At 36.9% G+C, this 137,227-nt stretch overlaps 1 protein-coding gene across 1 annotated transcript; it reads right to left on the bottom strand.

The window, feature by feature from the left end:
• Window positions 1–28,145: 28,145 nt before the first annotated feature.
• Window positions 28,146–93,816, bottom strand: NETO1 (neuropilin and tolloid like 1). Its single transcript, XM_026084206.1, has 11 exons — window positions 93,327–93,816; window positions 89,642–89,695; window positions 87,944–88,081; window positions 79,271–79,519; window positions 54,100–54,141; window positions 53,866–53,993; window positions 41,699–41,927; window positions 33,973–34,086; window positions 31,189–31,747; window positions 29,934–30,008; window positions 28,146–28,676 (listed from the first exon to the last, which is right to left on the bottom strand). Exons 1-10 carry the CDS (start codon window positions 93,352–93,354, stop codon window positions 29,948–29,950), a joined length of 1,602 nt encoding a protein of 533 aa, XP_025939991.1. The 5' UTR covers window positions 93,355–93,816; the 3' UTR covers window positions 28,146–28,676; window positions 29,934–29,947.
• Between the last annotated feature and the right edge of the window lie 43,411 nt (window positions 93,817–137,227).

Below are 137,227 nucleotides of genomic sequence, written 5' to 3'. Positions count from 1 at the left end.
CCCCGGACCATCACCACACAGACACCAATATGAGGAGTGGCAAAATGGCATTTAATGAAGCGTGTCCTACTCTATTATAATGCTGTAAAGCCCCGCCTTCTTTTCCRGCAGCAGTGCTCCGCCCGTTACAACCTTCCCATGTTCCGCCCCGCAGTGCCTCCCTGCTCATCCTTTTTCCTCCACACTTACATATTTTTATTTTAGTCCTCATTGTTTGGTAAGACTAGTACAGGTCTGGAGACTGAGCTAGAATCTGCACCTAAGTCATGTGACATGAACAAAATTACTACCTAAATTCCTATTGCAAAGTCTTTTTCCTTTTGCACTGTTAAAACCCAGCTTTATTTTCACACACCAGCTGAACTTGTAAGCAGTTAGAAAGGCCAATTTCTAACTTTCAAAAAAAGAGATGATTTGATCCAAGAATCATCGAGAAACAATACGTTTTACAAAAAACACTTTTCAGAGCAGAACCACATTTTAATGTCAACTGAGTGCATGTTTCATGTTGAAGGAAAAACAGCTTAGTGTACCATCTGTTACTTTTAATAGCAAATGAACACCATGAGTTGTAGTTAATACTGTTGAAGTAAAATATAAGAGGGATGTTATAAAACTGCTCACTGACAGATATAAACATGCTTTGAAATATGCATGAGCTCAAGCAATTCAATATGCAACTTTTAACAGCCGGCTGTTCTCAAAAGATAAGGCAACATCAGAATTTTAACAACCTCTGTGCCAGGCAGATGCAGGCTCATTTCACTGGCCCACAAGCTTATGGGAGAGGCATTTCCTACATAAGGCACACATTGGGTGATAGATTCATTTCATTAAGACCCTACAATCTTAGGGGAAAATAATAATGTCTGTCTTGTACAGAATAGTCACACATCTCACAACCTGACAGGTGGTATAAAAACATCATCATGGGTATATATATCTTTACAAGAGACTCTTATGATAAATTAAAGATCTTTTTCACAGAGATGTCCAGAAAAATCTAAATAATACTTCTTCATTTTTTCCTTGACATATGATGCTACAATGACATTACTTATAATATAGGTCTTGGTACTATAAATACCCACGTACTGGGACATGGCACATGGATAACAGCCCAGCCAATGTATGTCACATCTTCCTATTCTTTCTGACAAGCTCAGTATTGAATTAGAAAGGGGTGGAGCTGTATTACTTCTCCCTCATTTTAAAATATAACATTATACGCCCTCCATATTAAATGCATTTATCAAGTCTTTGAATGATCAGGACTGTGATTTAGAGAGTTTCATTAGCTTATTGTCATTAATAATTGTCTAGTTTCTGTTCTGCTAGCTGCCGTACCATTGCTTTTATTTTCTGTGGAATGTTCTTTCTCATCCTGAAGAATTTTAAAAAAAATGGTAACAATTTTTCTTGATAGAGAACAAGTTGCCAAAATCTTTTATTAACAATGCCTATTAATCTCTGGCCTTTTGAGTGAGGAACTGTTTCTAAGTTTGTTGATTTGTCAAAACATTTAGAACACAAGCTAGAGACTTTTTCTCTTCACAAATTTAAAATATAAAACAAAGAAAAGAACATTTATAAAGCCCAGCTATTTTTCAAAACACTCACTGGAAGCATACACGGCATGAATCAACACAGGCTTTAATTCAGTGTCCTATTGCATTTAACACTTATGATGAGTTATACTCTAGCCTCTGGCCCAGTGAACCTAGGTCAATAATAGGTGTAAATTACATGTTCAAGTCAATTTAGATCAGAATTACTATCAAAATTCTGAGAAAAAAATGGTCAGATCATCTCACAGATCTTCGGCCAATTAAAAGTTAATTGTCTAGTCTAACCTAGTAACTTAGGTTCCTCTATACTCTTTGTCTTAGTTTACCGCTTTGGTTTTTTTAACTTGAAAGCGTGGATATAAACTCATAAATTGAGTAGATGGTGGTAACTGTAGATTCAAGTGTGACATTTGAATTTGTTCATATGTGGATAGGTTGTCAACAGGTTTATGAGAGTCTAATTGTACACAAGATGGTCTAACTTAGACTACCTTACACACTCCTTGTATTTGGCCTCCTGAATCTAAACTGTAAATTTACATATATGAAGATCTATATCGCAAGAGAAGTGTTCTTGAAACTTCTATTACATTTATTGCATATAATAGGTGAGCTTTGTCCTGCTCTGCCTTATTTTCAGAGAGCTCTGAGCCCTGTAACTGCAGATCAAATCGACCTTTCCCTGAAAGAATCCCAGGTTGCACACCTGTGGGCAGGCAGCCATGGAGACAGTAACTTCAGCTGATTAACAACAGGAAAGTAATTTGGTGTACAAATGTATCATTATACATCTTGCCATCAGTAATGCCGCTGACCATATTCCATTAACTCCTAGCAGTTTTTATTTACTATGGTATGACCATACCATATCAAAAGGAAAACAAACCCAAATCCCCAAAAGAAGTCAATCCGACCAGAATTCTACTAATATTACCTGGATTCTATGCTTGTTTAAAGGTCATGCATGTGGATCTCTTCGAAGAATTGTTGCATTTGATAATAAAAAATTTACTGTTGATATTTCAGATCTCAGATTGTTTCTTTAGTTGATAACCATGGATGATTTTTAAACTCCAGTTTTACGTGAATACAGTTTCTTGGGGCAAGTGAATTAGTAATAATAATTTTGGTGTGCTCATTCTATTAAACAGGCTTTTAAAAATTATACTCAAATAACTTCCCATAAATTCACAGACATCAAATATAAATAATGCACAGGCTTTTCTTGTCCTTTTTTCCAGGCCACAATGCTGTACCAAGACATATATCTCACTAAAGCAGTAACTATGACAGGGGCAACAGAGAAATTCTGTGACCATGCTGGCTCAAATATGTAACATACACATACATATTAAATTCTGCTGGAAAGTGACTATTTAAAGCAAGTGAAATCATCCTTCAGTTTTGAAAAAAGCTTTAGATTTAGTGAACAATGCTATAAAGCAAAAAGATTTATGCTTTTAATTATATAAGACAGTAGCAATTGTCTTTGATGCAAAACAAGTCAAGAAGTAAATGGCACTTAAATGAATAAATGGATTAGCCTTTGGTCTACTTGTTGGTTAATTTACACACCAGGCATAACCTTTTTTACTTTATACAGGGAAACAATTATTTCTTAATTAGAGAAAAATGTTATATCGTTCCACCAGTTAGCAGAAAATGTCAAAATTTAGAAAGCATTGACTGATGAATAGGGAAAATGATAATGAAAAAAAACAGGGTCAGGAGCACAGACATAATAAAAATGAAATGAATAGACTCAGCCAAAAACACTGCTCTGCTAGCTTGATTTAAAAATAGCAAAATACTTCTAGTTACTTTTTTTTTTTTTTTTTGGTACCAGACTACTTGAAATTAAAGGATTAAAGAATGACAGTCATTTTGTTAACCATGAAATGTATGAGAATGGCACACTGTGCAAGTACATTTAACGTCAAAAGAAAAAATCTAATTTCTAGAGAAGATACATGACAGGAAACTTGCCATTTAGTAAATTTATTGTGAATATTTTTTGAATCTATATACCCCAAAGTTCCTTGGTTGCTCTCACAATTTACCCCTGCCTCTTTCTCGGAAAGAAGATAGCACTGAAACCAGTTTTGCTGCCCCAAAAGTGAGGGGCTGAGCATAAAAGGGGCAGAAGAAAGGATCAGAGTGGGAAAAATGCTGGAGACTGGAGCTTGCTGCTTGAAAGAGTATAGGACAAGAGCCAACACCTGCTGCTGCCCCAGCCCTCGTGGTGGCTATCCAACTCCTTATACTTCTTGCTTCCTTCTTCAGCAAAGCAAAAGTAGCAGCAATTGGCTTTGCTGAACTGCGCTCTCACCCAGGCGGCAGAGTCACATCCCAAATAATCCCTTACTTTGCTCATGTGCACAGCCTTGCATCAGGGACATATTTTTCCCCCTTTGGTTGTAATTCCTGTCATTCATGTGTCTTACCTCTCTGGGAAATCGCCTCCTGTCTTTATCATGCTTTCGTTATTAGGTATCACAGAATTTACTACTTTTTCTTCTTCAAGTATAGTATTCTTCATCGCTGGCCATCAAACTCTCTCTTTGTTTTCAGAGCTATTTACTGGTCTTTTCTGTGTATAGCGACTAAAAAATGAGTGTTGCCAAAAAACACATTCAGTCAGCTTAAATTTTGTCCAGCTTGACAATTTTCATAGTAAGTGTGCCACTTTATCCATAGTCATATTCAGGAGTACCACTAGCACTGTATGCTTGTTTTAATATAATATCAATGCCAAGTAGTGCTGCGGGTTCTTTTTTTACTGTATTTTGAGCTTCAAGTCAAACAGCTGTCCAGCCAATTAGTTTATCTGGGTTTGCAGATCTTTACATTTTATGTCGTGGCTCGGAGGCAAAATATTACCAAACACTCCCTTAAGGATCTACAAATCTGTGTCTGTTAGAGTCACATTATATCAAAAACATTTGGTATATCAAAAATATTTGGTATTATTGGATCTGTTTCATCAGAATCTACAGTAATATCCCGTAATATTCTTATGAGAGGTGAATCCACCTGAGGGTTTCTGATATAGGCTTTTGCAGACTGTAATGAGGAGTATATAAGCCTTCCCTTTCATTTTGCCTATCCTTATCAAAGTTGAGATAATGGCCATTCTCTTCTATTAATTTGTAACTTTTCAAGCCTTAAGGACAAAATTACTTCTTTATAAACTTCTTGGGTTAAGCTAACCCCTGCTGTTTTTAAATAATTCCTTGGGAGTTCTGTAACATTTAGTGCATCATTGTTACTGACCATTCCAGTTAGCTCTTTAAACTGTAAAGTTATAAATATTAACTAATGGCTTAAACAGTTTGGAATGAACAAATAGTCTAGGAAAAAACAAAACAAAAACAAATAAACTTGTAATTTTCTATTCTTGTCTATGCAATTTAGGCTTAAGAAGTTCAAGAATTAATTTTGGTGAAAATTTTTCAGGAAAAGTATTTTTTCCAGAAATGCTTCATAGTTTTTAAAATTTGAAGAACACAGGCCTATCAGGCGTATTGTCTTTTGGACTCTATTGTTTTCAGATAACTTGCATTTGGTCTGATGTGACCACTAATAATAATCTAGTAGCAATTAATGAGTGTTATCTGGCCTAGAAATACATGAGTAGATGTTCTACTACAGTTTTTCATATAGTATGTCCCTCGGCAAGTCTAATGTGTTGAGGAGGTTGCTTCATTTTGATATTTTCTTTTTTCTCCTTTAGTTTTTCAGCAGAGGAACCCCCCTGAATGCTGTTCTTCACTGCAAGCTCCCAGAAGATGAGTTATCAGGCTCCCCAGAATGCTTTAAAAGCAAACAGATTTGCTGAGGCTGCAGATAAAAGTCATGTTACTAAGCTTGTGTTGCTGGACGGAAATACTTTGCTGACGTGGGACCTAGATCTGGGATTTACAGTTCTCTTCTATTCGCCATTTGCCTACCATAATATATTTAGTACTCACCACCATGCCTTCTCCTTTCCCTACACAGGGGGCATCGCAGCAGTGGCAGCACCAGACACTGGATGTGGCCTTTACAGAATCTGACATCATTTTTTCCAGTCAGGATCAAATTTCAAATATTTTCTACCTCAGTGTCACTACAGATGTATAGCTCCCTAATGGTGGTCATCATATTACTGATTTGAAAATCAGTCTTTTATTAGAACCAAGCCAGTCATACTAACTAGCTGGCTAAAAAATCATGTTTTTATGTAGATTCCTATGTCTGTTCCCTTTCCAGACAGCAGGGAAGAATCATGCCTGCTTTTACAACCCTCCAGCAATATAGCACATATATTGGCAGGTGCCCAGTTTGGCGGGCAGATACTAATAGAGTTTTGCCCTTGACTTTCTACAGTTCCCTTTCAGATGGGTGGCTTTAAAAATACTACTGGAAGGGACACAGCTTGCACTATAGGAAGCACCTTATATGGGAGACAAGACTTACCAAGGAAAACTGTTTTCATTCTTCTCTCCTGCTTAGACTGAGAACAGTTGAACATAATTTGACTGTGGGTCTTGAAACACCCTTTAGACTTCTTACTTTTGCCTGTTATATTTAGTCATGTCAAAATTAGCAACATGGTATTTGAAAGATCACATTTAGAAGATTCTTTAGAGATCTGGATATTTCACTTGCCTATATTAGTCATGTTTTTCATTCCCCCCAGAGTGGATGGAAAGAACTAATTCAGGTGAATCATCCTCTACGTACTTTTTCACACTTGCCTTTGGATTAAATGAATCACTCTTTAGAGAGGCCTATGCCCTTCCACTGGCTGTAAAGGGAACCTAGGAAAATAAGATTTAGATAAACTATAAATATGTCCAACATTTTATTCCAGAAGTTAGAGAAAAAATTCCCATTGCTGTCAGCTGTATCAAGTTTCCATCCTTTGACATATGAAAGGGCAGCTGTAGGACTATTGCCTCCAAGTATACAACGGTAATGTGCCTCAGCAAAGCTTATAAGTATTTCGTTTAAAGCTGAAGGTGCTGGAAATCCTAGCAGTTGGTTTCCCTGATTCGTATTATGATTCATGCCTTTTCACTCATAAAAGCAATGCCATCCTTACCAGCATTCCTGTCTGGCTAATTCTATCCCCCAAAACAAACCGAGCAGTACAGAAGAGCTGTCACTAACTTTTATTTCAATCTATCTGCAGTGAGTATAAATACCAGAGGTAAAAATCTGAACTGTTGAGGTAAGTAAACCTTTTAACATCGACTTCAGTAGGACTGAGATTTTACCTTAAAAAAAGCTCCTCTTTCTTGTGGGCAACCCCTAAACCATAAAAAGTACATAGAGCAAAATAACATTTGTTTCAAGCAATTAACTGCCCATTTCACAGTTCCATTAACGTCAGCACAGACTCACCTAGTTTGACCCTTCACAAAAACTGGTCTTAATATACGGGTTTCAGTTAGATTCAAGCTGGGGATAGTATATTTTGCTGACACTGCAGCTGTTCAACAACAACAATATGTAAACCTGCTCTAGCGATACAGATACACTGGGCTATCAGTGAAATGGAAATTTAAATGAAAAGTCTTGCAGAAATTAACAGATGCTGTTAGCTGAGATGATGGAACTGTCAGGAGTTACTGCTTTTCTCATCTTTATGAATTCTAATGATAAGCTTAAATAATTTTTGAAATCTTGTGATAAATTTGTAAACAAACAAATGAATCTGCTTTACATGGAAAAATGATGAGGATTGTCTATGAACACATATCATGGAGACATGGTCACACAATCACTTAATAGCTACACTATTGTTGGCTTCATTAAATAATACAAATCAGAAAACAAATATCTCTGGCCATTTGTTCTTAGAATAGTCAATTTTGGAAGCATAATCTTTGAAACAACATCCAAAATGAATGTAAAGTTTAAGTATGTCAGTGATCACCCTTGTACAAGTCTGTGGATAATACAGTTATTGCTTAAACTTTTAAATATACATATTTTTGTATTATACATGTTCTCCAAGCAAATTTTGTCACCACAGGATTCAAAAGTTACACTGCAGAATTGCTGCTTTGGAGCAAAGTTCGGTTTTGTTTAAGAAGCCATTCTGTGAAGTTAATCTGCACCAAAGAGTATTTATTTCGTCACTGAAGTTCAGTCAACTTTTGGATGAAATGCAATAATCATTCTTCATTGGTAGTGCTACAACGAAAGCTAACATAAACAAATGAAGAACTATTTCTTCATCTCAATGTGGAAGGAAGATTTTTATGCACCGTACCTGTAGTACTTGAAAGTCATTCACGTCATTAGGGAAAATCATATTAGCTGGGAAAATTATACTGATGGAGATGTAAGAGGTTGCCAGATGAATGTTGTATATTAAAGATAGAGGTCTGCTTTTGGGGAGTCGGGGGGAGGAGCCTTGTTCTGAAGAATGAAGTTAGCGGTAACTACTCATTACGCTAAAGCCACAGATATTTACCCTAATCAGAAATATCCGTTTTCTAGAGAGCCAGCAGGCCAGTAGCTACTTTAGTGTTGCTATCAAACAGAATTAGAGTGCAGAACTGCGGCTGTGTTGTGAGGCTATTAGGTACATCTGAGAGCCATTTAAATGCAAATAGGATTTGAGCTGTTTGTCAGTGACTAAAAACAGTCTTCCAGTCAACTGCCTTAGTAATTAGAAACCATCTGGTATCATGAAAGAATATGGTACTTTTAATATATCCACAGGCCAAGAGGATGCACTTTATATCTTACAACAATAAAAACACCTATGCTTGTATGTTAGATCTCTGACAATTTATATGCAAAATCAGCTCCATCTTGCTATTTTTCCTCTGGGTCTCTGCTGGAAAAGAAACAGATGAAAAGCATGGAAGAGAGAGTGCCAAAAAAACCTACAAAAAGATATTTTAAGAACAATACACACTAACAGAGGAGTGCCTGACAAAATGAAGGAGCCTTGCTGAAACCCTTGCCTTCTTTTTACCTGTAAAGACTGTGATAGACACAAACAAAAAGATAAGTTTGACTGTTTACCTGCCAAATCTCCTTAGAAAACTATGTTCTGTATTTTCAGGGTGTGACATATAGAGATGGATTCAAAGTAAAGCAATTTATCTAAAGCTTCCCTTCTTTGGCCCTCAGAACTTCAGATTTTAGGATTTTAATGCTGCAGAGATTGAAATGAAAATACTCTACTCTAAACCTGGACTACCCTTCACCATCTTTCTTTCCAGGCTAATATATCCTAGGGAATAGACAGGCATATTATTCTTTATTAAAAAAGTGGACCTCTTTAAGTGATTGGTTAAATACTGATATCAGGTAATTAGAGAAAGTTAAACTGATAGTTTCAGTAGTTCTCTTCTTCATATCTCATCACCTTCCACATCATATTCACATAACATTTACAATTTTCAGTTCAGTTTGGCAGTTTGCAACAGTTGGTCACAATATCTAAGTTTCAATTGTTGTCAATAAGAGAGTGCCGCTGTAGTCACTCAAAGGATGTGGTTCCTATGTACAGTGAAACTGTTGAAACATTAAACTTTGTGTATCTATGCATCAAAATAAAGAAGCAATGGTAGATCAACAATAGTTCTGATTAGCTTTCATGGGAAAGAGATCTAACAGAACCAAAACCATAGGCTATCAAACTAAATATGCATCTTCTGCAGACCGTGCTAGAGCCTGTACCATCTTTACTACAGATGTACCAAACTGTGTTTCTGGGACAATATACTACAGAAACTGAAGTTATTCACACATGTTATTCCTACATTTTTCAAAATCACATCTCTATTTGCTGTTCATATATTTCACAGAAAAGCTGCTAGCTTCTTTCAAAAATAGAAGACACCAGAAGCACTGAAATGGAGTCGTCAAAACGGTGAATAGCAAATGTATCAAGTGTGTGTGTGGGGGGGGGGCACATTTCCACGGTTCAGTTAAAGAATAGTATTTTTTCCTTGTGTATTTAGATGATTATTGAAACTGAAATCTTCTCTCAAGCCCTCAAGACTCAGTATTCTCCACATCCTAGTGCTTTGGGACATACCAGCTCTTAACAACGAAATTAATTTACGTGAACATAAATCTATCTGAGGCCATCAACTTCAAATTGTAATGATTCTTCTGCTTGTTAGGTGTAAGCTCCCTGGTTAAGAGGTCTTGATTTTGTTTCTCTTCTACCATGCATCCCTTCTATACAGAATCAAGTTTGTTACTGTTTAGCACTCATAAAAGTTGTCTGCCTATGTTAATGGATTGCTATATCACCTTATTTCGATCATTACATGGCAATATAAAGAAATCAGTACCGCTTGCTACCAACTATGCTTCATTCAATATCCTTGCGAGTAATAGCTATTCAAGCAATTAATTTCTGTATCAGCAGCTATTTATTCTCCTTTAGCATATGACAGGTTGAATTGCTTTTCCCTACTTTTGAGTTATAGTCTTATGTATACCTTAATAAAGAGAGAGCAAAACTCTATAGCCATTCAATTCCCCAAAATTTTGGGTGAATTTTTTTTGCAAACTTGCTCTTCATAATGGCTTTCTAATGTTCAAACATTTCACCTCAATTCTCAGCTAATGCACACACATTAATTTGATAACTGAAACTAGCAAATGATATTCTGGATATATTTGAAACAGTGATGATTTTATAGATACCAATAGGACTAACATCTCTTAAAAGTTTCTTTAAAATAATACTAAGACAACTCTTAAATGGTCTCCATGTAGACATCATTAAAGTTCTAGAGATCCCACGTAAAGTTTCTGCAGAACACTCCATCTGAGCTGGGACAATATGTGATTTACAATGCCACCAATGGCACACTTAAGTGAATTCTAACATTCTTTTATATTTCTGTGTTATCTCAAAAATAAATAAATAAATAAACAAATAAGTGGTTTGTTTTAGACAGATACCAAAAAGGGAAGTTTATTGACATCCCTGTAATTCAACCACTTTAATTTATCACATTCTGTAAAACATAAGCAGACTTTGCTTTGCCAAGCTGAAGACGTAAATCTTCATCCATAATACTAAATACAGCCATTAGTTTATAATGTCACTCACTCACACGACTGATTCTCCAGACCAATCTTACTTACACAAATGGTTTCCTTGCATGACTTTTCTTGCCAAAGCTGATGAAAGGTTTATAGTTCATGCCCTTCACAGTTTGCTAGCTTGACTTTACAAAATTAAAATTAAATAATAAAGATAACATATTTTACATGGTATAAAGGAAAACAATGTCAACACTTTTCAGCAGTGTGATCCTACTATTTTTTTAACAATATAAAGTTGCATACTACCAATATTCTCTTGCAAGTTAGGAAAAAAGAATCATTACAGTAGGTGCTATATTAACAGTTTTGGTTAATGTTCTTCCATGAAGTGTAAGAACTAGCGGTAAGAAAATGATAAACCGAAGAGACTGTGTTAAATAAAATAACAAATAAATGTAATGTTTATTAGGAAATTATACAATATAATAGCCACCTTCAAAAAATAGTAATCCAAAGTCAACTTGAAGACTGTATTTACAATTTAAGTATACAGATTTACAGTTTCGGTGCATCATTATCTACAGTCATGCCAATCTTTCCCACAGGATATAACTTTGCAAAACTTAATGGTGCACCTTTCCAATGATCAAAGACCCTTACTGATCTACACAAGACTGTTGTCTGTACAAATGAAACCAATCAAATAGGGAGGGCCACATCAATCAAGGAAGATACGAAATATGACAAGGGTCACCTAATAAGAAGTGCATCTTTTTATGAGAAAACAAATTAGCAGACAACATATCAAATAATTAAGCCAATTAAGACATATACTTTGACTAAAAAGTTCCCTGTGAAATTTGCATTAACTGAAAAGATTAATAAACTAAATTTCGAATGACAGTAAAGAGAATGGGAAAAGATATTTGGCTTAGATATGAAGAGCAGAATTCTTGAAGAGTTCCACTATATCATTATCTTTCCAAAACAAATTTTTCAGACAGCTCCATTTCCCTCAAAGTCCCATTCAAATCATCCAGGATCTCTAACTTTATGGATTTATTGGCAGAGAACAAAGCCACCCAGATGCTGCAAGGATCTGCCCCATACTATTTGTTCACCAGAAATTATTCGTTTTCTTGAAGATTATGTGAAGTTGTGCCTCAGATAACTCTTTTCAGGTATGACAGAGAGAAAAAAAATTCAATGACTTTTTTTTCTCTTTATGCATCTTGATATGGCTAGGAGAGGAAGACAAAGCTCTCTGTCAAAAAATGACAACTTTTGATTGAATTTTCCACAAGGTACCAGAAAATGATTGTTTCAGGTTTTTGGCCAGAAATGAAAGACATGAGCATCCTCATGTCGAAGGACAAAAAGGAGAAGGAGGTATCAGGAGTGTCTGGGCTTCTGGCCAACAATCTACACTCTTGGACCATTTCTGAACATCTGGCTCCCTCCTTCAGGTTCTCTCTTCCTTCCTTCACAAGTCATTTGTTTTAGAGCCATGGAAACTGTGATTCACAGTGTCTAAGCCTTCTCATTATTGCAGTAAGGACTCCTGGAAGTCCAGAGGTTTTCTTGACCACCTGGCTCCTGAACCTCTTGGTGACAAGGTTTTAAGGTTCTCAGTTCAGGTATCTCAACAGAGGAGGGAGGGAGAAGCAAATCATGTGAACAAATATAAACATTTATGTGTAAGTTGTACTTATTTCCTTCATAATCAGTGGAGAGATATAGATACTTCTTGAGCACAGTTCATCAGATCTATTTCAAACAACTGCATGAACATGAAAAGATTTCTGCTACACAAGTGCCCATACTATCTGTAAAGGAATTCTTGGGTGACTAGCTCAGATGTGGAAATATGTCCTGAAGATATTTAGAGTCAGGTATCATGTAATTAATCAAAAATCAGAAGCCAAAAGCCTGAACCCATTGCTCACTCTGTGCTCCCATGCATTTAGGATTTCAGACATTTATATGGCTTCAAACAGAATTTTTTCCTTGGAAAGTAACAGGGTTCAAGAGGTAGGGGGGAGGATTTAAATTTTTATACTTTCTCTTCAATCTGAGAAAATTCTTTAAATTTATTTGGGAAAAATAGGAAATTTTTAACTCTCTACCATTTCTTTAAAAGAAAATCCTTTGGTTTGCAGCAACTTTGTAATGTGTCTGGATCCCTGTTACAGAAATAGAAATTTCAAAAATGATTATTCCTCAGCAGACACACAAAAGTCTATGGTTTTATAATGGTACTATTAGCTCTCATTACAGTACTTGTGACAGGGAAGTGAAGTCTCTAGCGATATTGTTTTTTGTTTCTGAATGTCAAGGATTCACATACTAGAGTTCGAGGAATTTTAAACTTAAATTCTTCCCTTTCCCTCAGGAACTAAGAAATAATTAGAAATTCATCTACATTATTCCTCACCATTTACCAATTTATTCTATAGAGATAAATTCCTACTTTCTAGATTAAGTATTCCGAAACTGACCAGCAATTCTTAGACTTTCAGGGTTATCTTTATTTTTAAGATACACCGGATGTTCCCCATGAGCAGTGAGCTATACATATAGCCATTTTCATGAGTGAGTTACAGCTATTAGGTCTTCAGCATCTTCTAAGGTCTCAGGAAAGGATGCCACTTGCTTACAGCAGGCTTTTGCTGGGAGTCTATTCATTTTAGGAAGTAAAGGCCTGATCCAAACCCCGCTGAAGTCAATGGAAAAAGACTCCCATTGACTACAATGGGCTCTGGATCATGCCCTAAATCCAGTCTCTTCATTAATGCAGGATTAATAACAAGATGTCTTTCCAGTAACCTGGAGTACTTAAGGTCCTGGCAATTTCAGTGGAACAAATTTCACTTATGACTGCAGTCCATTGGAATTTGAAAGGTGAAGCCGATGTCTTTTTCAGTGACAAGAAAATCCTATTTGGGGGCATTTTCAGTTCCTAGATATTTTCAGTCCCTTCATTTCAGTCAGATTCCTTAGGCATCCTAATGAGAAAACAGAACAAACGAAGCCAAAGAAACACATGCTGTCCAAAGCGCACTTCACAAATACAGTGTAGGCCACGATTTAATCACTGAACATAAGCGAGTTGATGCTTTTGGAGGCATTAGGGTAGAGCCTGACTACACAGGACAAACTAAAGGATTGAAGCACAGGTAATTATATAAGGGTTTTTTTTTTTTCTTCCTCTTCTTTTTAAATTAATAGGCAAGGCAAGATACAAAGATTCTCAAAGACTGCTCTCAGTTTGCACAACAAAACAGAATCAGTTCATAAATGACGAAAAGCGGCAGAAATATTAATGTTGCAAATAGTAATAACGCCCTTAAGTTCTCTGAACTTGCAGATGTGAATGGTGAAATAATGTTATATTAGTACAAGTTTTGACAAATAGTAAATGAATAGAATTACTACAGTTATTAAATCAGATATAAAATATATATTATGATCATTTTTATATAAAATAAAAATATCAAACAAACATATTCTGTGTTTTTCCATTTAAAACTTCTATTTCTGATAAACCATTGGACAGATCAGCCATTTCAAAATATCCCTTGCTGTACCCATTGTTTGCATTTCATTACATTGCCATTAGCAGTACTTATTTTTTAACCTTGGCTATTCATACTGACAGCAAGAATTGTTTAGAAGTTGAAGCCTTTGGTTTTTTGTAATCAATTTCTCATTGTTCCACTACAAAACAACATACAAACTCCCATGCTCTTTATAATAAAGACCTTTCTAAAGCTATATTCTAGCTCATTAAAAAATCAATGTGAGCTTTACCATAATTTTGGTAGGTTTTACTCTTAATAAAACAACACATTCACTGATCAATAAGTGGTTGTATAGATATTACTATTCTCCAGTGCAATAGATTAGTTTAAACTAAGTTTTCAACTGAAGAAAAACTGCTTTTGCCTTTTCACTGACATGGATGCTTTCACTTCAGAAGTTTTAGAAGAAGATACCTTAAAACTCTCAAACAAAATATCCAATTTTTCCAGAGTAACAGGTTTATTTACCATAAGCATAAATACAACCTTGTTTATCCAAGGACTCTCACAAAATACAAATAAACCTCAGGTTTGGATCCCTGGTATGAATCAGCTCAGGCCTGTATGTGTCTCTCCCAGACACCTGAATATTTTAACAAAACTGGATTTTCTGGACCTCTCTCTTTGTTGTTGAATTAAAAAAAAAAAAAAACTTTAGATGTTCTGATTTTGCTGTAAAAAAAGCTTATACAATTTTAAAATCTTGAAAGTTTCTGGCACAGGAAAATCTACCTTGCTCTAGAGTATAACTATAAACACATCTAAAACTCACATAGACATGAATAATTCCAAAGACCAGATCTGAGATAAATGTCTGCAACATCTGTATTACTTTTTCATTCTCCTCTGACAAGTTCTGGCCAGAGATACTACTTCAGCTTAGAACTCAATATTTAGCAACACAAAAGCTAACCGAAGTTGCAAACCTGTTGAACAAATGAGTACAAAGCCTGTTTTCAGTTTGCTTCTCTCAATATCCTTTTCCATCACTTCATTCTTGTGTAAATTAATATCTAATCAGTCCTGTTTCATTCAAACTGAGGTCTCTGAAACTGAGTGAAGGAAGGGAATTCCTCCCACCACCTGGATCTGATGAAAACAAGACAGAATCTCACATAGTTTATGTGGCATTGACTGGAGCCAATATAGGCCAAAGAAAGTTTTGAATACATTTGTTTGAATAAAAGCCATTGATTTGCTTTGATGTGTGTTTCAGTTTACCCAAGAGTTAACATTTATCACTTTCCAGATTAAAGATACAGCAATAATTGGTAAGATCAATAGATATCAAAGCTCTCGGAGCATGGCTTAACAGTTGCTTGCCTGAAGCTTATACAGCTTGGCTACTGAAATTAGCTTGGGTCATTGGATTATCAATGACACCCTGATCTATGGCTCCCATTTTGTTAAAGTGAACAAACGTTCAGTACCTGCCCCTAGAATCTCACAGTGACACTGGACAAAATTCAAACCCTGGAAATTTGTCCAAGATGTAGAGTGGATAGAAAACTTCCCCCATTAATTTTCAGACAGAAAGAGAAAGCATTAAACAAAATAAAACAGCTCTACTGGAGAGGATCTCACAGCACAATGCTGTTTCGAGAAAATATTTACTGTATCTACAGCAAGGAACTTTAAATGTGCAGAAGGATGCTTAAGTACCCTCCTCAGAGGGACAGGTTAATGCTGTAAAGACATCCAATACATTTTTTAAGCTAGTTTTAAAATCAACAATTAGACAAAGGCATCTATATATTAAATAGATTGTTTTCAACAGTTCTAAGTCCTTCAATACACATCTCAGGCAACAGTTTCAGATCAGTCCTTAATGTTCCCTAGAGAAGTAGAGAAATCAATAAACAAGGCCATAACAAATTCACAAGACAGTTTTGTCATTAGAAAACCTTGCAAGTGGCCAACAGTTTAATTCTTACAAGGAGTGAGAGTGGATATCATGCATCTAACACCATGGAACACATAATTCAGGGTTTTAGAACAGAAAAAATTACTAGATTTAATTACATTGCACACCCTTAGAAGTCTCACTACTTTTGGCAAGTTGGTAGGTTGGATGAGATTTTGCTTTCTCCTCCTCCACCTCTTCTATTCCCCTACAGTTATTAAATCAAAGAAAATAATTTTGATTTTGATTAATTTCAGATGCCTACAAAAGTCTTCAGCTATCATCTTACATGTACCAATACACAGTGCATACTTGCACAGAAGAGAGACAACTACTGATCTTTTTGGCCTCGCTCACAAGGCCTAAGTCAGTAACTATAGTCAAAATCTTCACATAGAACAAAGTTATGGTTTTCAGATGTGCACCTGAAAGGACAGTAATATACATAAATAAAAATACCAGCCAGGCAGTACTACTGGTGCATATTCTGCAACCCAACAAGTACATGGTCACTAGAGCAAATCTGGATGAAAATCATGAAAATGATTTCCCTCTTTCCCTGTCTCTTTCCCTTCCTCCCTCCACCACTCAGGTGAATAGCCCCCTTCTTCATATCAGAACATCCCAGCATTCAAGTATGTTTCCAGAAGCATTGCTTGGCCTGCATCTCCTCCTTCACAGTCTTATCAGCATCCCTAGTCCCTGGTATTTCGTCCTTTTTTCCTGTATTGCCAGCCATAGCAACCAATGCCATGAACTGGATCAAAAAACATTATTCTTAGTTGGCACTGATACAAAGTGATAAGCGTTGATCTCAGAGGTTAACAAAGAATAATGTGAATGGACAAATATGTACTGAAGCTTCAGGAATAAAACTGAATATCAATAATATCAATCTTGTTTTCAAGATGGACCTCCTGTGACAGAAAAAGGAGGTTTATTTTCTTTGGAGAGCCTTGATGAGAAACAGGATTCTTTTACACTCTAGAATGTTAAACAAAACACCAGGCAGTAGCATATACTTTACATAGTTAAAAACAACATTCACTTTTTTTAACCAAATGCATTCTTTTTTTTAATTAAAAGAGGAGAAAGAGTGCATGCTTACTCTCATGTATTCCTTACTTTCCCAGCTCATCCTCAGGCAAACATGTTTGGTAGATTAGGCCTCCACTAGAAGAAGATTGTGCTCATAACTGTGCTTTTTTATTTGTAGAAAACTGTCAGAACTGAAGCATATCTAAAAAAAGTTTAAAAATAAACAACCCCCCCCCCTTTACCTATACAGAAAGTAACTCTTAATCAAAACTAGTGAAGGACAGAAGAAAAAGCAATAGCACAATTTCGGGGGCAGGCATAATATCCTGAGATATTTAATATTTTAATTGATTATCTGGAAGAAATGCGAAACTATATGTTATGAGTTTTATCCTAGCCTTATTAAAGTCAGTGGCAAAAAGCCCAGTGAGTTCAGCGGGGCCAAGATTAAGTCCTAATTAAATTAAGAAGTGACTTCAGATAAAATGTTACCTTTTTCCCTCTGTCTTCCCATGCTAGGAGAAAGAAATAACAAAGATTTATTGAAAATTGTCACAGAGGCAGGTAATTGAGTTTGTTCTGACCTGGATCAAAGGAAATACATACTCATGAGGAAAGTAACTTTGAGTGTGAATTCATTGAGTCAACAGTGCTAGACACTGAAGTTTTCACTAGCAATGCTGACTGCCCTATTAAAGTATCTAAAATCTGCCCTAGAGAAAAACTTGCTGAGTTCTGTCTAAATACAATAAATGATGAATCCCCCTCTGGAAAAACATGCAGAATTAGCTGCACATCCCCCTGTGATTGCAGTCTCCTCTGCCAGGCAGCCACTTGCAGTAAGTTCACATATGAAGGAGCCGCCCCAAGAAATCTTCACTGCCCCCCTTACTAGAGGCAAGAGGAGTTACCAGTTAAAGACCTTCTTTGCCCTTTCCGAACAGAAGGGTAGCAGCGCCTTGGGTCTCCTTCTGCCGGCTGCCACTGGTCACTGTTACCTCCCTGACCTTGGTCAGTTGTGACTGAGTTGTGGGGAGAAAAGGGACTATGCTCTGTAAGGGGCATGTTAGGTAGCAGCCCCTCTCAGCTGTCTTCAGTAAGGATTTCCTTCCAGGGTTCAGAAGTAGGAGCTTCCAAATTCTACAGGAACAGCAGAAAAACATGAAAAGATCAATACAATAGCAGAGCCCCCCTTCAAATGGAAGGTTTCAGATATTGTTATCTAAAACTGGGAGTTCAAGCAACTTATGGAAATTCTAAATTATTCTAATTATTCTAAGATAATTTATTATTTAACTAGCTATTCTTGCATAACTCTGCTAAATTATTCTCATGGGAGCTATCCTTCTTGATGTTTAAAAACAACCATTCACTAAAACGACAATAAAAGTGAAAGGAGAGAAGTAAGGAAGTGTATGACTCTGGCCCAGCATTTAGAGGCTATTTTCTGCCATGGGAGACTAAGGTTGAAATCTCCCAGACCAGATTCAGAAGGAGAGACCAATTCTACTTCATGAAAATTAATGCTGTCAGACACTAACAAAGCAGAATAATGTCAAAGAGAGAGCTTGAAATTGGACCTCTCCTGTTCTCTTGGTGGCAGCAAGAGAAGTCTTTTTACAAAAGAAGGACAGTGGGTTGGCCTCTGATGTAGAGTGGGATTAAAGAGAACAGCAAACTTACTTCTAGAAGCTTTTCAGAAAAAACCATGTCCCACACTACTCCCCCCACAGTGGCACAGGTTTGGCAAAGTGCCAAATGCCCATCAGTCCCTTTGGCTTCTGCTGTATTCATTCCATTGAAGGTCCAACTCACCCAAGATCTTTTTGCAGCAGGATTCAGCTTTGAGACATTATGCACTCTGACTAATAGCTTTTAACATTCATTAAGAGAGATTAAAAGCCATAAAAACAATAACAAAACACAAATAAAGTAAGTGCTGAGTGTCTTTAGTCATGATCTGGTAGAACAGATGTTTTCTAAGTATCATGACATTTTAAATGCATAATTTTTTCCCGAGAATAAAACACTACCAGCATCCTCAGCAAGCAGACTGATAAATCTTTAAAGTTTATGTTCATCATCAGAGTAGTTGAAATACATTTTGTAATGCCAAGCATAAAATCTTCTGGAAATGGATGAAAGCCTTCCTTTTTATTTCTCAGTCCAACTTTTGTGGGCAGTATCAGTCCAAATACTTGCAGCATTAGCTTGAGAACATTTGCAGTTTTCAGCAATTTGATGGCTGCTTATTGCTGTCTGGGGACACCTAAGCCCTCGTGTTCATGCTGAAGTATCCATGTACCTGGGAGGTATGCATACTAAAAGGCAGAAAGCATGCCATATTATAAAACTGATTGATTGCACATGCACCACATTTTTACAAATTAGTCTGTGTTAAAATTCCACTATATGCATGATTTAGAGGGAGATTCATGACTTTTTTTCAAACTTGATCTTCTTGCAAATTTTTAATCCAGAATTTACCTCCTGCTGAAAACAGAAAAGGCAAAATGCTGTAATATTCTCATATCATGTTAATCGGACTTATGAACTTTATGAAACTTTAATAACAAAGAAGCTTGTATAAGCATCGAGATCACAGGTTTTGATCAAGGCATGTATCAATGCAGAATTCTCCCCAAACAATCCATCACCCAAACTGTAGCTGTCAAGATAAGCATTACTCTTATCATGAAAGAAAACATCTTGATTCTGCTTTTGTTCTCCCTCTTACCTTCACAATGGCTGTTATCAGTTTAGACATCAGCATATGAAAAAAAGACAAATCCAGCTCTTCAGAAGTAATTCTACACTGCCTTTTCACATAAAGGTCACTTTCTAGGGTTTTGTGGGTTGGCTCCTTGAATGTGGCCTTGTATTACAACTTTGCATTTTTCTCCTTCAAACAACTTATTATGATTACAGTACTGGCTAAATGCCACACTTAAGCATAAGGACATTTTGCTAGGTGGTACAGGAAATCTATAGCACAGTTCCTGTTTCTAGCAGATTTATAAAATACATAGAGCAAAGGAGAGTGTCTGACTAATTTTCTAACAGCTTTCAAGAGTACTTAGGAATTTAGATAGTTCATAATTCATAGAACTACATGAAACAAACTTAATTAAAAAGTTAGTAGCCAAAGCCTGAACCAAGTCTAAAAACAAATTCAAGAAATTCATTAGAAGATTTGCAAATTCTCAGACAGGAACAAAAGTGGCTCCTTTACATGGTATGCTGTACATTAAGTGTATGCATAAGTGTACAACATTATTTTTACTTACCATTTGGATTTGTGGATTTTTTTTTCTTAGCAGCCTTCTTTGCTTGTCATTTCCTCTTGCTTGTATTCTGAAACTGAGGGTAGTTAGAACTGTTTTCATATGGGGGAAATAGATCTACAGCATAAACCTAGAAGGTTGAAACATTAGGATTTTTTCTCCCCTAATATTAAGGGGATCCACATGGCTACTCATAGTACTCACAGCTTGTTCCTCACATTAAGAAAATATTTTAGTGTTCTTCAGACGTAATGTTTTTTTCTTCTCTCTTCTGATCCAGCTGGTACTCATCACTGACAAGAGTCAGCTGCAAACTGGATACGAGTTCCTGAGATGTTTGAAGGCTAGAAGAGCCTTAAAATTTTGATAAACCTCAGGAAAAACTAATTCTAGATCTTCAGAACTTCATGCTCAGGATAAATTTCATTTGGGCCATGACGTACAACAAGAAGTCTTTAAGATAGATGTTTATCAATAAATATGTCTCAAGAACGCTAAACAAAAATCCACACAAGGTAATAAGATATATTTTAAACTAAATTAGCTATCCTTTATTTCAAATTTGACTCTTAAGATGCAGCACAAATATAGATAATATAGTTAATATAGATACAATTATGGTTAAGGCTTAACTAGACCCATTTCTCCATCACTTACTGTCTTCTACTATTATTATAGCAGGAGATAGGATTTGCAGTGCTACCAAAAATGACAGTAGGACTAGCTGAAACATAAAGATCCTCTTCTTTGGATCATCCACCTTTAGTGTCAGCAGCAATGAAGGCTGAAGCCCACTCTAACAGACTGGATGACAAGATGCTGATTCAGGGATTATCCAAAAAAGCCTCGGTAAGAAAAGAATTTTCCTAGTGACTTCAGTGGATACTACTCCCTTAGTATGGAGCAGCTTGAAACTATACACTTTATAGTAAGGAAAATAAAGGGAGATATTAAGTTTTGCAGTATTTCATGGTAGTATTTACTTGGTACTGAATTACACGTACTTTTTAGCAGTTTCACGTATCATGCCCTACTTCTCTTGCTTCTTAAAGATTATGTTTCATATCTGGTTTTAAAATGTTTTCTTCAGCATGGTGCACAGATTCTACAGAAAGGATCATGTGCAAAGCCTGTTTGACTAATTCTGAGAGACAAAAGAACCACCAGTTTTCTCAAACCATTAAAAAAGTTCCTGAATGTTTCCCTCTTTCCTCCTTTTCCTGTTTTCACTCCAAACAGATGTGTGTTTAAAACTCTATGCTATATAAGGTTTAAGTCCCTGTTGAGATTCCATAAAAGTTTATGCCTGTTGAGATTTCTGTCTTTTAATCAAAGACAGCTGAATAATAAAATCTGAGAGAACTAAAATCATGCAGAGCTTCCAGAGTACTCTTCTATTTTGTTTTTTATGTATCTTGAATCTAATCATTTTCCAGCAGCACATTCAGTTGAACTCTAATGACATCTGATAGCATTTTTTAAAATGTCATGTATTATATGATATCACAATAAATAATTTTCTTCTTGAGCTCCCACCAAAATAATGCTACTGAACTGCAAAAGGTATGTTCATCCAATACACATATATGCAGCACAATATTTGCATAAAAAGAGTGAAGGGGCTAAAACTAAGAGTTTTGGCTAACTTTAAGGAGCAAAAATCTGATCTGAAAACCCTAGCACTTACAATAATAAAGTCTCATAATCCTCACTCCCTTCTGCTCTGAACTGAAAGTTCCCCACATTGATCTCACTCTCTTTTTCAGTCACCAACTTTATTTTAGACTCCACAATCACACTATTTCTAACAAGATTTAAGTTATTACTAGCTAACTCAAACTGTTCCATATTTGCCTGGGTTAGTTTAGACTTTCCACCAACATGCTAAAACTTAGCAAGATCCTTAATGTCGTTAAATTACCCTCAAATGACAGCACAAGTCTCTGATCATTGCCATGAAACTTATATCACTGTTGAAGAAATTCCTCCTGCAGGCAAAGCTGTAATGTACTGTTTCATTACTAAGTAGGTGCCAGATATGCTCAGAATATCAAGCAAAAACACCCCATGGGTGTTTTCTATGAAGATTTAAGTGGCGCACCGAAACAGTCAGTAGAATGTGGGAGTGAAAAAGCTGGAAATGAATTAAAAATTTCTTCCATTGGTAAGGAAAATACAAAATGTAGAAACTGACTCTGAAAAAAGAAGACAATAAATCTATCTAGCCAGCAAAATCAGTTGTATTTGAAACATCTGCCCCCAAATAAAGGATATCAGCTCTGTTACAGAGTATTAAGTATTAGGTTAAATTGTTAAACTGCTATATAAATATGAAATTGTTTGTCTTCTTCAGCTGAGCTCCATTTTATGATAATATGAAATTTATTACAAAGATGGGGGTTAGGATTGGGTTTGTACAGTAACTTATGCTGCTAGTCTTGTAGCTGTTAAACATATTATTGCTGCATCGTTCACTGGAAAAAGACACTTACTTTAGGTTTATGGCACTCTCTTTTACTGTTTTACTTTCTTCTTTACCCTAAAGGGGTTAGTTAAGCACAGAGCGTTTCAGTGTGCTTTGAATCACTGATTTTTCAAGAAAAGGAAAAGAGCAGCTCACCTATATCTTCACTGTCCTTTCAAAGTCCTTCAGCGCTAAGGAAGGATTTAGGAATGAAGCCATCTTTCTCCAATGTAAATTTTATTCCGTGCTTCATTAARGCAGCAAATACCATTCACTTCCAAGAAACTGATTTTTTACTAATTATAATTTTCACTGAACTCAGAAAAACAGCGGGATATAGATGGATGATGTGAATAGGAGATTGAATCAGGGCCTACAGTTTTCTTAGCACAACTTTGAATGGAAGGCACCTTCGGTTACAGATGCAGTTGGTGTAGCTGGACACTTCATTTAACCAGATACCTGCATCTAGGATCAGTGCAAAGACCCCCAACTTTTTTTTTTTTTTTTTACAATAGCTGCAACATGAGCCACTGTTGCCTTTCACATCCCCCTACAGTTAAATAAATGTCAGGAAATCATTTTCCAATGAAAATGCCATTCTAGTAGTTGAGTGTGTTTACTATGGCTCTCACTGGAGCTAAGGAGGATGGACTGAAGAGCAGCAAACTTACCAGGACTAATTAAGCAGGTATTGCAGACCAGGCCACCAGGACAGCCCCACAATGCACTTTAGCCCCAGGGAAGTCCTTGCCTGCCTACACTTATGCAGATAGCTGTTAAATCATTTCTAGAGCCCTGCATATAGTCAGTACTCACAGCTGTGATGTCCTGCCCCTGGGATAAAGCAGGATCTCACTCCAGCCTTCCCTTATGTGAGAATGTAGGGATGCAATGTGGCTTGGCGCTGTTGGTCAGGCCTGCTCCTTTGGTAATGAAATCTGAGCAGTCTCAGTCCTTCCTTTTTTTAACATGGGCTGCTGGATTGTCACTCTACTCATAGTAACAGTTTGTTGCTTGAAGGGGAAGGTGATTCCCTTTTTTCCTATGGTGACACTGGGAGTTTGCAAATAAGCAGGGTTCCTCTTCCTAGGAAAGAAAACAGAGGGAAAGCAGTGGCTCCTACTTCCCCTGGAAACTGATGCTCTCGCCTTGCCCAAGACAGCTGTGCCTAGCCATGGCAGGTGTTTGCCAGGCTAAACAGCACAAATGTGTCTTAAAAAGGGGTGTGAAGGGAGATAAGAAAGTGATTTACATTGTGTGAAAGGAGGTGCTAATACAAGTATAGCATAGGAGAAAACACAGAAGTGCTTGAAGTAAAACTTGGTTTAACGATGATGCAGGTATCACTAGGAAAAGGGAAGCAGTGGACATGAATTCTCTTTGCAGCGCTTTGAGGTATGACTATAGCAGAGGATAGCCCAGAGGTAGATGGCACAGACAACCCTGACGCACAGTCATTAAGATACAAATCCAGTATCCCTAATAAGCCTGCACTCCACTCCGTGCCAATACATCTCCATAGTCTTGTTGTGCTATATAAGTTTAAGGTAACTGAGATGTGCTGCAATCACATATTTTCAGTCTGCTGTTTATAGACAAGGTAAGGTTAAATTGCTCTGAAGTGATCTATAAAGAAGAGTGGGGGGGGGGAAGAAGAAGAAACGGGAACATAAGGCCAGTGAGCTGATTTCAGCATTTTCAATGAATTTGTGGGAGAGAGGGGAACAGGGAAAAAATCACTGTGAATAGAAATGAAAGGTTGCAGAAAGAAAGACAGAGAATGATCATCAGAGGGTAGAGCTGATGCTAAAGTAACGATGAGAAGAGTCATGAGTCCAGGACTTCACATCAAATGCTGAGTCAGGAGTGAGGAGATAAGAGACTCCAGGATCAGATACAACGTTCAGTGTTAAAAGAGTTCAGATTTGTGCAGTTTTCTSTCTTTATGTCATTTAGCTCTGCAGTTCTGCTCCCTCAGCTGGAATATTCCTGCATGGTAGCAGGGAGTTTCCATGTAAGGAAAGCAGAGGACAAGCAGATACAGAGAGCCAGTTTCCTGTTTGCAGGACAGTGTTCCCATAAGGCAGAGGAAATACAATTCTCTTTTGGAGCTGGACAGGGACAGTACATTTTTATTTGGCAGCTGAAGAATGTATCTGTCCCAAAGATGTCTACAAATTTATGAATGGATATGAGAAACCATCCTCTTATTTTAATTAGCATACCTCACTTCTGTTTCTCTTCTTTGTCTCTGCCTTGCTTTGGTGTTAGTAATTTCTTCGGAGCAGGAAACCTTTCTACTTTCTCTTATTCCCTTCTCTTGACACAGCAGTGAGCTCTGAAATAGTTATTTTACTGTTTGTTACATCCTTACCAGGTTTGAGAGTTAGTATCTCTGGCAGAAAAATGGAGAAAATAGAAGGATGAGGTATTAACATTTCTCAGAGTCATTTCTTTTCTTCAAGAAGTTTTCAGGATTGGGGAAAGACTGAGAGGCTTACATTGGGATGGATTAGAAATGGACTTCCTGGGATTTTTAAATGATGCTGCAGACCAGACTTCACAAACTGAAAAGGCCATATTCCCCAGAGGGGAGAAAGATGGGAAGCGCCATTTGTTCACACTATCGTCTAAAAAGTAAATACATAACTTAACAGCCATGGGAGAAAGGGGAAAAAGAAAAAGAAAAAGAAAAAGAAAAAGAAAAAGAAAAGAAAAGAAAAGAAAAGAAAAGAAAAGAAAAGAAAAGAAAAGAAAAACTCCGAACAATATGGCAATGCATTGCGATAACAAACACCCATCTTTAAAAAATATACTTGTTTAAGAATTAAGCATACTGAGAACATGGCTATACATCTCACACATTGCACCAATCAAACCAAAATGCTCCAGTAACTGCCATTCTCAGCCTTAGCTTAAGACAAACATGAGGTAAAATGCATGAAGCTAACAGTTGCAGCTCAGCTAATCCACACTAACTTACTCATATAAGAAATACATGTTAACTCAGCTAGCCACAGCTCCTTTCCATAAAATGGAACGTGCATAATATGATAGGGAAATTTTCACTTGTACTCTGTATGCAAGTATAGCTAATTGAAAAACTTGCTTGAATGGTTTTCTGTTTTTAAAAATGGGGCTTCATAATAATAAAAAATACTCATAGTAAAATCAAAACATTTACTTTCAGCAAGAGTTCAATTCCTTTTAATTTTAATATTTTGAGTTTTATAGATCATGTTAAGATAGCCTACAATTTCGTGACATCACATACCAGTTATATTTACTGTTTGTAACATTGTGGACTAGGTTATTACTTACACTGACTACATATGGTTTATAGTTTCTTAAAATTAAACCTTTCAATTATAATATTTTAACTAGTTTTGAATTCATTTTTTCTTTAATAGATAATTTTATAATTTTATCATATTATCCCAGAATAGAGATATTTTGTTGTTTATAATTGTATTTTTGTTTAAGGGTATACCTAGCTCTTAGAAAACATTTTTATCAAGGAGTTTTCAAGATCTAGTAAACAAGTAAGCATTATCATTCTCAGTTTACAGATGTTTTTATGTCTCACTGATTTCCCCTGATGAAATTAGTCCATGTTTAAGAAAGCAAGGATGTGAATGCAACACAGATATTCATACCCATGTTTACTCCAGTTTAGTTATTTTAGTCAATGCTTCACTGGAAAAATCATAAAATGGATTTCAGTGTGCATGTCTAGTAGAAAGTAGACCCCTCTATATTTCAGTGGAATTTAGGCACTTAAATACATAGCAGCTTTGAAATTCAAGGCTTCAGCGTTTGTCTTTAGCATTTGATCAATATAATTCCCTCAAAGCTGAATTCCCATGTTTAGATTTCACCTTATATATTTATTTATACACTATTTCTATTAGCAAATATTTATAAATATCTGTGTGTGTGTGTGTGTGTGTGTGTGTGTGCACGTGCATGTGTGTGTGCACGCACACATGGAGGTGTGTGTGCATACCTTTTTTTCAGCATGTCTTTCATTCTCCCTTACTTCATTTTATAACAGAAAGCATTTGAGCATGGGCGTGGCAAAAATCTGATCATAATGCGTGTAAGAATTGATCTTAAAATAGGACTGGGAAAGATCAGGAAAAAAAACAGTAATAAAGTATCTGAACTTGGAAACAGACTGATTTAGAAATGACCTGTTAGCACATGTGGAAAATCCATGGAACTGAAAGATGTTCTCAGTGACTGCAAAGGAGGTAGGGCTGGGTTTCACAGCTAATAAGTGATAATAAAAAAAATAATCAAGCTAAAATTAGATTATGTAAAATACATTGCAAATATAGTGAACCAAAAGGAGACAAAGCACCTGAAACCCTTTTACTTATCATGTCATTCCTAAGTCATGTTTGTAGATACTGTTTTGTAGAAATCAGGTTTCCTGTATTTGTAATTATGTAAATTTTGTACCATATATTTAAAGAGATTATATAAATGACCTTATTTTTTATGTCAGGCTTTCATGTTTTGTCTTTTTTCAATCTATTTAAACTTTGGGAAGATCCATCGAATTCTTCCCACCTTTTCAATAAAACATAGCAGTAATACAGAAAAAAGTAATGAAAAAACATGAATGACACAATTCGTTTAAGAAGGAATTGAGATTTGTCTGAGACAATTTAGAAGATAACACTCTAAACTGGTAATCAAACTATGATTTTATGCATGGTTATTGAGGTCTTAAATAGAGCATTTTTTTAACTTTAAGTAATCTTGTGGCATTCCAGCCTACAATATTTTCTTCATAAACTAACCACTCAGGTTTAATTTAAATGTTGGTTACTAACATGTATGGCTGGAATTATAAACAGTACTTTATCTTGCAAGTGAAAGAGTATTGTGTATCTGCACCTCTAAACTTGAAGTTTAGCCACAACCTTTTTATAACTGATAACAATCTAATTTTATACTACACTGCAGCAAAGTTCCTAACAACTGCTATGAAAATAAATTAGTTAAGAGTGAAGAATTAACATGAAGGTTATCACACACCTTTTTAAATCAATTTCACTGAAATTAGGTGATCATCTTTATGTATTATGAATTCATTTAAATCTTAAGAAATTCATGTATTTTGTTAGTAAGTGAGGGATGGAAGAACTCATTCTCGGGAATCTGAGGTATCTAGGTTTTAAGCTCCTAAAATCTAAACTTTGAGTTTAAAATTGTGAATTATACCACAGGTTTTGTTTATTTAGTAAAAGAAAACATTGCCATTAAACTCAAGGTAAGAAATTATTATACATTGTTTTATGTATCTTTATATAAAAAGTTACAAGTAGCAAGCATATGACACAGAAATGGAACAGTAACAGCAATAATTGTGAATGCATGCTTTTTACAATGTGTCTAATCAAGGGATTTTTGCCAACTCAAATATTCAGTAACATGCATGCAGATTATTTTCTCAATGTCAAGTTCAGTCATATTGCTAGATGCTTATCCAACAAACATTTCTATTGAAGTGATTATGGATGGCTAAATACCTGATTTCAATAAATTGTTCCTGAAATTGGGAATTTTACTTGCAACCAAAAGAAGGAAGAGAGAAAAAAGAAAATGAGAAATGACTGATAAGCATAATAACCAAAGTCTTATTGCCTTCTAGTAATTTTACTCAACACTGTTTGCTGAATTTTGTCATGATATGAGAATAGCTGGTCAGAGAGTCCATAAAACCTCTAGCTGGTGTTTCCAAGGTGGATAGTTTCACATTTCATTGTAGCATGTTCAAAATCACCCAGGAGCGCACTATTCTCAAGCAGTCTATATAATGAAAACAATGTACATACAACAAAAGTTCAATGTAAATCTTCTTTCACATATCACGCAACATACAAGTAGATAACAAAGACATAAAACATATCAACTGAAATGAAACTAAGATAACAGCAACAACAAAAAGCTGGGACAGTCTCAGTCAGGAACTAATTTCTTCTTCAAGTTTCCAGCAAATCTCAAAATGTATTTAAAAACTAAGGAGCACTTGGTGGCCAGCAACCAAATTACAAAAGAAATATATTATTGTGCAATGGGAATAAGTTGTTGAGGAAGTAAAAAATGTCTGCAATTCTTAGGTTTGGATAAAGGCAGTGGAATGAATTTAGAAACATGTCCACTCTCTCTTTCAAACAGCTGAAATAGTTCACTATAGATTTTTCCATTCACAGTTCCCGTGATTGTATAAAAAGTTCTTCTCTGAAAGCAAAACAAAGTTAAAATGTTTTCCCTATTAAAAAAAAGACAGATATTTATCTAAACTACCTAGAAACAATAAAAGCATCTATATATTTTCTCCCAGTAAAATTGGTGTATACATATATACACATATAAACTTGTATGTACACATATAAACATGTATATACACATACCTATGCTTATACAGAGATAGAAATAAATTGTCAGACTCGGCTATCTGTAACTCCATTATAAAAAATTGGAGATTATATTTATTCAGATTAAATTTTGTTGATTATTTTGTACAAATTATGCAAAAATAAAGACCCTAGGAAAAGATCCAATGAAAATGAAGTGTAATTTGCAAATATTAACATTAGTACTACGGAGTCACTGAAGATAACAGTACTCCCACACACCCTTCCCCAACACTTCACAATGTTGAATGAACAAAATGAACTGAAAACAGATAGTTCTACATCTTTAAAACTTGGGTTAGATTTCCAAGTTTTACTTACATTTTCACATGCTGGGACTCTAAATTTTATTTTCATAAATAAAAAATAAATGAAACACCAGAGCCATGCAAAGCATCTGTCTTTATGATGTGTTTAGAATGCAGATTATATTTAGCTATGGGATGGTTACTGTCAGGAATAAGAATTTAATAGATTTTGCTTAGTTTATAATGTTAAAGTGGTCATGTGTATTCAAACCTGCCTCTCTCCATGCAAAGACTTATACAGAGTAGCATATAACTTGAGAACTAACAGACATTTTAACAATATAACAGATAAAATGGAATGCAACAGATGGTTCATTTGTTGTTTAGGTATCGTTACTTACCTCAGGTTTGTCTCTTAGACCCTAGTTGTGTTGTACTCAGACTCATGTTTGCTTAGAGACCCAATGAGGCAGAACCTGGAATGTTATGGCTATTTCATTCAACATAATAATGTTTGCATAGAAAAAAAGAAATATATGCATATAGATACTTAATAAACAGTACACCTTGATAATCTGATCGATATTCATGAAGTAATTCACACTGGCATGCAATTGGATTAAAATAATTAAATAACTACTTTTTTAAGAGACAGAAATGCCTTAACATGCAAAGAAAATATGGAGGGCATGTAAACAGTCACAAGAAGTGCATTAATAATGCATGCAAGACAAAACACAAATATATCTAAAGAGTTTCTGAGTATTCTTTCTCAAATAAATGGTTCATAATAGTTTCTGGTTTTCTTTTTCTTTTACTTGCAAACTTTTAATCATTCTTATTTACAGGCGTTCAAAGTGCAATATACAGTAGAAATAGCTCTTGTATTAAAAATATCATGGCAGTCTATCATTGATTAGAAAGATTTATTGTAACTGCATTCTTGTATGTAAATATATGAGTATTCTCTATTCACGATGCTTTCTCATAGTCTAAGTGATACATATATATATATTTTATATTTATATATATGCATGTTAATATGACAAGCTGAGATATTATGGTTAATAATAGAACAGATACAATAAAGTTTTGCAAATATTGCCATTCATTATGTAGAAAATAATGTTTTATAGGAAAAGGAGTTTCCTTATCCCAGGATAATGTTCCTCATTATTGTGCCATGCATCAAAATGGATAAATGTATTTTTTATTGATGTGTTGATTTAGATATGCTGGACCAATAGTGAATGGTACTCAAGGCCACCTCTTAGCTACAAGGAAACCACGTGCACATAGCTCTTTCAAAAACTAGATTTGCAGGAAATCTTCTTTGGTTTTTAAAATTTTTACCTGCTCTCTGTTGAACTGTGTGTGCATGTGCAGGGGTATGTGTATAAAATAGTAAAAGAAAAAGAAAGATATAAAGTAGAAAGGTAAAAACTGAGATACAAAAATTTTCAGGAAACTAGGGAAGAGATGGGTGAAAGGGGCAAAGGAAGAGAGATAATATAATGGTATGTGCTATCGGGAAATAGAAACTTAAACCATAAACGAAGAAGAAAGAGAATATGTCTATACTGAATAAAGAGTGATTATGTTTGAGCAATCAAGTCCTTACACAATAGTCTTCATCAAAAATCTATTGATACTGACCGCTGGACAGCTTTATCATGTCTTGACAGCCTGTGACTTGTGGTTGGTACCTCTTCAATTTCATCTATCTCACACGCATCTGCAGCATCTTGTGAGTAGCTATGCTTCATGACAAGGATATTTCTCCTGTTCATGGGCTGAATGAGGGGTTTTACAGGCTGTGGTTGTATTTCTGTCAAGACAGAAGCATCTCTTGTGCTGAGGTTACTACGGCTGCCCTTAGTGCTAGACAGTTGTGATCCACAGTGATGGTCATGAATGCATTTTGAAGATGATCTCCGCAGTTTATGATAATTTTCAAAGTCATCTGCAACATCAGCAAGGTCAGCGGTAGGCCCTGTCCCTCTAAGGGTGCATAACTCATAATGAGGAGGCTCAAACACCTCCTGGAACACTGTTTGATCAAAGTCTGTTTTCCTTTGGACAAATTTTTTACGAGGTTGCTTGATCTGTACTATAACAGAGATAACAATGAGGATGATCACAATGCAAGAGGTCACCCCAATTATAGTCCCACTGGTATTGGTAAGTTGGTCCAATAGGTTAGCTTTTCTTTTTTCTGTGTGACAGAAAAAAAAGCAGAGCATTAATTGCCGATTCAAGAGTGAACACAACCACGACAGGTTCACAGCTTACTGCAAAGTCGTGTCTAGTCTATGTCTGAGTTCACCTAATCAGTCTCACTGGGGAAAAAATCAGCTGGTCAGGAAAACCAAATAAACAACACATAATTGCCCCAGCCTTTTCTTTTGGAAGAATCACTTGATTTATTCAGGATGTATTATAAGCTTAATTAGATGAAAGGATTACTTAGGTTCCTTCAAAAAGCAATCGCCATAACAAACAGATGACTTTAATGTCACCTCTCAACTCCATTTGCCTGCTAAAGCCCCCAAGACTGTTATATGAGTTTTCTTCTTTACTTTCTGCCTCTTCCAGTAAATATATGCAGCTAGGAAAATAGAATCAATGATAGAGTTTACAAGAGTTTACAGGATTTAAAAAGAAATTTTTCTTTGCATTGGGAACTCCTCTGAACTCCTAATATCAACTGACTGGGGCCATTGGCAGTATTCAATAAAAAAGCTAAATCAGGAAAAAATAGAAAAGTTGTTCTAATTGAGATTTCACAAAGGAAAAGAAATCATGTGCAATTTGGATTAAGACCTATTAATTACCAGAACATTTCAAAATACCCATAGTCAAAATCCAAAAGCTGATCCTATGCCCTATCCTTTACCCAAGGGCTGGTAGGAAGTTAACCAACAAATTCAGTGTTGAGAAAGAAGAAAAATGGAATATACACAGTAAAATACTACAAAAGGAATGCAGTTTCACTCTACTGTTCTGCATATTTTTCTGTGGTTTGCTCTCAAATGGCTGCAGATACATGAGATGGTGACTGAGCCTTGCAGAAAACCAAGCTGAAAGCACTGGCATCAGTCAAGACTGGCACCTCCGATTAAATTTCAGCTCCCAGTTTAGCATAATTTTTCCTGGCAACCTAAAACATACCAAAGGACTTAATAAAAAGCCCTTGAAGTGAAATTTATTTGCACCAAAACAGTGACATCCATCTCTCTGTAATCTAGATACCAAAAGTGAACTTTTCAGTACTCCTCATTGCGTATGCTGGTAGATTCATTTGGAGTTTCTCTAACTGTCTGACAAAGACTCTGGGGGAGTATCTGATTTAGAAAAAGCAGCAGAGCAGCCAACAGCCTTTTTGTGGGACCCAGCAAACGTGATTATTTTTAATAAGAAATATAAGAAGAGGTAAATGCACAGGACTCAATAGGAAACCCAAATGAAAGATGGAAATTAAAGAGAGGGGAAGGGTTTCTGTTTTCCTCTTTGCTGAAGAAGAAGTGGAGATCAGATAATTCTTTCCCAATTGTATGCTTAGCTTTTTGAAGAATATTATTCCATGTCACAGTTTTGTTTTGTTCTTTTGAAATATGATTTCATTTCTGTTTTACTCTATTGCATTGCTTGTCAGGATTTTACAGGCTTCAGCAGACTTATGGGCTGACTGCTAATCCACCTCATTCTGAATTTTTTCTTGATTGGTTCCTAAATTTGGCATATCCCATGTTTCCAGGAACAAATCTGCAGTAGCAGGGAGGGGGGAAAAAAAAGCTAACAGTCTCCCTAGCCTGTAATGCAAGTTAGTTAAGCTCTTTTTCTCTGAAAACAACACAGATGCTAATTTTTTTCAGAAATACAGAGCAATATTTGGAAACCACTGTCAACATCTGGTTGGGAACATCAATGCCTACCTATGAAATAGACATTATGCCTGATTTCCTGTGCTTCTTCTTTGCACTTCAGCTTCACTGGAGGATTATAGGTGGATTTGGCTGCTTTTTATAGTGTCACTTCACCTGTGTTTTTTAGTGGTGTTATTATAGGCATGGCATGCAGCTAAAAGACACCTGCTACCCACATGCTATTCCACTACAAAGTTAATATGACAAAGGAACCAAAAGATGATTTTTAATTACATTTTAGATTGTACAGAAAACAGAAACCAAGTGATCAGAAAACCTGCCAGAAGGATATAACCAAGTCAAATTAACACCAAGCAAAACAAACGCAAACTGAAAGCAAAATCCGTCACTATTCCCACCTTTCTTCATTTTCTCCATTGCTTGATGTACACTGCCCCAAATTTACTCTTTCTTCGCTTTGACCCATCTGGCACATATCTAACAAGACACTAAGGATAATGATTCTGTATCCCATGCAGCCTGATAACTTGACAGTTGCAATTCTACACATTACCTTTGCAGTGGTTTTCATCCCAAGGATACACACAATTCTGGAGTCCGTTGCAGACCAATGTATTATTAATACACATATTACTGTGGCAAAAGAATGTGTTGGCTCCACAAGGGGCTGAAAACAAGAGAAAGAAAGCTGATATTAAGTAGTAAATCATTCAACTCTCCCCATCAAACACAGCTAAAAATGATCATGTAATCTTTAAGAGGAGAAAGCTATACAACAGAGATTCCTTCAGCGTATTTATTATTCCACATGTTGCACTGACAGCACTCGAGTCACACACTGTTTATTATTCTGTGGCATGGAATTTTCAATTGTGTCTAAGGTGGATGGACCTCCTTCTACTAGTTTGATTCTAATGGCAAAGAGTTCATTTTAAAGTTTGTTGCTGATATTCCAGTTTTATTTGACTACTTGTCATGTCATGACTGAATGAAGGTGTACTTTAGTGCCCATATCAATGGTGTCTGAGCATTTATACCCAGAGGAAATAAAATTGTTTTAAAAAAAAATTGATCTTAAGAGAGGCACCAGTAAAAAAGGTACCCTTTTGATTACAGGAGTAGAGATTAAAAACAGCAACAGTGTTCGTAGTGTCCCTGAAGCCCATGGTCTAGGAGAATCATGTCCCTAACGCTACCAAAGCTGCAGGATGAAAGTTTTACGGAAGGCCACATGTGAAGAAGCATCTTGGATGCCATCAGTAGGAATTGTACATGTTTCTAAACTATGCTACTCAAGTATTGTGAGATCTTTAGGTGTTCGGCTTGTAAAGATACCACTCCAAAATTGTATAACAATTTTTAATTTTATGGGTCAGGATTAGTGGGCAAACCAACACGGGCAATGTTGCAGTGAGTGTCTGCTACTGACCACCTGATCAGGCAGAAGAAGTAGATGAGGCTTTCTACAGACAACTGGAAGAAGCCTCACATTCACAGGCCCTAATCCTCACAGGGACTTTAACCAGTCTGATATTTGTTGGAGGCACAAGCAGTTCAGAAGGTTTCTACAGTGCATTGATGATAACTTTGTGACACTGGTGATCAAGGAACCGAGGAGGAGAAGGGCTCTGCTGGGCCTCATACTTGCAATCAGGAAAAAAATGGTTAGGGATGTGAAGATCAGGGGCAACCTTGGCTGCAGTGAGAGATGAGAGGTGGAGTTCAGGATCCTGAGAAGGAGGGAGAAAGGCAAAAAGCATGATCACAGCCCCGGGCTTCTGGAGAGCAGACTTTGGCCTCTTCAGGGATCTGCTTGGAAGAATCCCATGGGACATGGTCTGAGAAAGATGAGGGGTTGAGGAGAGCTGGTTAATTTTCAAGGATCACCTGCTCTAAGCTCAAGAAGGGTCCATCGTGACATGCAGGAAATCAAGCAAAGGTGGCAGGACGTCTGCATGAATGAACAAGGATCTCCTGACTAAATTCGAACATAAAAAGGAAGCATAGAAGAGGTGGAAGCAGGGTCAGATGATGCAGCAAGAATATAGGGACACTGTCCAGTTGTGCAGGGAAGGGGTTAGGAAAGCCAAAGCCCACCTTCAGGTCAAGGGAGGTGACCCTCTATTTAACACTGGTGAGACCACTTCTGGAATGCTGGGTCCTGCTCTGGGCTTCCCAGTACAAAAGAGACACAGACATACTGAACGGAGTGCAGTGGAGGGTCACAAAAATGATGAAGGGACTGGAGCATCTCTCATACAAGGAGAGGCTGAGAGAGCTGGGACTGTTCAGCCTCAAGCAGAAAAGGCTTGAGGGAACCTATCAATGTGTATAAATACCAGGGTGGGAGAGTAAAGAAAAGGAAGCCAGACTCTTCTCTGTAGTGCCAGTGACAGGACAAGAAGCAATGGGCACAAACTGAAACACAGGAATTTCCTCTTAAATGCAAGAAAACCCTTTTTCACTGTGAGGGTGGTCAAAGACTAGAGCAGGTTCCCCAGAGAGGTTACGGAAATATTCAAAATCCAACTGGACATGGTCCTGGGCAACCTGTTCTAGCTGACCCTGCTTGAGCAGAGGACTGAACTAGGCAATATCCAGAGGTCCCTGCCAACTTCAATGATTCTTGGATTTTGTGAAAAGGTGACTTCACAATTTGATCAAAAGTTGCAGTTGGGATCATATGGTGATATTGTTTCTACTGTGCAGCTTGAATTAAGAGCTGCAAAGACATTAAATGGCCTAGACGTTAATGAGGTAACATTTTCAGCACAATGAACAATTCATAATGATTATAGCACAAAGGAGCAAATTATAATTATTCATATAATTCTACCTGATATTTTGATAACAGTCTTCCATAAATTATTGGATTTTTACAGCATGAAAATACTGTAATTTAAATTAAAGCACCAATTAAAGAAAAATTTTATCACCAAAAGGTCTATTTTGAGTTTGTATCTGAACCATTTAACATTTTCATAGAAAACTATAGTTTACATAACATATTTACAAAAAGAATAAGATTAACTGACTTTAAACAATCCCCTTTTACATTATTTTTAATTACAGTATTTCCTTTTGTAAAATGTATGTGGTGTGTGTAAGGATAATTTGTATCTTAATATACAAACGGATTTTATACTTATTGAACTAATTATATATGCAATGTCTTCTGCTTTGCAACAATTATGGATATTGAACACAAGGTGGAGCACTTATCCCAGAGGATATATAAGAGGATATATACTATAAAATAACATTATAATATTTATACAGAGATATGATATTGCTCTTCTAGCACTATAGCAACTAAACAATCTGTGCATTATTAATAGTTCTTATGCTGTTGCAATGTTATGACGTTAGCAATATAGTACATTGCCTTTGTGTGTGTAGAGCATAATTTTGCAGGGTTATACGATGGGTATAAAATGCAAGCATGGCCAGATCAAAATATTTGTATATGGTAAAGTCAAAAGCTGACTTTTTATGTACCTTTTTTGTGAAGCCTGGCTGTTCTGCTTCAAGGCAGAACTTTTCCCAGTGTTTTTATACTGTTCCTCAGCACTATGTAAAGTAAACATAACTCCATTGCTTCTGGGATGTGAACTAGCTCTAAGCAAGCTAGTTGGGATATCTATGTGATAGTTCATTGAACGTTGGGGACTTACCCTTGTAGCCTGTTTCAAGATAGGGATTTCCATCTGAGTCTCCCTAATCTTAGATGAATGCCCTGCCCTAACTGCTATTCTCAGGTTTCTCTCTCTTCCTCCCTTCTGTTCTTGTCACAATATTTTTGAGAAGTCTTGGTTTGTGCTTAGCATGAATGGGAAAAATCTGAAATCTTAATAACTGCTAAATGTGAGAAACATTTTCTGCTGAACTCATTACGTGTTTCATACAGACTCCTCATGTACTCAGTAGCTCACTGCATCATGCTCTGCACATTAATACTTTAAGTAGAGATCACCTGGAATTTCCCACTGTTCCTTACTGAAAAATATATCTTTCCTTTTTCTACAAGAGAAAGAAAAATGAAATTCCTCAGGCGTTCTTCACATCATCCTTGAAACAAAGGAAGAAGTTTTCTCTCAGCCTCCCTAGGGAAAAGTCCATCAGACATGCTGACAGACTGTTTCACTTACTTTATTAAAATTATAAAATTATTTAAACAGTTTAAGTAGTGTATACTACTATAAGTATGTGATTTAAAATAAAATTACTTATCTTTCCCTTTGCCACTAACCAAAAAAAAGCCTATTAAAAATTCAGCTCTCAGAAGTTTGGTAATAAACATTCTTAATATTGAATTTTCTTTCTCAGCCACATTCAAACAACTCTGTTCAAGATGAAAGTAACTTTGACTGATATTAATATGAGATAAACATTAATAGTCTAATCTTAAAAAAAACATATGTAGGTGGTTTGATAATTTTTTTAAATATGAACTCAACAGAGAATGGCCGCTTAGGAGCAAGTGTTTAAGGCACATGTTCAAAGCTCCATGCTGGATTGAGTATATGCGCTCTAAGCAGCACAGACAGTTATTTTGTTCAGGGACAGAGTGGCACTGGGATGCTTAGACCATCGGGGTGTTTTGCCTACAGATAGCTTTAAACAGCACAGAGGGGCAGAAAATCACAGATGAGTGCTGACAAGTAAGGAGGCAATCCCAATGTTGTTTATATATATATATATATATATATATATATATAATGTGGAAACAGGGAGCAAAGACAGCAAGACCTTCATCTTCTTAGACTCCTAAGTCCTTCCAAGTGGAAACTCTCTCTTATTTGCCTATGTTGCACTTACCACACTGTTGTTCCCTTTCTCCCTTGTTCCCTTTGAATTACCACAATAAACATAGTTATTAATACTGAGTGCCTACAGTGACTTCTCTCCATTAGAGACTTGCCCTCACATTTGGATGATTATCATCAGGAAAGCTGGCTGTAAACAAGGACTTTGCTGTCACTTCATAAAGCTATGCATTGCTCCACTAAACATGGCCCTACATTTCCACTGGAAATGTAGGTTTGGGTTTATAAAAAGGAAATAGGAAGAAAGCTGCATGCGACAAGGCTTTACAAACAGGCTCGGAGCTCAAAGTGGTGAGGAAATAAGAGGTGAAGGAGTGATATTTTCTAATGTGGGTTGGCTGAGAGGGATTCCCTTGCCACCGGGAATGTTTGGAGGGTGCAGGATTACAGATAGAGAGGACAGCAGTAGCACCAAATAGCTCTCAGAGGTGAGGGGATGAACATCATTTCTGCTGTGCATACAGAGAGGTTTTCTGTCATCCCATATGCCCAGGTTCAACGAATCTGCTTTTAGGTTAAAACGTAGGCGTGTCTGCTCAGAAGCAGCTCTTTGAAGAAGCTGTAGGTGTAGCATGTCTATCATTAATCAGGTTGGAGATCACTGTCAAAATCATGGAAAAAGAAATGAACTGTTAGGCAGTGGGTGAAAAAACATTCATTTTTCAAGTCTTTTTAACAGATGAGCAAACATCTTTTGACGATACCAGCTTTTTTTTTTCTCACATCATTCTGATTCTTAAATTAGTTGATTAGATATTCAAAATCTGTTGTAGGCAGTGACTACCACACACAAAAATATGAAGTAGATATATATGCTTAGAAAACATATAAAACACTGAAAAGGCAAGGGCTTAAATGGACAAAACTCACAATGACATTTGGAATAGCTAATAATGCTCATCACAAAATACCTGATCATTCCTATAGATTATCAGCTATTAAGAATTAATTGATTATTAAATGCTACTTAGCTCTACTACTATTCTGATCATGTGAGAATCATCACTGATTTTCTGGAGTAATAAATTTAGCAACTTTCTGCATTGTATGCCTATTTTTTCTTCAGACATATGTATAGCACTGCTGTTCTGTAAAGCTTCACTGCTGAAGGTCTGGAAACTTGTAAGACAACTTTTTAAAGGCCAAAAAGGCAGACATGGCCATATTTCAAATGTAATTTGTTTCTTTTTATATATATAACAGTGCTGGAACATGCTGATCATGCTAACTAACCTGTTTCCACAAAAAATGCTTCCAATTCACAGAAGCTTGCATGATGAAAGACTGAAGGTATCAAGAACTTAATTCTGCAGACCGTGATGACACATGAAGAAAAGGAAGCCGGGAAGCTATACCTAGCGGTACCTCCTGAGCATTCCTCCCACAGCAAGAGTAAACACAAGCATTTTACTTTGTCACTCTTTCACATGCACATAACCAAAACATAAATGACTTCTAGTTTTTTTTCCTTCTCAGCTCTAAGTGAACAAAACAGCTTTTTCTCTTTCTTTGTCCCTAAGTTGAGACACAGGTGTCCGTTCCCTAATGCCCACCTCTCTAAATGATGTCTGACTAGGAAAACTCACATCCCTTCCCTTCCATGCAGATGAGTTAACTATTCCCATATGCTGCCAAAAGACTTCACAATTTACGTGCTACATGCTGGGTGTACTTTGGAGATCTGCTCTCACTGACTTCTGACAGGCAGCACCAGTTTGCAGCAGTTAGAGATAACTGAAGGTACAACCAACATCACCTTTAAATCTTTAGAGTCAAGTTCCAGCTTTAAATACACAGATGCAGTTTCCACTAAAATTTATGAACAGGTTGTGTATGCGTGTCTCAAAGCACCATTTAGCCCTTAATAAATTTTTGTCTTTTAGCATGCAATAACCATTCAGCAGAAATTTACAGAAAACCCGACACATTAAGATTTTCAACCTCCCAGTCAGAATATTGTGTAATATAAACTATCAGCTGTTTACAAGAACAGGGCAGCTCGTCTGTTATAGTATGTCAGGTAAACGTATTACAAATACTGTAGGAGAAAAATAGTAACCATTATTTTTCCTTGCTTTCCTTTGAAATATGAAAGCCTTGCAAACATACACTTATTCAAACACTCATTTCAAGTTAGTCATCATAGTGCTTCACTCGCCAGTTCTTTATATGCTGTGAACCTCCAGTGTCTGTGCAGTTGTTTCTAAGGTAACAGATCAGGATGCCTTGTGAAAAAAAATGAATCAGATCTTGAATATTCAAGGCATCTCCAGTTTCAGAAATGAGAAAAGGGTACTAGCATCTCAACTAAGGGTTCTCACTACCTGTTAGACCCTGGCCTGTTTTATAGGCAAGAAAAATACAATCCATGCTAAGGCTACAGGGGGGACAATAGTGGCATATACAGTTTCAGGCATGTAGACTGTCAGAAATTTTTAATCAGAGCCATAATTAAGGAATAACAGAAGCTGATCTCAACAGAGTGTCATTGCATCGTTGCAGGGTACGCACAGAATACAGATGAAGAAGATGTTTGTGAGATTGCCCCTTCACTCCAACCACCAACAGCCACACAGAAATCTTCCTGACAGATGTTTGATGCACAAACCAAAGAATGCATTAAAAATGAGCATGAATCAGCATGCGTAAATAAATGCATATGTTCCTTCCTTAAGGGACCAAATGTGCATTATTTCTATTAAAAAAAACACACCGATGTCTTTCACAGCTGATTAACTGAATCAATCATTTTCAGCAGATGGGATTATTGTTTTTTAATACATCTGGAAATGACTACCTTTGTTTCTTTCAAAGGCTACTTTGCCTATTATCTGAGTCCAGGAAATGTGTAAACACATGAATGCAGGCAAGGTGCATAGTGTGAATATTAAGTTTGGAAACCAAAATATCCTGTAAAGTTTTCAGATAACTTCCATTACCACAAAAAAATAATCTAAATTCCTTGCTTAACAAGATCTGGCATATATATTTATAGATATATGCATTTTGGAACATGCACAAACACATCCATCATCCACGATAAAATAATCATAAGGGACTTTTTAAGTGCCCATCACACTAAGATCTCAAAAAATGAATTCATAGTAAAGGATTAGGTTTGATAAAAAAAAAATTCTAAGCTGCATTGTCTTCCACATTGTGTAAGGAAAAACTGAGACACAGAGTGGCCCCAAAGCTTGGGGAGCAGCTAAAGGTCCAGGTCATTGTGCATATTGATATCCTGCCTTCCTGCCTCCAAATCCTGTGGTCTATCTACTGCATTACAAATTATTGCAGACTATAAAAATGCATGGAATAAAAACTGCTCTGATGATTTACATAGCTTGTTCAGGAACATCCTTCTGTGCTTACTCTGCAAGAAAAAAGCATTAACAGTTTATGGGACTTGTACCATTTAGCAAACTGAAAGGTGGATACAGTGCTTAGTCTTACGTTCTTGGAAAGATGTGAAGAGCATCTGGAATCGGCTGCTTCGACTGCCTTCATCTGCCCACATGCGGATCACACCGAGACCCGTCCGCAGCATTACATCATTAGCAACAGTGCTGCAAAACTTTGCTTTCAAATCCTCCACTGAGCTACTTCCATCATAGACAGCCACAAAATTCCTTTTGCATTCATTGGAATTTTGCATCTCATAGTCCAAGAATCGTAAATATATCTATAAAACAAACAAACAAAAAGGCAACATGTACAGATATTCGAGAATGACTAAATAAACATTAAGCAATATTGCTCTGTCTTGTGGGAGAAAGACTATGCTATATCCCCATCAAAACAGTTTTGCTGGAGCTGATGATCCACAGGCCATTTCCATGGATGGGCATTAATACAGAAACTGAGCATTGTTTATACTTCCTCATATTTTCCCTCATTTCAAAGTTGAATCCAGAAGAAGATCTAGACTTTTTTTTCATTCTTTGCAGTAAGGCCCTTATTTTCAGATATGTACCCATCCATGAGAAGTATGCACAACAATCCTTCAAGCTGAAGGGCAGACAAGCTAGGAATTTCTTCTTTCACTGGCACAATATTGCTCTCTTACTTGCCTGACATGGAAAATAATATAGCAAATAATTGCTGCTCCCTCCTCAGAGTCAACATGTGCCATCTTTGTGTTGTGTCTCAGCCACTCTGATTCAGGAAGTGAGAATCTGCGAGGCAGGCAGAACTCAATCATTCATCTTTTTATGTTTCTTCAAGCAATTTGGCCACCATCTCTGTTTTTCTAAACAAAACCCTTATGGTATAAATCTTCATAACTTAATAGGGACAAAATCAAGAGTATTTCATAGAGACTACTAGAAACTTAGAAAGCTTCTTAGGAAATGATGCTTGCGTGGAAGCTAAGTTTCCTAGTTAATCTAATAGACGTCTGGCCCTTTGCAAAGAACTTCTTAAGCTTACCCAAAAAAGTGGGGGTGAGGAGAAAATGCTATTATTTGCTACTGAACTCTATATGGACCTTATTAGGGAAACACTCGTTTTCAAAGCAACGTCAAATATTCTAGTAACAGAGAAAGTAAGTAGTGCTTTCAACAGACACACAATACGTAACCAAACTGCTAAGCATACCCAGGAGACTTCAGGGGAATAATACAGAAAGCCAAAGTAGGGCAGAAATAGCATCAAAAAGCCAGTGAACATACGCAGCATCCAGCTGCATGCATCTTTACTTGAAACAATAAGCAAAAAGAAACTCCAGCTGTATTAGACATCAGATATACTTCTGCACAAACAATCTTATTAACTTCAAATAGTTCTTTACATGCACAGAACAACTGCTTAAAGGGTTTTTCTAGATTTGCATAAAGTACTCAAACACAACATATCCTAGCAGCATAGAGGACACAGCACTTCACCTCACTGATATACTAAAACTCTTACGGTTTGAGAATTGTGGCATTATTAAGCAGCCTGCCACTGCTTAATAATAGCTCAGACTTTTAAATGAGGGTTTTTTACATATTGTAATATAGTACTTTTTCGTTCCTTGTTATGCTCTGCAACTGGTCTCTCTGAGGACAATATTTGTAAGAGGATTTTTACTAGTAAAGAAATTTGGTGTATTAGTTTTCATTTTGCTTGCCTGACCTTTTTCAAATATGTTATTTATTACAGCATATTTTACTTATTATGCATATTATTTTCATAGCCATTTTGATTCCCAGTTCCAAACATAAATTTCAAACATTATTAATGGGGTCCTTTAACATGTTTGCACATGTTAATTTCTCTTTTTTAAATAAGGAAATTGAAAGTGATCACAGGACAAAACCGGTAGTGTACTAGTGACTGTGTCAATATTGAGAACTCTCAGTAAGCAATTACCAGCTACATTTCTATTACAGTGTTCCCATCCTGGAGAAGAACTGGGAGCAGTATATTTCAGTAGGATTGCTGCTAAGTGAATTCTACTTTCCCCATCTACTCAAAAAAATGCTATAATACTATACTTATATACAATATAAAAGGAAACTAGTTGCATTGATCTCTAAAAAATGGAATGTTTTACATTAATACACGAAGTAAACTTTGGATGGCAAAATCTTATATCATGGAATACTTTTTATAGTTTTTTTCATTTCATTGACCACTTGCTCCACCCATGAAGTGGACTGAAAAATTACTAGAGTTCTTTCTTCTGGGGTAGCTGAATTTTTCTCACAGTATCGACCACTTTTTTATACATGTATTGTCCTGAGAGCCATTTCCTCTCCTATTGGGGCTCATGTAACTTCAGTTCCTGCCAAAACAGAGCATCTACTTGCTTGGAAAAGTCACATTTAGAAGCTCCTTTGAACTCTGAAATTCTGCTTAATGCAGGAAATGTATTTCTAAAGTTCCCTTGCACTGCCTATATTCCTTTACAAGCTTTTCTTTCATTCTCTGCTCTGTCCCTCCCTTCTTTCTCTGACCAGTCTCATTGGTCTTTACCAGGTGCTCAGGCACCTCATCCTTCCTTTTCTCCTTCTCATGCTCCAAATCCTTGTTCTTGTTGTTGTCCAGCTATTCAGAGCATTTCTGTCTTGCTGATGCCTGACTACTTTAGTCCCTCAGGTAGTCCTAGTTTTCAGTGTGGCTTCTGCTCTTTTCCACTTATATAGGATCAGCCTCTTCCACTGTCATCAGGAGGATGGCTGACCTTTGCTTCTAGTTACTTCCCAGAAACTGTTTGATCTCTGATAGGAAGTGCATGAAAAGCTGGAGAAACAGGTGAAAAGAGCAGCAGAAGGCCAGCGAGGGAGCTGCAGACAAGCGTTTTGGACCAGTGAGAGTCTCAAATGCAGCCATGCAGAGTTGGGATGGGCAACCTGAGATGGACTCTTACCCCTCACTCCCCCATGTTTTGATGACATATTCTCATATCAGGGGTCCCTACATTACAGCTGGCATAGGCATGCCATCGTCCTGCCGGAGCAAGATTTTGCAAGAGGGAGGGATATATGGGAAGAGGCAGAGCCATGATACCCATGCTCAGAAACTAGCCATATGTGGGACACTCTGGAGAGCTGTCTCCTCTGCCCTAGGGACCACTCATTCCCTAAATAAGAGCATAACAGACTCATGAAACCCTGACACAGTCTCCTCTGTGAAGCTCCTCAGACAGTCCATCTCTACATAATATTTCACTTATAAGGGGGAGTTAAATGTGCATCTTACTTTCCTTTCCTCCACTAGCAGAAGTAGCTTGCCTCAGATGGGCACTTCAGTGCTTGCCAGATTTGTCACAGATAATGCAATAAAATTCTACTGCAGTTGATTACATGCAATATTGTATACACATGACTGTTTTCCAGGAAACAAAGCAAGTCTACATAACTAATCTCGAAGCAACATACCCTATAGGAAAGAACAGAAGGCTTCCAACATATTAGTATCATGAATAATTATGCTTATGCCATATATGTCTGTCATATGTAAGCCATTATTATTATATATATGCTATACTATATATTTATTTTACCATATAAATTCCTTATTTATATCTTATTCCACTATTCATGAAAACTCTCATCTACTCCAGAAAAAATTACCTTTAGCTGACTGCAGAAATATAGCAAAACTATCATTCATCTAACAGGGAAAGGAAGTCTCATACTTGCTCGCTTGTTCTCTCTCCCGTGCCTTCTGTCTTGTATAAAAACATATATGTGTGTGTACATATATATATAAGCACACATATTTGCACACTGCGTTCCCTTTCAGTATTTAGATGTAATTCATATCAGTTTTCATTCCAACAAGAAATGTGAGCTAATTCTCACTAATATTATAAAATATCAGCTCTCACAGCAATTTCCAGTACTCATCAGTCATTCCTGCTCTGTTAAATATAACATTCATATAACAGTACAGCCATAGTCTTATTCATATAAGCTTGTCATTTGACATTCTCTAGTTTCTTGTGTCATGCTAGCCTCATAAAACAGTAAAATATTTCTTGGAGTAGGCAGTTACATATGCTAGGAAGGAACCAAGAGGACAATAACTTAGCATTTCACTTTCATTCTTTCAGTCAAAAAGCCAATACTTTAAGTTCTTCCCAGGTCTGAATTCTGCTGTCAGTCACACCAGTTCATCTCTGTGTGTGATAAATTCAATTGGGATCAAAAATTGTTATAGGAAATACAGATTTGAAGAGTACCAGGACTATCAGAAAGAAATATTTGCCTTCAAAATCTATGTCAATCCTTCAGAAGGAAGATGGCAGCTTCTACAATGGCATGAAGTTTCATAAATTAGATATAATAAATTCCTGATATTCTGAGGTGACCTGGAATTTCATTCTCATAATCTTCCTTGGAGCTGTCTATGCCCAGAACTTTGTATAAATAATGAAGACTTGATCCAAAGCTCACTGAAACCAAGGGGTATCTTTCCATTAACTTAAGTTGATTTGGATCAGACCCATGGATTAAGACTGGAGTGATTTAGTACATTTTTAAAAACTGGAAACAGATTACACAGACTGACAACCTGATATAGAATCAGATTTTATTTTGAAGAGCTGAAAGTAATTTAATTGCATCTGCACGCCTCTGCCAATTTTTATAGTTTTATTACACTATTTTTGCCATTGTCCCTGCCATTGGGTGTAAGACCCGCACTGGCAGAGAAAAATGACTAATAAATTGAGGTCCCCATGGAAAGACTAAAACTGATTATCTGACAAACATTTAGCTAATGACAAACAGTTATCCAATGCACAATGTTCCTGATACATAGTTTTCTGAAATCAGTGGCAAAATTCTCATTACTTTCGCTGGTGTGAAGATCTTGCTAAAAGAAATTAAGCAGAAAGCGAGAGAAAATTTTTCAATATTTCTGATAATTTCATGTAGTTTGATCTTAGTCATTACTTCTACTAGCAGTAGATAAGAAACTGTGACATCCAACAAGCAAACAAACAAAAAAGAGATTACTTAAACTCAACAGCCGTTTTCTGCCTTCACTAAGTCTCTGAGAATTTTGCCATTGATTCCAATGGGAGCACTGGCAATCATAATATTTCTGTAAGAACTGACACATTCATATTAGCATAATCACGACTTTCTTGTTTCAGAGAACATCTTACTGGAAAATAGAAGCACAACTGCTGTATCTTCTTCACATTTCTGTTGTAAAGTTTTAAGAAGACCCTTTCCCCAAATCATCAGTTTGACATTACTTTGAGAAAAAGAACAAACTGCTAATGCACAGGTACTAGCTTTTACTGAGTTTTGAGATGTCACTGCAAATGCCATTAACAACAAAAGTGACAAAGCTTCACTGCAACTGTGGCATATATAATTTACATTTTAGTTTAAATAATTGTCTTGTCACCTTAAGGTTTGTATTGTCATCATAATAATGGAAAAGGAAATGCTGGCTAAGTTGTACTATTTTTTATTTAAATTTGAAAGCAACAGAAACCCCTGACTGCACATATTAGAAAAACAGAATGGTTGCAAACTATGAATAATATATCACTTCAGTAAAATGGTCAGATTATAATCTCTTCATAGTGAATCACTTTTGATGAGTTCTGCTTTTTAATCAATCACTGAAGGTTAGGGCTGACAACATGATTGATCAGGCCAGTCAAGAAAAGCTTCAAACCATATCCCAGCATATCAGACTTAATATATGTGCACAAACATTCAGTCCCTTATAATACATCAAAACAAAACAAAACAAAAAAAAAAGGCAGCAAAAAAGTGCTCATTCAACTGCCAAAAATAATTTGGATATAGGACAAAAACCTGCTCTTATCAGGGCCTAGCTTCCAGATTTTGCACATTCAGCTTCTAGGTTCAGCTGATTCCCCTGTAAGCACAGGCCTTGCGGTCCTCTGCCCTTCTCCATTGATCTGTGACCAGGTATAATCCTTGCTTTATTCTGCATCTGATCCAGCCATGTGTGATCAGCATTAGACCTTCAAGATAGTATTGTATGATAGTATGCCAGTATTTTGATCTGAGAAGTCCACTTTTTAAAAACAGATTGTGCTATACGAACAAGAAAAGACCAACATATACACATTACAGAAGTACACCAGCCTGAAAAGCCAGCTTACTAACAATACTGAATTTCTTTATGAAGCAGCCTATCCTGTTGCTTAGACCCTAACAGTTTCCTTGGAAAATCAGTATTACTTCAGCTGGGAAGCGTTAACAGTACGTGATTGGGGATGGGGGCGTTGACATTTTTGGGCTCCCAAATCTCAGTCTGCCTCAGCCTGCTGTTTCCTGTCGGAGACCACGCTGTGCAAACAGAGAACTCCATACTTCTTTTTTTTCTCTCTACTGAGGCCTGGAGAATATTGTCTAAGGTAACAGCCTTATATGGTACTTCTAAAACCACTGTGATTCGGAGCCAGTTTTAGACATCAAAATGCCATTCTCCTGGTCAGATGAAACTCTTTAGACTTTTCTGCTTTGTCCTCTATGTTTCTTCAGACTTCTGTGAGTCCCCAGCAACTGAAATTTATTCTAACCACTGAGACATTCTCATTTTTCTCTTGAATGGTGGCAAAACGCTGGCAAGCGACAACCTTTACAGGTCCTCAGTGCTGTTCTGCTTTTTAACACTGATAACTGTAGATCCCATTCTGATTCTGCTGTTCTCTTTGGTATGTGTTTTACTACTTTTATCAGTAGCTTTTTTAATGCATTTCCTAACAACTGGTTGGACTGATGATGTTGAGATTGGTTGTATTTCTAAACCTGAATGGCATAGCTTCACACTACCTTAACACTGGTTTGTTGTCAGTGTTACTCTGTCATGTATATTATATATCTGCTAGAAGAGATTCTACATACACAATAGCTTGGCTTGAGGCATCATTTAACAAAACTGTTTCAAAGAAGTGATTTTAACAGCCTAACTTAAGTAAACAGTATTTCCTACCTGTTTAAAAACAATTTGTCCTGCCTGTTCCCAAGAACCAACTTTGAATATGCTATTAAAATGTTTTTTTAAATTCATATTATTTACATTATTTGCATGTGAGCAAACTTCAATAGCTTCTTCAAAGACAGAGTTCGTTTGAAGCCAGTGCAAAATGTCTCTGGTTCTTAGGTGCTTCAGTCTCTAAATTACTCCTATTTCCCTGTAACATTGAAGGAATCATCACCTAAATGCCTCCCATTACATTTTAGCATACTCCTTAAAGCTTCTCTTCTGCATCGGATTAAGAAGCCTCCAAAAACTAGAGATATGCTACTCTGCTAGTGCGACAGTTTAAACTGTTTTTCTTGTAGGTATCATTCCAGAACATGAGACTTCACTTTCCACATGAGAACAGAAAATGTTTTATTTTAATCAGATTGGTTTATACAGAATTGTAGCTCTGGAATTTGCTTCGCTATACGGTTTTTCCCTAACAGTCTAGGAAATGCATGTGCAACCACCAAATCTCTCTCAAGATTACATTCAATCTGAAAATCAGGCGTTTGTAATTGAAAACATCGTCTCTATATTTGGTTGGATAAGACGATACAGGGTCTGTTTTGAGAATGGTGATAAGTGATTTATAGCCCCTAGCAGCTAGTAGCATGGCCATTTGTAAATAAATACTTAAGTGTCTTTGTTATACCTTCTTTCTCTACTTGAGCACAGCAATACTGGCTTTTGCTAGCATGTCTGATAAATTAAGCAACGGTGTCCAACTTTGATTGCTCTTGTCAGGGTCCTGAGTGCAAGGGCAAGCTCTGCAAACTTTTTCCTCCCAGGGCTTCAGCTGCTTGTCCTGAAATTCGGCTCTGATTCAGCACAGCGGTGCATCCTTGGCTCAGACTGCTGGGAAAACAGCTCAGTTGTGAGAAAAGGATGTGAGGAGCCTCAGCCGGCGTGTTTCAGCTCGGACCTGTGGCCAGTCCTGGCCCACATGCTGCTGCAGGGCCACCTGCACCCAGCCTGGCGCCTTGCTGGCTCTGACCTCACCTTGTCGAGTTGACTTCATGGCTTGACCTCATCACTGCAGACTTGCTGGGTGACAATTGCACTCTTGGCCAACCCTGGTTGCTGTCACCCATCCTGCTCTGCTCTTCCTGGGGTGCTGCGGAGCTGCACCCCTTGCCAGCAAGCTCCCTGCCCTGCCTGCCCTTAATGATATATGTCAGAATTAGGGCCTTGTTAATCAATCTTTCTGTTTCTTAAACTTTTTATTGTCTTGCATCCTACAACCAAGAGATATCTTTGCCTAGTGGCATGCTCAGACGAGGTGACAAAATTAGGCATGATTTTACCTACTTAGCTTACAACTTCATTATAATTCTTGTGGTAAGCATACTGAGAACGGCCTCAGTATTTGCCCGTTTGAAATATACTTCTTGCTTGTTCCACCTGAATAGATGCCTTCCACTGGACAGAATTCAAAATAATACTTGTCCATCTGTAATCTGGCAGCTCTTGCTCTTTCCCAAGCTGCCCAGAACTTCTGATTATAAGCTTTCTTATTTTTCCCCGAAATCAGAATATCACCTCTGTAAGTGTTTTAGTGCTTGTACCGTCAAATTCGGATGTCTTTTTTTTCTATGAAACTTCTCAGTGGTCACATATGATACAATGGTAGCTTGTTGGAACAATTTTCTATCAAAAGGAGCATTAAATGAGCACAGACATGTATTCTGTTTTCCTAAGGGTCCTTGTCAGAACTCTGTTGACACATCCAAAATAGAAAAATGCTTATTGTTGGTCTTTTTCTTCTGTAGGACTTCACCCTCTGTAGATAGTGAGAAAACACCAACATTCTTTTTAATTCCTTTCTGTCTATCCACAAATGAAGGATACTTTCTTCTTCCACTACTGTAATCAATGATATCTCTGAAGTTATTCAAATTCCAGTGCAATAAGCTTATCCAGTTCCTCTTTTGGGCTTTGTTTTACAATGAAGGGCCCTGAATTTTGGAACAGCCCTTCCGGGTAGCTCTTTACTGCACTGGTAGGTTGGCATTCCCAGATTCAGTCAGCAGCTCTCTTCTTCATTTTCGATGCTTATTCTGTACTGATGGAAATCCATTTCGACGTGAAGTGCAGATCCCCCAGTACTTTTGAACTCCAGATTCACAGCTACCTTACTCAGCAGGAATTGAATTGGAACAATTAAATGAATCACACACTTCATAACCAGTCACTGTCAAAAATAAGGCTGCAGGGTTGCATACAGAGTGCAGTAATGTTTAAGCTGCCTTCTGTGGTCTACTGCACTTCAGAAAGTTTCAGTTCTGCCTGCAATTTCAGCATTTTACTTCTTGCATATAGGATAGTTGGTGATGACTCAGCATTTAAAGTGCGTGCAAGGAATTTTCCCTTCTCTGTCCCATTCCAAATTGCTGAGCTTAGCAGTAGTGTTACACCCAGACTGTCAGGTTCAAGCTCAGGCTTACAGCTCTCAAATGCAGACTCCTTGACTGATCTCTTTGCTTATATGTTGAGCTCAGACTTGGCTTGAATCTGCAATTGCAAAGCGTGGAGGGGACTTGCTTCTGCAGAAGTTTAGATTGGATGAGCTAAAGCCAAATGAAATTGCACAGTCTAATTAAGAAACTAAAGATGCAAAGATCCAACCCAAACTCTGTCTGAGAAACTCAGGCCTTTTAGGCATAGTTCCCAGTAATGAATTGTGCAGCCCAAAGCAGAGGAACATGTGGAGATAAAGACGGCTGTTGAGTTCTTACTGTTCTTAGCTGGGGAGTAGCCTGTTCTCATAGGTGCAAGCTGCCATAAATTAGAATGATGTCACTGATTTATTACAATGAATATGCCAGCAGTTCAAGGTTAGATACGTACAAAAGAAGTCAGCTATAAAATATGGACTCTAGAATCCAGTGCAATAGAATCAGGCCCATAAACATTCTCTCTGTAGCTCCTACTTCATAGAAGGTTTCTCTAAATTTTATCCACTAATTCCTTCCTTAATATCTGGAAACTTTTTCACCTTTCACAGTATGGCAATAGCAAAACTGTATACATATAAAATATATATGAAAACCACACTATGAATGTTCAAGTGCATAAATTGAAGCTACACGTCTAAGCTGAATCCTAGATTTCCTCACTGGTGGCTTTTCCTCCGTATGTTAGGAAACACTGATTTATATGCCTTTGTATTGCCCTGTCTCTCTGTCCAGATAATTGTGTAACAAGGAAGCAGGAGGATTCCTCAAGACATGATGCAGCCCACTCCTCTGCCTAAAGGTAGGATCAGCTTAATTTCTCTCATTCTTCACAGCTGTTTGTCAAACCTGCTCTTAAAGACTGTTAACAATGCTGACTGAACAAACTTCCTTAACCAGTCATTTATAATGCTCTCCTTGTTGTTTGAAATTTTCTTCCTTTAATACCTAAACTGAATCTTCCTGTTGCAATGCAAGACCATGACTTATCCTATAGAAATGGACATCAGAACACTGCTTTCTAAGAGGTTTTATTATACTAAGTCTGGCAACAGGCTTATCTTCTACATCACATTAAATAATTGCCGGTCTTTCATCATGTTTTCCAGAACTGTCTCATTGCTCTCCTTTCCAGATGTTCTTCAGTTGGTCCATACTTTTTGAAATGAAACATAGCTAAATCCAGGTATAGAAGTTCATAAAGAACCAAAAGATCTTTAACCCTCTATTAACAGTGACAGTGTGGGCATTCTTTTGCTACATGTTGTGGTTATGGTCATATAGCTGCACAGTTTGTATTTTTACATCAAGACTAAAGTCTGGATGAATCCTACAGGTAAACAAATATGGGATTTCTAGCAGGACTTTGAGTCATGTAGAACTTCAGAGTTAGATCTGATAAGAACATTACAACGACATTATCTGGCAAACTAAGTATGAACTGAAATTAAGACTATAAGGCAACTGCATTAACGTATTTAGTTGTGCTGATAGTAAGATTTTTACGTGTTTATGTGTTTTCTCACCTACTAACTTTCCTCACCTGTGTACTTACACAGTGTAGTGCAATAATCATTCATGAGTTCAACCATTTCACATCTATAACTACTTACTCTAGCAGAATGGAAACCTCACCTATTTAATTGAAAACTTCTATAAATATTGCATTTATCCAAAAGTAAAAAGTATGAGATTAAAGTATATTCTGAAAATAATCTGTATCTGTATTCTTTGTGAGCCAGCTATTCAACTCCTCTCCTAAATTTTCACCATAGAAAAATGCTGAAGCAAATGAACAGTTTAGTTTTTCTTTTCTGGAAACCCTTCCTCCTGTAACAGTCAGATGTATTCAGTACAGTCTGCTCCGGGATTACACAAAAAAACATCTCCTTAAAGGTTGCAGAGATGGATGGATATATAAGTTCTAGTTTGTAAAACCTTTCTTGTCGAACAGAAGACAGCTAGTAAAAATACACTGTGGAGTTGCCTTTAGTGGAGTGAATGAAAGTAGGTGGGAGGCACAAAGCTGTTCCAATTGCAAAGGAGGAGAAATGGTAGTGTAGCCAGCAAAAACTAATCCAAACAATAACTGATAAACTGTGGATAAAAGAGGAACTCAAATAGAATCCAAGAAAAGAATCATTAAATTCATTGGAGCCCTCTCCTTCTGTTTGTTAAAAAGACACGGCTTGCTGACTGCTGTGGGAGAAAAACAAGAACAAACTGCTTCTTTTTGTCAGTGGCTCTAAAACAAAGGAACCAAAGGCCTCATTCAAAGGAATGTGAATTTACCTTGGCTCCATTTTTGCAGTTCACAAATGAGAAATAAGGATGACCTTAGGGAGCCAGCAATGTTCCCTAAGTAGTCTCTCTGTTAGATATTTGAAATATATTGAAAAGTAAAGTGATAAGCTTACCTCTCAGGTAACTAGACATGCTGATTCTTTTAAAATATGAGTAAAATTAAAGATGAGTTCCAGCAAATTACTTATGGCACAAAAACCACATTAATGCTGCCCACATCATTATTTATAGAGAAAGAGGTTATTTTGGCTGAGGTGAAAAATTACCCTTCAACAGCAGAAGGAAAAAATAGTTTACAAGTTCAAGCCTTAAAGTTATTAAGCAAGATCTGTCTGTACTAAGAAATGCACACAATATTAGAAAAGTCAATTTCTTAAATTAAGTGGCAAATCAGCAAGTGGATGAAGGACTGACCTTGGATCGGGGTGGTGCTCGGATGTACCATTTACAGTCTACTGCTTCAGTTTCAGAAGCTTTTCCTTCTTTGACAATTTGCACAGATTCCACAATTCCTTCAGGTCCTCCCATCTCAAACTCACAAACTGAATAACAAAATACCAGAAAAATGAAACCTGAACAGCAAACAAAACTATTTTCTACAGCAGAGCGCAAAGGCCTCCAAATTTTATGAAAAACCACCATACCAACCTGGCAAGGGTTTCAAAACGCCAAGGTCCTTAAAATCTGGATCTTAAAAATTGAGAAAGAGAAAATCAGTTTTGTTCAATATCCTGGTTATAACATCAGTTTGCTACAATTTGACAATGCACTTCAATGATAATAATTACACATGTATGTGGGGGGAATGTGCCTTGCTTTTAAGACATGTTTAAATAAACTATGGCAATACACATTAATGCAGAAAGTATTGATGCTGTCATACAAAGCTCTTTTTATTTTCCATTATGAAAACCTCCTTTGGTCACAATTTCCTGTGTCTCATTCTCTCTTTCAGAAGAGTTCAAAAATATTCCTGCATACACCAGCAGGCAAGAAGGTTACACAGCTACCCACTTGATATTTTAATACATCAGTTTAATGAAGGAGGATATATTTACAGATCCATTCAGGATCACTTTGCCTATTTTACATTTCCCAGTATGATTATAACACTGAACTCAACTAGAGAAATCTAGACTTCATTCTGTGCTTATGAATACTCTGCCATCCCCCATTGACTGTGAGGAGCCACTTTCTTTGTCAGAATACCCATTTATTCTTCCAAGAATAAATACCATAAGGATTTACCATAGAATTTATTGGGTTAACAAAGTTACTAAGTGCAATACATATTTTTGACCAGACAAACATGATTATTTTTACTGTCTAAGATGCTTTGTGTTATGCTTTTATAGCCAAGTTCATCACTTACATAAAATGAGTTTGGTCTTAGATCTATGCCCCAATAGACAAGTATCCATAGACCAATCAGCATTTAACAAAATTTGGCCCAGGTTGAAGATGCTGCCTAAAAACCAAAATGTGAAAAAGACTAAATTATTTGAAGAGAAGATGATCTCTTCAAAATAAAGTAGTCTTGTTTTGGAGTTTTTGTCTCTTGTACTGCCATTCTTCCTAGCATGTATACTCTGTACTTTCTTTCACCTTCAGGATAAAGAAAACAAGAAATAAAATTGCTGGCCTCTACATTTTTTGTGGAAATTTGATAGGATCTGGTCTTCTAAAATCGGTGAAAAACATTTATAAACAAACACTGCATTAAGCTTCTCCTGGGTTACTTTCTGCTCAAGCCTCAAAAGGATTTCACAAGAAGAAAACCAGAGTAGAGTGTGAGCCATGCAGTCTACTCATGGAACTGATTTCATTGCTCCAGGTTTGGGTCAGTGTATCAAAAGCTATAAATAAAACAATGAACAGAAATTTGGGAATTAAGAAATATATGAAATGGAGAAAAAAAATTCTGCTGTTCCCCTCTTGCCTCAGTCTATTCCATACAGTGAGAATCATAACCAAATGATATCATGAGAAACAGAAAGTTTAATGCTGTATGAGGAAGATCAGCCTTTTTAACCTGACCAGTGAGAATACACTGACTTCAAAACTGGAAGTGTAAAAACATCCTTTTAAACTGTCTCTCTCTATAGCCGGGCAGCCTTTGCTCTTCCCAGCTATCTTTTATGGTTGCACAATATAAATCTTAAGTAAATACTCCTGAACCTAAGGGACTGAAAATATAACTGAGCAGGCAATTAGCATTAATTGTTAAGCAGTTTAATAGATTGGAAGATAGATATAATAACCAACAACATGTAATGTAATTAAATATTTCAGTTAATGTACTCAGATGTTCATACCTACTGCTGAAAGCAAGACACTTAAAGGAAATCTACTTTAACTACTAGTTCAAATTAATGTCCAAACCATATATAATGTAGCCCCTGCATGTCTTCTGATTGCTGGCCTAGAGTTTGCGTAGGATGGCTCTGATCTACTGAAAGTACCACATCAGCAGAGTAGAGAGAGAGAAGGAAGGAGGACAAGACCCTGATAGGATTTCTCCTATACGAAGAAGTTTTCACATAAAGGAGTGTTGGTAGAGAGACTCCACATGCCTTGCTGCTTCAGCTGACATTACCATTCAAGAAGTATAGGATGGTGGGGGAGAGGATTGGAGACAAGCTGTGTGTCAGAAAGGGAAGGTGAATGACTTTCTCCTTTGAAGTTTCTGAGTCTGAGCTACGCTCTAATGAGCGCACATCAGCTCTTCACCAAGGTGTGCAGGCTCCCAGAGGTATGGGCATGGGAGACAGACCTGGCTTACTGTGCAGTGCTCGGGATACAGTCTAGATACAGAGTCCCTGAGCACTTGTGGTTGTCCCCCCACGCTCCCTGTGTGGCTGGGATGCTTTGTGGTAGGAGTGGCAACAAGGTCCCCTCTCTGTTTTTGATAAAGTGGGTTTGGAAGTCTAATTCTTTATGATCTACACAAATTTTTTGTTCAAAAAATTAATATTAACATTTTGGCCACTGGAGGCAATGCAAGCCCTTTTCTAAATTAAGTTTGAGACAGTGTTCATATCTAAACATATGTTCTTGTGAAGTGTTTGCATGCTGTAGCTGCTTTCACAGCTGGGGGAAGGGTACTGAGGACAAAGCCTCTGCCCAGGTCCTCAGAGTCTCTGGGCAGCTCCCACACCAGAGGGAAGCAGCGACTGGGAGAGCAGTGGCAGCCTTTCACCATAATAGTATATAGAGTGAAGGAACAGAAAATTCACTGAGCTGAACCTGAGAAAGAGGTCTCAGTTAGTGAGTGCCTGACAGAAGCAGAGTGGGAAGTATTCCACTCTGTAAATAAAGACTGTTATCCTGGTAAGGATATAAAATATGGATATTTTGGTAATAAAAAATACTATCTTTTTTAAAAATGTATTAAACTGGAGGAAAACAACATTGGTCCAACTCTATTTAAAAAAAAAAAAAAGGAACAACTTTGTTTTCTAGATGCAAAACTCATTCTACCTGCTATTTCACTATATACTGTTTATTTGCAAAATGTCTTCCCTCAGAATACTTAATATGGCTGAAGTATAATCCAGGTCACATAATTTGACCTACAAAAAGCTGAAAGTATGTTCTCATTTGTTAACAATACAAGCCTAACAAAACCACATACAAGTGCAGAGCCCAATAAAGCCCTAGAAATACAGTAGACTACCTTGGCCACATAAGTGCTCAGCTTTGAAAAATGATTCTTTTGCAGCTTTTCAGCGTTATGAGAGTAATAGTCAAATAAAATGTATGACACCTGAGGTGCCCATATATTGAGGCAACGCATTTCATTAAACATTAATAATATACCAATATTATTATAACAAAAACAACAATCTGGAAGTAAGGCATTATCAGAGATGCTGAAATTTCAACCATTTTTGAGCATACTTACCGACCAAATGTTTGTTTTTTAAATAATCTACTATAAAATGATTATTCTTTAGCAGCTCTTCTTTATGTAATTCAATCAAACAGTTATTATCAGTCTGTCTGAGTCAGAACCCTTTAAAGATTTATAAACACTGACTGGTTAAATCTTCTAATAGACAGATAGTCCTTTTTTTGCAGCTGATGAAAACCAAGGGAAAATTAGGGAAATCTTTCTGAGGAAAATCAGATTGATCACCACAATGAGAGAGAAAAATAGGAGACTTAGGGGACTGCAACACATGAAGACTTTTTAAAGGAGGGGGTCTCCCTAATGGGAAAGTGAAATGTGGAAAGAGGAAATGGAGAATTTACACGAGAAATCTGAAAATGTGTATAAGTTATGTAAATAGAAGACCTTGCCAGCCAAAGTAAGTTCTGTGGCTCTTTGCTGAAGCTTTGAATGTCTGGAAAAAATGAAGGTATCTCAAAATTTCCTTTAGTGACATATTACAACCCATTTCACAAATAATATATTCCTGAAATATTAAGTTAACATTTTCTGTAAAGTCTCTGTAAAGCACAGAATTGCATTTGAAGCTTCTTATGAAACAGAAAAATTTGTGCCAGGTTATTTAATTATTGGAAAACAAGCAGAATGAAGAACTTCTGAGTGGTCCAAGGAGAAAATGGTGATAATCTGTAGATTTCCTTAACCAGTAAAAGATAACCAAACACTGGAACTGCCTGATAGTGAAACTGCTATTCAAAAAATAAATCTAAGGTAATTGCAGAGGTTAGACAAATCTCTAACAGGATGCAGACCTGGTTTGATGGATTTTGCTGTGAGACATGGAAATATACATGTCCAAAAAGGAAAAATCTGTAGTATTTAGGACTAGTTTCAAATGAATCCACTAGGTCTTCATGAAGGCTTCTGAAGGTGTTTTGGATGCAGACTGTGAGATCTGTTCTACACCCAACTCATGGAAACCACGTTGCTTTCTTTATTTTTACAGTTCAAGTAAGTCTGTTTTTTCTAAGCTGCTGGCAGGTGTGAAATTTAAATGCAGGGAAAGTTATAAAACAAGAGGATAATTGTCATGAGTTAGGAGGCCTGATTGCTCAAACAGCTTATGAAATAAAGTAGGAAAATTATAAATTACAAAGGGATTGTAGATTGACTGGATTAACTCTTCCAAAAGTGTATAAATAATTTTGTTTTCCATAAAGTGCAGCCTCTTATGTGGCTGCCCATCTGTGGCATATCCACCCAGAGACATACTTACCCGCCTTTGCATGCATTTATGTACGCAGTTTCTCACTCTACTCCACTGACGCTCACTCCAGACTGGCCAGCTACCCCTGCCTAACATTTTATTCCATTTTCCTAAAAATAATACCTGGTTCACTTTTTCTCTTTAATAACAGCAAAAACCAAAGGTAAACTCTCCGTGAATGTTGATTGTCCTTATCGCTCTCAGACTTCAGTAAACACCAAACAAACATACAACGGTCAAGCTTGCATTACAAGTCAACAAATAATTAGGTTTCATTTCAACACAGTTTAGGTGTGATGATATAAGCAGAGAGGTTATGGCAGAAAACACTGTTAATTAGAAATTGTTTCAATTCACACACGGCAAGAAGTCCAAAAAAAGTGCAATTACCACACTTTAAAAACATTCATGCAACAAAAATTCTGTAATGTGCACTAAATTATTTCTAGCCTCTGTTCATCACCAGCATGATTCTGCAGACTTGAAAAAGTAATTGCACAAAACATGCCTAACATATATTCTTCAGTGAGCGTACACGCACAGATATCTTTTCCTCTTGCACTTAATATCAGTCATACAATATACAGGCCATGACGCAGGAGATGTTGGTTATCACAATATTGCATGACAATTTGAAAAGCAAATTCATATCACCATAGCGCACAGACTTCATAAACGTCCTAAACTTAACCTAACATTTTATTCTATTCCAGAACTTGTGTCGCTCCACAAGTGATTCATTTCACCCAATGTTAGAGGTTCAGTCCAAGTTAGCTGCCTATGTTCTCTGTACATTCAACAGTCATAGTAGATGGATGCCTTTGGAAAACAACACATTCCAACTTCAGATATTTGCCAAAAGCAGGATGAACAGCTTTCTGGATCTCTTGCTCCATTGACTGTAGAAGTAGGTATAGATTCATTTGAATAAATACCTACATGTTAGAATTAGGTATGATAAATCCTACTGTACATGTTCTGTGCTAGTAATTTATTTAGAGTATGTGTTGAGTGTTTTTTTCTGCACCTAAAAGTGCAACATGTTTCAGAATATTTGAGAATCAGTGTTGTATTGTCTATCTTCATTCTTATCATTCTTACCAAAAAGGAGGGGGATACATCTAACTCTTTAAATAGTTGGAAAACATGAACTACAAGTAAAAATAGTTATCTGAGAAAAAAATCAGATTTGTAATTGTAAATTACATGTGTGATACAGAATTACTATCTTAGGAAATAAGATCCAGTTCATTTTTCTTAATATATATAGCCAAAAGTAAAGTCAAATTCTTTAAAATTCTGTTACCTCAGTGATGTCAATAACAGCCAGGTAGATAGTGTCTAATAGAAACAGGGCAAAATGCATAAAGTTCAAGCTAACTACTTGCAACAAGATGTTATGCTGGAAAGCTTTAATATGGATCTATTTAAAAAGGCAGATCAAATTTTGAAAAAATCCACAGTTATCAAAATTATTTAATCTGTGCTCAAATACAGAATCTGCAAGGCATTTAAAGTAATCATAAGTCATACAGAAAAAATATAGTATATCCTTTCTTACATATACACAAATTTGTGAGTAAACCTCTCATATTTCATTCATCTGTCTTTAACTTTTCACGCAAAGTTCATATGCAACCTTTCTTACACTGCCAATGTCTAACCTGTTACTTGTACTGATATCAAAAAAACCTTGACACCTGACACCTGGAAGTCAAATCATTTAAGTCAATAGATGTTTCAATATCTTTTTCTAAATATGGAATATTAACCTGGAATTTTTCTTACCATATCTGGCCTACAATCTAGTCAATTACAAATAACTGTTGATATCTGAAGTATGTACAGCCAAAAATATGAGCAACTACTGTGTGGTCGTAAGTCAAGATGAAGGAAATATGTGTGCAGACATGAGACCTGATTTGCAAATAACTTGTGAGACATTTTGCTTTCTGTTGTTCTGTAAAAAAAAATGAAGGAGATATTCAAACAGGTTATACATGGTAAAGGCTCAATGTTTGAAACATAAAGAAGTTTTGGGTTGGTTTGAGGCTCAGGAATACAAAAAAATTAAACAGTTTGTTTCCAGTTTTTTAATGGATGCATACACAAAGCAGTCACAACATGTAGAAACCATATGTTCCTAACGATGAATAAGGAAACTGTTCAATTTTACTCATTGAACAGACAGATAAAGCTATGCCTTTTCATTTTGCTGTCTTTGTACAACTAGAAATAAGCATTCAAGCTTCAACCAATGCATACGTGTACTTCTCTGTCATAGAACTATCAGAGACCTGCTTTTAGATACAAATGTGCATGGAAAGTAAACAGAAATGCAGTATTCAGAGAACCACCACTTATTTTCAAGTTTATGGAGTCAGATGTCTTTTGCAAAGATTTCTAGGAGCCTAAAGCAGTGCTGCATTCTTGAGGCATTTATCATCATTCTGCTCTACAAAAGCAGAGCTTGCACAACTCAGCACAGAATAGCAGGTTGTCTCTTAATAATGATGATATAGTGAAAATATTGGAAGATAATGAGTGAAAGATTTTAAAAGACAAATAAAAATATCCTCAAGCATCACAAAGTAAAATAAAAGTTTCTATAAATAAACATTCTTTTCAGGTGTACAAAAAAGAGAACTTAGCTATTCTGCTGGGGAGAGTGAGGGAAAAGTGCTAATTAAAAAATACTAAGAGAAATGGATATGTAAAAATATATGCAAGTTATTGTCTTGTTAGCTGAAAAGGTAATTTGTTCTGATTAATCTTTTCAACTCCATAGCCATGCTGAAACTTCAATAAATATGTCTTTGTAAAAAAAAAAGCAAAGTATATAGTTTGCTAGACACCCTGAAAAAAAGGTTCTATAATTATTACAGCTGGTAATAGTATGCACTGCATTTACTCTTTGTTTTCTGTGTACTGTCTTTTAAGAACAATAGTGTGAGCAAGGGCAGCTATTCTGGAGGCTACATATTTATAATCTAAAGCAATGCTTCTCAAACTGTTCACTAGCAAGGGCAGGAAAGAATTCAAAGGTGGTAAGTGCAAATGCAAAAGTGACTCTTAGTATTTCACCTTTAAGTTCTATCTGATATTTAGATCACCAAGAAGTCACATGAAGACAAATAAGCCAAAATGGGTTTGTATGCTGGAGAAGTTTGAGAAACATTGGTTTGGAAGATGCAGTTCCATAAGGAGACACACCTTTGTCTTGCTTTTGGTGTTGTGACTCACAATAAAACTACACAGTTGCTATTTGTGTTAGGAAGAAATTTGATAAATGGATCCTGCAAGTATAAAGGGAAGTAAAATCATTGAACACATCATATAACGCTCATAGTCACAGAAAAAAGAAATGAAATCAACATACATTAGTTTACATTTTAGCCAGATTTCTTCTAATATTGTTAAAATAGTACAAACTACCTCTCAGAAGTATGATTTCTAAAAGTAGATTTTTTAGGGTTTTTTATGTCACATTTACTAATCTCAGTTTATATTCACAAAGTTTCCCTATACTGTAATTAGTTTATTATACCACATAAGTGTGCGTATGTATATATATGTAGAGCATATTATAATACTATCCCCTCTTTCTCCCTGACTTACAAACTACACAACTATGATGGCCTCAGTAAGATGGGCTATATTGCAAATATTAGCAATAGCTAGGCATTTATATACCAAAAGTTAGTTCTTGTTTCTTTGATATAATTTTGGGAATGAAAAGGCAATATCATTAGAAAAAGAAAATTCAAATCCTTGTCTTCATGTCTTTACATAATTTCTTAGCTCTATTTGGCATAAATCTTAAATAAATAAATAAATAAATAAAACTGTGCAATAGGTAGACTTTATCCTAACCTGTTACTAAGACTGGTCAAATTGAGTAGGCAAGAAGTGACCTGAATGAATTCCACTGGGAAAAAGCACTTGGATACAGATGTTGCATCTAGATTTCTCTTTTCATGCACACAATGGCATGCTTTGAGATCTTAGCCTGCTTCACTCACTTGTCTATTCTGTCACATATTTAGCATAGGCTATTTCGCCAATGTAAATTTTGTATAGGCAGGAACCACATCAGAAAGTAAGAGGACTCTTGCTAGCCTGGGTCTCATCCTCATATTGGACATTATTTTGGACATATTTGGACATTATTATTTGAGACGTGCACCTAAATCGCAGAAGTGCGAAGTGCTTCTTGGTACTGCATTACAGACGCAGTCAGAGAGGAGAGCAAGAATTGGCAACAGTGTCATTTTCTAAGACTGGTGAGCAAAAAAAAAGAAGTCTGGGAGCCTTCTTGATGATCTGGGTGGAATTATTTGGCCGACAATTTTTGTTATATCAAATATTTATACTAGCAACTGGATGCCCAAATTAGGAACCAGATTCCCCCCTTGTGCAGCATGCTGTGTGTGTGCAAACACAAGACCACCCCCTTTGAGCTCTCCAGCCAAGGAACCTCTGCTAGGACCATGCAGCTGACCTAACCGCTGGGACTGTCTGTCTGTCTGTCTGTCTGTCATCACAGGCAGTATCTCTTACGCATCTTCCCAAGACAATATCCCGGCAGCTTCTTGTGTTTGACTAATGGTCTCTGAACCTGACTAGGAAGAAAGATGTCTAACATAAGAGCACTATGGAGCTTTTCCTGAATGATGCTAAATACTAAGTAGGGCCTAGTTATGCAATTTCAGCATCATACTACTGAGGCTTGGCATTTGTCTCATTGATTTGTTAGAGATGCTCCTAGCCCAGCCTAAGGAAATAATACTTCTGGTTCACTGCAGAAGTAGTGGGGAAAATAATTCAGAGTGTTTAGCCACAACTGCTTGCTAGGCATTACTTCTCCAGATTGAATCAATTTATATATGGTTTCTGCTTGCTACAGTTGTGTGATAACTCTGCATATCCTTTCAGAGGGCTGTTCATGCTGTATCAATCCATAGGGTGTATTTCCCAGGACAGAGGTAAGTTATTGGGAATAACTTGGCAATATAAAGTAACCTTTGTTACTTTAAGATAGGGGAAAGGCTTTCTCGTAGTTTTACCTCAGAAGCCTGGATTTAGCTTTTATTTAAAAAATAATTTCCAGAACCTACAACAAAACAAACAATACATTCACCACAATGTTACTATTTTTTTTAAAGATACATTTTTATCAACTATTATATTCAACAGAGTATATTTGCCATTACTTGTGCTACTTCAGATAGTACTGAATAAACCTGTAGCTGACCCCACATTAAGACGCATTGCCAACAGAAACATCGGCTTAAGATTTACACCTACTCACACTCCCTTGCTGCAGCCTGCCACGCCAGCTATGGCAGGTAGGCTATGACATCCTTGTGAAGACAACTGTCTCACATGAAACGTTAAAATATTTCATCTAGTTCACTTCCTTGAAGTGACCATCTCTGGCTTTCAACAGGAGACTTCATGTTCTGTCTCCAAATATTTTCTCTTATTTTCTAGCAAAGCACTAGGTGGACACTGGCTTAAAGTGAATAACTTTATCAGATAACACTGAAAGGGATCCAAGCTGTGTCTGAAAAAACAACTGACTGCTTAATCATCTGGCCCTATAAGATACCAGAAAGAGATAAAGCAGACATAATACTCCTGAAAATAGGATCCTTATACGAGAAAGTGGAATAGCTATAAAAAACAGTCATTCATTAGTTTACTGTGCAACTGGAAATTTTTTTTAAGTTATTGGATGAATTTTACTGTAGAGCTCTCTTATAACAAAGTAATTTTATGCTCCCAAAGTCAATGTCACAGGATGTAGAAATTTATTTGATATCTGGAATAGAAATCTGTAGATGTTTAGCACCAAGCGAGAATTCAGGACTTTCACCTCACTCCACTGGAACATGACTGTTCTGTTTCTAAAGCAAAAAGTCAAAGCAAGAAGGCATTCATTGTGTTTAGTAAACCAAATCTTCAACTCTAATTGCTATTATGTGTCCCTACCACAGATAATGCAATAGACCTTAAATCAACACTTTCAGTGACCAAGAAGAGGAACTCTAAAAGCCAGTGTAGCCCAATGAATTGCTGAGGCAGGCATGTTAATGCTAAGAAGAAACATCTGTAGGAAAAATAAATCTTCTGTCCTGTCCTTTTAGCACACGTAAAAGTAAAGCTTTCAGAGAAAACAGTTTTGCTACTCTTTCTGCCACCTTTTGAAGGATTTTTTTTCCTGAAAATGTTGTTTCAGGGAGTACACATCCTCTGACCCCAGCAGGTTTCCCAAATCTACAAAGCTCTCTCTACAGGATAAGAACATTGGCTTTCATCCACTTTATCTGCAGAGATATTGTGGACCTGCCTTGGAGACAGATATTCTTACTCGCACTTTATTTTGCTTCTCCATCTTTTCAGCAGCACAGGGTAGCAGTTTTCTCTAGCGAGAGAGTTTCAGTATAGTCCAGTTCTCAGAAAGAAGGTATCCCTTTTTAACACTATAAGTGATAAACTATGAACTCTTACTTAAATTATCGCATTACTTATTAATTTTACATTTAATTATACGTTCAGATATTTAAAGGCTACAAATATTACTTGGGAAGGGAGCAATAACCCTTCCACGCTTTCCAGTATTATGTGATTCAACTTTTCCTGAGATTTTGGAGGAAAACCTAAGTCTTTACAGCTAGGTCTTTGGCCTTAAAGTTCAGCTGTTGTTGCCTACAACTTCATGGGAGTGACCTCCCCTTTCATTCAAATAGATCATTTTGCTCCAACTTCAAGCAATTAAAAATGCCAGAGAACAGTACAAACCATGCTTAATTGCTAGTACTGTCACAGCATAGACATAGCCTGTTAGAAACAAAACACTAGATCTGCTGACACTTTTATCATTCTGATGACGAAAGCCCTACTGTATGCTTTACAGTGTATTTGACTAAAACAAATATAATTTATACCAACCTTAGCCCAAAATGGTTTTCATTTAAATAAACAAATAAAAATTGTAACTCATCAGTAGCAGTAGGAGATGTTTTGCTGTATGCCCTCATGAAAAAATCAACAGGATGGTGAATTCTAAATAAAGGATCTTCAACCTCTTTAACTGTTTTTTTTTTCATTTGTTTGTTTTTTAACAACAAGAACCTGTAATGGATCCTCACTCCTCTCTGAGTACTCATTTATGCTACACACATACTCGCGTCCACTAACTGATTCTCGAACTGTTTTGTTCTCAGCAAAAATGGACCTGTGAACAACTGGGGATCTCTAATCTAGGGTCTGAATAGATTAAGATTTATGTCTAACAAAAACTCAATTACCTCTGACTTCCCCTCACCCCAGAAACCCTACTCCCAGTTAGCTCTAAAACAATGATTATATTCAGTATATCTTATCTATATTTCAAATTCTATTGTCACAACTTAGGAATTTAGAGTTAAAAATGATAGTTTCCGTGAAATTTAATACATCTGCAGTTTTTCTTCCCTATTCAGAAACTACTACTGTGAGACATCAATGCAATTTCCACTGGATTTACTGGCAGTTTTGGTATTGATTCTAACAGAAGTAAGTTTAGGCCTACAATCTAACTGGAATTTAGCAACCGATTTATTGAGTGCTACACTGGTTCAGCCTCACGCGGAGAATGAAAACTGGTCTTTCATATCACATTCACCATGAAATGACCATTGTGATCCAATGGGTCACTCTTTGGAAAAGTGCTGTTCCTAAGTACTTATGTCTACTTCATACCATATCCAATATTGTCATTAACTGGCTGAACAGAAGCCTGGGAAAAGAATGGCAAACTGGGTACTGATTAGACATTGTCCAGTTCTTCTGTTCATGGGGTGATATTTAGAAGAAATGAGGTATCTGGGCAGTTTTCACTTTCAGCAGCATGTCAAACATGGATGGTGAGTCACAGTACTTGGGATTTTTAAGTATAGGTCAGCAGCTTATCCAACAGGCAGGCAATGATTAAATTTCATTTGACCAGATCAAGTTTTTGGCTGCCAAACAACAGGATTTTTCCTAGCTTGATTTGAAAGAGTCATTTAAAGTTATAGTGCTAAAAAAAAATCTCAACTATAAATAAAACCTTTCATTTAAAAGCATTTGGTAAATCACTGATATATTCATTTTAATATCACTGAAATGCAATATTCTAGCACACAAAAATAATTTTAATGCTAAGAATAATCATTGTGGGGAGAGAACTACAATTACAAAGACTCAAATTAACCAAATCTGATTTTTAAACAATTAAGGCAGTATAGGCTCTATAAAAAAACTATAAAGTTATTTTACTTAATTTCAGTTTGGACTTCATAGTTGGTAGCAGTTAAGAACCGAATGTCTAATCCACATAATGAAATCAGCATTATAGAAGAAAATATTTTTGAGATATTGCTACAGTCTCTTTAAAATTAATTTCCACATATGGGAGAGAAATGAGCTACAGAAAAGGAGGAGAGGAAAAAATCAAGAGCAAACAAGAAATGGTATGATACAATCTTTTATTAACCCACATACTGCAACCAGCAGATTTGATAACATTGTCTCTTGAGCTTCAACTATCAGATAACATCTGGCAAATGATGTTTGTAAGTCCTGTTACACAACATCTTCTGGCTTCTCAGTGTCATCTAGGGGACTGATATGTGACTAGAATAACACATTTTAGACTGCCTGCTTCTGTCATGCTAGTACAGATTTTCAATAATGGATATGCCACAGAGATCAGTTTATTTGACTCCGACTTCTCAAAAAATATTTGGCAATTCTGTTCTCATAATCTTGCTTGTGACTCGAGCAATCTTTCTTAACATGATATTAGATGTAGTCCTTTGACAACAAAGTATTTAAATAACCTTTATATATCTTTAATGTGCAACAATCTCTGAAGCAATATTTTTTAAATATTGGTCAGAAGCATTTATTCACATATATCTACAATTTTGCAATGACTTTCTGTCCTTTCAGATGGTATTGTGGGTTGTTTGGTAGATTTTATTACCCTAAACTTAAAAAAAATTCTTTAATCAAGCATCCATTTTAGTTTGTGTAGCATAGACCAAAACATTTTGTCTCTCTGAAGTTAAATTCTCCTCCACAAATCTATTTGAGGAAACACTAATATGTCAGACACTCATTTACCCAGTGAGATGCAGAGTACACTGTGATCACACAAACAACGTGCATTTTACATAACTGAGTAGAGTCTTCAGAGCAAGAATAATATGAGGGCCTTGGGTCTCTTGATTTAAAAAGGTAGCAAATATTTGTGGTATTTATTATACCATGTATTTTTAATACGAAACTGAAAATGTCTGTCTTGAGAATTGCTCTCTAAGGGCAGATGTAGTTTTGCTGACAGTAATGTTACATGATTTGATTATGAATGACTAGCACATTTTTAATGAAAGGTCCTGAATTAGAATGTACGTCCACGCCATTGTGCAGAGCTCTTAAATCAGCTGGGAAATACCATGGCAGATTCAAGTACAAGGGCAAATCCAGCCTGTCTGATCATGCATCTGACTTCATTGATGTGAACAGAGTTGCACCCTTAAACCAGAGAAGAATTTGCTCTGTGTAGCTGAAATCTACTCTTTTCTGTATTGTATAAAGTTGGAGATATTGCTTTTATGCATCAGATTGTAGTTATTAAATAAACACTAGAATTCAGTGAAACTATTTTGGTTAAAAAAAAAAAAGGACTTTAAACTTTAGGAAGACAAGAGGGGTTAAGGAAGCCTGTAGTCCTCATGCAGTAATCACAAAAGCCAGTTTTAAAGTAGTTTTAAGTATCTTCTTATTTGCTTAAATTTAAAATATGACTTTTTTAATTATAGCATACAATTTCTAGCAAATAATTAAGGGTTGTTTTGTTTTTTAATCAAAGGAACAGAAAGGAAATCAGCCAGCCAATACAAATATAAAAAAGGTAATTGAATGATAATGAGGGGCAGGTTCACAAGGACACTAAACTTCTTAAATCATATTTTTCCTAAATCCCATTCTTCTGCTTAAATTCTTATTTACTTCAATCAGTGTCTCACCACCTAAATGTCATTATGCTTGGTCCTAAATGAATTGAGAAAATAAATGAAATGAGAACATAGGTATTTTCAGTTGTCTGCAGATTGCTGAATAAATGGTTGAGGTTACTAAAGAGCAAATAAATTAGTGATAAATAGCCATAGCTGTCAATGATATATAGCATGGAAGACAAAGGCACCCTTCCTTGAAAGATGTGCAGCTGAGCTAGCTCGTGGTCAAGAGCTCTGAGCTTCTCCATTTTGGGAAAGGGATGTGATAGAGGTAGCTACTTCTGCATTTTGACTTGTATCTGCAGAGAGCAGAAGACACTAAAGATCTCTGTGGCTTTTTCTAGGTACCTCCATTTGGGGAGCTTTTGCCTGGGAGCTTAACTTTCAATTTTAGAAAAAGCTAGTTCAATACTAAAAAAAAAAAAAAAGCCCCTTTTCCTGTCAATAAATGATCATTCTTCTCAAAAAGTTGTTCTCAAGTGCATCTCCACTTTAATTTTAAGAAGCCCAGTTGGCAATGCATGAGGTACCATAGCTTTAAGTAGCAGAAATGTGATAAAAATCCACAGGAAAGCTTATTTTATATTCAAAACATAAAATCCAAGGACAGGAACCAGTAATCATTGCAAATTGTTGCAGAAACAGTATCAATTAATTTTACAAGTAGCAAACCTGATCAACACACTGAATTAGACTGAAAAACTTAACAGAATGAATTTAGTTACAAGCATAGGTGAAGAAAATCATACGTATTTACATACAGAGAATACATTCATTTCAGACAATTCTGAGGTGTTTTGGGGGGACAGGTGTAGCTAGAAGAGTAGCACAGAAAGACAGACAAATTGCTAATTACAATGTTCTAACTCCAAACAAAAAATTCAATTTACTGTAGCAGAATATGAAAATAGGGGAAAACAGGAAGTTAATGAATGAGCTGAGCCTTATAAAGGCTATATTAACTTTGATTGAATAGACAAACACAAAACTGATATATATTACAGAATGACACAGAATTACAAAATAGTTGGCTTAGAAAGGACCTTTGGAGATTGTCTGATCCAGCCACCCTGCTCAAACAGGGTCTGCTAGAGCAGATTGCCCAGGACCATGTCCGGTCGGGTTTTGAATGTCTCCAAGGACATAGACTTCACAACCTCTCTGGGTAACCTGCACCAGTGTTCAACCACCCTCACCATGAAAAAGTGTTTTCTTATCTACCTTTCTATCTCTTTCTTCTCTATATTGACCATATCATTTGAATAAAGGTATAAAACTAGCTTTTAGTTTGTGAAAAGAGTTGAAGAAATGGTAGTTTGGTTCTCCAAAATAAACAAATATTTCTGTTTGACTCAATTCAGTAGATGGCAGGTGGAGGAGAGTATTTGAACATGCATACTTTTAAGTAAGTTCTCAAGTCTAGAGATTTCAGAGATTTAGGCACATGCTTAAAGGTAGCCTTGTCCTTAAATTCTTTGCCAAATAGAGGCTAGTTTTAGTGGCTTTTCTGTGCATACTGTAAGCTTAAGCAAATGTTCTTTGGAATTATCCTTGGGCATATAAGAAAGTAGTTTCAGAGATTTTTTGATGGATTCACAGTGTTAATCTATAGTAGCTGTTATTCTTATCTGGCCTGAGAGCCTCAATGAAACAAAACCTTTTCGCAGAGAAAAAAACAGACACCTAACATTTGAACTTGCAACAATAAAAAATATGCACAAATTGAAAATATCTACACATTGAATATAAATTGAACAAAGATGACTTATCGACTTTCCCCAAAAAAGAAAAGTAATGGTCAAACTAATGGCATTCAGCAGGTGAAGATGTTTTCAAAGATTTACAGGAATGAAAATTATATGACAATTTTTTTGAAAGCTATCTAATAAAACACCTACAAGATGCAATGGAAATTACATTATTTGAAATTATAGAAACAGACCACATGGGGCTGGCAGCTTCTGGAGCTTTACATAGGGATGTCATACTCTTGTGACATCCTATATTTGGTGACTGAACTTTTTGTCAACCCTACCCTGTTGTCCTGAAAAATTTGCTAGTTATGAGATTTTAAGGGTGTATCTCTACACAATGGTAATGAATATTAGAATTAAAAGAATCTTTAGCTTACCCTGGATTCACAAACATTCAACAGCGCTCATAATAATCAGACAACTCTTGCATGGACCAGTTTTTGTCGTCATATGCCTCTTAGTTATACATTCCCAAGTTTTAAAGTTTGGATTATTTTAGGTTGGGCTTAAAAGATGCAGCTGCTCATTTCCTCAATTTGTCATGTTCATTTTTAGAATAATTATGCCTGCATTAATTATATACATATGGATATCATAAACTAGTTAAAGTTACTGAGATAGAGTTTATTCATAACTTCTTAGTGTATATATAAGGTAAAGATCTTTATATATGGTAAAGTTGTCAGTAACTTGAGGTAGAATAAAATTATACACAGAAAGAGAGAAAAAAATACAGATAGGGATAAGCAGATAGAAATTTGGTCAGGCTCTTGATTTTCCACAGACTTCTTGTGTAGTTGTACACAGATTGCCTAGAATCAGCAGTACAGATGAGATCTTCCTCTCTGAAATCTTTCTATCAGTGTTCCTCAAATGGAAAAAAAAAAAAAAAAATGGTAGTATTTCACTATCCTACAAGAGTAGTATGATAGTATATATATTAAAGATTGTAAGCTCTAGAATATAACAATAAAAAGAGAGAGGAAGAGAAAGAGTGGGAGAGATGAAATGTGTAGAAGTTCTAATGGGCCAGTTAAAAGTTTAATTAAAAATAAGATAGGGCAAATATCTGTTAAAGCTAAAGTAAACATGATTTACTTTTGGACATGAGCACCAAAGAATCTCGAATGTGATATTGAAGATGAAAGAATTACACAGTCTACATTTCTCAACAATCAATAAACAAATCAACATTGATCATGTCCATCAATATCACAAAAGATAAGGTGACAACATACACTCACTAGAATTACAAATATACAAAAAGACTTTTCAATAACAGTCACCAAGTATTGCTAAGCAGAAGAGACTCTCTGGATTGATCACTTGACAAATATATTGGTAAGTACTACCCTAAGAAAATGAACCAATGCTGAACAGTTATTAAGTGTACACACTGAAGGCTGAGGTACCATATGTTTGAATTTAATACACATAACTAACTATTGCACATTACACAAATATTAAATTCTAGAAATAGAAGCATGACTGACTTCCTGAAAGACTTCAACATGAAGAATCAGAGCCCCTAATTACTGGGCAACAAACTCTTTTTTCTTAGTTACAGAGCACTGGGAGCTTTCTAACAAGGGTTTGCATACATCTCTTTAAAGGGAATTAGGGAGCTAGAAGAGCTTTTCAAAGAGTAAAAAATCTGTCAAGAAAAGCTAAATACGTCTTTAAAGAGCCATACCTATTGTTGTCAGAACTGAGAAATACTTCAATAAAAGAACTGATGATAACAGAAAAATCAACACAGTTACTCAAACCTATGCAATTGTTTTTGTATCTAACATAAAAACACCATTTCCTGTATGGCCAGCTGAAGAATCGGGCCACTTGCAATTCTGCACCAGAATAGAAAACAGTTTCTCTGCCTAACAGAAGGGCCACAGTCATGCTGATTAGACAAAAGCACTGAGGTGATTGTCAAGATTTATTGGCTACACTCGTAACACCTCAGAAACTTGTAGATACAGTGCATAAAGATGAAAATTCAACCCCTTAAGGAATGGATAAGGAAAGAAAGAGAATTCAGCATCAGCAGAATCTCTGCGGATATCCACATCACCAAGGTCACCAAGGGAAACTGTTACAGACAACAGCATTGCCAGGAGGAGGCCACAATACAATCATCCAAAAGTGTATCCCAGTAAGAGCTAATAGAAAATATGCCAGATTTGGAAGTCAAATGAACTATAACAAACTGAAATAACTTTGAAAAGTATTCAAAAACTCCTCGCTCATTACATATTGGGGAAAAGTTTCTCATTTTTTCCCAGAAGAAGTATATGTTAAAATGTTTGGAGGAGAAATACAAAGTGAGATACATAGCAAGTTTTGGAGGCACTCTTCTGAATACATATATTAATAGTGAAAAAGCTCATTAAGAACCAAGTTGTTTTCAAGAACTCATGGAAGAAGCATACCCAGGCTTTCTGTTCTGTACACGTTCCATGTTATCTTCCCTGCTCTGCCATTTCCAAGAGCTTCGCAGACATTACAGATAAATCAAGAATTAATAGGGGAAAAGGCATAGTCCTGGCCTTACCAGTCGTTTCCACATCTAGCAACAGTGCTTAAAGCAAAGAAAAATCTCTCCAGATCAGACCTGAAGCCCACCTAACTCAGTATTGTATCTATGCAAAGCCAAAAGGGGAAAGAGAATAAGAAAAGGACCATATGTTAGGAAAATCCTCCCCTTCCTCTAAGATTCAGTTTTCATTATTCTGTAACACATAAACTATTTTGAAAATAATGGGAATGGTGTCGTAAAAATATAGCTTGGTCTAAAGCTTTGTTTTTTCTAATATTATTTTTGAATACACATCTAAGTTTGTTAAAGGTTTCTCCCAGATGTTTCTGAAGAGCCAGACTCTGTCAGAGGCATGTGGGTCCTCTGTAAATAATACTTAGCCATGTGACACCATAATCACCTATACTCTGTGTCAAGAGGAGTATTTCCTGTGGAGGTAGGAAAGAATCACTCATGCCTGTGCTACTGTTCAATATCCTAGTGAAATCTCATCTGGAAGTCTCTGTTCAGCTTGTCATCTGGAAGTCTGTGTTCAACTTGTCATTCCAGGAAGATGAACTGAAACTGGAACAGATATAGAAAAGGGATTTGAGGGAGGAGGGGAGTACTGACGACAGGGGAAAAAGAGCTTATGTCACAAAATGATAGTAGAAGACATTGGCTTGCATAGTCAAGCAAACTGAAATCTTAAAAAGGATATGACTGCCATCTCTAAGCCCATGTTGCAATGCCGTGTACTCCTGGTGAGAAAAGAGCTATCAAAGCTAACAAGTGGTGTTGGTACAAGAATAAAGACATACGGGGGCACCTAATGAGGAATAATTTTAGATAAACAATCAGGAGAACACTCCTAATAGTTACAGCACTGGGTCCTGGGAATGGCTTTCCATGGGAATGGTTGAAGCAAAAATAACCTCAACAAGAACAACAAACTGAAATTCTTTTAACATCCATCAACAAGGGGATATGAATTGGACATTTATGACGGGAGTTAGAAACTTGCTGTCTGCAGTCCCAGAGTTAGGCAGCACTAGTTGATTTAGAAGATCCCTTCACTCCTATGTTTATATACAGTAAGTGCAATTGCAACCTTAATGTCCCTAGTTAATGCATCTCTTACTAAACCATGGGATAGGGACTTTTTTTTCTTCTAATTTTAGAATATTTAAAATCATATTTTTTATTTCTATTTTTGTTATATTTATAATGAAGCTCAGCACAGTAGTCATTTTTAAGTTTTCAGCTTCTTTTGGTAAGAAATATGATACTCCAGCATTCAGGGATTTCTAAAACAGGAATTTCTGTAGTTGTCTTTTGAGTACTATATAAATAAAAATGTAACTATGCAATTATGTGCATAAAAGGGGGCTATATGAGACTTGAGAATCCTATGAGATCTTTTAGATATTAATTTGCTCTGCACAAGGAATTCTTTTTCACTTAAAATTTAAAATAAACATATTATCCTATTAGCTTCTCATATCTATTGTACTGACATATTCTGTGCATAGTCCTGCAGTTCATGGAAGTTCATGGAACTTATGGAACCACACAGTGCAAACCAAATTCCCTTGAAATGGCAATATTTATGTAGCTGATCATGATTTTCATTGCAACACATAAATGCATTGTCCTAGAAGTTACAGTGAAATCATTCTTGTTCATAAGACCAGAAGGCCTAATACATTATAAATGACAATATAGTGGTGCCAGATCATTGAATATTTGTATGAACACAATAAAAATTCACAGCCCAAGGAAGCTGCATATAACAATTTGAATTGCTGACGACTAGAATCCTGAATAATCAAATAAAACAAATTCACACTTTTCTAAAAACATCAGATCTACTTTGCTGGCTCAAAAGTTTAAAGGAAGGGTTATAATGAGTCATTTCTCACAATTTCAAACACACTGTGAAAAGAGCTCACAAAGCAAAAGATCGATTCAGTCACAATCACATGGCTCTGAGATAGCTTATTGTTTCTTGAGAAGCTTAATTGGAATTAAAAGTCAGTTGAAAAATATTGTCACTGATGTTAACTTCGAAAAAACAAGACCAAATTCAGAAGAGAACAAGAAAATAAATAAAGCAAGCCAGTTCCCAGAAGTATTTTTCAGCTGTCTCAAGAGCCTGGGAAATTCCCCTTCCCTAAATACACACAAGAGAGGACGTGGACATTCGATGACAAAATGTATTAGACAATATTTTATTTCAGTGCTTTAGAATTGCCTGTATAGATTCACATAAAATTTTTCTTGAATCCTAAAATCTGGAACTTCTCCTCAGTCTGAATCGGGAAGAATCACTCAGCTGGTTTTTGGATTGTTTTTTTTATCAAGATAGATGACATCATTATACTATCATCAGCCTGATTTTCTATAGCTACTTGCACCAATGTAATGTGGATGTAAAAGTACTGTTATTCTGATCAGACAGTGTTTTACGTCCCACTTTTCGGGGCATAAGAGTATAAAGCCTTTTCTGTTTCCACAATCAAACAGTTGAACAAAAACATTACAGACTGACTGTTATATTAATGAGGCTAAAGAAAAACACAGATGGTTTCTACTAAGTGATGGAACTGAAAGTAATGATGTGCTATCTTAAGCCACTGTCCTGCAAAATCAGAGACCAGGATAAACAGAAATCTGATTATTCTAGCTGAGTAAGAAAGCTCAAATAAACACATCTTCTCTCTGTCTGAATCCTTTCCTACACTGAAAAATTGACTCATTTTAAAGACTTGTTGTCAGGAACAAGCCCCCTTGAAATAATGCTTGAAACATTGAGATTGGGCTAGCCAAAAAAAATGACTCAACACCATCTCAGAAAAAGATTTTGAGACATAACTTTTAGGAGAAGTGAGGATAACAGATCAAGTAGAAGGAACCAGAGATGTGAAATGAATTTTCTTCTGTAGGCCTTTCAGTAGTCCAGAGCATGACAAAACAAGAGCAAGAAAGGAATAGCATGTGATTTGTCCCATGTGTCCTTCCCTAGTCAATCTAATCTGCATTCAAAATGAACCAAAGAGTAACCTGAAAATATTTTAGAATCTGAAGTGTTATCTATTTTACATATAAGATTTGCAAAAAAAAAGCTTGTATTCATTTATGAATTAAGTTCATAAGTTCAGAAAATGACTAAAATAATTAACAATTAAAAATTAAAATAAAATTAAAATAACAAGTAAGGAGTAAATTTGTTCTGTTTTGATTTTTTAACTTTCATGTATACAAAATGGTTGACATGTTCTTTTACATCTAACTTGCATCCTGTTACTACTAGTATTTAGCCATAATAATATAAACAAAAAAGATAACTGCTTCTTCCCTTAGCCCAGAATTTTGACATTTCAAATAGTTGATCATTATACCATACATACAGCTTCATTAAACCCATGCCACTTAACCACATATTTTATAAAATCACAGAATTAATAAGGACTTATTTGCACAATTTTCAGTAGTTCTAGCACTTATTAGAACTAGACAGGCATGGCTGTGTTTGTGTTATTTGTGTGTGTATTTCTGGAATTATTTGTCATGAAAGTTGCTTCTTCTACTAGATCTCATCTTTTAGAGCACTAAAAAGTACTCAGAAAAACATAAGCACAGTTCTATTTAAACAGAATGGAATGTATGACAAAGGAGTCATATCTGTTTCAAGATGCCCGAACCCCCAATCTGCTAAAGAGGGAAATCCCGAGTGACTCGTGAAATTCCAAAGGCATTTTACACAGACACATAGAGAACAATCTATGTGCACAGTTTACAATTCCAACCATTACTCCAACTCCATAACTCCAGGAGTCAAACAAATTAGCATATAGAAAAGGTCTAGTAATCAAAAAATATTACTCTATTCCTTAGCCAGGACTCTTCCAGGTAATTTCTTTTTTTAGGCCTTAATCCAAACTAGTTTTAAAATGCCTCAGGTGACAGGACTCTTTCCATAACAGAGCTTCATTGGAACATTTTTCCAAATAGCCTAACTGATATATTTTTTTCAAACGCATCCAGTTAGCTGGTTTTGTACACCCTGAGGACATAGCAAATAATTTCTTTCCCTGCCTCTCCATTCAAATAATTATAAATGGCTAGAGCTTCAGCTTAGCCAAGTTCACTTACTTAGTTCTTTAAATCTTGCCCCGCACACCCCCTCCCACACGCTCTCAACATCACGCTTCTTGTCCTCACCGTCAGACCAGAAAGCCTATGCAGGCTGCGGGTCAGCAGAGCCCGCTGACAGGTGGAGGCACCAAAACACATCTTCCCTGGGCATTTGGCTACCCTAGACACCTGGAGCCTTTGCTTGTGATCACATCCTTGTGATTCTTTAAAGAGAGATTGGCTGAGAATTTTCTTGTGATCCCTGCTTTGTAAATAGTGTAGTTGCAGGCGTAGTTACTACCCAAGATGGAGCTAAGATGGCTCAGGTGATAATTTCTGGAGGCAACTGAATTCCTCTCTATGTTACTGTTTTATACATTCTTGGAAGTTGTCATCTTTTTTGGTGAGTTGACAGTCACTCCTTCCACTGCAGACATTTGGACAAGAGATTAACCCATGCCTGGATAATAAAGGACTGGTCAAGCAATTCAGACAGAATGAAAACTGTATCCTGTTACTGGCGATCAGGGAGGCAGCAGTGCTATTTTGCACTTGCCAGGTTAATCATATTCTCATTTTGGCCAATATTCCTAGAAACTCGTTTATCATTTGCAAAGCTTCATTTTGAAAGCTATGAAAAGAAAAGAGATAGCTATTCCTTCTGAAGTCTGGAATAATTTATGCTGCTACAGCAATTTACCGGCATTGATCTTTGTGTAGAAATCCACCTTACATCAGTACAAGAGGAATGAGGATAAAACATGGTGCCTGAAATTGTTTTTCACTTGAGGGTTTTTTAGACAGAACAAGTTGCAGACTGTGCTGTGAGCAATCTTTTCAACCGTTATACATATCCCTCTGAAACAAGGACATGAAATCTAAAGCAAAGGACTTTGGAGGGAGGTGGGAAGGAAAATGATAGAAGCCAACAGAGCTCTGGTAACAGAGATAAAAATTTAACTCACTTTTCAGAGACAAGTATGTGTGTATATAGTAAAATTTCACCTATGGTCTTTGCATTTACAACAGGTACGTATGTCTGGCTAGCAGATTAATGGCTTGTTCTCCACAGAAATTCTGTTGCTGTTTGAATCTTCAAAATATACCTTCCCTCTGGAAAATAGTATCCTTGACTTAAAAAACAAAACAAAACAAAAAAAAACACTACTACTCCGGCTAATTTTATAACTATTTTCCTTGCATCAGAGAAATAAAGCTGCATAGAGGAACACTTAAGTAGTCCTGGTATCTTCTGTGATACTACCGGAATAATTAAGCAAGCAGAATTTGGGGCCAGTTAATTTTAGCAAATATTCTAAAGAATATTGTTCCACGTAACACAACAATTTAACTAAAACAATAGGTACATAATTGACAAAATTACATAATAATTACAGTGCTTCAGAGCAAGCTATATTAAGGTATGACTCATCACTCAATACATAAGAAGGTACAGAACTACGTCAAATCCAGCAGTGCAGGGCAGTGTAGTGTAGCTGCAGCCAAAAAGGAAGTTTAAGATCAGCAATCTCTTGCTAGGAAGGGGAGGGGGGAATATTTAACTGGAAGTATGACTATGAGTTTTGTTTTACTTTAAATGAATTAAATTAAAAATTTGACAAAGAAGGAATAACTGTATGATTATAATTAAGATGTTACATCTTTTTTCAGAAATATTTAATCCATGTTGCTATTTGAACCTCACGGTTCCTCTGGCAATATATGCAATAGTTTGTTTTATTGGAAAGGGAGAACTATTCCACTCCTCAATCGGGCAAATGACTGGTGAAGTGAAAAGGCAATGATAGAATTTTCTGAGATAATTACATTTTTTTATTAGAATACTTTATCAACGATCATTTTGAAGGAAAAGCTGTGCAGCAATCCAGCACAAACCACACACCTTCCCATGTAATATTTTGAATGATTTTCTATAATAGAATTCTACTGAAAACAATTCTTTTAAAAACTGCATGCACTGAATATATGCATCTTAGACAGAAATGTATTGAAAATTTCTTTGAATGAGCCTGATTTCTTATGCAAAAGATATACACCTTATATCTTTTTCCTATCTTTTAATAGTTTCTTTAATATCAAACATAGTCCCTATTATAAGTATTATTCAGTAGCAGAATTATCCATCATTAGCAAAGTTATTGTGCTAAGCTTTTTCTTCCAAAAAGTGTAAAATTTTGTACTCACCAGGTGTAAAATTATATCGAGCAGAAAAACCCATAGATTCCAGCTCGCCATCAGCAAAAAATTTAATCCATAGGAATCTGCCACTGGATTTTATCATAGGTGGATTTTGCTGTCCACAGAAACGTCCAATGATTGGGGAAAAGCCAAAAGGTCCATCGCGTACTTCAATATGGTCAAATTTACACTCCCAGGAAGGCTCTATGGAATATTTTTCATCGAAGTGTAGTTCAATACATTGTCTAGGGGCAGCTAGAGGTGAAAACAAAATGATATTATTATTTTCTGAACCAACACCCTTCAAACTTGAAATAGAATTAAATCAAAAATAAAATTAAATATCAAAAATTAAACAGAATCAAATATTCCAATTTTCTATTTTTCCTTAAAAACAATACTTTCTATGTTTGACAATTATGACATCTGTGCCTTTATAGATTTTACACCATTAGCTTACTTGTCTATTCTTCTCCTTTAAATAAGTGTTCACGATACTAGTTCTTAGGGAAACTAGGAGAGTTATCTACAATGTAAAGCAAAAATATGTTTTAGGAACAATTGGTTCAAATGAAAAATCTCTTTAAGAATCTTCTTTAACTGGAAAACCAGTCTTTTCAGATATTTGGGGGGGAAAGTTAATCAGAATATTTTTTACCTAGTACTCACAAAGATGAAGAAATGTCTGATCAGGACTGTAATATAACATTAAGGACAAATTTTGTCCCTATATGTACTGAAGTCAATAATAGGCCTGAGTATAAATGCTACAGCAGAATTATTTATCATTTCATTTGAAACAGAAGAAAAGTACAGGAAATTGTCATGTAAAAAACTAAATAAAAATGAAGCAAAATTAATTATCTAACTAAGGATTATACAGTATTCTACCGAAAACGTTGAAGAAACTCTGAAGTGATCACTTAATTAGACATAAAAAATCTTTATTGATAGATATTAAGGCCAGTGGAGATCACAATGGTCTCTTACAAAGCAAAAGGGGCATAATTGCCCTGGCATCCCCTGTACAAAGAGAAATAAATGATTGGTGGAACTACGGCCTTTTGTTAAACAGGAAAACAAAAACCAACAAAGTTTTGTCTAAAAATTTTAAAACATGCAACATCCCTGGGATGTGCTGCCCCTATCCTTAATCCCTTCCACAGCTAAAAATGTGTGCCTTCAGCGTGCAGCCCCCGGATCATGGTAGGATACACGTTTTTCCTGATAGACTCATCCACTAAGGCAAGAGTTTCCTGTATCACTGCATTCCCTGCCTCTCATGCGATCATGTCCTTAGCTTTGCACATATTGAAAGAGGTTGGAATTACTACGAGCTTTGCCCGAATTACCATTCTTGTCACATTAAAGCATGCAAGACCAAACTTCAAGCCTAGCGCGTGAGCTTAACATAGCAACTACTGCCACTCATGTAGTCAGTATCCTTTCATTTCTTTCGTCAGGAATAACAAAGAAAGTATCAGAGGCCATTGCTGCGCAATCAAAACCTAGATCATATGTATAATTTGAAATGCTTTAAACTGCAAATTTTTGGAATAAACTCATTACTTACTTAAGAAGGCAGGCTAATTAGAATGAACTAAATAAGTAGACATTAGGTATAGCTTACAATCTGTACATAAGAGCACACAGTCAGATCCCATTTACAACTATACCATGTAAACAAGTGTGATATCATTTTATGAGACTCATTGAAGAAATGAATTAATAGCATATTCAGGCTGACTTGGAAGAAAGATCTGTTTTACTAGCTTTATATTTAATATTAGTATAAATGGGTGACTCATTTATTTAAATATTTATTTTAAAGTAGAAAAGAAACTTTAGCTACTGCTATCAATTTGAAGAAATTTGCTGTTAGGAGAGTGTCTACTATTAACCCTTTGCTATTTAAACAAATTCATGGGAAACTGAGATTGTGATCTTTGTGCCCATACAAATTCAACTGCAAAATCAAAACCTAAAACTTTATGTAGAAATGCGTAAAATATACAGCTCCTAGAAATGAAAATACTTTGCAAGTGTGAAAAAATTTTACTAAATTACATTGAGAGAATAAAGTTTGTAAAGAAGATCTTATCAATGCTACCATGGGTGAGGTCTGAAGACCAAAGTGGATGTTTTAGATTACAGTGAGAGATTGAATAACTGGAAGACATCATTGATTAATTTTGTTCAGATATTTCTACCCTTAACGTCACATATTTATAACAAATATTGATTAAAAACTTAACTAAGCAATGCTAGGGGAGCTGAGAGCACCTGTTAGCCCTAGACCATATATTGCATGCTCTTATTCCGTTTAAGAAGATTTGTTGAGAACTACTCATCATTGATCTAGAGACTGCAGAGTCAGGTGTCAGAAACTCCAAGCTAGCAAGGCTTAATCTTAAGGTAATCTTAAAAATGCTCATTAAGTTCTGAACATCTTATATACTCACTATTCAAATAAAACATTATTAACCTACCTAAACCTACTTTATTCTAGCGTTACAAACTAAGCATGAGGACAAATTCTGATGGTATTGTTAGTGTTGAATAGCATCTTACCACAGTGTATGGCTACCCTGCTTTCCATGGCAACAAAGAAACATATCTGCTTCAAAAATGACCTTTGCCATTGTTCTTGTATATATGCCGTTAGCATAACGTGTTTGTTCTTACTAAACTTCCTATGTTAGGAATTCACTATTTCATTTCATAGTAAGAGGAGGCTTATCAGCACTGGTCCTAAGTCAAATGCTTAACAGACCTTCCCTGAATCCAAGATTTATTTAACACATGTTAAAAATGGGCATAAGGCCCCTTTCTGAGTTATAGCAAGTTCATCTGATGTGATTTTGATTTTGAAAATGAGCTTTAAAGTCCATTATAGATTAGTGTAATATAAAAGGAGTCTTTGTGGGTAAATGAGAATCAGGCCTACAGACCCAGGCGTAAAGATCTATTGAATCAGTGGAAACATGGCCTGAAAAAAGACTGAACAACTTTCACATACTTCATACAGCACTCGGAATCTTACATTGCCAGCTAGTTTTAGGATCAAAATACGGCTGTAGTTTGCTTGCTTTTATTTATTTTTCAACAAAGTCAAGACAGGGCTTTTCCTAGTGAAGCTCAGTGCTTGGTAAAGAATCAGAGAGAATCACATCAGCTTGAGGAGTGCTCAAGGAGGTTTCTGCTTTCCCCCTGAGCTCTCATGTGCAGAGGCTGCTCCACTTTAAGAATGGAGCATCAACTATTCATTAGGGCTGGGTCTCCATTGATAAATAAACTGAGGCAGGGAGTGAGCCTGGGGACGGGACTACTGGTTGTTCACACTCCTTATTCATTAAAATGACCCCCTTGGCATGATTTTGGCCCATGCCAATCAGAACTGCCAAAACATATTCTTAGACATGATGTGGGGTTTGCACCAGCCAAGGACCATTCCCAATAAGAAGTCTTGATGTGTACTCTGTGCCAGGGAAGGTAAAAGAAATTTAGCTGTATACATGTGGTTATACCAGTCAGCCGCAAGGCCAGAGATCGATTCCTGACCTGTTTTAGGCACTAGCATAGGCACAGCCTGTGTTCCCGCTTGCTATGCAAGCTAGTCCCCAAAGGGCTGGGGCGGGGGGTCCCCAAGTCTCACAAGGAATGCAAGACTTTGTGCTTCTGGAACTGTGAGAACTGTGGGGATCACAATAGACTGGGTAAGGGGAGGAAGGGATCCTATACAAGCTCTGTGCACCCTTGCAGTGTGGTGCATTTCATGATGTGCTTTTAAGTGCACCTCCTTGCTTCATTGAACAAATTTAGAGCTAAAGTATTATTCTACTCTTCAGAGCTAAAAGTTACAGGTTTTGGTTGCAACAGTCTACGTAAAAAACAAAATGATTCAAATCTTCCTGGAAATGACCGTAGGGGATGAAAACACACAATTCAAAATCCCCACTTCAACTTTCTTTTGGCAAATAAGATATCTTCTAGTAGTTATATTCTGACTTTAGCGAAGGGTTTCTTTACTAAAAGTAAGCTAAGAAAGTATTATACAAATACACTTCTTGCGGACACTCAACTTGCTCTTCTGCAACAAAGTGTCTGCAATTGTGATCACAGTGAAACTTGTGGAAATACAGGGAAAACAAGCCCAGAATGATGACTAATAAATGTATAATTACAGAGGGAAAAAAAGAACAAAAAATATGCATTTCTTCCAAACTGGACTGAACATCTAATCAAAAAGGGATGGATGGAGTGATCATTTCTGGCATCCCCATTCACAGGTAAGTTCCATTCGTATCTTCCAAACTTTTTCTGTAGCTACAATGTCAGGATGTCAGGAAAAGTTGCTGTAAAGTCCAAATGAAATATACTGAAGCTATCTCATAAAGCGCTTTTACTTCAAATCTTAAAAATCTTTCATGTTTAGCTTCCAATAATCTTTCTTCAAAGATGTTTAATGCCATAGAAAGACTACTTAATGTTGCATGTCTTGTCATCTTTTTGATCTAATTATCTTATACAAGTGCTGTCTGGAGATTTTACATTCACTGGAAAAAAAAAAAAAAAAAGGCATTGAGTTCCAGCTTGCAATAGAGGAACAGTTGCAGCAAAAGCACACAATTAAGGTTTTAATTCTGATCAGCCTCTAAGTCTGTGTAACTGACAGCTAAAGTTAAGCAAAAAATCTGTTTGAATTTACCAGACTGCCCGAAAATGAGACATTGAACTAAACGCCTACCCCCATCTATCCAAGTTTCTACATCACTAACAGTTTTGAATAATCCTTGATATTTCAAGTTACTCGGCTATTGTGGATAGGGAAGCCACCTATGGACTCCTTTAAAAGAGGATTCTTTTCTTTGTTTTGATAAACACATTTTGAACCCCAAAATTTCCATGAAATACCTTAGACAAATGAACTTTTAGCAGACATTCTTAGTTCCATGATACATGGCCACTTGATAACACCTGTGGCATTCTAGGAACAAGGAGAGTTTAATGATGTTCAGAAGAATGTGGACGGCCTTCAAGACAGTTATGTCTAAATATCCACAAACATGCAAAGTGGGACATTTATTTCATATCTCCATAAAGCAATCCTAGCCCATATTTATAAATAAGTATTCAATTATTAAAAACCTGATAGAAACATGCAAGTAATATGATTCCAGATTTTTTTTCCTCAACTGCTGATATGTATTGTGTCAAGTATGGCCATCCCAATCCCACTCCACAAACAAAAGACTTTGCTCATATGAATTCTCCTATGCAAATTTCCCTTTGGAGCACACATGCCAAATTTTCTGCAGCCTGGCAAAGGCTAATGTTGCTTCTGCGGCTGTGGTTGTTTCTGGCAGCTGTGAATTTTGCTAGGTGAGAGATGTGCATATGTGAACCAAGGGTAAAACTGGACTCAACAAGGGAATGTAATGTGTACGCTCAGCTATTTCCTACATTTTCTATATGCCAAATAAGGTGAAAAAGAAGAACTTTACAACGCATTTCAAAAGACAGATGGAACTCAGCAGAAGCTCCTTTATAGCTTAATTATTTTTGTACTGAGTCCATGACTTCTGGATGACCTAAAGGATTTCTTTTAGAAAGGCATCCAATCTGGACTTCAAAATTTCTAGTTGTTCCAATGGTTAATGATTATTACTACCAAAATAGAAAGACAAGAAAAAAAAGGAAAGAAAAAGAAACTTCTAGCTGTTTGATCTGCTTATGCCTTTGACTGCTAGGATAGAATCCTCTGCAATCAGAAATCCTCTTCTCTTATAGAGACTCACAGTGTACGATCACAGCAATTTTTGCCAGATCCTTTACTTCACCAAAGTATTTTTGAAATGATAAAAGATTGCATATATTTAAGATGAGCTACAATATGGAAAAATATATATATATCATGAGATGAAATTCAATTTTATTACAACAAACTACATACCAGAGCCCTCACTCAAGGCTGTTAAAGTCAGCAGGAATTGTGTTTGAGGGAAGCCATCATAATTCAGCCTAAATTATGTTTGATAGTAAAAAATGAAGGAAAGAAAGCAAGCAGGCAGAAAAGAACCTGGTGATCCAAATGCATATTTAAACTCACATCACACAGCTGTCACTACCCCATGGTCCTAGAATGCAGAACTCTAAAAATATGAACAGGAGATAGCAACGTATGAATGATATTTTGGATCACATTGATAGTCCCCCTAGTCTGGTACTTGATATTCAAGAGTAGCTAGAAGTTATTCCAAGGGTGTTGGAATCTTAATAATAAATATAGGAAATAAGATGCATATAGAGATGTTTCTGGCTTACTCTAAAATGTAGTGGATGTTTATGCATCCACTATGCTAAATTAGCAAGGATTATCCACTTTATAGATGCTTACCCCAAAATGTTATTCAGACATCTTAGTAATTCTCTATTTATTTTAGTGGCTTTTTTCAGAAATAGCTATTCCTGATTCTTTTTTAGAAGACAGAAATAGATAGAGTGAGATCAGAGCTGAAAATCTTGTGCAACATGCATCATTCTAACCAAATTATTTACTGATATAACTGTCATCATGGTAGGTTTTAAATATACAAGTATGATCCAAATTTTTTCACCATGTTTGGACAGGAAGCAGAAGACTTCAGTGTTGTAAAAAATTATCTGGAACTATTTTTCGTCTCATTGACTTTTACCAGTTTTCTTAAAATATAACAGGATGTCTGTGGAATTCAGATTATTCTTCATACTACACATTACTCTGCACTTGTCAACATGGAATATCATCTTCTTCATACAACCTGTTTTATTAAATCATTTCTTCTTAAATTGTCCCTAGACGTTTCTGCTTCGAGCTAAATCAGTCTCTTCTAAATTAATCTTTCAATATTCCAACATCAATATTTTGCCACCTTTCAGCTTAATAACTATCTTTTTGTAAGTAGTTAATTAATATAATAAAGACAAATATCTTTACAATAAAGGTCTTTCAGGCACCTTCTTACTAAGAGAAGGATCACCTTATGGCTTAAGATACTGGATTAGGGTTTACAAAAAGAGTCATATTTCATTTCTTCCATAGCCTTGCTCTTTAAAGATAAAGCATGTCTCTCTACCTCAGTGCCCTGAACATAAAATAGCCCATAACATAAAATATTTCTTCCCAGTTTCACAGAACTGTTAGAAAGATAATTTGTATGCAAGAAGACCTGGGTCTAGGAACATAAATGTAACAAAAATGGAACACTAAATAGTACATATTGAACCTAAATATTTAGTATTTATTTTGGTTTTATTTTGTTTTAAACAAATTTCTAAACCATGAAGGAATTTAAATGCTTATCATACAACTGCTTAAATTCCAGTCTCAAGCAGGAAGAGTTCTGGAAGATTGGACAAGCATAAATTTTTCCTTAAAAGGCTTGTTTGATTCAGTTTTTTATAATCACATCTTTACTTGTGATTTCAGCCAGTTTATCTAGCTCTAAAGTATAATTCAGAGATCCGTAATTACCTCAGACATTTTGCTATGGTGTTTTTTCCTAAAGAATAGAAACAATATTTACCACTCATCATTTCTCTGGAAGATTGTTATGAAATAATATATTTCTATTAGTAATTTGGGGCTATATTTGGAAAGACAGAGAAGTTTCTAAAAATGCCTAGTGGGGTTTTCTAAAGCAGCTAGTTTCATTTGAATTAACCATGCACCTTTGAAAATCTCTCTTGGAACTATCTGTATCTTTAATAAAGTAAATATTTCTATAATTCCCTGTTTCCCTCATTTGTAGCTAATAATTCCATCCAACTAACTATGGATAGCGCAATCATCAGTGTTACATTTGCACGTATTCCTAATTCATGCATGAATCTTTTTGGTCCCAATGCCTTACCGTTCTGTTTCTGCATCTTTTCTGTTACTAAGCTCTAACAGGATCTAATCTTTATTACCTTTCACAGATTCATTTTTACAGGTATCTCTTCTATATCCATTGTGCTAAGACTCATGAAAAGAAACCATGTAACTTGCTTGTAATATACCTCCGGCCTTTCATACATCACTTTCATACTGCAATTATCTGTTCTTTAAAAATTGTGTCTTACAGCTGATTGATATTAATATTTGTTCTTTTCTGTTTGCTTTATTTGTTTTCATTTCTCATGAACTATTGGGCTGAAAATAATTTTTACTCTTACTATATTGTTGTTTTTGGTATGACCTTCTTTATTGTATTTTGTCTAGCTATACTTGTCTTCCTTGATTCACTTGTGATAAACTTAAAAAACCTATATGAGAAGTCAAAAGCATTTAACTTTCTTGTGTTTACTCTCTTTACTCATTTTTAAACATTCTTTCTTTGAAAGCATCATGCTACTGCATTTTAGGTTCTACCCATTTTCCAGATATACTGAAATTAATTATACTGTGTTTATTACTGACTGACTCATCCATACTTACCACCTGAACTGATTTATGAATGTACCTTCTAAAGATTTTTTTCCCAAAAAGTAATAATTTAAGTGCTGTGGTATAGCTTCCCTGAATCTTGTTTCTTAGAAATATTTATCATAATCATATAGGCTTTACCCACTGTTCAGATATGGTGAAATGAAAGACATCATTGTTTTTTGAAACAGTTGCTGAGATTATTGAGTTATTGAGATTCTTTGGCTGGTCACCTTCTATAATGTAGACACACTCTCTGTCAGGAGGATACTTGTTGGGATAATTGGGAGAAGTGAAGATTCCTCCTTCTGCATATTTTGTCCAAGTTCCACACTGCACTGGTTTCTGTCCTTCGGAAGTAGTTTGCTTTTCTGTAAAACGATCACATTAAACGTTATATAATTAGCTCATAAATTATTATGTCTCTCTGACACTTAGAACACTCTTGCAGGTTAAAACAGTCCCTTCTGCTAGTGGCATAAGGTTTTTTCCTGTTAAGACGAAGAGTATCACCACTGACTTGGGGAAAACGAAGCTGTCCTTTAGGGGTTAAAAAATATCTAATTCTTACTCAAAATATCTTTTCATTCACGATTGATTTCAGAGGATCAAAGGGGCTTGGATGTCTAGGGGAAGACACGTTTATATTGCTTTTGAAATAATACCCTGTGGGGAAAGCACCTGCTCAAGAAATGGGAGACACCACTTTTGCATTTATATGTCTCAAAAGACTCGAGCATGTGCCCTATCAGCAAGCTATATGCCGTGGGCAGAAAAATGTCAGAGTCATGGAATCAGGGAAAAAACATGTGGAATTCAGATAGAATATACAAATTGTTTTTAATCCACAGCAGCTTGGCTCTACATCCACCTGACAGAGATGGATGGAGGGAATTTCTGGATTCTGGTTCTAAGATTATCTTTATTTTTAACTTGCTGTTTGCTGCAAAAATGTATAAATAGCTCTGGGGCCAGGAACCAGAGTCCAGAACTTCCCTTCTCCTAGGCTAATCATTAGAGAGCAGTCAGTCGCTCGTTTGCTTTCTTCCTAGCCCTGAAACTCTTGCACCCCTTTCTGCACATTGACACAGAGCCTGGAGATAAAGGCTGAAGAAAGGGAAGAATCACTTCCTGGGTGTCATGCTTTAATAGTTAGGCTATAATAAGATGGGTGCTGCTATAATCTGATCAGTTTTAGGGAGAAAAAAAAAACTAGGCAGGTATTACAAGGAAGGATTCCAGGTTCTAGACCTCACACAGGTGTCCCAGGAAGCTCCTGTATAATGGAAGCTCAAAATCTATCTATGTCTAAGAAGAACTGTTCCACCTAACTTAGGCTACTGACCTTTAGCACCAAATCATTAGAGGCCCCTTAAATCAATCAATGGAGGAAGACAGACACCTCCCAAGGATGATTTTAACCACCTGATATATGACCTATACCCTGCAAGTATTTCTCTTTCTTCATTGTTTGTATCTGAGCTGAGGATAATTCCTGATTTCCCGAAATGAATTCAGACACAACTTCAGACACCCTCTGGGCTCAGCATCTCTCACTGCTTGGCTCATGCCACACTTAGCAGCCAGGTTTTTTAAGAATCTCCTCCTATCCTCACCCTGCACAAGGAGCTAGGATGCCTAATTCCAGATTTTGAATTCTGCTTCAACAAGCAAAGGCTTCTAAAAGCCAGCTATTTCAATTCCCAATCTATATGTACCTGTGTCTTTAATTAAACCTAACCAAGGATCAGACTACCCACTTGTTAAGACGAGTACCATTGGATTTTTATCAGTCCACAGGCACACTAATACTAAAAACAAATGAACAAAAGCCAGGCCCTGGAAGTAGGTGTGCTATTAAAAACTAACAATTCAAATCCATACTTTAAACTCTAACGTAATGTTTGAAATAATGTCTGAAGTCTACATACCTGTTCCTTTTTTGGTTGCCCCAGACAAATGTAGGATGATTAGACTTGCTACAACTGAAAGAGAAAAATAAATTGGATATCACAGTGTGCTAGTGTCTGCAATCAAACAACTGTAAACATCTATCTCAGAAGAATACAAGTTTAATAGAATTACTGCACAAAAACAATGTTTCATGTTTACTTGCATCTTTAAATTAAATTTCTTGTATGAACACATCTCTCTGTGATCTGCCCATGGAAGGATTTTTCTTTGTAAATGTATCCCAATAAAGAGCAGATCTTGGTTAAAATAAAAAATCCCCAAGCATTGGTGTTTCCCTCCATTTTTTTCCTTTCTAAATATTAGAGCAAAACATTTAACCAATATTTATGTAATCATAATAATAAAATAATAATTAATAATAATAAAAAAATAGTGGTTGCTTCTAACAGAGGGAGACAAAAGCCTGCTAAGCTTCAGTGCCAGTAATCTTTCTTACTGTGGCATATTAAAATTTGAAAATGGATATTGTGACTATGAAAGAAATGAGGGGTTGAGTTCTTCACATCCATCAAGACATTTGCAAATTCCCAGTGAAATAAATTATTGTATGTGCTTAACAGTCCCATTAATCTAGTTTGTGTGACTCTCTCAGAGCCTGTTGTTTTATGCTGCAATGAATCTGCAGCCTGTTTTACAAATAAAAATTTCCTATCTCCAACCATGACAGGACATCTGTGCCTGTTGAGAATAAATGTGGTCTTTCTTAGTTTGACTTCAAGCTCTCCAGCCTAATTCCTGAGTTCCTAGGAGTTACAGAATATGAAATCTTGACTGGAAAAAGGCTGAGAGAGACATGCTTAGGCCACTAGTAGTGAGTTTGCTTTGGAAGAGCAAGGCAGAAAACATCTTGGTCACTAGCTATCTATCTGATGAAGAAACCATCTACTGAGGGTAGTGTTTTCTCATTACCTATATCTTGCTCAGCTGTTGAAGAAAGTGGGCTAGTAAGAGCAGAAGAGAACAGATCCATCAGTTCCTGGAGTGCTGAGGGTTTCTGACCCCAGCAAGTTTGGCATTCAGCCTGGACATAGTGCCCAGACCTCACTCAAGCTAAAGTACAGATGAACTTGCATGTTTATCCTGATTACTTCGGATCGATGGGTTGCCATTTGTAGTGTTGACTATGAGGAATTAATAGACTTGTGGTCTTTAACAAATATAATTGAATGGCATACTTTCCTCTTCCTACCCCCAAGAGACACCAAAAGGCATCACAGGCTAGTAACCAGCTGCCCAAATAGTCCCTTCTCAGATGGTGTTGCATCATTTTCATATTTTATACTGCAAATTGTGTGCAATTTTAACCATGAAGAAGGCCAATTTCTCCATATTTCCAGTATTCTAATGGCATTGAGATCTATATTTTGATGCCTTTGACTCTTCCCATGTGACAGACAGTTTCAGACATGGAGGATGGCTACCTTATTAAACAGGGAAAGGTTGAAAGGCTGGGAAAATGAAGACTTGGCAGCATGCTCACTGTTTCTTGGTCAGGCTCACCACCCCTGTGCCTTTTGAATCCCCGGCTAACAGAGATGGTTGCTGGCAGAGCAGGTAGTTAAAAACTCTTCTGTGTCATGTGCATTCAGCGAGAACATTACATCTGCTACTCAGATCTGGATGTTACCCAACCATTCATGCCCTCACTCTCCTCAGAGATGGATTCTGGAAATGCGTGCTAGCTAGGACTCCACCCTTCGGCTATGTCAGAATCTGAAGGCAATGAAGGATTTGCCTGTTTACTAAGTTGCTCATTTACTTAGCTGTGTTTCCTACAGCGAACATTTTGCATCTATGCCTATAATCCTCACCAGCCAAAATTAAATTTCTCAGTAGTGTAAAGTGTTAGACTATGGAGCCAGCTGCAGGCATTCTTTCTTCCCACTAATTTATGGGAGCTAGAATAGGAGACACAACAGCTAAGTAAACTCATGGCTAAGTCAGAGACATTTCTTATTAGGCAGTTAATAAGAACTCATACCTTATTCTTATAGATTCCTTTCAAGCACCTTTAAGTATTATCTCTTCCCTCTTTTTCTATATGGAAAAACTGAAGTTCAGAGAAATAAAGTTGTTCAAGTCACCAGAATATTATTGCAAAGATGATAAAAAAAAAAAACATAGGTCATTTCAATTTCAGTCACAGCCACTGGAAATAATGCTTCCAAGTCACAGAGCCATGTCGCTCCAAAGCAAGGAGCTCTACTTAAACATCATCATGCCAGTATTCATTACTAATTAGGAGCTGAAATAATTTTGAAAATAAAATGTAATAGACAAGAAGAAACTAAAATACTCTGAGTTTTTTCTTGATATATCAAAGACATTTGGGTACACAGAGTGAGATACTTCTCCCATATTAAAAAAGAGAGTGAGAGCGCGCCACTTGATTTAGCGTCATTAAAACCATCATTACCAAAACACGTATATTGCCAGAAAGTAATTAAAATTATGGGCTTTATGGGAAAAGATAACACAACATGTTTCATTCAAGTTTCAAGACAATCCCGTTTATTCTATGACCCCTCTCCTTTTTCATCTCAAACCACAGGAAAAGAAAAAAAGAACCCCAGGAGCTCAATCGTGTAGTCTTTACTCAGGCACTGTCACTCAGGAACCTCTGACGATAGAACAACAATATTGGCGTTACCTGGTTTTGGGAACTATTTCAAAGTCGTTTCCACCAAATTTCTTGTTGCACTCTCTGCCTTCCTCCTCCCTGTTTCTCTCCTAATCATCAGTCTAGTTATAATCATGCTTTCTAGTACCACTCTTATGACACATCTGTGGGGATCTCTGCATTTTTCCATTGCAAGCCATACATTAAAAGGTCTCTCTCTTGGCCAGGCAGCTTCTGGAGGCTATGGTTTGGCCTGGATGTGGTTTAACCCGGCGAAGAGTTGTTGGAAAACATTACCACCACGGCGTTGCTGTTTTACAGGTCTGGGCATACAGAAAGGTGCTGAAGGGAACTGTGCCCGCCCAAGCCTCTTCAAGGGGGTGGACGCTATGCAGAATTGGGGCGGGGGGACATAGTTGCATGCAGGCAGCCTGAGGCCCCTGGGGATCGTCGTCGAATAATACATTTATTTCGGTGCCTCCCTCCTGCTCCCGGAGGATTTTTCCCGAGGGGGCCGCCCCCATCCCGAAGCCCGCTAGCGGGGGCGCCGCGGCTGGTGCGCGCAGCGGCCCGCAGCCGCGCCGGGAACCCCATCCGGGTTGGCCGCCCCCGCCGCGGCACTCGGCGCAGCCCCGCGTTCCCGGCCCGCGCCGGGGTGCCGCCGGTTCGAGTCCCGCCTGCGGCTACACCGCACCGTCGCGAAAAGCGAGGGGAGTCGTGTCCCCCTCCCCCCACCCGTCACTTCCAAAGCCATTAGACACATAGCGCCCAGGCGAAAGCCTGCAGCCTGCACAAACACGGACCACTCCCCGCCCCTTATCACCGTGCAAACTCCAGCTACCGACCTCCCTCTGCTGCACCGCACAGTGGTGGGGATGGAGAGGGGGGAGAAAGTTTACCCCTACGCCATGCAGGTCTGGGCGTCCCGTTATCCAAGTTGCGGAGACAGCACAAGGTATCCCCCCGCCGTGCGCGGAAGCAGAGCAAAGCCGGAGGGGATGGCAAGAGGGGGAGATACTCACTGTGAAAGAAGCTGCGCCCATGGGTCATGTCTGTTCCTTACACAAGGGGCTTCGGTCTCCACTAATTCCATTTAGACACGGGAGGGCTTCCAGCGGCGGGGAGAGGATAGAAGTAGGAAAAGAAGAAGAAAAAAAAAATCCTAAAGCCCACACACAGCAGAGCGGAGCAGCCCTTCCTCTCGCTCGCTCTCCCTCGCCGCCTTCAAATAATCACCGCCGGCTCAACCACATCACACCCGGGCTACCATCCTCACCACCGTGAGCATTGCATCGCGGCGGGCACGGCGGCGGCGGCGGCGGCCCGCGCATCCAGGCGCCGACGGGCGGCGGCGGCGGGGCGAGCCGAGCCCCTAGTCACCAGTTTCATACAAAACCAAAAGCAGATGGAAGCATTTCCTGCAGGACTCCGAGCCCAGCGACTTCCAGCCCTTCGGCTTCTTTTGATGCATTGAAGAAGGGATTAATGGGTCCGTCATCAGCTCCCTGTGCTTGCTTCTCTGAAGGGGTGGGGGCGGGCGGGAGGGAACCCAAAGAGGAGGGGAGAAAGATTTACCAGATAGGGGATTTAGTCATATTTGTGTGCAATGCGATCCTTATTAGAGAAGAAATCCTTTAAAAACGAGCAAATCCATTTTACAAAACCCTCTCCCTGCGTGTTGCATAGTATTAAGCGGTAGCCGCGGCAAGAGGCTAAAAACACATTGCACCGTCTCAAATCCTCTCGGGAATGGATGAAGCGAAATAGAGATGGATGAGGGTAGAGAGCTGTCCCCTCACTCCTCCAGTCCAGGGCGAGGAGCAGAAACAAGCCCTGGAGACTCTTCCATTCATTCAGCGCAGGGGAAGGACGGGCGGGCGGCGGTGGTGGGGAAAGAATGATTTCAAAACTGGGAAAGGAAGAGTGAGAGGAGAGGGATTTTTTGCCCTCCCCTGATCAGTTTACGGACTAGACAAAACGCTCGTGGGTTGCCCCTTGAACTGCACCTGTCAAAAGGAAGCAGAGAAGATATCCCCCTTTGAGTGGAGACTTCTCCACGCACACACGCACACACAGGCACACASACGCAAAAGGGAGCAATAAAAGTTTAGCTGTTAATCCTCCGGCCGCAGATACAAGGATTGCCTCTTCCAATCAGCCCAGAGACGACGGCAAAATCTCTCCCGTTCCCTCCCCTCTCCAGGTTTATACCCCCCCGCTACATCTCACCCCAAACACCCATCCTTTGAGGAGGCTGCGGAGGGCTGGTGGAGGGGGGATGAGAAAGAGTAGGGCAAAAAATAGGAAGAAGAGTAGTGGGAAGAGCTGAAATGATCGAGGAGAGGGAGAAGGAGAGGGAGAGGAGGGCAGCGTCCCTTCCTCGCCTGCCCTCTCGCCTGCAGGCCCGCGGCAGCCGGGAGCTGCCGCCCGCAGCGCCGCGGGCGCCCCTCGCCCGCCCGGGCCGCGGGGGGCGGCGGCGACAGGAAGGGAGGGCGAGGGACAGGGACAGGGAAGACCCGCGCCGCCCAAGCGCGAGGGGACGGGATCCCCCCGGGACGTGCTGCGGGGCAGCGGGGGCAGGCGCACCCCCAGCCCCTTCCCCGGCGCCTCCGCGGCGGGGCCGCCCCGCTCCGCGCACCTGCTGCTCCGGCCGTCTGCGAAGAGAAAAGTGCGACTGCACGGCCGGGGGACGGGCACGGCGGGCGGCGGACAAGGCGGGCGGCGGGGAGGGAAGGGCTGCAAAAAAAATAAAACCGAAATGCAATCCCGGACCCACCTGTGAGGAGCAGAGGTAACGGGAGGGCGAGCCCCGGGCCGGGCGGCGCCCGCCGGCGCTTGCAGGCGTGCGCGCCCGCGGAGCCGGGCTGCCGCCGCCTCCCCCGCCGCCGCCGCGGCCCAGAGCCTGCGCGGGCGCCTCCGCACGGGGCTGCCGCTTACCTGGAGGGCAAGACCCTGCTCGGGCGACCTGTTGTCTGCAGGGCAGCGTTTTAGCGAGGCAGGTGTCTCTCCTCCCCTCGGGGCAGCGGGGCATCGTGCAACTGCTAATCCGGAAGGGGACAGGTGAGAAAAGCCTCGGTTTTTCAGTAAATCACGGTGTTTTAACAAAGAACCTTGATTTTTCTTTTTAGCCTGTGGATTGTCTGTCTGCTCTGTACTCTGAAATCAAGGAAGTATCTTCCATTGATACTTAGGAATTCAGACAGTCAGCAATAGCGACACGCACATTAAGATAAATGTGAGGTGAACTTGGCTAGCAGAATTCATGCATCCAGTTATCCATCCAGCCATCAGTCCAGCCAGCCTGTCTTTGAGCATTTAAAAATCCTGCTGGGTGACAAGGGCACAAGATGCAGCTACAGGGCTCTACAGTAAACTCTTTCTAATAAGGAATATAGAGGAAACAAGACTCCGTGAAAGGATTCATCTATGTTTTGTGTCATCTATCTTGCCATTAGCAGCACCAAGACTGCAGCTGTTAATCTTAATAAACTGTCCCACTCCGCTTTCCAACACTCTCAGCACTTCCTCTGACCTTCCCTACTCCTTCCCGCCTCCAGTAAAAGAACCTTATTTGTGCAGTAATTGAAAATCACCTGATTTATCCATAGGATCTACTTCTATAATACAGGTGTGCAGAGCCTCCCTTATTCAAGCGACAGTAGAGCAACTGGAAAAGGGTAGTGGTGAAAACAGTCATAAGAGTATTTCTAGACAATCAGATGTTTCTCCTGCAAGAGGATGCAGACATTCACATGGCTAAGTTTCAAGTTATAGTTACTTTAAAAGGTTATAGGACAAGTAGGCATAAAACAGCTGATTTTGCTGTTCTGGGAAAATATGCTGTGTCACATCATGCAACAGTAAGCTTCCTCATCTTTCCTCTTCTGAAATAGGGTGTTTTCATCTTAAAAGATCTTTGTTCTATTTTGATTGGCACTGCTTATAATAAGGACACCGTTGCAATGGTATTGACAAATAGCATGTGTAGCAAGTATATTTGAAACATGCCAAAATATAAGCGCACACTCTCACTACAGAGTGAGACATTCACAAAATAGCTGAGGAGCAGCCATGGTGACCACTGCCTGTTTTGTTAATGAGACCTTAAGGGGATATCTCAGGATCTACATAGCTGGATGCTAAAAGCAGTAAGTTTGTTCAAATGGGTTTATAAGCAAGCACACAGTGCTTGTCAGTTAGAGGTTGGTCCAAATGAGTTTCTACCTCAATAGACTTCTTGTAGAGGGTCAGAAATATTCAACCTCATACAACTACTACAATCTTCACCTTTTTTTATGTCTCATTTTGTTGCAAAACCTGTGTTTATGTGAGTTTTTGTAATTACTCCTTCTGAAAAGGTAGTAACTCACAACCAGCATGTACGTTTCAGTAGACAGGTTTTATGCAGGTGAATGTTTATGTACTTAGTATGTATTTTTGTATCTTTAATAAGACAATAACCATACTCTTGCATTTCTACAAGGCAGCAGACTAAAAAAGGGAGAAAGGGATTCACTTTTAATATAATATAAAATGTTTAGAGAAGGTTTTTTGGCTGGAACAGAATAGTGACCATAAACAATTTTCTTAAAGGACAACTAGGTATTGTTTGGAATCCTTTGAATGTTATTTGGTAAAGCTCCTATTGTCTTTTAAATCATATTAAAGTCTGTGTGTGTGCTTTTTTTTTAAGTTTTGCATTTTTCCTAGAGTAAGAACATTAAGATTCAGCCTTGTTTCATTACATGGAACTACAGCTTCATTTGCAGATTAGAAATGTACTTTTCATCTTATTAGTTCTTTACTGGATGTCAGCTGAAATCTTTTTTTATTTTTTATAAGCAAAACACCCAAAAGAGTTATGTTTCATGATTCAGTACATATCTCAGTGTTATTCTTTGTAGTTTTAACCAACCATTACATGGTAATCCCCTTGTATAGTACATTCTGTCAGCCTTTCTCTTTCACATTAGCATCAAGCTTTCTCCTGATTTTGATGGGAGTTTGTTTGGAGGCAGAAGATTTCACTCAGCAAGATATGGAATGCTTTCTTCTTGTGGTCTAACATCTCTAGGCTAACCTAAGACAAGCCTGAGGATGGTTAGCATGGCAGAAGGGAGACCAAGCCATTGAAGACCAATTTAAACATTTTCAAGTTGAGATTTACAAAATGAAAAAAGATGAACAACTATGAAAATATTTCTGATAGTTTTGTAGGGACAGTTTCTCATCAAGAAGTAAGTGAAGGACTGGACATTTTTCTTAAAAGGACAGAAGAAAAGTTTTTGCTTCCTGGACAGTGTTAAACCAGTGTCGCAGACCCAAGGCAAAAAATAAAAGATAAAAATAAAAGAAAGATTTCTGCCTTGCTTTCCCCTTTCAGTAGCCAATCTTTGTGTTTGTAATGATAAATTATATAAGTAAATATCAGGGGAAGAAAGAGAAGGAAGGGGAAGAGATTCCTGGTTTTGATAAGGAAGAAAAAAATCTTTATGAAAAATCAGGATAGAATTAGTTTGCTTTGATTTGCAACCTACAATAGAATTAGACAATATGATGAGCAGCTTAATTTCAGAGATTATATTCTAAAGGAATTCCTAGTTTGCATTCCTTTGTAATAGAGACCTTAGGATACAGCTGTATTTTCTCCTCCTTCAATCAGAAGACATCTTTTGGAAAGCTATTCCATCTCAGTTAAAAAATTCCCAGTGTGGGGAAAGCCTTGGTAAATTGTAACCCAGTAACTATTTACTTTCTCCATTAAAATGTTTCTTATTTCTAGTCAGAATTTGTCCAGCATTTATACTTTTGCTTGGCCTTCCAGATAGTCTTACAGTACCCTTAGTGTCCCTTTGACAACTGATCTATCTATGCCCCTTAAGCAAGTGGATTAACACCTCTTCACGCAGATAAAAGACTCAAAGGATTCAAAGCAACCATGAGTACTCCCACATTCCCATGGACAGACTCCTTGAACTGCAGAAGCAGCCAAGTTCCAAAACAGAGCACATATTGGCTTACTGTTTTAAAAACAGCAATCCACCCATTTCAGGGTGGGAAAGAAGAAAGAACAGAATGATAGGTCACTTATCTACGTTAAAAAAAAAAAAGAAAAAGAAAAATCAACAGTGTGAATTCTGTGCTAAAGTATTTAATCACAGACACACTTTTTGTCATACTCTCCTTGTGAAAGGTTTTGTTGTCACAATGTAGCAAATCTAAACTACAGGCCCAAAATAATACAGCTATGCACAGCGTGACATTTGGAAACACTAAAATGCATCAGCAAGCCAGTCAGCACCTCTACGCTAGTGCTTTAATTTAGATCAGCAGTGTGTTTAAGTGAATCGCCCAATTGTCCCCACTTACTGCCCACTGGAGCAGTGTTGGAGGTGCCTGAGCAGGATTACTTCTGGATGAAACTAAACTGAAGATGTGCTCCAAGGAGCAGAGTTTGTTTTCCAGCTTCTAAAGAGCATGCAGTCCTCAGGACTCGACTAAAGCCAATACTAAGTAAATCCTACCAAAAGACATATAAAGAAGGTGTGGGGATCTCAGTACCAATCATTTTGCCTTCCAGACAAGTTCCTTTTGCACTGACCTACTTATTAACATGGACATATCCAATATTTCTTTCAGCTGAGCTAGAAGCCGAAACAATGAAAACTGAAACAGATTCTGCTCTTTTTATGATGAAACACCTACTGAGAAGTAGAATTTATAGAGGCACTGGCCCCTGTTTGATGTCAAGATATCGGCATATTTTGGTTCCTTAAAATGGAATCTATTCTGTCATTATGCATTTTCCAGGCTTTCTCAGAACTCTCCCCTGTAAGTGCAGGAGGCCTCTGGCTCTGCACCCTTCCAGCTAAATATCCTAAGCAGAAGTATAGAACATTTCTTTCCACAATCTTTTCTTTGAAATTGCAGTATGTTTCCCTTCTACAAGCTGGTCTGTGTGATAACATTTAAATATCAGAAGCAGATAATTTCATTTAAACAAAGAAAGAAAAAAAAAATCTGCTATTTTTTTTCTGCAGAGTTACTCATAATTAGTCTAGTATTTGCTAAAACCTAACTGGATGTACATAATACTCCATGACTTCAATGAGATAATAGACTTCTATTTCTACAGGAAGCTTACCTTTTTTTTCCTCCCATCTGCTTTAGTCTTACTCTGAGCTGGAATGAATTAAAAATTATTTGCTTTATGATATAGGAATTGAGAAGAATACTTACCACACTCAGTTGTCTTTGCTTTATCTAGGGAATCACTGGCAGCGACCCTCTCTGGTGCAAACGACACTTGTGAAAGTGGTAGCCAGGATTCCATTTTTGAGGCTGAGATAAATTTGACAGTTAAATAAGAGATTCAAGAACTTTTTGGTTTTACCATTTAAAGAATGAGGGTCATTATTAACAGAATTTCATAGTACAGAATACCTTTTTTTAGTAATTCACATGTTGGTGAATTAGTTTATGAATTAAAAATAGGCATATTTCTATTTGAGGTAATTCCATGCTTGAAATTCCATGCTTATTATTGGCAAAACCTGGAATAAAGCTGCTAAGCAGAAATAATTGAAAGTTCTCCTTTCCAATTCATCCAATAGGAATTCTGTGATTATTGGGCTGGCCAAAATAACTAACATTAAAAAAAAAAAAAAAAAGAAAACAAGAAAGAATGACAAGTAATCGATTTTCAGAGAAGCGACTGTAAGAGTACATGACTGTCAGGGCAAGCCCTTCCTGAAATTATATTCTGGATCAGGAACCACAGGCTAAGATTTTGAAGACAACTGTGCAAGATAAATCATCGGGATATGCTTAACTTAAAATTGAAAACTGAAATGGAGAAGCTGAAATCAAATTTAAAATATATCTGTTCCTCTTCATAAAGCCTCTTTAACTCACAACAAAATGAAAACTTAAACATTTTAAAATTGTTACATGCAGTTATTCTAGAAAAGAATTTCCTGCTAGTTGCCACACAATAGACATGTTATACGCACTTTAAAATATCTTACATAGATCAGTATAACCCCCATCACCGATATCACAGTAACAAAGCTTTACTAAATTTTGGGACCACGTAACAATGACTAGCTCATGTTTGACATGGAAGATTTGGATCTTTACTCCACAGTTAAGGGATACCCTTTAATCCTGAAAATCACACAACCAATCATTCGTATATCTAATTAAATTCGATTGTAACATATAATACAACTCTATTTTGTGTATTTCCATCACAATGTTTTGTTGGGCAAATGCCTTCAAGAATTAAAGCCTTCTGATATTTATTAATAAGTAATAAATTATAAATACCCTGTTATATATTAATGATAAATATTTTAACAGTCTTTCTGTAATTACTTTATTATTAAACCTACTAATTATTACTAGGGAAAACTATGTTAGTTTCAAGCATAATATGAGGTATTAAAAGAATCAAATAATGATTCAGGATGATTCAAAACACTTTTGTACCTACATATTTTCCCACTTAAAGGATTATTTTCAAGATTTAAAAATAAGTTCCTCTATGATTCATATTTACACAAGCAAAAGTTCATGAGTTTTCCAAACCTGTAAAATCTCTAGGACATCTTTCATTTATATATCCTAAAGTATATTTCAAATTTCTAAACCACCCTAAAATCAAATGCTACATATATGCATAAACATACTAAAATGCATATGCAAAATTTTGGAATTAATGTTATTCATTAATAGAATACTGCTTTGTCTTGTGCAATGAAAAGTAGATATAAGTCAACTTCAAGTTTTCTAACTTCATCTCTTTTGAACAATGCCAATTCAAGTATGAACACCCATACAAAGCAGAAAATATTGGAAAACTTCATTTCCATATTTACATAAATTAGAACGAGTCCTTGCAGAAATTTTGCTCAACCTAAAGAAAAGGAGGGGTGTGGTGGGGGTAAAAGAATCCTCTCCATATGATACCAGCTGTGGAAAATGTTAATGCAAAAGAAAAGTATCTGATAAAATCATAAGGCTCCAAARGGGAGAAGTAAAATGGAAACTGTAGCATGGATTTCTCACTAAAAGCTAGTGACTGCACACTCCTTAGGGGGATTAAAGTGTCCATAGACAGCCGACAGCATATGCTGATGAACAACAGGAACCTTCTGCTGGTGGAAGCGCGACAGTTCTGCGCCTACTACCTGTTGCCCTTCTGTAGGGCAAAATTCCCTTTAGACACAGGGGAAAAGAAAAATTCTCATATATCATCTTTAACTAGTTACGTGCAAATACTACAACAGAGCCTTAATTTGTCTACTGGTCTGCCATGTGTGAATGGAAAAATTCTGGAAATAAAGGCAGAAAACTACTGTGGTAATGAATTATAGCCTAATGACTGATGCCATTGAGACCCTGTCACAATATACAGATATAGTGGTCTATTCACCACTGCATATCCATGTTTCAGTAACTTTTTAGCTATTAGCTGACTCATTTGTGCTTACCTCTGAGCCATCTCATTCTAGCTTTGCCTGCAGACTTCTTGCTATAGCTGTATTTATGGTAAATATATCCAAATATCAATTGCGGGTCCCACCTGAAAAAATAATGTGATATACTTAGGGATTGTGAAGATTTATAATAAAGTACTTGTTCTTCATCATATCTAATGACAAAGTTTAATTTAGTTATAGAGACACCTGTTTTGTTTTGTTTTGTTTTTTTCTGAAGCCCATTAAATATTCTCATTGCCATTGACAAAGAAATGGCCTCTTTATTAGGACAAAACAGCACTGTTTCATCTACCCAGTAATATGGAATCTTAAAAGCAATTAATTGGAAAGTTCAACTAATTTTTATTTCATTAGTGTTCTAGTGGAACACTTTAATTAAATACATTTTTCCAGGGGATTGTTAATAGGAATCAATTTACAGTTTAAGACAAATACTCTTTTTCACACTAGGGAGACAGAGTAGGTCTTTATTATTTAAAATGTAATGTTTGTAATGTGCAGTGGAAAGAATAGCATGAATCTTGCTGTCTTGTCAAACAGTTCATCTTTGCAGTAGAGTAAAAGAGACAGTGGCAGGTCACACTTTTTGGACTCAAATTAATTATTGTTAGATACCATGAATATACTCATTACTGAACATAGTACTGTAGGCCTGGTTCAACAAGGACACTAATTTATAATCTCTCGGAAAAAAAGAATTTGAATGCTGCTAGCATTTGAATACTAACTGCAACGTCAACATCTTTGATATATCTACCACAAGAGTTATATATGTGACGCATACAGCAAAGCTACAAGTAAATAAATGGTGTACTGATAACTAGAATGAGATGACAGTAAAAGAGGAAGAGTTATATGGGAACGCTGAATTAGACACAGAAACCTAACTTGGTCAGCAGGTGCAAATCAACGAAATTTGACTGAAGCTGTTGGATGCACATTTATCACTCCAGATGAAGTTCTGTTTTAATTACTAGTTTCCAGATTAACATGTAGTTTAGATTTGCACTGTTTTATTCTGCTTTTATTCTTGTGGTGGAGAGAAGAGGGGAGGTTGTCATGGGATGTAAAGGGTAGACAGATGATGGGAAGTGTGACATACTCCTTATGGAGATATTTGGATTTTAATGAATACTGTTGCGGGTATACTCTTTTCAGGTAATTCCTCTTCTCAGGTAAAACTGTTTCATTACAAATATTTAAAAATCTGGGTAGCTCCCCTGTTAAATATCAAATCAGCATCTGGTAATGGAATTCTAAATACTGCTGAGTACCCGAATTCCTGTGTCAGCAGTACTCAGACACAACCTCCACCACGGTGAGGTTCATTCAGCATCATACCACATGATTTACACCCTCCAGTAGGCTTTTGAGTTTTAAACACAGTGACCATGAGTGAAAAGAATCACATTGAGGTTCTCAGCAATTCAAGAAAATCCAAGTGGTACAGTCCCAAAAGCAGAGAAAATTAATTCACCTGGAAAGGACATGGAAAGAGCTCCAAAGAGTTACTGCCCGGTCAGAATCTATACAAGTGGGACCGGCAACTGCTGCCTTTGCATCCTAAATGTTGGGAAGAGAAAACTCTTTCTGTATCATATGTGGTTCACATGGCCAGGCCCTGCCTATAATGGCACAGGGGGACACTACTGCCAGGGATGTCCTTACGTGAGCCGTTTTGCTGCTTTCCGAAATTGGTTGCCTTATGAAACTGTTTTCACCGGTGTTTCACAGGGCAGCTCAGAAAAGACCAGATTTGTGTTACAGGGTTGCTACAAAAAAGTCTTAACAGAAAACTTAATACTGTATTCCCCCACCCATGTCATCTCTATTTCTGTTCTACTTCAACAACATAAAATTGGTTACTGGTTACTTTGGTTTAGGTAACTCCAAAGAGATACTGATTACTTTGGTTTTACATTCATGAAACCAATGACATCCAAGTGAGAGAAGTTCCCAAAAGAAACTAGGGAAGCAGGGAAGTTCAGAGGTAGATCAGATACAAACCACTAAATAGAGTGCTGATGGTTATTTTTTCCCTTAAGAGGTTTAGCTTGAACCTGCTACTGAGCTTTGCATATTGAAAAGATTTTTCAAGCAGCAACCTAGAAAACAAGCTTCTTGATTAAAGCAGATGCTTTTCTTGTTCTGCGTATGTGAAGGTGTTGCTTTTAGGAGACTGACATCAAAATGTTCTAAATGGGACAAAATGTTAGTAGATATTAAGGCTGTAATTTCTCCAAGAAACTAACTATATATACAGAATCCTTCTATGACTATTGTTTACATCAGTAAGTTGTTATTAGGTGAAAACTTTTCTGAATTTCTAGATTAAAATGCTTGCCCTCTGATATAATTTCTATATTATATCTCCATAGTTAAGTAAAACATGTTAAAAAATCAGCGTCTGTAGTACACATTTCCTGTAAAATGCAAACTGTTTCTTTCTAAGGACTAGGCTCATGGAAGGATAATCACCATTATTTAAAATCCTTGCTGGAGCAAAATTTAGTATCATTAAGTCAATAATGTTAAAATTAGTTTTGATTTCCATTTTTTGAATGGCCTTTCATTCACAGTTCATGCATGCAAGTTTTCACAGAGGTCTTCATGTTTAAATGAATAGTATGTACTTGCACATGGCAGTTATTTAAATTACAGTTCAGCTTAGTCAATATATTTTGCATCAGCTTTCTAAAAAATGAATAGCCTCAAGTTTAGCTATTCTATTTTAAATCTGTCAAACATTATTAGTGAAAGAGAATCAGTTCAAAAACTAATTAATTCCAGGGCTTAGTGTAAGCTGTTATTTTAATTAAAGGAGTGCTAAATACTAACGTCCTGCTTCTTTTTACTTAGAACATGAACAAAAGGTCTAAATAAGTTACATTTTAAATCCATTTTAATATAAGTTGAAATATAAAGACATATGCCCTATTCCTTCTATTTATAAATTGACTCAAAAGAAATATTTAAAAGTTAGAAAGATATAGATATACTATATTTCTTGGTTATGCTGTGCCATTTCTCTTATTAATTCCCTTCCAACTAGCACTGGATAGGGAAATCAACTGGTACATAATAGATCCTCTTGACATATTCATTTTACGTATGATATCAGACCTCAATTGCGTAGTTAGTACAATTGCCTCTTATAGGTCCACGCAAGATGCAAGGTCCACAACACTTTTCATCTGAAGCTGTGAAGTAGTGTTTTCTATGCTTTGTAAATTTACATCTTCTTCAGGTTATCTAAAATTTAGGTTATACACAAGGAAGGCACTCTGAGCTTGAAGACATGTGAGTTTTAGTCAAGCTTCTACTACAGCTTTACACAGTCTCCAGTTAATTTGGTGATTCTGTCTCCTCATGGAGAGCACTGACAGTCCAAGCAGGTATGTTTGCAGTGTGCCACAAAGCACAGGATGGAGACTCCCAGATTAGCACTGATCCAACTCCCTGCAGAATGGGAATCTCCAACAGGATAATCGCTATGGCCCGAGTGGGCCTGAGCCACTCAGCACCCATGGAAAACACGATTTATTGGCTATAACAGGGTGCTGCACCATGCCATCAGTGCTGCACTGTGTCACCTCAGGAGTCAGATGGAGTCATCTGCAGGATTAAAGAGAGACAGAAACTGAATCTAAGGGATAAATATCCATACCATAAACATTATTGAATTTGGCACCTGAATTTATGTTATTAGAAAAGAGATCCAGAAAGGGATATTTAAACACTTGTTCTTTACTTGGAGAATGAATATAACCATTGATTTAACCATTCAGTGATCCAGGATCAGTGAAGCTTGCATTTGATGTACTGCACACTTGAAAAACTATTCTTTGCCTATGGATAAAATTTTGTAAATGTCTTTTTTTTTTCTGGGATAAAGATTTATCAGAGTTATCATGGTGTCATATGAGATACAAACTTTTACATGCTACAGTATTATCATGTAGCCTGTTAGTATTGACCCAGTGTTACTGGTAGGAGATATATCCTGGATGGTGTATCAAGGCTGATCTAAAGTTCTTCAGCATTTTCAATTTTAAGGTCCATTCTTGGCTTCCTATACCGTTTCTAAGCTTCACTCATTTGTGTAGACTTTTTCTGCCAACTATGAGATTCTCTCTCCATACCTTGGAAAAATGTCAACAGTGCTTCAAGCATTTCACAGTCTGATGTAAAGGAAGAACTGTTCTACTCATTATTTCTTTATTATAATTTTTTCACTGAAAAGTTTTGAAGACACATTGCTTTAAATAGAGGGACATGAATTTCAGTTAAATTTCTAATGCCTTGTAAAAATCAATATAACCCACATTTTGGTCTACCCAAATTTAATGAAAATTCTCAAACTAAGAGTTTGAGAGTCTTAGTTTCAGAAGTATATTAGGGCTATCCTCCACCCAGTAGTAAGGACAGAGGGAAAAGATGGATAGGAAGAGACAGACCTCCATTGTAACACATAACTGAAAGTATATTCCTTCTAGATGGTGCTATTGCTTAGCCCTTGCGCAAAAAAAAATCTTTTTAGAAAAAAAGAAATTGACTGTGATCATTTAATTAGGGTTTATATTATTCCTTATACAAAAGGTATATTAAGGTGCCAGAAAATCTCACATATAGCATCACCCAACTTCTGAATGTACATCATAATGATATTTTCAGGTATTTTAAGGTCTTTTTCAATTTTATACATATTGACATAACTAAATTAAATTGCATTAATTAACACTATTGATTGAATTTGGTCTTTAGAATTAATACTAAAATGAGTCTATTAGCACAGAAAGACTTGCCTTTTTCCTCTACAAAATTAAAAGTCTTGAAAGCCACAAAAGACTGATACAACCTTCTGAAATCTGCATGTAGATATAAGTAATCAGATGACCTGCACAGACAGCAGAGTCTCCACAGGTCAAAGAGGAAGTGGACCAAATCAGAGAACTCTCTTCTCTGGAGGAATTTACATTTATTAGTATTTATAGCACACTAATCAATTTATAACCATCAGAATGTGTTCCCTTCTGTTATGATGCCTATTTTATTTATATGGATTTAAGAATAAAGGCTTCACTGGAAATAAATTTAGAGATTCAGTAGTATAAGTATTCAAAAAGCAGTAGTTCAAAACCATTTACCTGGCAAAAGTCCCAGGAAGACAGCATTGGGGTCATCTATTCAAAATATTATATGGCTCCATTACTGCAGTCTGTGAGCATCTCAAAGTTTTTATTATATTTATTTTCACATCTTCATAGAATCGTCGGGAAATAAAGCTGAGAGGGACTTGTAAGAGGTCACTGAGTTCTCTGGCACAACGCAGGATCAACTGTATCTTTGTCATTCCTGATACGTGTTTGTCTAACCAGTTCTTAAAAATCTCTAGTGAAGGAGATAACACAGTATAGCTGGGCAATTTCTTTCCATGCTTCAGTAACCCTGTTATTACAAACACTTATGCTTAGTACCTAACCTGAATCTTTCTTGATGCAAGTCCACTGTGTATTGGCAAAGCACAGCAGTCGTGCAGAGTGTGTCTAAGTATCACTGGAACACGAGCCCACACTGATCTGGGTGCCGTGGTGGTGTTCAGCTGAAGCTTACTCCCCCATCAGGTGAACTAGATTTTCTGCTTAAACATTATGAGTCTTTGGCTCACTCAGGCAAGTTATGAAAAATCGCAGAGGAAGGATATTGAAAACAGCTATCACAAAGCATAAACTATGGGCTTACCACTCATAGTCCCTCCCTCCAAACTATCTGCAGCAAAGCTCTTTGCCAAACTTATACTGCCCCTGCAAGTTTATGTATAGGATACTTTAAGTGATTACTCAGTGGTTGATGGAAAGCATTGCAGTTTTAGTTCAGTTACACCATTTAAGCACAGTTTGTAGTCAGGAACAGAATATGACACCATAAGCCTGAAACTTTTGGGGTGCCAAATATTCCTTCCTCATTTCCCTCCCGGCTGCTGAGTGCAGCACACGTAATGGTGACCCTCATTACTGCTCACCTTGCCCATTTGGGTTGCTGCTTTTATTCAGGGTTTGCTTCTCAGAGCCCATTTTTGCATAAACCTTTAATGAGCTAGGAAAGTAAGCACAAAGGTCTTTATGCTTTATCCACAGCATATAAAGTGGAGGCACAGTCTAGCACAAGGCCCTGCAATCAGAACATGCTTGCTAGAATCTGAAGTAATTCCCAGATAATCCCTAAATTTTCTAATAAATCTCAAGAACAGACAGATGATTGCACTTGTGAAAATAATAAAGCAGTAATCCTCATAAATCATACCAGTCCACTCTCAAAATATTCAGAAACTCGGCAACCATACAGAAAGTGAGAAATTACAGGTGATAGCATTTATGAGATCATTCAGAGGTTAATTCAAACATATTCTGAGAGTTATAGTCTGCTCATCCTTTTGTATGATGACTTACTTAGTGTCCTACAAAAGCTCTACCATCCGTAAGTTGTCGGAACCACATTCATCACTTACCTGTCTATACCCTTACAGAATAAAAGGTTTCAATGAAAAAATATCCTATTGATCAGATTTAATGGGTGGAGCTCCATAGTAGATCTGAATGAAATAAAAGTATCACTATTGTTTCATTTAGTGAAATGCTCTATTTGCTTTAAAAAAAAAAGTCCACCACATGCCACTTTCACATTCTGAGTTATAGAATCAAAATATTAATAGGAATAGCACTGGACTTCATACTACTTTTCAGACTCAGAAATACATGATATAGCAAAATAGAGAATGTATTCATTTGTTTTTCATCTCTTCATAGACTCATGAAAACTTGACAGGGCATATATATAAAGCAGATATGTATACAGAGAATATGTAAGGAAGCTAAAGTTTTATCAGAAAAAAAATAAAAGAATTCTGTGTGTTGGTTTCCATTGCAGAGGAGTTGAGGATGTTCCTCTTTGGAACTATTCTTTATGGAGGAGTATAAAGCACTTCTTAACCTGAATTTGGTACTAGAAGAATGAAGGGTGGCAGTAGCAATGCCAGCTTCTGAAAAAACAGTCATCTGCATAACTATAGATCAGCCTGAGCTCCTCAGTGGGCAAAATGGTAGAAACAACAGTAAAGAGTGACCTGGGATTAAGTACTATATGATTGGAATAATCAACACAGCTTTTGTAGAAGAAAGCCATGTCTGATATATCCATTAGAGTTCTTCAAGACAGCAGTATGCATGTTGAAAAAAATAAAAGACAATCTGGTTAATAGATCATTCCTGGCTTTTCAGTATATCCTACGCAAAAGTTCCTAAATAAACTAAGATGTCAGAGATACCAGGTAAGGTTTTCCCATGATAGGAAACAAAGCATAGGAGTAAACAGTCAGTTTTCACAATTGTAGGACTTTTCAGAGAGATCTTTTCAAGTCTCCATTGTTAAGCGCCTTCAAAAATAACTTTGAAAATTATATGAGCAACAATGTGATGAAGCTTACTGAGAATACAAAAACATGCAGGAGAATCAAAGCTGAGTGTGAAGAGTTACAGAAGGACATCATAATATTTGGAAGATGCCTTAAGAAACTGGAAGGTAAAGTGGCAGATTAAACTCAAAGGAGCTAATATAAGGTAACTCATGAAAAAAAAAATCACCCAGTGACATACTCACAATAATGGACCGTATTTTATTATGATGTATGAAATGGCTCTTGAAGTTTTTGTGGGTAACTCTTTGAAAGTATCAGAAAATTTTTCAGAAGGCAAAAAGGCAAAATGAATGTTAGCAATGATTAGGAATGGAATAAAAAACAAAATAGACAATATGGTTATGAGCTCACATTCTTACATGTTGTCTACAGTTCTGCTCATCTCAAAAAATTTGCATTAAAATAAAAAAAAGGGGCAAAAGTTGGGAAGGGAAGAGAATTTTCTCGAGTAGATTCTACAGGATAAGACAGTTTGCAGAAAGACTGTTGACAGTAGATATGGTAGGAGCCTACAAAATTATCAGTGACATGAAGAGGGTGAATTGGGAAAGCTGGAGGGTAAATACTTTATTTCTTGTTTGTCTTTAAGTATCTGCTACTGCTGACTGTGAGGGACAGGGTACTAACAACAACTTGCCATGCAGAATTGCTGAAATATTCTTATGAGTATGCCTTTTAGGATCTGTTTTTAAAATATGCATGTCATTACCATTTGCATGCAGTCTGTACAAAAAGTCTAAAAAGCAGAAAATGTTTACCCGAACTTGGTGATACCGCATGAACTCCTGGTCAAGTACTGGTATGTGCTGATACAGACTTCCATTGGACGATGCTGGTTCTTCCAAAGACAGATGTTTCAGTCAGGCACCTAGTTAAATGAACTTCCAAAAAAAGACCTGGAATATTCTTGACTTTGTTTCTGGCTGTTCTCAGAGCAAGTCAAGAGGACTTAATTCAGATTTTCTAGCTCTCAGGGACACAAGCCAAGCAGTCTTCCTCTGCTTTGGTGACTCTTAAAATATTCCAGACTCCCTGAGGTACCTGGAAACCCCAAGAACTCTTCAACTCCCCAAGTTTTCCTTGAATGAGACTAAAAGTCTGAAAACTCCTGCTCCGTATGGAAGGGTAGGTAGGTCCTCTCTTGGCTGAGCCACAGCTCAAGGGGGGATCATTTCTGGAGTTCCTGATTTAACACTGATTTGCTGCAGAGTCTGGAGGTTGTGGCTTCCTGGCTCGCTGTCACTACGCCACGAATGTCTCACAGACAATGGTTATTCTGCAATTTGGGCTAAAATCTGTGGACTGTCACCCAGTTTTAGTGCTTGAAATGTATACTCAGTTATTTGATCTGATGCAATTACATTCCCAGAGGCAAAATCTCAGCCTAAACTTAATCAGCATTTAATTGTTGCTTCTACAGCCCAGGTCTGCTACAGACTGCTATGAAGAGTGCAGAGAAATCTTACCCAACAAACAAGAAAACCGCAACAAATCAGCACTCATTTTTGCAGAAGTTTAAAGAAAAGTTAACAGTTTGATTATAATAAAAGCTGGATTTTGAGTCAAGTCTTCTTTTATCTGTTTCCCAATCCTGAGCAAAATTGAGTTAGTTTAATTTTTGCCTCTTTTCATAATGCCACATAAAAAGGCCATTTTTAAAAGAGCAAGAATGAAATTCATTTTCATTTTATGACTCAATACGCAAATGAAAAGAAATGAAATTCACTCAGAAGCTTTGCTGTTACTTAGTCTGCCTTGTGTACTGCATTTACAAGTGTTTTCAATGCACTGAATGAATGACACCCCTGAAAACTTGCAGTATCCACAATATACAATGAAGTACTCCTACCTAAATATTAGAAAAAAAGCTTTTTAAAGTCTTGGTTTCAAAGCTAGTCTCACATCCCTAATTTGAGTCTGAATTTTATTTCTCTTCTTGATTTAACATAGACCTGCAATTGATGTTTGTATTTTCCCCTGTGATTAATTACAAGCTTAATGGACAAGAATCTTTTAAATTAATTTAGATTTGGACACTGCTGTTTGAATGGGAGCAAATGTTCTATTTGTGTGACTGACTAAAGGAAAGGAGAACAAAATTTACAGGTAAAATGAGCCTATTTAAAAGAGAATATGCATCTCTCTATTGCCATTGTGCATAATTAATTACAGGAGTACAGAGAGATGATTTTTTAATTATTAAAGTTCAAAACTTTTATTCAAGCAATAGTTAGGGCTAGATAAATACTGGATGGTGCAAAATGTGGCTGTTACAAGGTGCCTTAAAGAAAATAATAATTGTGACAGGGAAAAAAGCTTCCATCGGGTGAAATTGTAAATGTCTATGAATGAACAGACATCATACAGTGCATGTGTGGTACATAGAAATGATGAACTTCTTTTCAGCATTGATGTAACACTATGCCATTTCAAAGATATCATAAGAGAACTTGAATGAGGTGGACAATCATTTTACCATTATGCACATTAAACACACAGGAGTACAAGATGGTTTGAGCACTCAGAGTTGCGAAATCCTGACACACATCAAAAAAGATCCAAAACACATGACACTGCATGTGAAGATTCACAGGCTTAGATGTCAGACTCTCCACTTACTAAAATACAGCCTGAGATGACAGCATGATCAATGGAGTCAAGAAAAATAAATCATTATCCACAGACTTGATGATGATCAAAGAACTTTGTAAAAATCGGACTTGAATACTGGAGCCTTTTCCTCGTGGCTGCCCATATGGTGGATATAGGAGAAAAAAAAATCTGGAGATGGACATTCTGACCATAGGAAAGCATAGATGATCGCTTTATGCTGGCTACAAAAAGCCTGTTCCTCTGACCTTGAGGCAGTGAATGGTGACTAATTAGTCTTCTTTGCTTTGGCACCTACAGTTCACTATCCTTGGGGCAAGCAACGTGTGTGCATTCTTTACTAGCTTGAAAAATTAGATGATAAGACATATCTAGGTTTGTGACTAATGTTGATGTGGTTGCAGGAGTGTCTTACCTTGTCAGATGTATTAGCATAATGTTAGAGTTTCAAAACCATCAGGGTATTCCATAGCGTAAAAACACTCTGCAGCAAATGCCTTGCTGTCTGCAGAACGCCCTCAAGCAGTATATTCTACCATTCCTACAGGAAAACCATTCAGAAAAGAGAATGTAGTTCTTCCAGGGGGTAACGAAAAGTCAGACAAGATTTCATTTAGCAATTACACCTGCAGATGCTCACTTTGAAATTTTTTACATGGTGTCAAATGATGCAGGTGTCAAGAATAATAGGACGTTTCCAAATATATTGAAAAAGGTCAGGCAGGAGAACACACACTGCTGATGGTATAGTCACATATCTGGGGAAATGAAAGTTTTGGTAGTGATGTATTTTTGAGGGAGGCAAGTACTATACAAGCTGTTCAAGAACCAGTTTGAGTGTAAATATTACTTAAGGTTTTAAAAGGCAGCCTAATGAGGGTGGCTGTATTGATAGGTGATGTTAATGGCAGGTATTTGGGCCTTTTTTTGGTTTCAAGTTAAAAATAAGGGACCCCTTGAATTTCCAGTGTCTTCTGAACTACCAAATGACTGCTGTAATCCTCTGCAAAGCTGATATAGATTATTGCCTTAAGCTGCACAGTCTGTGAGTGGAGCACAGCAGAAGATAATAATTGCATTCTTCTTATGATTTGTTTTCATTTTTTGATTTGAAATAAAATGAAACCCTTTGAATGCTTTAAGGATGGTATGTGCCTTTTAAGTGTAAAGGATGACAAGATTCAAAAAAAGTTTTCAGTCTACACTGAAAAATCTTACTCAAAATCTTTCTCACCTGGAGGTCAGGACCTTGAACAACTGGTCTGAGATAGCATTTTCACCAGCACAGAACACCAATGCAACAAAAAATTTCCTGACATAATATGAGGTCACAATTAATTCTTTCTGAGGACATTTTGGGGTTTCTACTCTGATCTAATTCTATCAAGACACTTTCAGAAGACCTCTAAAAGTTACAGCTAATACATGTTTCCTGGCAAGAACTCCTTTCTTTCAAATGCAGTAAAGCAAGAGTTCCTTATCACATGAACTGGTAGTCCAGACAGAAACAAGTCCGATCATATTTATCGTCAATAAGGGGTTATACTTCCATTCACTTCAACGTTAGTTAATTAATCAGGACACTGAATTGTGAAGTACATAACTGTAATTTGTTAGGAGCCAAGAAACAGAGCTACGTAATGTTCATTCTATTTATGTTCTCAGCTACTTTCTGAAACATTTGTGATCATATATGCTTACGAATAGAAAAGTATCCTGCACCTGCAGATGATGGCACAGTAAATTTAATCTTAAAAGCTCTCCTCAGGAGTTCACGTTACAGAGCGATATCAACACATCCAGCTTCCATTGCTCCATGCACTGTGACTTGCATTTCATTCATATCTAAATTATTACTTGCAGATGGAGTTGCATCCTGAAGCACACCAAGCAAACCACAGGTGAAAATATTAAGTACTTCTTTTCCCCTTGTTTTACAAAGCAGCTACACGTTTCAGTTGCTAGACTCAGTTTGGATGAATCTCTGTGTAATTTCAAGCTGAAAAATAAGTAAGGAGACCATTCTGTGTTTGCCAGCTGGATAATTGCAGTCTTAAGGCAAAATTAGCATTAAATCAATGCAGAGGAAGATGTAACGTCATATTAAAGAAATGCATCTGTAGAAATGGTTTGAAACTCTATGGCAGTTTTCACTAGTTTCAGATGGGGACAGGGATTCAGCAGAAACTTGCTTTAAGGTACTAACACAAATTATTGAGCCATCTTTCTTTCTTTCTACAATCAAACTCTGTTCAAGGACTACCAGGGAGAATGAATGGGGATTATGGCCAAGACAATGCCCAGTAATATTTCAGTGATAATTCAAGCAAGTTTCAGAATTTACCAACATGACTTATCAATACAAGTAAAAATCTATGAAGGAATGAAGTGCTTACACCGAACAAAAATTATACAAAAATGCACCAGTAAAAAAGTCTTATCTTCACCTTATTATCTTAACCTTTAACAGCATATGTGTTTTAAGCATCTTAAGCTTTTCCTCAAAAGGCATGGTCTTCCTGTCTCCCAGTTAGGGATGACCAGTATAGCTCTGGATGGTTATACAAACATAGATATAGTATCCTCACCTTAATAAATCCCTGTAGATTGGCCACCTGAAGAATGAGTCACTAACCAGCAGGATGGTTTTCTATATATGATGTTCTCTGCAAACATTATGCAAAGCATAAGCCGTAACATAAGATTTTTCAGTGAGCATGTTTAAATAGACACATCAGACAAGTCAATTCCATGAAAAGGAAGTAGGTAGACAGAAACTTCTTCACTAAAAAGAGCAAATGAGAAAATGTGTCTGTATGCTCCTCTGAGACAAAAGTTTTGATATTGAGAGAAATCATCTGCCATGCACATTCAATGTTCAATTACCCAAATAAACATTGAATTTGTTACTTAGTTTTACTGCATTTGCAATACATTTGGTTTCAGCAGATTTTCAGTCACTAAAAATTCAGTACCCTATTTCCAGTTGAATTGCAGTAATTACAAAAATCATTTCATGATATCGTACAGGGTTAGGTGAAACACACCAGAACTCCTTTAACTTCTACTATCCATGAACTGCTATATTGTAATTTTGCTATCTAAATGTCCTCCTCTTTCTATGACTAATGCAATGGCTCAACTCATATTAACATTAATTAATGAGTGAGCTCAGTCTCAAAGAATCTACATCTACTGTGTTTTAGATTATTAGGCTCTCTTCAATGCAGAATTGCAGCCTTTTGCTGCAGAGACCTCACTGCTATATCAAGTGCCTGCCATAACCTGTTTTCAGGAAAAGGATTTATCAAACCAGTCAAATATAAATCTAACAAAGAGACAAACTGGCTCACAATGTCACTGCTGTTGTCGGTCTTATTTCTCTTTAAGCCATTGGCAACCCGCATCAACTTATTGTAGCATTACTGTGTCTTGATATGAAAAGCAAATTGACTACAATTTTAATATCTGCTTTTATTTTTTTTTAGATTTATCTTTTCCCAAGAATATTTTCTTAATTAAATTGTCAGATTGTTGCATATGCTGAAGTAAAATTTTTTTGTAGTGTAATCATATAATATACAACATAAATTCTCCACAACGCCAGGCAACAAAGTGCTCTTTTTCTCAATATATATCTTTTCGTGTTTCATATTTTCTGCTCTGAGGTGAGCTACAACAGCATTTTGCTAGAGCTACAGCAGACATTTATATTATGGAAAATGAGAGATTTGCCTTTTCCAATGAGATACAAAAGAAACCTGGAAATTTTAGAAAAAGGCAGCATAAATATAAAAAAGGGAGCAGAAAAGTGTACTTTAAAATATAATCAGTTTCCTTTTAAAGATTACTATGACATTAACAATGAATGTATTCTGTTTTGAATTATACCGTCAAGTTATATATTACCTATAATAGCACATCCAAGAAAACACTGTCTACTGTCAGAATTACAGTAGACAGTTACTGTGACAAGTGAAATAATGAATAATAATAATAATGGGCTTCATTAAAATCTTGATTTTACTAATAGGAATAGGAATAATAGGAAAAACATAATTTCCCTGTTTGTCTTTCATTCCAATCAAGTATCATAAAACATGTTGAAAGTGAATTGTTCAGCATGTCATACAAATCATGCTCTTTTATAATTAATGATTAAGCCATAATTATTCTTTCAATCTAGGATTTATGTTTAGTTTTTTATATATACATATTTTTATATATACATATTTATATATTTTATATATACATATATATATATATAAATCTGTATATATGCTTGTGTGTATTTATAAATACACAGAGTTAATCACTGTAATCAGAATTTCTGGTTTCCTGTTGCATATACAAGCTTACAGTGCAATTGCTTTCAGCCACAAGTAGGCAAAGGTCACTGCCAAGAAGAAAAATTACTTAACTGTAAGTGATTTTCTTTGACTAGTATTGCTTCTCCATATCCATATCCACATCCTCTATGGCCAATGTCTTCAGTTCTTCTGAGCTCTTGGTAAACAACATTTACCTGCAACTGTAGGACAGTAGTAAAAAAAGCATGTCAAGCAAGAAAAACAGATATTGAATCAACACTGTTCTCAACAAGACTCTGAAAGCTGAAGAACTCTTGATTTGGTGAGAGATGAAAAGAATATGACAAGATAGGTTTAAAGACACTCTTTGTTCCTGTTAACTAGACATGTTTTAGATGAGACTGAAATTACAGAGTAGATGAAAAGAGATGTTAGTCAGTTAAATTTCAAAAGGTTTTCACGATGGCCAAATTGTCTGTCTGTTCGAGTCTCACATAGGATACTCTATTGTGCGTGCCATATTTAATGTGCTTTTTGCTAAATACATATAAAAGCTGTTCCTTGCTTTCTTCTCAGGGCCACTCTGGTAGGATCTTGGGATTTAGTAATGAAAGGAGGGAAGGAGAAAGGGCTGCATATTTTGTTTGGCAAAATACACAGTAGTCTTGATGTTTATGCAATGTAAGAGCTATTATTCACATAGTAAATAACATAAATTCTAACTCAAACACCTTAGCATACTAGTCACAAAGACTATGTTATAATTTAGCAAGTATAAGTAACAAGATTGTTTCTCTATTTCAGAATAACAAGAGAAATAAACAAAATAGTATATCTCAGTGAAAATCCACAGTTGTTCAGGATGTAAAGAGTTGAATATGAGCAACCATAATGTACCTTAAAATAGTGGTCCTTCAGACTGAAAGAAAATACAAAGAGGATTTTGTAAAGTGATTTATTTTGACAAAGTAATGTACACAGATGAAAAATTCTTCACCTAAAGAATAACCATGGAACAAAGAATTAACTAAAAGACAATATTGACAGGGTCTAAGTCAAGTCTGATTGTTTCCACAGTTCGTTCTCAGAGACAAATATTTCTTAACATGAATATTTGTAGAGTAAAGGCGACACCCAATGCTTGGCTAGCTTACTGAAAGATGCATATTCTTTCTGTAAGAATTAACATCCTAAACACAACCTCTCATTACATGTATACTAGATTTCATCAAAGCTATGAGCTTTTCACCTCTCTCTATCATCATCAGTTTGAGCCCTCAAAGCTTTTAATGGAATATAATAGATGTGGTTTCATAGTAGTCAAGCAGGAAAAGTGCAAGGCTGAAAAAGGACTTAAATTTGTATCCTCTGCTAACACCGCACAGAGAGGTAATTCACTGTTTAAAGGAACTACATCCTGCCTTAAATCAAACTCAGCCCTGGCTGTACTTGGCAGTAATAAATGTGGTTGTTGGTTTATCCTATGACAAGCTAATCCTATGGTAGTTGCATATAAAGATATCGTGGTACTGGAACAAATTGCCTTTCATTCCAAAACTAAAATATATCCCTTCTCTTTTTCTTTACAGTCACTGTGCAGTGAAAGTTCTGGACAGGAATCCAGTTCAGGTTTTTAATTTATGCTGTGTAAAGGTACATGCAAATATTAAAGACTGCAGCATAAATACTTATGAAATGGCTGCACTAACAAAAATTCTGAGCAGGTCTTTAAAAGATAAGAGCTTCAAAAGGCTGTAATTGATTAATTGCTTTCTCAAAGAAGCACAATATGAGAAGTCTTTTAAGGAACCAACACTAAAAATTCTATTGCCTATGTACCTCATTCATCTATTTTGTGGCTAGTTTCTACTGGGAATGAAATGAGCACGTTGTGGTGTGCTCCACAGTACCAATGGCCTGTTCCTCATCTCCTACCCTGTTAGTCCCCTGCAGTGGTACCAAACCACAGTTTTATTGTGATCAGGGTCCTCTAACCCCATGGGTCACAGGCTGTTCTTGTTCTGAACTGGGAAAAGTATGCAATAGCTGCATTTAGACATTTCAGGGACCAGATAAGGCTTAGGTCTTCAGATGAGCTAGCAAGACCTTAGACTTTTACTATGTTTCCCCAACAAAAGACCAAAAGCTGAGAGAGAGAAAGAGAGAAAGATGGAACAAAGATGGGTAGACTGAGGTGTGAGTGGGCATTCTTAACAGGGCTAGGGTCTTGCTGTGCTCCAAAATGACAAAGTGTAACACATAAAGACTAAAATCGTAAGAAAAAATATAGCTTTTTGATTTCAGTCAGTCATAAATGGCCAGCAATTGATTTTAATTCTTCTTTGGAAGTTAGGCAATAAGAACTTAGAAAACAGAAGGGAATATAAAGGAGGGGAAGGGAGGGGAGGGAAAGGGAGACCTGAGAGCAGGAGGGGAGTGGAAAGAAGGGGAGAGAGGGGGACAAGAAGACAGTACAAGACTTGAGTATCTCCTTTTCCATGTGAGTTCTCCAGATGGATTGTAGGATGTAAGAAAAGCACACATCCTCTTGAATTTTGGTTCTATGCAGGATAGTAAGGTAGTGAATCAGAAAACATACAAAAATGACAAACCTGTGATTGCACTGGACTTTCAGCATAAACTAAGCCTCAAACAGTGGCCAAATTTAGTTAGTGCTGAATATACTCCATTTCAGAAACATTGGTTTATAAGGGTCTTTTTTGGCAGAAACTTTGGCATTTAGGAAATTTTGGAACCTGTGCAGAGATGAACCTAGGAAGAGATTTTAAGAATCTAAACTTTGGATTTAGACACCTGAAATGGCAATCATCAGTCAAAACTTTTGTCTTGGTAGTCTTATCTCTGTCTTGTTTAAAGACATCAAAAACAGTTCAAGATAAACAAATTCCAGCACTCTCCTGTAGGGTGCTGTGATCTTTGAAAATATGTTTACATATTCATTTGAATTGATTTCACCATCTGTTCAGATATGAGTGGCTGCTAAATGATGATCTGCATAATGACACTAAAGTTTCCTTCACGTGTTAGCAGCTTTCCTGTAAAACCATCTTTGGCTGCTACCCTGCAGAGTAGAAGACTCATTCTTTGAGAAAGGCAAGAAAACTTTTTTAAACTGCTTTTGTAAAGCAGTATGCTCTTGAGAAAAACCTGAATACGTAGCACAGTTAATCAAGCTCTTGTTGTACTGGATGCATGTGCATCCAAGGTAGTTAAAAGTATACTTAAATTGAGAAGACATGGTTTTAATAATTTGAAATAAAAGTTCATGATTACATAGTTAATAAAGAGAAGCATTATAGGAAACATCAAAGAGATGTTTATTTCTAGATTATATAGGTGTAAAAAGAATATTTGGAGATTCTGGAATTGTTTCACTTGAAAAAATATATTGACCTAGGATGTCCCATGCCATTTTTATTAACCAAGAGACACAAGAGACACAAGATTCTGCACTCTGTTTTTCTGAGAAACTATTAAGACTTGTTTTTTTCCTTAACTATGAACTTAGGTAATGTTACTTACCTAAGCAAGTAAGTATTTCTCTTTAGTTATTTAAGATCAAGCATTAACAGATGATTTATGTAATAATTAATCTGTGAAATATGCTCAATAACTCTTTGATGTGATTTAATCAAGAAGTCGGACTGAGAAAACATTTTCAGAAAAATGTAATTCTAGATTCTTTCTAGTTATTCTCAAATATTGGCCTCAAAAACGGTAAAAAAAGAAGGGGGAGGGGGAGCAGGAGCTAAATTTCCTTGTGGCAGTATAAATGCTGAAATAGGCTTAGGCCCTGTCTACATGGGCCTGGTTAGAAAAGTTAATTAAGTTAACTAAAGGTGTGAATTTAAAGTAGATTAGTTAACTACATCTACTGCTCATATGAACATGTTCATTTGTAATTTAAGTGGCATAACTTGATTTAGTGTAATTCACTTCAAAAATACATTAAACTAAACTGAACTGAGGCCACTGTGATTCTGAATAAGCATCACCAGACAGAGGTTTAATGTGATTTAATTAATCCACTTGAAAACATTAATCCACCATAATTTTGAAATGTCTTTGGATGCCCTTTGTGAAGAGATTGGATGGCTCAGGAAGTAACAACTGTTTACTGTCATTTTCAGGCTCCTGATTCAAAGTCTATCCAGATTGGTCAAAACTAAAAGTTTTCCGGTGAAAATATTTTTCAGCAATGGCGAGTGTATTACTTATCTACCCAGAGGGTAAATCAAGGTTGAAAAAATGATTGCTGTAGTTAATATTAAAAAAGTATCCTCTGAGCTCACTTAGCAAAGGCCAACAATGTAGCTAGCAGGATAATAAATTGTTCTTTCAGGTACTTCTAAGACACAGTTAAGGGAAGCTGACAAGGCAAGACTGAGAAGTTTGCACATTCCTCATTCATTAAGCTGAACACATCTGATCAGGAAACTGGCTCTTGCCCGTTTGTTAGGACTAATTATTTACACTAATGAAGCAGAATAGCCCCAAAACTTAGTCCCCTTGCTGGAATTTGGAGAACAGATTTGAAGCTCCGCCTGCAGGTAGAATGGAAATTTGAGCAGGGGTACTCCACAATGAATCTCTATATCCTTCTTTGTTGAAAAAAAAAAAATCCATCTATTTTTTAGGGAAAAAAAACACTTCCTGAAATCTCAGAAACAACCATTTCCCTCTTACTCATCCCTGTGTATCTGTTTATCTGCTGTATCTAGTGAGATTCCTCTCCTCAATATATTTGGTCAGATCCCTTGATAACCAGTGGCTTAACAAGTAATTCGACAAGAAGATATGCCCTCTACTTTGCGTGTACGTGCGTGCATGTATTTTGCACTTCTAGAGATCCCATTGAATCAGTGGAAATGAAATAGTGGTAGTGTTTATTCAATCACTGTAACTCAGCAGAGAGCTGTGATCCACATTTTTATTTTTCTTTAATTGCAGTTCAGTTTGCTGAAAGGCACTTGAGTCAGAACTCTGGAAATCAAGGTCATTTATCTACAGTTGTATCTGAAATACAGAACAAAACTAGCAGCACCAAGCTTCCCATATAGCAACTAATTTCTGGTTGTATTCAAAGCTCGGGTTAAATACTTCAACTTCTCTGATCTTAGCCTAAAGATAACTTCTATTAATGATCAAATTCAGTTCTTTACAAAGATTTCAATTGTGATGATACAGCAGGATACATCACCTTTTCTCTTATTTCTTTAACAAAAAACACGGAAACTTGTTACTTTATTATGGCATTGTTCTGTTAAAGACCTGTGAAACTTGTCAGGTAATAAAGTACTTTTACTCCTGTGGAATTCATTGGTGATTGATAGCAAGTATCACATCACAGAGCAGACTATAAGCTCATAAAATTGTAAATAATTTTAACTTTTTTTACATTTGTAACACAATATTTTTCTGCAACTTCCATTTTACATGGGTCTCTGTTTTGTAACGTGATCACATCTCATCTACAAGTCTAAGATGCACAAAAAATCATCCAAAACAGATTCTCACAAGCTTATTGTCTTGATTTTCTACATTTTCTCCTTTCCATTTCCCCCAACCCCAACAGGGAGAGGTGGGTGGGAAAGGCAGGAAGTGGGAAGAAAATGGAAGAAAGAAACTAAATATTTCTACTGGTCAACAAATTCCAATGCAACGAAAATCAGCCCAAGCAATTACATCCAGATCCAGAGCTATAAGTATCCAAAAGCTTGAAATCCAGGAATGTCTGGATATAGACTTTTGGTTCAGCATAGTGTAAATATAAAGCTGATTATATCTGCATTTAGTTAGATTTTAGGCCATCAAAAAAATAACCACCCTGAATTATAAATGGGATGCTGTAGCAATGGTTTTACTCAGGATCGTTTCTAAAATTTAATACAAGTAGTCAGAGAGTACAGTAGAAAAGCTTTATATAGGGTACTGTAATTCAGCACTGTCAGTGAGCATGAATCTTTGCACCAACAGGAATGTAAGCAATCTGATCCTATTTTAAATTTGCATTAACATATGTTTTTGCTTTTAATTCTGTAAAACTTCCTTAGTGATTTCTGCTGCTAACCGAAGCCTGAAGGCAGATGTGTGATCTCAGAAGCTGCCAGTACACACCTTATGGATTTCCTACATAAATATTTTACAGAAAACATTTACAGAAATCAATTGTTTGAACAAATAAGAGAAGATGTGAGGTACTACCATATTAGCATTTTGGAAAGTTAGCATTCAAAGGCATCAAAGACAATGATAAGAAATAAGGATTTTGGGGGAAAGGGTGGGGGGACTGGAAAAGAAAATAAATCTCTTGGTAACTAGGTTGATGAGGTTGTGAATGCACTAAGAATTAAGAGCATAAGGATTTTAGGAATTCTTGGAAAAAAAAGGGATTTGTCCAATTCTCCTTGCTCATGTTGCTTGCCTGAAACTGTTGGGCCAAAAGCAAAATTAAAATGACACTTCAAATTAAGATTTGCACTTCTATACCTAATGAGGTTCAACTTGGCTTCAAGAAAACCCTCCAAATGTAGTCTGAAACCATATGAAGAGCGCCCCCCTTCCGATTTCATAACACTCCTCCATTACTATCAGGAATGGTTTCATGTTAGATGACCTGTTTTTGCTCTCTTTCATCTCTCCAGTAGTCTTTTTGGCACCAAGAGTTCTTTTCATATTTGTAAAGAATTTGCGATATTATCCCTGTCTAGTAATTTAAATAGATGGAAAAAGAACGAGGTACATCAACCCAAGCCCAAAAGGTCCTTCAGGTATGGAGACTGACCATACAGTAGGGAAACTAATTTATACAGTACCTCTAGACGTAACAACCAGTGACTAGCTCTAGGAAAAAGAACACTTCCTGTCAACATTTCCTTTAGAGGCTGCATAAAAATTAAGAAAACATTGATCTACAGTTAAGGACTCTCCAGACACCATTTGAGAGAAAAAGCCTCTTCAGTATCTGTTTAACCTCAAAGTGATTCAGATTTTAGCATCAAATAAATCACATGATGGACAGCTGTGTTTAAAAGGTTTAAGGAGAACAGCTCTTTTAATTTTTTTTTTTTTTGACTTGTATTGAACAAAGCTTTCAAAGAAAAAAGCATGGCTTGATGCATTCTCGCAGCAAGATGTCAAGACTCCTATTTTTGTGGTCCATTAGGATACACTCCTGTCTAAGTGATTCACTCTAAGGTGCTACTTTCCTCTACTAGGGGATTATTATTTGGGGGAGGTTTCTATTAAAAAAAATGAAATGAATTTTATTCAATTTTAGGTCAGACTGATTAGAAAAAAGACTGAAAAACTGGCGCCCAAAAATCTGAGTTCTTTTTGGAACTTTTGTATTACAGGAGAAACAAAAGAAGTGAGAAACTTCATTAAGTTTGGTCCATCCTATACACATATGGTACACCTATTACAGCGCTTTGAACAAAGCTGTGGTCTGTAAAAATTTAATATGAAGGCATCTATACAACGCAGACATGAACACCTTGTTAATTCTTTTAGCTTTTGCCCTTGACTGAGCAGGCTGGTAAATAAGGGAATCAGAAAAATAATTAGCAGGAAGACGTGGATTGCTCTGAAGCAAAAAAATAGATCTGCTCTTACAAATTCACAAGGAACAAGATTCTTCTACCATCAGTTATCATGATTTGCACTTTGAAAGGGCTGAGGCACATGCTCAAATTTCTCCAGGAATAACAAATGCTGTACATCAGCTGATCTCTGCTAGAATTAGCATCCCTCACCCCATCTTGGTCAGCAAAATCAGTGAAGCTGAACAAAATATATCTAAATGTCTCTACAGTTGATGTGATTTGCTTAGAGATAATATGTAGGAAATAAAATGAATTATACACACACATCTTAGAAAATTCAGATTCAGAAATAAACAGCCATGCTAACTGGCACAGGATTTTTTTCAGACTGTCACCATTGGAAGCTATTTCTGTTCTGAATGCTATTGGCTAGTATCTTGTAAAAATCATACTTCTCCATCTAGATTGCAAACAAATACTATCGTAGTTAAAAGTAAGGACAGATATGAGAAGGTAAATATTAAAGAAAAATGAAATTAGAGACTGACAAAGAAATTAAACAGTTCAAGAAATACATGCACTATCCATTGCAAATACACAGTGATACACTTTCACATTTTGTGCTCATTGCTCTAACTCTAGCACCCACTAGGTACTCATTCTAGAGATGACAGGCGAGAAGCAAAACAAGCAATTATTTGTACCACCTGTATAAAGCATGCACTCCTACAGGCCCATGTCTTTGGTTTACAAGTTAAGCAGGCAGGTTCAGTGCCAGCCTGTCAGCGAATGCACTTCCAGCTGAGAAGGGGCTTCACCCCCAGGGGTAATACTCTTCGTCTTTGCCTACTTGCTGTGCTTCCCCTAACAAGGGCATGTTCAAAGGCATGCCAGATTACAGTCATGCAGCCAGATGCCAGCTCACTGCCTTTATGTCCCGTTAACTTTCAGCGAGAAATGAGGTAAATGTAGCCTATATAGGAACAAAGTAAGGGTCTGAGTTTTGCTTTGTCTCTGCTCCAAAACATTCCTGCAATCAAGACACTGAGCTGTGAGCTACAGGTATATAAAACCTCTGAGGTGAGATGATAGATACCTTGTAGACTCACAGTCCCCAAAGACAGATAAGCGCTGAAATATTGTCACTCCGGGCTTACGCTTTCGAGTCTTTTCCCAAGTGAATGGGCAAGCCGGGGCAGGCTGAAGGCTTCCTTAACTTGCCTGACAGCAGCTGCTGTGTCCTGACTAGCTTTTAACACTTCGGAGCCTGGGCTTCCTACTGAGGTCTCAGAGCCTTAAAAGAGAGCTCCTCGGTTAATGGGAAAAGCAATCCAGTGGTGTAGTGAGGGTCTGTTAAGAGAAGAGGAGGGTTATATATCATCAGACAATTTATTTAAAATACAGGGAGGCACTGGCTTTTAAGTGAGGACCCAGCTGGGACAGCCATAAGCAAATCAACACCCTATATCAGTGACACCTCTTCTCCATATTAACCTCCCTTGAAAAATGAATTTATGGATGAAAAATCATTATAACAGAGATTGGTACTACCATTGTCATATGTTAAACAAAACAGGGCATTTCATCTACTTTCTGTAAAAATATGCAAAATTGCAAGATAAGTATGCACCATATAGACAAGACTAGTTTGACTAAAAATACATAGATGTCTGCAATAGTTGCTAGTGCAGTCTCCTTACCTCCTGCTGTGGTTCTTGTGATGTATATTAGTGGCTATGTTTTTTACTCAGCCATGATTGCGATGACACATTAATTCAGTTTGCTAAAAAAAGGCGCACAAGAAAAATGTTTAAGGCAAGCATGACAGAAGCTAAAACTCAGCAAGAGCTGGCAACTCTGACAGGGAATTATACAGGTCTAGTCGCACACTGGAAATACTCATCAACAAAGCAAAGAATAAGACAGCTCAGGGAAGGTGCACAGGCCATTTCTCTGAGAACCGTTTAATTGAGTATTTCTGCTGTGTTTCTCTAATCAAAGCCAGCCCAACAGGCCAAGAAAAACAATTGCTTCTCCTATGCAGTATTAACACTCATTAGCAGCTGCTGCATCCCAGATTGCATCATATCTGTCATTACTTGAAGGTTGTGGTTTAACACCAAAGCACCTGCAGCATACTAAATGCATCCCAAACAGTAACTGTGTTTTGTGCAGTACAGTGGGATGCTGTATGAGTAAATTGTGTCAAACTGTTGGAATTATTTAGTCTTCTGTCTCTATGTTGTCTTACATAACTTGCATTACGCTGGTGAGTTTGGAAAGTCACATTGGCAGCTTGCCAAGCCTCAAGAATTCATTGGTATTTTAAAGCTTCTAATGATCTTAGCAGATATCACTGCCAAATATTTTTATAAGTGACTTTGGTTTGTTGCTCTTCAAATGAAAAGATAAGCAGAAGAGAGAGTCTCCTAAGCTTTTTTAAGTGCTATTTCCTAAAATTAACTGGCAAGTGCAACTATTTTACTCTTTTAAACCCTTATTGCTCAAGGAGAACATATTGAAGTCATAAAAAATTCTGATCTAATATCTGCAAATTTGTGGAAATAGGGGAAATTCTTATCCTTGTTTCAGCCTTCATATCCTCGGTACTACATGGGAGAATAACAGTTCTCCAGACATCTGTATATAGTGCTAGAGGCAGCAAGCCTAATTCACTGTTTCATATCAGCATGAATGGCATTTCTTACTAAATAGTCTATTTTACCCCCAGCACAACAACAGTGGTATATAATGGCAACAATTCAAAGGGCAAATGAAAGATATTAGGCTGCCATTGTTTAATCTGAAGATTAGATTCCAAGAGATATACACATTTTTTGAGAATAAAAAAAGATAAAGAAAACTTAACTAGTACTCTAATCAAATTACAGCTGAGGTTGCTAATACTTGCTTGTATAATATATGATGAGTCTGATATATGTAAAACAACACTGGAATAATATAGCTGCAGTACTTTGGATATTTGCATATTTGAATTAATTGGTTTATTTCACTTTGAGGAGGTGGCTCATCCTTAAGGAGGCGAAGGCTCCAAAGATTTTCTCTAAGTTGACTTCCCTAGCTCTGTTAAAGTGTGTTTTATGGATTTCCATAGCCATAAATTAAATACTTCCAAGCCTTTTTGGCTCAGTTTGAGCAATTCCTTCTCAATGAGATATTTAAATCTGTGTGCACCCTACTCACAGATTTAATTGTTCCTCTTCAGTGTGTGACATCCACTGCAAAGGATGGGGCTAGCCACAGCTATCACGGCTAGAGGAGTAAGCTGGGATTGCAGCATCATGCTCTCAAAGAGGTGGAGGGAGATGAGATGGCAAGGACAGTGTGATCCTTATTTATCTTCTGATTGTGTATTAGCTACTTTGCACTCACAGTAAATAAAATGTTGTGAAGCCTGGCAGCCCAGCTCAGCTCTAAGGTACCATTGCCATTGAACACAGTTTTGTAATAGCAACCTCACAGCTTTGTGTCTTAACATTTGTTATAGCGGCTATCTTTGACTTTTCCTGCTCCCATTAAAGTCAGGCTATGATTTCCATGAGTGAATTTTATTGAGTATTCACACCCCAGAATCACACTACTTACTGCAGCCCCCTTTCCCATAAGTAATTGAAGGGAATAGCTTGGTTCCTAAGTAGTTTCTTTCACACTCATGGCAGCCAAATGTATTTACGAAGGGGTTAAATACTGAAGTTGCACCAACTCTATGGAAAAAAAAAAGCAGTCATTATGCTTTCAGCAATGGCTGGACAACATCCAAAGACATAGGCTTATTTTAGTGAAAGGGGATGTTGGCTAGGATCCTGCAGTTACTTGGTGGTCTGATAAGGAAAAAAGAACAAATCCAGAAATCACATCAGATTCTCTCAGGCAAACAGTGAAGAGTATTACTCATAGCACTTCACTGGCATTGACTTTCTATCATTTTGCCATTTATTATATTTCAGCTCCTGAGTTCACCAGAAGACTTTTTTTTCTTTTTTGATCAGTCCTTCAGCACTTTCACTGATATGAGTGAGCGGATTCTTATTTACTAATTCAAGAAGGTTCCCTACTCATCCTTTTGTTTCATATGGTTGTTCCCTCTATGCATAACAAAACTTTTCATCTTCCAGTTTTGATATCTGTCACTCTGAATAGACAATCCTTCATTTACTTATTCATATTTTCAGATTTCATTAACTGTTTGCTATCCCATACATTTTTCAAGGATTGAGCTAATTTGTGGCAAAGGGTAGGGTTATGTGCCATGATTAGAATTAGCTAAATGTATTTAACACTCCATATGCTTTTCTATTAATAAATCAATTTTCCTTTTAGTTCAATACACTAGAAAGTTATACTGAAAGAGCTTAAAGTGCCCGCATTCAAGAACAATACCAGGATTACAAAGTAAGATTTATTTCAAATATTAATTAGTTTTGAATTTATAATTTTAGCTACAATAGCATTCATAATTCATTGCAGTCACTCAAAAATAATAAAGCAATGTCGAGCAGTACAGAATAGTACAAAATGTTTCTGGCATGACCAAGACGCACTGTGTGAGCACTATTATCAATTTAATGAGCCTCAATAACTGTAGCTAATAGGTCATATTGTGCAAAGAAAAAAAGCATAATTAAACACTATTTCTGTATAATTATACCATCTATTGTTCATTACTAAAATTAAGACAATGTAAAAGGCTTTCTATCACAATAAATCATTAGAGAAAAAATAAAGATCATTTTAGATGGAGGCTTGTTCTTGTGTTTTGTTACATTATGGATCCAAGTGAGTCTCAGCAAGCTAACCTGGAAACTGAACTCACTAACTTTCTGCAGGAAGAAAGCCGCAAGAGCACACCAAACCATCGGTATCCAACACTGTCACTCACATGTGGAAGAGGATGCAAAAGAGACATAAAATACCTACACAAAATACCTCCATATCAGAAAAAAAAAATGTTATGCACACATTTTATAGTCTATGACAGCCATGCAGGGAAAGGGTTGTAGAGGTAATAATAAAGGTGGTGTTGAAAGCCAGGTTCATACTTGATACGCTGTGAGGTGAAACCAAATAACTTAATTTTTGCCAGTACTAAGGACCAAACTCAGCCAGTGCATGAATTCTCCAGATGATCCCCCCCAAAAGACCTTGAGGTTAACCTGAAGTTTAAAGAGTCATCTTAGTGATTCTATTTCATTCTTCCTTTCCTTTCCAGAGAGAGTTTGGGAATCAGACTCATAGAAATTGAGGTCAAACAAAATTGAGGTATCAGTCAAAATATAGACCATATATCGCCAGTAATCAAGCTGCCTAAAAAACTCAGTAGCATAAGAGAGCAATCATCCAACTACATTAAAAGCATTTTTAAACAACACCAACAAAAAAAAAACCACAAATAATCCTTTTCTTTTTTTCCCCTCATGCTCCCTACTGAGAAAACAAAACAATATGCCAGTGCCACAGAAATACCAGAGAAGTATTTTTGAATGCCAAGCATAGGGACAGACTACTTGCTTGTTAATAAATTATTTAAATTTTGTAGCTCAGAATGGCAGTAGTGATAGCATACCAAAACTAAATTCTAAAGATTAATATTACACAAGGTCAACAGTATGTACAAGATATAAAAGGCTAAAAAACCTTCCAAGAGCATGTTAGACTGTTTGTCAGCAAGTCATCCATTTTTCTAAGAACAGCATTTTTTGAACATCGAGATGTAGTGAGAAAAAACTAAATATTCAGACAGGAAACATTCAAAGACATTTTGGTTCCAGTTTGGCAATTAGGCATGTAACCTCAAGGACAAGTGAAGATCAGAAAATGGGTGGAAGCAAGATCCAAATTCTTCTAATTATTTTGTGTTTCAACCACCAAATTACTCAGATGGTGAAGAAAGAAGGAATAATGCCCTCTGCCACCTTAGATACCAGCCAGCAGAGAAGGGATAAGCGAATCAAGCTGCTCTGGATATTTTCAGGGGAAAAAAAATTGTGCTCCCATATTTGCTGATCCACTTTTGCAGTGCAATTCTATACAAAAATCTCAGCATTTGAAAGACAGATTCCAGAAGAGGAACCAACAGGAGACTCTCCAGACAAGGTAGACAGTGTTCAGTCAGTACAAAGGCGGAGGCATATTTCTTTCCACAGTGTATGTGCAGCATTACTGAGAAGAGATTTTTTTTTTTTTTACTGTTAGAATAACACAAATATAAATGATAATGGAATTAGAATGTCAAAGCATTTTTTAGCATGTGTTAGCAAAGAGACGACAGGCCCAATTATGCACTGATACCAGAAGAAGAAAGGGGCATTTACAGCAATGAAGAATCTGGAACAGATAAAATTAGAGAGCCATATCAAGTCAGTTACTTATGGGAAAACGGATTACATCTAGGAAAAATAAAATGAGCTACACTCATAGAGCTGAAGATGATACAATGGAATGTATCAGTTCTGTGACCAGTCTCATTTGTGAAGCGAGTACTGAAATTACTAGTAAACAGATAAACTCTTGCCAAAATAAACTGAACAAATATTCATTGAAAGTGATGTTTTCCAGGCTGATAAACAAAAATTTCTCCCAAATTTAAAGTGAATACAAAATCAATAATTTTCCTAAAGGGAAAAATAGTCATAAACTATGTAATATTTTAGAAGACATTAAAAAATAGAAGACTTCATAATTATTTGAAAAGAAAAAAGACAGGAGAGGCAACAAATTGAAATAAAGGTTGTTCTTTACATCATTGAGTAAATGGACTGGAATCTTGGTCTTGATATCAGCCTGTGGTTAATGAGTGGGAAGCTTGAGTAACACAGAAACTGTCCCAGTGTCACATTACCTGGGATTCTGTGATGTGTTCAGTGTCACTGATTTATATTGTTAGTTCAGATTTTAGATTCAGTATTTTGAATATTCCAGGTACATAACAATTGTTTAAATGAACTGTATTCTAGAATTAAATTCCTGCCAAGATTAAATCACTTCACCTTGGAAAACTGTATTAGCAACTGATAATTTAAATAAATTTAAATTGAATAAAAGCAAAATGTGTGAAGTATATTTCAGTCTACTGTTGAAGTATTTTTTGCTGAATTGATTCTTTTACTGACTGCTTTTATTAGACACCGATTGCCAACTAATTCCAGTATTTGAACTCAGAAAAAAATGTCCACAGCCATCATTAGCATATCAAAAATATCCTGTTCTGCTGGCCAACATAAAAAAATGCTGTCATAGGAAAAAAAAGTGGCACAGAGAGTGACAGAGTGGCATATATTGTCTGGATGAGTTTTGCATTGAAGGTCCAGAAAATTATGTAGAAAAAAAACAGAAAAATAAAATGCAATCTTTTGTAAATCTTCAATGTAAAACTCACAAATAAAGCCAAAACCAAAGCAGTGCATTAGGAGCATGCCAGTCATGGGCAGGCACGCTCCATGCCTTTTGACCAGAATCCAAAACAACTCATGAGTTATTACAATAAGGGGAAGATGTCTTGCCCTCTCTCCTCATGTACTGTTACCTACCATTACCTAGTAGCATAAACAAGCCACCATCTGGCCTGGACGCAGTCTTCTGCTACAAAAGCAGCTTAATTGCCATTGGAAGTCAAGATACAAAGTCAGTCCTAACAGAGTGGCAAACATGCCGTGGCCCTGATCGAAATGACATCTTTCCCACTGAACACCAAACAAGCCTTCTGAGTTCCTGCAACCAAAACTTCTTGCTGTCATACTTCCTAAACATTTCCAAAACGTGATGCTTACAAGCACTCTGAGTAAACTCTTGCAAAGCTGCAAAGTATTGCAAGGGGTGGCAAGGAGTGAAAAACATTCCATTAGGAACCACAGAGTTCTTAAGCTCCAGTGGTCCAGGCAAAAGGTTGCTGTTGCTACGTGACTGCAGACCTGAAGAGCTTGATAATCAAAATGATAAGTCATTCTCTGGGCAATCTCAATTAAGTAGCTCCTAGTGTTCAGCAATTTCTTCCTAAATGTATTTTCCTTTACAGGACTGGACAACCAGCAATGTAACATTGTTTTAACCTTGTAGGAAAATGTCAGGCTTCATTAGTAGTTTTATGATGATTTACATCTTCAGTTAACGACACCATCTGCTTAAGTATATTTTTCTCAAATCATCATTAGAAAAGCTCTGGTCAAAGGCTTAGGTAGTTAAGAGTGGCTTAAATTGTTTTCATTTTAATCTACCCATTTTTTTCTTTTCTTACTTTTCTGGAACTTTCATCTTTTGTATGATTGTTTTCCACGTTTCTCCCTTTGACTTAAATGTCAAGCTTCTAGAGGAGTATCGGAAAACATACGTCGGATGTTTTTACAGGGAAAAGAGAATAGAATAAAAGCAAATTACTTTCTCACTATTTCTTAATGTTTTCTACAAATATTACAGTCAACTTCCATTTTAAAGCACTCCTTTGATCCTTGGCTTGGGCTTAGGAAATTAGTTAGACTATATAAAATTCCACTTTTGATGAAACCGAAAACAAATTATATAAATCCAAACAAAATTATCCAAAACTGATATAAGTTGCAAGCAATTTAAAGTGTTACTGAAGTTTGAAAGATTGGTTTATAGCTTAATGTCTTGTTTAACTTCATACTCTGGCTGGCTGGTTCTCAAATAATAAAATCATGACTGATACAGAGAATGGGAAAAGGAAATATTTTTCACTACTTCTTCTCATACCTGCTCTCTGGAGCTTAAGGTAGGGCAACAGAACCATTTTCTAGAGAACAGAATTTCCTCCCCATATTCTAAGTCTCCTGAGGGGGGAAGTCATCTCGGAGTACGTAAACATTTGTAAACCCACAATTTTTGCTGCCAGGAGAAGAATCACAGGCAAGGCACAAAAGAGTAAAATGAAGGGTTTAAGCGCTGCCTAAAGGAATAGCTTGGAGCCTGTGGTCTGAAATATTTACTCTGGCTAGATTGCTCAAGCTTAAACAAGGCAAAAGCTGGCTTACACCACTCCACACCAGGGAGAAACAGCCATTTATGAGTGATGAAGTGGTGACTGTGATTTTCACATAAAGCCAAAACAAAACTTTTTGCTACCTCTTTCAGAATTACCATACATTCCACACACTAATAGTTGGTGGTAGGAGACAAGAGCGATAATGTGATATCCTCTTGCCTTTGTGCAAAACACTATTCACAGACCTGCCTCTTTTAGCAGGAATCTATTGCTTTCCTACTTTTGGCAGTGATCTACTGAGTTTCTGGCTGTCTAGCTGCAGCACAGCTCTAATCCAGGGAAATGAGCACAGCCCCTGCACAACATCGCTACACATGAAGAGTGGGTCTGATACAGTCTGAGCATATTGAATTCTTTGAGTTCATAATACAAAGTTAATGGGTAAATGTGCAATAGATCTGACATAACTAGAATTTGTTGTGCCGTCTGATATGAGGGATACACTGGAGATGTTGACCATACTGTACGTCAGCTGTTTCCCCTTATGCCAGAACTAAAATTCAGTTAATGTGCTACAGTAGATGTCAAAATAGAATAGATGGAGTGCTTTGGGATGGAAAGTACTACTGTGTTTAGATTAAAATATTTCTACTATATATGTTAATATCTGACCTGCTAGAAAGCAGGTCTGCAGAGAAGGACCTGGGAGTCCTGGTGGACAGCAAGCTGACCATGAGCCAGCAATGTGCCCTTGTGACCAAGAAGGACAATGGTATCCTGGGGTGCATGAGGAAGAGTATTGCCAGCAGGTCGAGGGAGGTGATCCTCCCCCTCTACTCAGCCCTGGTGAGGCCACATCTGGAGTGGTGTGTCCAGTTCTGGGCTCCCCAGGACAAAAAGAGACATGGAGCTACTGGAGAGAGTCCAGCGAAGGGACTGGAGCATTTCTCCTACGAGGAAAGGCTGAGAGAGCTGGGCCTGTTTAGCCTGGAGAAGAGAAGGCTGAGGGGGGATCTTAGCAATGCGTATCTGAAGGGAGGGTTAGAGAGGATGGGGCCAGACTCTTTTCAGTGATGCCCAGTGACAGGACGYGAGGCAACGGGCACAAACTGAAACACAGGCAGTTCCATCTGAACATGAGGAAAAATTTCTTCACTGTGAGGGTGACAGAGCACTGGAACAGGTTGCCCAGAGAGGTTGTGGAGTCTCCTTCTCTGGAGATATTCAAAACCTGCCTGGATGCAATCCTGTGCAACGTGCTCTAGGTGACCCTGCTTGAGCAGGGGGGTTGGACTAGATGATCTCCAGAGGTCCCTTCCAACCTCAGCGATTCTGTGATTCTGTGATCTTGATAAACTTGAACTATTAGGATATTTCCAAATAAACCATTCAATGTAACGATACTGAGTGGTAATGAATGCCTCAAATTTGGACTTCATTAACATAAACTCAAGTTGTGCAGTAATTAAATATCAAGAAAGTTTGAAATGTTTAGAGAGGTCTTATTTAAGACAAGATACTTTGGAGAGTATGTAGTGCAGTACAGCTTCATATTACAAAAACTGTACAGGCTTTTTTTCAATTTCTTACAAGCAGTTGAATTAGAGGCACTGAAACATTTGCTTCTGTTGATACCTATCCCTTTTCTTTTGTGAATTATGCAAAATTTAAAATACTTTCTCTGAAAATGCAGTATTTGTCATTCCTTTTTAAGAAAAAATGAAAAAGAAACTTCCTTACTTGATTTTTTATGGAAACTAGCTTTCCTTAAAAAGGAATGATTTCCACAAAGCAGCTGCAAGTAAAGCTTAAAACAGTAAGGAAATATTAATTGTTCAGGGCTGAATAAGACATTGGAAAATCAAGATTCAATTTATGTGATTGAATACACATTAGAAAATACCTAATGCTTACTATTATACATCATTTGCCTCCACTCTGGTTTAATCAGAATGTCACTGTTATACCATATATGCATAAACATTTTATGAAAAACAGTCATGTGAAAAAGGTACCGGAAATAGAAAATATACTATGAGAACACTGTCTTGTAAGATATTTTCATTGTTCTCAATAGATAATCAGATATTCAGAAAACAAGGAGCTTAGTAAGTGCTTAAGAAAATTAGTTAGACTTTGGTGCTGATTGTGCTGAACAGTATATTTATTCTTGAAGACTTATGTATACATCAGGTCAGTCACCCACACATATTATCTATCCATCAGTGAGAGAGAAGTGATAAAGTGAGTCAGCTCTAAGAAAGGCCAAAAGCACACAGAAATTATTTTAAGGTCTGCTTCAGTATCTGTCAGACGTTCTTAGAATGCAAAGGCAATGAATTTGAGCACTGTTGCAACAAGCAACAACCATTTCTTAAGAATGATGGTCATTATTTCTGAAGTCAACAGCTACTATATTTTTTTTAAGTATGACCAATCTCTGCAGAACAACTATAGCAGAATGCAACTACTATACGTCCTATTCAGTGATCACGTACATTTATCATCCAAGATTTTTCATGAATTCCAATGAATTCTGAGTACCTACTGTCTGTTTCAGCTAGGCCTTTGGGCTCCAGATCCCCAAAAAATTATTTCTGAGCTTTTATATAGCTCTTGGTACTTGGATCTCGGGTTCTGGATATGAAACTAAAACCAGGTGAAAAACAAATAAATAAATAAAAGCTTTCAGAAAAATATCAGAGACCTACAACATAACAAAATCAAACCAAAAAGTGTTTGTTTTAGAAGAGAAATTTTTATCAAAGTTCTACAAGATGCTATAAGAAATTAAGACTGAAAAACACCAAYAACTTCCACTGTTCAGATCCTTGCATGAGCTAGATACTATTATTACTTATGGATGTCCCTTCTATTATTCGAGTTATTGGATTCTCAGAAGAGGCAGCTGAGAGATATTAAGCACATCATAGGTTCCAGTCCCTGTGAGACAGAAAGATGAGGAGGATAACTAGAAAGAAAGGAATTGGACAAATTTCATACAGCTCAGATAGCTCAAAATAAGTAAATTTCTTGTGTATTACTTTTAGTATTAAGAAAATGGTTTCATTTGTTTAGTGAACTTGGTGCCAGCTTCACTCTGTAAACAATATCAACAGCAAGCAGCGCTTGCTCATGCTATACACTCACCAGTGATGCGTGTCTCACCATGACGTCTGCTATTCCACAGGCAAATGGAGGCAATAAAAAATGGGCAGAAGGAACTGGAAGAGATAGTACTTGAGAAACAGGCAGAAGTGGAGAGAAAGAGCTACATCCCAAGCAAGAGTGAGAGGAGCACAGGAAGAAACACAAAGGCAACAAAGGAGGGAAGGAATATGCAGACAAAGATAAGCAGGGAACGAAGGTGGGGAGTCTGTGCAAGTCAATGTATGGAGGTGAGTCTGCAAATGAAAATGTTGTAACGGATTTGCTTTATTCTTTCCACAATTTATAATACTTCAGGTATGTTACTTGTACCAACAATGACTGGTATAAATTTTGTGCTCTTAAAAGTAGCATTGGCTCCTCTTCTTAAAGACCTGATGTGGAAGATGATGGCAAACACCCAAAACAAGGGGCACAAGATATTATTCATCCAAGAAGTATAAACTACTATGGGAGCCATTTCTTTATAGTGCCAACAACTCTCCATAAGCAAAGTATATGAGTCTTTATTTTCAATGGGGGGGGTGGGGGGTGGAAATCAACCTTCAAAATGTATATTGTAAAATCAGAAAACAAACCATAAAAACGAAGAAATACCATCTCGAATGGAGAAAGGAAAAATAAAAAGCAATTTTCACAGAAAACATATTCAATTTCTTACTAACTTTACAAGAAATGCTGACATTGCAAAAGCAAGTGGACATATTTAGTAAAAAGTCATGCAAACTATATATGGAAGAAAGTGTACTTAGTGTGTTCATTTATTTTTTAAAAACCATGAACAATTTTCTTCATCCTTTCTAAGCTATTCTGAGAATGCATGTTCATTTGTTTAGTAGAAGCAGAAGGAGCTGAGAGGCACATCATTATTCTTAATTCATGACTTGTGATTCCTTTTTAAATTCCAGCCTGGATTTTATTAACAGAATCAGAAGCACTGAAGCCAGACTGAGTCATCAGCTTTATGGGAAAAGTGTAAATGCTTGGGAGATAGCCAGAGGACAGCCAGTGCAAAACTAGCATTTTCTTTTCATTTGTTGAATGAAGAATTTCCCTTCTAGAATTTTGTCGAAAAAATAATGAGCATATTTACCCACTTATGCCGGTTGGAACAAAAGCTATACCATAGCTGCAGTACAGCACTTCTGCTTTCTTGCCAGGTCTTTTCAGAATACATTTCTTGATTTGGTTTCACTTTTATCTCATGGAGAAAGTTGCAATATACTTTGAACTGGATTTGAGTGGTTCTCTACTAGTATTACAGAAATACAAAAGATGCATCCAAACAAACATTGGTCTTGACTGTTAGTACACACACCAGACTGATTGGTATCTTT

The sequence above is a fragment of the Apteryx rowi genome, unplaced genomic scaffold, assembly GCF_003343035.1.
Source record: "Apteryx rowi isolate R43461 unplaced genomic scaffold, aptRow1 scaffold_630, whole genome shotgun sequence".
Taxonomy (NCBI): Eukaryota; Metazoa; Chordata; class Aves; order Apterygiformes; family Apterygidae; genus Apteryx; species Apteryx rowi.
This window is presented reverse-complemented; position numbering and strand designations above follow the sequence as displayed.

What these genes read in the sequence shown, in the direction of transcription:
- NETO1 (XM_026084206.1), bottom strand. Translation starts at nt 93,354, where the DNA reads ATGACCCATGGGCGCAGCTTCTTTCACA. An exon ending in CGTTTTGAAACCCTTGCCAG is followed by an intron (nt 53,994 to 54,099) that starts GTTGGTATGGTG and finishes TTTGTTATTCAG; the next exon opens with TTTGTGAGTTTGAGATGGGA. An exon ending in CTTCACATCTTTCCAAGAAC is followed by an intron (nt 34,087 to 41,698) that starts GTAAGACTAAGC and finishes TCTTGTTTTCAG; the next exon opens with CCCCTTGTGGAGCCAACACA.